Source organism: Bombina bombina, chromosome 11, assembly GCF_027579735.1.
Source record: "Bombina bombina isolate aBomBom1 chromosome 11, aBomBom1.pri, whole genome shotgun sequence".
Classification (NCBI taxonomy): Eukaryota; Metazoa; Chordata; class Amphibia; order Anura; family Bombinatoridae; genus Bombina; species Bombina bombina.
The window spans coordinates 112,079,411-112,223,589 of NC_069509.1; positions in this window are offsets into that span (position 1 = coordinate 112,079,411).

A 144,179-nucleotide genomic window follows, 5' to 3' on the forward strand; every position below is an offset into this window, starting at 1 on the left:
AATGGCCCTTAAAAGGGCTTTTTCTAGGCCATTGCCCTAAAGAAATCAGCTCTGTTTATGAAATAAAAATACAAATACCCACTAACATTACAAACCCCCAACCCCCAAAATAAAATAAAACTATCTAAAAAACCTAAGCTACCCATTGCCCTGAAAATGGTATTTTTATGGGCATTGCCCTTAAAAGGGCATTTAGCTCTTTTTCTGCCCATACCCTAAACTAACAAATAAACCCCACCCAATAAACCCTTAAAAAAGCCTAACACTAACCCCCAACGATTCACTTACAGTTTTTGAAGTCCCGCTTGAACGATTTTCATCCCGGAGTTGAAGTCCTGATCCAAGTGGCAAGAAGTCTTCATCCAGGCGGCCTCTTCAATCTTCATCCAGGCCTCATCTTCAATCTTGATCCCGGAGGCGTGGAGCGGGTCCATCCTGAAGACATCCGGTACAGAGCATCCTCTTCATATGGTCGCCGCTGTACACTGAATCTTCAATGCAAGGGACATGATTCAAGATGGCGTCCCTTGCATTCCTATTGGCTGAAAAATTTGAATCAGACAATAGGAATTAGGGCTGCTAAAATCCTATTGGCTGTTCAAATCAGAGAGATATGGTTAATACATCGCCGTCTAAGGAAATATTTGCTATCTTTCCAGGTGAAATTTTAAAAATATTACCATCAGAGCCACTTAAAGGAGTCTGATCATCTATTTGTAAGATAGTGATTTCAGGTACAGAGTTATTCCTGAAATGAATTTTAACAGCATCTGGCTTCTCTTCCACCACGTGACAGTTATGTCTGGTCCGAGATATACTGGATCGCTCATAATTAATAGGCCTTTTTACTTGTGACCAAATTACATTATTTATGCAATCAATTATGGTGCCAAATTGCTTCAGGAGATCGCTACCAATAATTAAACGATCAATTGGCAGATCCACTATAATGACAGGGTGTGTTATTACCCTGTTTCCCAGCCTTAGTTTTAACCATGCCATACCGTAGACTTTGAGAGAGTCACCCCCAACTCCTATTAGTGAACCATCAAATTATTTTATCTTAGGTTTGTGGGTTTTAGCTCATTTAGCTGTGTGTAGTACCTGTGGGATAAAATAGTTGCCTGAGATCCAGTGTCAATTAATCCCATGATAGGGTTGGAGACTGAATCCTCAGCTAATACATAATATCTCCCTGCAGTTTCTACCACTTCACACATAAAATTTGCATGGTTACACAATTGTGGGCTTCGCCACATGTTACCTGTATATGCCATGTTACCTGATGCAGAATAATTCTCATTCTTACCAGTCCTTCCCTCTTTAATAGGGTCAACAGGGTTCTTGTGTACTGTATCTGTGGGGATAAGGTTAAGAGAATACTGCAAAGGAAGATATTTGTTAGAGCTTCCAGGCCGAGGTTTCTCATCATCACAGCTAAATCGTCCGTTTCCGGTCTGTAGGGAGAGAACATAATTAGTACCATTATTGACATTTATCATTTTATTTGGTATATCTCTCCACTCTCTTTCAGGTAATACTGCAGTATTTATGACTGTGCCTGTGGCCCACTGCTGGCCACTGGCTGTACCCCTAAAAAGGATTGTTAGTACTTGCGTACTGAGTTGGCCCACTTGAATGGACAAGTTATCCTTACCCATGGACTGATTTTTTGATGCCCCAGGGTATTGATTCCTGGATCTTTGGGATCCCTCAGAATCATAGCTATTGTTCCTATTTTGACGTGGTTGTCTTTGGGGTTCAACTTGTTTAGCGTTAATATTTTGGGGAGCGCTATTTACTTGGGGTATCTGGTTACCCTGAGAGTATTTTCGCCACTTTTGGAATTTACTTTCACGGGGATACCGATAACCTTGTGGGTTTTCATCTCTTTAGGGATAATTATTTACCTGGGTATGCCCCTTATTTTGAGTATATTCTCTCTGCACCTCGGCTCGTGATAGGGGAGGGGCGGAGTTAAAACTTTGTGGGGAAGGCCTGTTTTCTCGGGCCACTTCCGCATAAGTTTTCTTGTTAGACTCCAAATTGAGGGGGCTAGGTGATACCCTAGTTTCTGCCACAATTTTGGAACTGGGTTTTGGTTCCCTTTTAATCCCCTGTTCACTGGACTGCTGAATAGAGTATAACTTTGTACTCTCTTTGATCAGCCAATCCCATAAGCAGTGCTCATCAAAATCTCTAGCCAAATTAAGCTTGATGTGTGCGGGCAATGCTTCGAAAAATAAATTCACAAATTCTGAGCTTTCAAATATGGGGTAGTCTTCGGCCATACTGTACACACTTTTCAGTACAGAAAGGAAGTTAATTGGGCTTTGATTCGCGCCACATTTCAAATGGTATACAGCTATTTTTGCAGCGGTTTTAGTGCGATATTGCATAAATTCTTTTCTGCACTGATTTTTCGTTTCACTCCAGAAATGAATATTCATATCCTTTAGTGAAGCAAATAATTTGTGATGTTTTCCCTTCAAATACCCAGGGCAAAAATTCAATTTTTGACTGCTCACTAGTAACATTTATTATGGATAAAGCATTTTCATAGTTCTCTAAATGGTCAATTACAGAAGTGGTTCCGTTTTTGGAAAATTTTGGTACTGCATCCTTTGAGAAAGTAATTATTTTAGGGGTGTCATATAGCTTATTAGATGTATATGGGGCTTTCCTAGGGACCTTATTTTTGGGGCTGGAGTGCATCCTATCTGCCCTATATTTACTATGGTGAGACCCCCTACGTATATTAATACTATGTGGGCTATTTGGGTAGCTAGCTCCACCCTCTGACTCACTATTAGAGATGCCCTCCCCCTTCTCATCTGAGGTGTAGGTGTTCCCTGAATTTATAACATTCGGTGACTGTCTATTCGGGAAGCGTATTTCTGACCCAATAGGGGTCCTTTGTTTAAATTCTTCCCTAAATTTCTGCAGTTAATTTCTGATGTATTCCTTAAGGGAGTTAGAATTATCTGCTTTATCCTCATAAAGGGGTTTTCATTATTATGATACAGCCTTTTTAAACCATTTAACTTTCTTTGGCTTTGGGCGAGCTGCTTATGCAAATCTTCATTCTGAGCTACTGAACTCTGGTTATATTTTTGTAAGGTGGCCACGTTTTGGGCAAACTCATCAATTTTATCCTGGACTCGTTGCTTGTACTTCAATTGTATTGTACATTTCATCATTCACATAGAGGAACAGGCCCCAAGTTTTGAAAAGGATCTTGCCGCATTTCCCCCGCTTTTGAGGTTGGCCCAATTTTAACAGCCCTTGAAATATTTCGCTTTCGCCACACCATATATCATCTGCAATATTTTTGTCCTTAGTCTTCAGCATCTTAATGTAAGCGCCTAATTCTCCCTTAATATTTAATTTATTTTTAAGGTGAGAAATGGCTTCTGTTTAAGCGTTTCTGCCTGACTAACGGGCGATTTTGGGTAACATATTTCAACACTATGTATAGAATTAATTGATTCACTTCTAGTAACAGACAATATTATACTGGCTTAGTATTTAGTTAAATTAAAATGCTAATACAATTTTGACCAACAAGAGAAAAAAAATATATATTTTCAAAAATATTAATATTAATTTTGAAATATGAAAAAATGTATATTTTTAGGGGGTGTTTTTTTTTTTTTTAGAAAAATAGCTGTTTAACTTAGGGCAATGCCCTACAAAAGGCCCTTTTAAGGGCCCTTGATAGTTTGGGGGGGTTGTATAGTGTTAGGGGGTGTTTGTATTATTATTTTTAGCAAAAGATCTGTTTAACTCAGGGCAATGTCCTACAAAAGACCCTATTAAGGGCCTCCCAAAGGCCCTTTAAGGACCCTTGGTAGTTTGGGGGCTGGGGGTTTGTATACTGTTAGGGGGTGTTTGTTTGTTTTTTGTATCAAAAGAGCTGTTTAACTTAGGGCAATGCCCTACAAAAAGCCCTGTAATTTTAAGTTTTAGTGTAAGGTAGCTTAGGTTTTATTTGACAGGTAATTTTGTATTTATTTTAACTAGGTAGTTATTAAATAGTTAATAACTATTTACTAACTAGTCTACCTAGTTAAAATAAATACAAACTTACCTGTGAAATTAAAATAAAACCTAAACTAGCTACAATATAACTATTAGTTATATTGTAGCTAGATTAGGTTTTATTTCACAGGTAAGTATTTAGTTTTAAATAGGTATTGTTTAGTTAATAATTGTAAGTTAATTTTAGCTATATTTTAATTATGTTAAAGTTAGGGGGGTTAGAGTTAGGGTTACGTTAGGGTCACATTAGGGTTAGGTTTAGGGGTTACTAGTTTAAATTAGTTTATTGCGATGTGGGGGGCTTCGGTTCAGGGGTTAATAGGTTTATTTAGATATTAATTGTAAGTTTAATTTAGCTATATTTTAATTATGTTAAGGTTAGGGGGTGTTAGGGTTAGGGTTATGTTAGGGTTACGTTAGGGGTAGGTTTAGGGGTTACTGGTTTAAATTAGTTTATTGCGATGTGGGGGGCTTTTGGTTTAGGGGTTAATAGGTTTATTTAGTTAATAATTGTAAGTTTAATTTAGCTATATTTTAATTATGTTAAAGTTAGGGGTGTTAGGGTTAGGGTTACGTTAGGGTTAGATTAGGGTTAGGTTTAGGGGTTACTAGTTTAAATTAGTTTATTGCGATGTGGGGGGCTTTTGGTTCAGGGGTTAATAGCTTAATTAATATATTTCGTTGTGGGGGGCTTTCGGTTTAGGGGTTAATAGGTTTATTATTGTGGCGGCAGTGTAGGGCTTAATAACTTTAGTATAGTAGGAGCGATGTGGGCGGACAACAGATTAGGGGTTAATAATATTTAAATATTGTTTGTGATGCGGGAGGGCGGTGGTTTAGGTGTTAATAACTTTAGTATAGTGGTGACGATGTCAGGAAGCGGCGGAATAGGGGTTAATCATTTTTTTAGTGCCGGCGTTGTCGGGAACAGCAGATTAGGGGTTAAAAACATTAAAATAGTGTTTGCGATGCAGGAGGGCCTCGGTTTAGGGGTTAATATGTAGTTTATGGGTGTTAGCGTACTTTTTAACACTTTAGTTATGAGTTTTATGTTACAGCTTTGTAGCGTAAAACTCATAACTACTGACTTTAGATGACGTTACGAATCTTGTCATTTTAGGCTGCAACACTTGCTTTTTATCCTCATCACAAAACTTGTAATACCGGCGCTATGGGAATCCCATGAAAAAACGTCATTTTTTTGAGTGCGTTACTGACGTTGCGTTACAGGCTAAAAGGTTGGCTGTTTTAATGCTGAAAATACCATATTTTCATAGTTAAAAGATAAACGCACAAACTTGTAATCTAGGTGTGTATGAACAATAATATCTATATTGCTCCCCAGGACATAAATGTCTTTCAATAAATACATATTCTAAAGATGTCTTTGATTGTTTGAAAGAAAAGAACACAGTACCTTGATTACAAAATGACACAGTATTAGAATTGTAGTAGAACAGTTGCTTCTTCACTTTTCAATTCAGTGAACAGAATCCAACAGTGCTGCTCCCTTTAAACCATGCTTTCTTCACACGGCTTGAAAATCCAGGCAATACTTTTAGAGTGCAAAGACTTGAGGATTCAAGTGCAGGTTTATTAGGCAAAAAAAATACATGCAAATAAAAATGTACTTACAAGAAGTGCATAGTTAAAACACATTAAGTGATAAAACTAGATCCATATGGAACTGCTAAGAAGCCACGGAGGACAGATGGATATTGTCTCTCACAAACCGGCTAAGACTCAGGGGTATCCGAATCCCCACAAGAGTTAAGGTTGCTAGTTTAGCAAGATTCGTTATGACAGTCTTTAAGAATATCCCTCAGACGGGAGTAGTCAAGCCCCAACGCGTTTCTCTCGGATATCGCCGGGCTTTCTCAAGAGAATATGTTCTCTTTATTCTTAAATAAATATTTCTACATATATCTAATGATTTTGTTTGTACAATATATATCTATACAATTATATATAGGTATAGATATATACAGATATATATAGGAATATCTATTTATAAATACTTAGAACATATTCTGCTATCTGCAGAATATTGGAATGTGAAATATTTACAGTAAATACATAGTTAAATACTTTATTAAATATGAATATGCCTTTACATGTATATTAACATATGTATACAGTATATATATATATATATATATATATATATATATATATATATATATAAAGTTCTAGGCATATGCACTCCCACCAACCATTCAACTGCCAGGGTGCATTCAGAAAATTCAACAAATGTAACAGGAAAAGCACTCACTGGACTTCGGACTTCAAAAGTGGTAACAAAATGTATTGTGACGTTTCGGGACTTAACACGTCCCTTCCTCTGACAATTAAAAACTCCAAACAAACAACCTAATAAAGGCTTACAAAACCCACCCCCAGCAGTATCTCCAATCACTGGAAACCGTGTGCAAAATACAATGGTCTCACCCAAACATGTGTGCTCAATAGAAATATATTCACAAATCAATAATGAATAGATCAGCAATAATGGAAATAAATACAAAATGTGATACATGTGTAAATATAAATATAAATATAAATATAGGCCAAATATTGCCCCAAGTCCCCAACAAATGAATAAATAAAGTTCATATTAATCAAAACACCCCTATATCAAAAAATGGACTCTCCTCCAACGTCATTAAGGGATTTAACAGCACATAGGGAAACTCCCCTTGTATCAATCAATGCCACAAATCACGGATCCGAAGTTCCAAAGATGTATATAATAGGCGGCACTGTTTGCATTCACTTACCACACCTCCATTCATAAATTGTTAAATGAAAAACCAAACCCGATTGTTGTCCAAAATACCAAAATCACACTGAATAAACCCATTATGGGTAGTTGCATAACACCACGCCCCCTTGTCACCCATTGGACCCATCAACACGTTGTCCAGGTGATAGGGAAAACAAAAGCGTACCACAGCAGTGGCCAAATAGTAGTTTTTTAAATCTGGGATTAAAATATCCGCCCCCTACGGGCGTGTCTCCTCACATATACTCCGAATACTAAAGTTGCTATGGCAACCATGTCACGAAAAATAAATAAACAAATATCCCCACAAAACTCCTGTATTTTCATTGGTCCTCATATCACACCCACACCGGGTGTGTAACAACTTAACTAAGCCCACACAAACTAAGCTATGCGCAAATACATGAGCCGATCAGACATATCTGAACAATAGTATATGTTACACATAACCTTTAGTCAACACGACCAGTAGGTTACTCCCGCAAGTGCGCGTATTGAAACTCTATGAGATAGTTGCCTCACACCACATTTACTCCTATTAAATGGCTCACTCAGCTGTCAAAGTGACTAACCAAACAGAAGCAGCACAGGACAATATTGATATGTTTGTATCGGAGAAAACAACATCCGCCCACAGTGGGCGTACCTCCACTAGAACCAAACAAGCGCTCAGGTTGCTACAGGCAACACGACCAAACACATAGAGTCATAGCTAAAGTGCAAGACAGAGAATCCAATCGGCCACCCCATAGCGAAATTCCTAACCAACCGTAGGAACCCTACCACCAACGGGCATATGACATCCCATCTAAACAAAGTGGAGTATTAAAGGACTGATCTCACTGAATAAAACTGAATAAAACAAAATGTGATTTCTAGAAAGTACCAAGTCATAATCAATAGTGTGCCGCTGAATGTACACCAAGCTCCACATAGGACGCCATAAAACTAACGGAAAAATAAATTAATAAATATACATATATATAGCTAACAAAAACGTAATCTTAAGAATAGAAACTTAAGTATTGTCAAAACATCCTTCTCAAAAAAAACAACAATAACAAATATGTCACCATAAAAAAGTGATGATCCCAAAACACCCTTACTATCCAATCCTCAATCAAAATGAGTATACTAAAATTGCATAAACCTTATTACGGCACTATCCTAGCCCCCAATTTTTCACCAAACAAAAATATATGAACCCAAAATATGGAAAAACCATATATCCATAATTGTGTCATACCACCACCGTGAATGAACAATGCTGAAATATAATTATAACCACAGAGTTGAGAGGAGTCAACACTTGAGACACAGGGGTGAAAAAATACGGGGACAAAGGAGCATATATGAGGCCAAACAATAAAATGTATGAGGTGCACAAGTGTCTCACCAGAACAAAACAGTGTCAGTGTAAGTTAAAATATAAAAATAAAAATTGAAAATAACAAAATATAAATAAAAACAATATAACTCCAGGCAGAACAAATTACCGGCTCTTAAGGCAATACAAGAGCCTATAGGGAAATAAACTCACAATGGAAACCAAGCATCAGAAGCCAGAAAGAGGGGGGGGGAGGAGGGAAGGGAAAGGGGAAAAGGGGGGGGGGGTGGAGGGTATGGAAGGGGAAAAAAGGAAAAAAAAACAGAAAAAGAAAAGGAAATAAGAAAGCGAAGAGACAAGAAAAGGGGAAATGCCCCCTATGGAACTGAATCATGTATTCTCATTGAACACTGAACTCGTGGACTCTCATTGGAATTGTAATCAGCTGTAATCACTATTAGAGTCAAAGATCAGCCTAGATATGCTTGCCACCCTATATGGGTATTAAGGCCTCTGGGGGCCAGTGTGTCCAATTCATGGATCCAACGAGTCTCCTTCTGCAGTAATATCTTGGCTCTATTTCCTCCTCTCTTCATACTTGGCACATGGTCAATCAAACGGAATCTCATGTCCGTTACGGTATGATTCCTCTCAAGGAAATGGCGAGCCACCGGTTGATCAGCCTTGCCCTTCTTCAGAGCTGATCTAATACTTGACCGGTGGTTCGCCATCCTAGTCCTGGCATCGTCCGTCGTTTTACCAATGTAGAACATACCACACAGGCAATTAAGGAGGTATATAACAAAGGTAGTAGTGCACATTAAGAAGTGGTTAATCCTATACTTCTTCTTCTTCTCTGGGTGCTGGAAAGAATTCCCTGCATGCATACTATTGCACGTGATGCAACCAAGGCATTTGAAACAACCCTTCTTTTTCTTCAGCCAAGTCTGTTTATCAGATATAGGTGAGATGTCAGTCTTCATGAGTGAATCCCTTAGGCTTCTCCCCCTATGGTAAGCCAAACGTGGTGCCTGCCAGTGTGTAAATGGTAAGGCTGCGTCAGTTGTAATCAATTTCCACTCCTCTTTAACAGCTTTAGAAATCCGATGTTGATCAGGGGAATATGTGGTGACAAAGGTAAGTTGTTTCTTTTTTTCTTCACTTTCCAAATTTGTATTCACAGTCCCCTGGACCACCTGATCACACATTTTCATCAACTCCTTCTTGTTATACCCTCTCTGGGCAAATATATCAATAATTTCTGCCAGTTGTACACTACAACGTTCAGGGTCAGTGTTGTTACGTATCACCCTTTGGAATTGGGCCTTGGGTATTTTCCTGATAAGAGATGGCTGATGGCAACTTCTTGCGTGTAATATTGTGTTCCTATCAGTTTCCTTCCGGAACAACGTAGTGCCAATTTTACCAGACGATTTGAAAATCTAACATCCAGGTAGTCTACCGTTTCACTATTGGACACGGATTGGAACCTGATGGTACTGTCGAGTGTATTAACCCAATCATTAAAGGACCGTTGGTCACCCTGCCACACCAGAAACAGGTCATCGATGTAACAACAATAACATTTTACTGACATATTCTCAAACACCTTCATCCACTTTGTCTCATATTCTGCCATGTATAGATTTGCCAGCGATGGGGCCACATTAGACCCCATCGCTGTGCCTGCAGTTTGAAGAAAGAATTTACCATCAAAGTAAAAATAGTTGCGTTCTAGACACATGGTGAGAAGCTCAATTAGGACATGTTCTGGAGGGCCTACATACGGTGTACGTCTTAGGGTATTCGCTACTGCTGCAATCCCTGCTGCCTGTGGGATTACAGTATAGAGACTAGAGACGTCCATAGTGACAAGAAGATCAGTCTCAGAGATATCTTCCAGGCTTGTAATTTTCTGTATAAAGGATGTTGAATCTTGTACATATGATCTCATTCTTGTCACTAATGGCTGGAGAAAGTGGTCAACATAAATAGCCAACGGTTGAAGAAGGGACCCACGGGCTGAAACAATAGGCCGGCCTGGAGGTTGTTTTTGGTCCTTATGTATTTTTGGCAATGTATACATAATAGGAATGATGGGAAAATCCTTCTGTAAAAACCTGGCTTCTTGTTCAGTAATGAGTCCCTCTTGTTTCCATATGTTGATCCTGCCATCAATCTCTCGTTTCAGTGCCATCGTGGGGTCAGCATCCAACCTCTGATATGTTTTCTCATCCTTCAATTGGCGTTCAATCTCCAGTTTATTTCCCTATAGGCCGGCCTGGAGTTACAAGAAGGAGTTGATGAAAATGTGTGATCAGGTGGTCCAGCGGACTGTGAATACAAATTCGGAAAGTGAAGAAAAAAAGAAACAACTTACCTTTGTCACCACATATTCCCCTGATCAACATCGGATTTCTAAAGCTGTTAAAGAGGAGTGGAAATTGATTACAACTGACGCAGCCTTACCATTTACACACTGGCAGGCACCACGTTTGGCTTACCGTAGGGGGAGAAGCCTAAGGGATTCACTCATGAAGACTGACATCTCACCTATATCTGATAAACAGACTTGGCTGAAGAAAAAGAAGGGGTGTTTCAAATGCCTTGGTTGCGTCACGTGCAATAGTATGCATGCAGGGAATTCTTTCCAGCACCCAGAGAAGAAGAAGAAAGTGAAGAAAAAAAGAAACAACTTACCTTTGTCACCACATATTCCCCTGATCAACACTTCTTAACGTGCACTACTACCTTTGTTATATACCTCCTTAATTGCCCATGTGGTATTGTCATGATCCGGTGTACATGCGCTCAGGACACAGACCCTCGGGGCAGTGGTAGGGATTTGAAGACACCGACCCCTGACCCGGGGAAGAGTATCCTGGACGTGGATAGATGATATTCTGTGATTCATAGTTGCTAGAAGTTATTGTAGAATAAATGGAGAGTGCAACATTTGTATACAATATATTCTGACTTCACTGTGACTTATAGTTAGTTAATAGCAGTAACTGCAGGATTCAATGAGAGAAAAAATATAGCAATGTGGAATGTTCAGGCTTCAGAGTAATCTAGTAAAAGATTGACACTTAGATGCAAACTAAGGTTTGTTGCAGGTTCACAGTACATAATATTATATAAAGCTGTAGGTCAGAGTTTAAGCACAGCTGCACAGGTACTTAGACAAGCTGCAAGTTTAGGCATTAATTACTGTTTGTGCATTTAGATGCAAACTTGGTTTGTTGCAGGTTCACAGTATATAATATTATAAAGAGCTGTATGTCAGTAATTAGCAGAGCAGCACAGGTGAAAGTTAAGTTTAAGGCATCAATTACTGTTTGAACATATATTGGAGAATCACATGAAAGCTTTTAATTGAACACATAGATGCAGAGTTCAGAATATGTTAACATATTTGCAGCAGGATATTTTAGCAATGACAACTTGTAGCAGAGAAATAGTTATAAAGTTCTGAGTAAGATGCTGTTGTAATTAGAGAGTGATGATAACCAAAAGTATGCTTGATTTATAATAAAGTTCTGAGTTTGTTAAGTAGCAGTGTCCAGGAAACAGAAAATGGAATTATTTGGATACTTGCGATTTGATGATTTTAGGCATTGGAATAGAAAATGCTGTAGGTTGAAATAGTTGGTAAATTCATACAGGAAACAGTCACAGACCTCTGTTGTTCAGGATCACAACTTCAATGTTAATGCCAAGCACATTAGACCTGAGAAGGCTTAAAAAGAGGCTGAGGTAATTAGGTGCATGAATGATTAATCAGGCAGGCAAGCAAGCTGAATGTGAATACTGCCCAAATGCAGCAGTCAGAGAAGGATTTCTTAAAGGGATAGTGACATTAGGCTGAGATATGTCACAGATTCCCCTCCTTAAAGGTGACCTCCGGGCGCCCAATACAATCCAAAAGGAGAGAGAACAAAATTGATATGGAGAACCGGTAGTAGGTGTATGGAGGTAGTGAGTCCAATCGGAAATCAAGAAAGGAGGGTTGGAGATCTCTTGAAAAAGTTGAATGACGAAGTAAAGGCCATGTAATTCAGGTATCAAAAGATCTTGACACTGATGAGAGCAAAACTTGAAGTCAACTTTTTTGTAGTCATCGTGAGAATGCATGAACGTAACATACAATGAGCTTCCTACCACAGAATCATCCTGAGGGTAGACAGGCGGATGTTCTTCATGATAGATGACCATGTACATAGCCAATGAAAAGGCAGCCAGTCCTAGAGATATGAATAGGCTTTCCTCAGCTTCAGAAATAGAGATGCAGCATTCTGGATTGATAACCAGATTAACCACCTTTGGGTCAGAGATTTGAGTATCCTCAGAATTAACCTCTTGGCTGAGGATTAGATATACTCCAAAAGAAAAAGCTATAGCCACTTCTAATGCAATAGCAGGGCTTTCTTCAAAGTAGGAGATAGGAGTGTAGAGTGCAAGATTTGTCCAGTTCTTGCCATCTTCTAATTCAATATGAAATGTCTCCTTACTAGATTCAGAATCAAAAGTGTTCTCACTAAGAACAGGTATATGAATGTCCACACCAGGGCAAGGTTCAGGAATACCCACATCTGGGCAAGGTTCAGTCATATCCTCAGTAGGATCAGGTGAAGGAATGCCCATGCCAGGGCAAGGTTCGGAAGTACCCACATCTGGGCAAGGTTCAGGAATATCCTCAGTAGGATCGGGTGAAGGAATGCCCATGCCAGGGCAAGGTTCAACTATAGAGAAAGAAAAAGAACCCACTTTAGAGCCAGGAACCATACTCTCTTCTGAGCAGAGGGCAAGGCTTTCTTCAGGGTTCATAAACGAAGAATTAACAAGACCCACTTTAGAGCCAAGAACCATACTCGCTTCTGAGTAGAGGGCATGGCTATCTTCAGGATCAAGTATTATTACACCCATTTCTGGGTTAAACAAAGGAATACCCATACCAGGGTTAAAAACAGGAGAGTCCACCTTGATGTCAGGTTTAGTAGTATAATCATGGAAAACAGGAACAGGAATGGGCACAGAGGAATCTTCTTGAAGAACTTTTGTACAAGTTTCAGGTTCAAGAATGTCCACTTGCGAACTTGGTTCAAAGTTGTCCTCACAGGATTGAGTATCAGGAATTCCTGTACAGGAAACTGATGTAGTAGAAAATGTAGGTTGGTACAAAGTATTTCCCAAGGGAAACAATTTCTTAGATGCAGTAACAGAAGAATTTTCAGAAGGTGAAGTGTGCTGAAATATGCCACACTCAGGTAGATGCGGAGGAATTGTGACACAAGATTCTGACTGAGAAGTTATCTGGAGTTCAGCAGGCATGCTTTTTTGAGTTTGAATATCAGAGCTAAATTCTCCAGGGATTATCTCTGGTAAACTGAAAGGTTGTATATCTGGGACAGAATTATCTTTTGCTTCTAGCACAGGGTTTACAGGTATTGAGGCAGCATGAGAGGAATGCAAGAAATCAATAGTTGGAAACAGTTTTTGTAGTTGTTGTAGAGTCTGAGATCAGATACCATTAGATGCTTTAAGAACAGACTGATAGTGACTATAGACATCATCTAGCTTGGTGTTGACAGTGTCAGGAGGCAAGAGAGGGTCTGGTACGACAGAAACTAAAACAGGGGAATCAGGCTGAGTTTCCTCTTTGCACTTCTGTTTTCTGTGGGCAGAAGGATTTTCTTCTTCTTCCTTTTCTTAGAGAGCTTAGATTTCTTCCCAGTATGAGGCTTCTTAGGTTGCTCCCATTGTGGTTTGTAGTAAGGTTGGGAACAGAAATCCTCTTCATCACTGGATGCATAATTCTGATGTGATAAATCAGCATAGTAGCTGAGGGGACCTTTACTCCTAACAGCAGTCTGTAAACCAGATGTCCTTTCTTCCAACTCTGAATCTGTCCAATGGTAATATCAGAAATAGGAAGATCAGTATTTCCATGAGAGGTTTCATGATGGGAGCTGTCTGTATCATCCATGTTGTAAATATAACAACCAAGGATGTCATTATAGCCAATAGGTTGAGGTTTTGTCTGAGTTTGTGGCGAATTAAAGTTGCGCTCATACCAGTCTAATGCCAGTCCAGCTGGATCTGTGAAGTCATCCTCCATGTTGACATATTCAGACTCAGAATCAGTATCACCAGGATAGGAATTACAAACAGGAGGAGTAGATGGTTTTCTGGAACAGTAGTCCTGTCTCTTTAAATCTTTAAAGGTCTGAATTTTTTCTGCTGAATCTATGAATGCATCCTCTTCAGTTACATAGTCAGACTCAGAATCAGTTTCACCAAAATGGAAATCACGAACATGAGGAACAGATGAAATCCTAGAATAGTGGTTCTGTCTCTTTAAATCTTTGAAAGCCTGAATTTTTTCTGCTGAAGCTATGGTTAAATCCTCTTCATTTTCATAGTCAGATTCAGGATCAGTTTCACCAAAATGGTAAGCACGAAATTGAGGAACAGATGACATTTTAGAAAAGTGGTTCTGTCTCTTTAAATCTTTAAAAATCTGAATTTTTTCTGCTGAAGCTATGGTTAAATCTGATGCCAAGAGTCCTGTTATTGGTCAGAAAGGAATACCAGCGGGGTGATACCTAGACAGTTGTTTTTTCCGTTTGTAATTCAGCTTGTCAATTTACATAGTAACATAGTAGATAAGGTTGAAAAAAGACCGAAGTCCATTGAGTTCAACCTATACAAATCTAAAATACATACAACAAGCTCCAGTTAATCTTAAATAATCCCACTAAAAGGTGACCCTTTTAACACTAGCAATTATATCTAGGAATTTTGTTTATAGACAGAAATGTATCCAAACTATTTTTAAATGTATCTAGGATATTGGCATTCACTACCTCCTTTGGTAATGAGTTCCACAATTTTATTGCTCTTACAGTGAAAAAATGCTTCCGTTGCAGGAGATTAAATCTCCTTTCCTCCAACCTTAAATTGCGACCTCTTGTCACAAACAATTTTCTTGGAATAAACAGAGCTTCTGCCATCTCTGTATATGGGCCTTGAATATATTTATATAAAGTAATCAGGTCACCTCTCAAGCGCCTTTTTTCTAAAGAAAACAAACCCAGTTTGGCTAGCCTCTCCTCATAGCTTACATTCTCCAATCCCCTTAATAGCTTTGTGGCCGTTCTCTGAATTTTTCCTAGTTCTACAATATCTTTTTTTTTTTTTTTGAGTTCCAAGTGTATTTTGTCCATTTGCACGCATTTGATAGATTGCAAGTGGCACGCTATTGTTACCGCAGGGTGCCAAATACTGCTCATATTACAAGTTGAAAGTAAATGGATGTGCTCCTCATAACTACCTTCAGCTATAGCGCAGTTGGTCTAATGCAGTGTCTGTTTAGCGCACATAAGTGCCAGGTTTTTCCATTGAAGTATATGGAGAGAAAACGTTTACAAGGTCACAATATTTGAATTCCTGAAGTCCACCAAATTTTGCTTGGGTGTAAATTTTTTAATTTCAACTTGTAATACTCGTGCTAACCTGCTTGTGTAAATAGATTAGTGCACCACCTGTAATCTAGCCCTTAGTGTATTTGAATGTCAAGTTACTACAATTCTTCTGGGCTGACTTTCTGATTACTCTTTCTATAAGATAATAGTATAACAAAAGTTGAGTTTTAATTACTTTGAAAGAGGACGTCCCCTAAACCACTATTGCTTCTGGCTCTTTTATTTTTCAAAAAATATGTCATACACTCATACTTTGTCCTTTACTACACTTTCTCTAGCTGGAAAGTTTAAACTAACATTTATGCAGTTTACACACATTTGTATTGTCTCCCACCTGATTCCATGGTATCCAGTTACCAGACAGGACAATATTGTGATGGGGCCTTTTACACAGTGCACATTTAGTGTCTGTTTTCATTCATACTCCCTCTAGGTGCAAAAAAATTACTTTTAACACCATATGACATATGTGAGAGGTTATTATTAAAAAAAAATACTAAGGACTTGTTTACTCATACTAATACTAACAATTCTTTTTTTTTTTTTTTTCTTCGTTTCAAAGAGCTTTATTGTAAAAAATTTAAACATACATTACACAATAGAAAATGATTAGCAATTGGCTAAAGTTGGTGAAAAGATAATGATCCACCAATAAACAAAGAATAGTGTCTTGAGTCCAAGAACAGACAGAGTTACCTCCCATGGTCTGTGGTGCTTTGGTAGTGTCCATCGGCAGAATGCAGTATAATATCTAGTCCAGAAATTGCTCTGCAATCTTTGTGTGATTTAGTATAAGCATTTAAACATATAACAAAAACATCAACAGTTGTGCAACTATAAGTTGAAACAAAGAGGGGTACTTATCAAGCCGTCTACTTTACCTGCCTTCGCCAGTCCAATACGCCCGCCTAAGCTCGCCTCACATCGCCGCCGCGGACCTGAATATGTTCGCCTAAGTTATCTAAAAAGCTGTCAAAAAGCCGCGCACCAAGTACGGGGCGATAAGCAGCGGACTGTGATAGTTATCACACATCCGATCTCGCTGCTCTTTGGCTTTTTCACAGCTTTATTGATACCCCTGTCACTAAGCACTCACACTAACTACACTGTTCTACCCCCTATACCCGCGCCCCCGGAGCCCCATGCAACTAAATAAAGTTACTAACCCCTAAACCGCCGCTCCTAGACCCCGCCGCAACTCTTATAAATGTATTAACCCCTAAACCGGCGCTCCTAGACCCCGCCACAACTCTTATAAATGTATTAACCCCTAAACTGCCGCTCCTAGACCCCGCCGCAACTCTTATAAATGTATTAACCCCTAAACCGCCGCTCCTAGACCCCGCCGCAACTCTTATAAATGTATTAACCCCTAAACCGCCGCTCCCGGACCCCGCCGCCACCTAGAATAAAGTTATTAACCCCTATCCTGCTGATCCCGGACCCCGCCGCAACTAAATAGTTTAACCCCTAAACCGCCACTCCCGGACCCCGCCGCAACCTATCTTAAATTTATTAACCCCTAATCTGCCCCCCCCTACACCGTCGCCACCTATAATAAAATTATTAACCCCTAAACCTAAGTCTAACACTAACCTTAACACCCCCCTAACTTAAATATTAATTAAATACATCTAAATAAATTTAACTCTTATTAACTAAATGAATCCTATTTAAAACTAAATACTTACCTTTAAAATAAACCCTAATATAGCTACAATATAAATAATAATTATATTGTAGCTATCTTAGGATTTATATTTATTTTACAGGCAACTTTCAATTTATTTTAACTAGGTACAATAGCTATTAAATAGTTATTAACTATTTAATAGCTACCTAGCTAAAATAAAGATAAATTTACCTGTAAAATAAAAACTAACCTAAGTTACAATTACACCTAACACTACACTATTCTTTAATAAATGAATCCTATTTAAAACTAAATACTTACCTGTAAAATAAACCCTAAGATAGCTACAATGTAATTAATAATTACATTGTAGCTATTTTAGGATTTATATTTATTTTACAGGTAACTTTGTATTTATTTTAGCTAGTTAGAATAGTTATTAAATAGTTATTAACTATTTAATAACTACCTAGCTAAAAGAAATACAAAATTACCTGTAAAATAAATCCTAACCTAAGTTACAATTAAACCTAACACTACACTATCATTAAATTAATTAAATTAATTACCTACAAATAACTACAATTAAATACAATTCAATAAACTAACTAAAGTACAAAAAATAAAAAAGCTAAGTTACAAAAAATAAAAAAAATAAGTTACAAACATTTAAAAAATATTACAACAATTTTGAGCTACTTACACCTAATCTAAGCCCCCTAATAAAATAACAAAGCCCCCCAAAATAAAAAAATTCCCTACCCTATTCTACATTAAAAAGTAAACAGCTCTTTTGCCTTACCAGCCCTTTAAAGGCCTTTTGCGGGGCATGCCCCAAATAAAACAGCTCTTTTGCCTGTAAATGAAAAATACAACCCCCCCAACATTAAAACTCACCACCCACATACCCCTAATCTAACCCAAACCCCCCTTAAATAAACCTAACACTACCCCCCTGAAGATCATCCTACCTTGAGTCGTCTTCACTCAGCCGAGCACCGATGGAACTGAAGAGGAGATCCGGAGCGGCAGAAGTCATCATCCAAGGGGCACAGAAGAAATCTTCCATCCGATGAAGTCATCATCCAGGCGGCGCTGAAGAGGTCTTCGATCCGCTAGAAGTCATCATCCAGGCGGCGTCTTCAATCTTCATCCATCCGGAGCGGAGCCATCTTCAGAAGAGCCTACGCGGATCCATCCTGTTCTTCCCGACGACTAACAACGAATGACGGTACCTTTAAGTGACGTCATCCAAGATGGCGTCCCTCAAATTCCGATTGGCTGATAGGATTCTATCAGCCAATCGGAATTAAGCTAGAAAAATCTGTTTGGCTGATTGAATCAGCCAATCAGATTCAAGTTCAATCCGATTGGCTGATTGGTTCAGCCAATCGGATTGAACTTGAATCTGATTGGCTGATTGAATCAGCCAATTAGATTTTTCTAGCTTAATTCCGATTGGCTGATAGAATTCTATCAGCCAATCGGAATTCGAGGGACGCCATCTTGGATGACGTCACTTAAAGGTACCGTCGTTAGTCATCGGGAAGAAGAGGATGGATCCGCATAGGCTCTTCTGAAGATGGCTCCGCTCCGGATGGATGAAGATTGAAGACGCCGCCTGGATGATGACTTCTAGCAGACCGAAGACCTCTTCAGCGCTGCCTGGATGATGACTTCATCGGATGGAAGATTTCTTCTGCGCCCCTTGGATGATGACTTCTGCCGCTCCGGAACTCCTCTTCAGTTCCATCGGTGCTTGGCTGAGTGAAGACGACTCAAGGTTGGATGATCTTCAGGGGCGTAGTGTTAGGTTTATTTAAGGGGGGTTTGGGTTAGATTAGGGGTATGTGGGTGGTGGGTTTTAATGTTGGGGGGGTTGTATTTTTCTTTTACAGGCAAAAGAGCTGTTTTATTTGGGGCATGCCCCGCAAAAGGCCCTTTTAAGGGCTGGTAAGGCAAAAGAGCTGTTTACTTTTTAATGTAGAATAGGGTAGGGAATTTTTTTATTTTGGGGGGCTTTGTTATTTTATTAGGGGGCTTAGATTAGGTGTAAGTATCTTAAAATTGTTGTAATATTTTTTAAATGTTTGTAACTTATTTTTTTAATTTTTTGTAACTTATCTTTTTTATTTTTTGTACTTTAGTTAGTTTATTGAATTGTATTTAATTGTAGTTATTTGTAGGTAATTAATTTAATGATAGTGTAGTGTTAGGTTTAATTGTAACTTAGGTTAGGATTTATTTTACAGGTAATTTTGTATTTCTTTTAGCTAGGTAGTTATTAAATAGTTAATAACAATTTAATAACTATTCTAACTAGCTAAAATAAATACAAAGTTACCTGTAAAATAAATATAAATCCTAAAATAGCTACAATGTAATTATTAATTACATTGTAGCTATCTTAGGGTTTATTTTACAGGTAAGTATTTAGTTTTAAATAGGAATCATTTATTTAATGATAGTGTAGTGTTAGGTGTAATTGTAACATAGGTTAGTTTTTATTTTACAGGTAAATTTCTCTTTATTTTAGCTAGGTAGCTATTAAATAGTTAATAACTATTTAATAGCTATTGTACCTAGTTAAAATAAATTGAAAGTTGCCTGTAAAATAAATATAAATCCTAAGATAGCTACAATATAATTATTATTTATATTGTAGCTATATTAGGGTTTATTTTAGAGGTAAGTATTTAGTTTTAAATAGGATTCATTTAGTTAATAAGAGTTACATTTATTTAGATGTATTTAATTAATATTTAAGTTAGGGGGTGTTAGGGTTAGTGTTAGACTTAGGTTTAGGGGTTAATAATTTTATTAGAGTTGCGGCGGTGTAGGGGGCGGCAGGATAGGGGTTAATAATTTTATTAGAGTTGCGGCGGTGTAGGGATGGCAGGATAGGGGTTAATAATTTTATTATAGGTGGCGAAGGTGTAGGGGGGGCAGATTAGGGGTTAATAAGTTTAATATAGGTTGCGGCGGGGTCCGGGAGTGGCGGTTTAGGGGTTAAACTATTTATTTAGTTGCGGCGGGGTCCTGGATCAGCAGGATAGGGGTTAATAACTTTATTATAGAGGGCGGCGGTATAGGGGGGGGCAGGATAGGGGTTAATAGGTATAATGTAGGTGGCGGCGGGGTCTGGGAGCGGCGGTTTAGGGGTTAATACATATATTATAGTTGCGGCGGGGACCGGGAGCGGCAATTTAGGGGTTAATACATATATTATAGTTGCGGCAGGGACCGGGAGCGGCGGTTTAGGGGTTAACATATTTATTATAGCTTGCGGTGGGCTCCGGGAGCGGCAGTTTAGGGGTTAACATATTTATTATAGCTTGCGGTGGGCTCCGGGAGCGGCGGTTTAGGGGGTAATAACTTTATTTAGTTGCGGCGGTGTAGGGGGGGCAGATTAGGGGTGTTTAGACTCGGGGAACATGTTAGGGTGTTAGGTGTACACATTTCCCATAGGAATCAATGGGATGTCTGACAGCAGCGAACCTAATCTTTCGCTATGGTCAGACTCCCATTGATTCCTATGGGATCCGCCGCCTCCGGGGCGGTGGTTTGAAAACCAGGTGCGCTGGGCCGGAAAAATGCCGAGCGTACCTGCTAGTTTTTTGATAACTAGCAAAAGTAGTCAGATTGTGCTGCACTTGTGTGCGGAACATCTGAAGTGACGTAAGAATCGATCTGTGTCGGACTGAGTCCGGCAGATCGAAGCTTACGTCACAAAATTCTACTTTTGCCGGTATCTAGGGCTTGATAACTAAGGCGAATCAGCCTCCCCACAAATACGCTGCGGAATTCCAGCGTATTTGAGGTTGACGGCTTGATAACTACCCCCCAAAATGTTAGTTGGTTGATTTTTAGTATAGTGCTCAAGGTTATAATTGAGGTGTAAATGTGATATGTATTTATCGATGAAGAGGTCTAAGATGTTAGGAAAGGGATATAAAGCTACCCCCCAAAATGTTAGTTGGTTGATTTTTAGTATAGTGCTCAAGGTTATAATTGAGGTGTAAATGTGATATGTATTTATCGATGAAGAGGTCTAAGATGTTAGGAAAGGGATATAAAGCTATTCTCCACAACTCTTTGTGTCCCCCAATGTGGTTGTATCGGGAGGGTTTTTCCCTACTAGTCGACTATGGTGTTCTGAGGGCCTTAGGGAGTGAATATATTCTTCTCAGATAATGCGGATAGACAGATAATCTATTTTGTTTAACTTTGAATAGTAGTACTGCTCTAGTTCTATAGCAGTGTTCACTCTATCTCTCCAAAATTGTGTGGACAGTAAGGTAGTTTGTTTCCAATAATATGGAATGTATCTTTTTGCCGTGTTTACCATAATAGTAAAAAGTTTAAATCTGAGCGCGCATTTTAGTGGGGGGAAGTAGTTAAAGAGAAACGTCCATGATGTATGTATGAGAGAAATGCCCAGAGCAGATTCTATCTTCCCTCTAATGTTCAACCAATATGATTGTGCAATAGGACACGTCCACGATATATAAGTGAAGGTGCCCCTGTGTGCGCAGCCCCTCCACCAATCAGTGTGGGATCCTGGGAATATTCCTTAATTTATCCAGAGAATAGTGCCACCTACAGAGGAGCTTCATATTCATTTCTGCAGTATTTATAGAAGAGGCATAAGAACTAATTTGTTTATATATTATTTTCCACACTTTAATTGGTTGATAATCATTAGGTTTAATTTCCCAGCTTGCATTGTTAAATTCCCAGCTAGCCTCTGAGAAAGCCGTGCTAGCGGCGAAATGTACATCAGGCCTTGTCTGTGTGCATGAGACTTGCTAATTTGTGTTTACCTGGGACTTTTCTAAGCTTATATTGATGTGGCAATTGCCTTCCTTAATCAGTCATTTATAAACCGTTTCCTCTCCTGCTCTAGGTACCAGTATTGCTCAGATTAGGTAATGTTGTTGGGGTCAATCCCCTTTTTAGATTAGCTTTAGAGCAATCCGTGTATTCTCTGAGCCCTGAGGGTTACGGTGTATTTGAACTATTACCCAGGGAAGTAATTCTGTTTTTTAAGTCTCACACACACAGTCCTGATCTTTTTCTTAATCTAAGTTTTAAATGTATGTCTCACATATTTATGTTATACATTTGGTACTATTTACCAACCTTTTTTATTTTATCCTATCATTAGTAAAAGTTACGTTTTAATAACCAGTTCTGGACACAATCCGGTTTTCAATGCATACTGTTACTATATAGTGTTTTGTGAGTGCTGGGTACTGTCAAACTTCTCTCTCTTTTTTGTACCTATATATCTATCAGACAGTCAGCACCCCCTTCTCCTACACTTCACCAGTGATACTAACTGGTATATAATGAACATTGAATAGATTATATATCTACTATTATTTCAGCATACTATATTATTAAGGGGTTGATATTTGCTTAAACTAACACCGTTGCCACTATTTCCATTAAGATGAGGGATGTGCTGAGCGATGTGAAAGAAGTATTTTGTAGGATATAGAAAGGATACCCATGCATGGAAATGGCATATAAAATATTGATTCAAATGGTGTTAAGGGTCGGGTCAAGTTGTGTTTGTCTGTATGTGTCGAGAAATAGTGCAGAAGCTGGAGGTGTACAAACCATTTATTAAGTGTGGGTCCTATGATCTTGGTCAGTTCCTCTTTGGTTTTTAGTTTGCCATTTTGTAGGAGTAAATAGTGGGGTATTGCCTGTTGTAGTGATTGATTAGTGTAATCGCTTGATACTAATTGTAGGGTGTTAAAGAAGAGTAAGGTGTTGAAATTGTCTTATGCCCTGTTAAGATTTTATCCCATGTTTTGAACGTCTCACGTACAAGGAAAGGAAGATCAGAGTGGCTCCGTTCATGCTTTATTTTAAGCCAGCACTGACCTCCCAGTTGGTTACTCTGAGAAAGTATGTGTTTAAGGGTCACCCATTCTTTGTGGTTGGCATGTTTACACCAATCCACAATTCTAGTCATGAAAGTTGCAAATCGGTATATCAGGAGATTCGGGACCCCTAGTCCTCCCTCAAGTTTAGTTTGGTATAGAGTTTGCGTGGCGACTCGTGGATGTCTATGGTTCCATATAAAGGAGTTTATACGTTTCTGTAAATGGTAAATTGTGGTATCGGGGATAGCGATAGGTAGCGCTTGAAGTACATAAAGAATTTTGGGGAGGATTACTATTTTGACTGCATTTATTCTACCCAGCCACGAAATAGGCTTGTGGTACCAGGAGTGTAGAGTGGCAATTATATGTTTTTTTAGGGGCTCGTAATTTAAAACAGCTAGCTTATCAAGGTGTAGGGTGATTTGTATTCCTAAGTATTTAAGTGCTGTTGGTTGGTGTTTAAATTGATGTGATTGAAGTATCAGTAGATCCCCAGGTGATGTCTCAAGACTAATAAATTCCGATTTGGAGTTGTTAATACAGAAGTTAGATAGTTCTCCATACTCCTCGAAAAGGAGCATTAGAGAGGGGATAGATGTATTCAGATTTGTAAGTGTAAGTATAATATCGTCCGTGTAGAGAGAAGTCTTATACTCTTGTTGCCCTATGGTGATGCCGGTTACAGTGGGGGAGATTCTGATATATGTTGCAATAACTTCCATTGCTAGTATAAACAAAGTTGGGGATAATGGGCAACCCTGTCTGGTCCTATTACTAATTTGAAAAGGGGAGGATAGGGAGTTGTTCAGTTTGATTTTAGCCGTAGGGGTATTATACAGGGCGAAAATCTTATGAATAAATTGAACGTTAAATCCAAATCTCTGTAAAGTGTGTGAATACTAACTATTCTTTTAATTATCCTTCCTTATCTTGTACACTTTATTATCTTATATTGTTCAATATCCATCCCTTCCAATTCATACCATTGTGTAGCAGAGAGGTAAGACAGTGTTTATGATGTGTGTCTTCCGGTGTCATACCCCTAGGCTTGGTACCAAAACTTATGGGGAGAGGTTTAAAATAGCCCCTGCCAATACCAGTCAGTGCTCATTTTTATGGAAGTACTGGAATCTTTGTTTCTGTTTTGACCCCTGCTTATGCCCTGGGTTTACACTCCAAGCCTTACTGTTGCCTGTATCCTGAACTGAGAATTGATTTACTGGTTGTTGACCTCTAAAACAGAACTTTTGACTATTCTTCTCCCTGGCCCCTCTGCTATGATGTTTGGTTTCTGACACAAATTCATATATTAAACTTTGTTCGGATCCTTGATTCTGTTTATCTCCTGCAATCTTGGTTTCAGCCATGCAAAAAGGTTAATCCCTAATTGTCTTATATAATAACCAAGCCAATATGGATCCAGCATAGATGGTGAATATTATCAGCACCTCGTCAATACAGCTTAGAGCATTAACTCACACTGTGCAATAAGTACAGGCCTCACAGTTACATATATGGCAGAGAGTTGAAGAACTTTAGACTCAGACACAGTCTGATGTGTAGTCTGCTGTGGGAGGCTCCACTTATTTTCCTGCTATGGCTTCATCTTCTCCTGAGGACGCTAATGTGCTTCTGTTATACAGCAGTCAGAAGATTTAACCTATTTGGAGCTACATTTGTCATTAATTGAAAGGTTTGGTGGGGATAGACAAAAGTTATGTACTTTTGTCATTGCCAGCTTAATTTTGTTTTCTTTTAAGCTTGAGACTATGCTATTGCTTTACTGGCAGGGCACAAACTTTGATACAGAAACATTGTGATATCTTTAATACTTGGGACTCTTTTGTTAATGCTGAATATAATTCATGATGATCTACATTGTACCTCTTCTGCTCAAATGGCTTTGAGTGCTTTGCAACAAGATACACAGTTCTGTTGGGACTTCTGTCCCATTGCTAGTGACACAGATTGGAATGCTCCTGCTTTCATAATCAGTTTTATTCTGAGTTTCTCTGAGCATCTAAAAGATTAACTTGTTTAGAAGATTTGGAAAATTTGATCTCCATTGTCATCCTTAGTCATCTACTGTAAATAGCCAGGAGATTCTGAGAGAGACAACAGGAGAGATTTGCTTCCCAGACCCTCCTCCCATCTCAAGTTCATTCCTAACCAATACCTACAGTACTTCTAAATAGTGATGTCCCGAACTGTTCGCCCGCGAACGGTTCACGGCGAATATAGCTTGTTCGCGTTTGTGGGCGAACACATGGCGATGTTCGATCCGCCCCTATGTGTCATCATTGTGGAAACTTTGACCCTTTATGTCACAGCCGCCTGACACATTAGAGCCAATCAACATCAGACACTCCCTCACAGACCCTCCCAGCTACTCGGAATCCGCCATTTTAGACTCATAACGACCTTGCTTTCTTAATGAGAGGACGTGTTGTGTTTTTGCTCCTGACATTAATAGGAAAAACATAGCTAGGCTAGTGTATTTACAGTCCAGAAGGACTCCACTCATCTCTGCTGCAAGCACAGCACCCCAAAAAGCCCTTTTTAGGGCTATATTTCGTGCCTTTTTTTTTTTTCTTTTTTTTTTGTAGTAGAATTTGCTTGGCTTTCAGGCTGTGTTTTTTAAAGCTCACAGCATATGCTGTGACTACTGCCACCACTGATATCTCCCTAACAAGATTAGTTTAAATTTAACTAACCAAAAAATTTAATTATTTTTCTAGTGTAATTTTTTTTCATTTTCTATCAGGCCAGTGTCACACAGCTTATACTCTGGTTCATTGCTCTGTGCCAGCCAGCAGCCACCAGTGTTAATATCCGTTTATAACATTATTTTAAATTAAAAAAAAAAATATATAGTATAGTGTAATCTAATTACATTTACTATCAGGCCTGTGTCTGTCAGGCTCACTCAGCATTAATATACCTCATTTTTTTCAGTCTTTTGGTTAATTGGTCTGTGCCAGGCAGCCACCCAGCACTCATATCTATTCTTCTTCACCTTAATTTTAATATATAAAAAAAAAAGTTTAAATTTGTTTGCTAGTGTAATCTAATATAATTTTCTATCCCGCCTGTGTGTTTTGCTGACATACAGAGCCTACTGTGTTTACTTGCTGCCCTCCCTAGTCTATGAGCCACGACTCATATGTGTTTAACCTTTTTTTAATTCCCCCCCCCCAAAAAAATAATTTCAATAATTTTTCTAGTGTAATCTAATAGTATTTTCTATCAGGCGTGTGTGTATCTGACTTACAGAGCCTACTGTTTTTAATAGCTGCCCTTCCAAGGCTATCAGCCACGACTCATATGTATGTGCTTAACCTTTTTCTTAAAATTCCCCAAAAAAAGTATTTAAATCATTATGCTAGTGTAATCTAATTTTATTTTCTATCAGGCCTGTGTCTAACTGTCTATCTGACTTACACAGCATACTGTTGTTAATTGCTGCCCTACGTAGCAGCCAGCCAGTGCGACCACTCATAGAGTCATATGTGCATTGCACTTCTTAACATAATTTTAATATTAAAATCTAAAATTTAAAAATATTTTGCTAGTGTAATCTAACTTAATTTTCTATCAGGCCTGTGTTTTTGTCACTTACACAGCATACTGTGTTAAATTGCTGCCCTACCTACCATCCACGACTCATATCTGCCAGCCTATGTGCCAGGCCCAACTAGCCAATTAGTGGCACCAATCATAATTCTTGTAACAGTATATAAAAAAATAAAAATCATAATTTTTTGGACTGCAAATATTCAGTCTCCTAGTGCCATTGAATTGCATTTACCTCCTGCCTGCCACTGCCAGCCTTTTGTGCCAGGCCATCTAGCCAACTATTTACACCAATCATAATTGTTGTCACAGACAGTATAGTTACTAATTAAAATTAAAAAAAATTTGATTGTTGATCTTAATCCTCAGTTTGCTCGTGCCCTAGAATTGCACTTTTCTACTGCCTTCCAAGCCTTTGTGCCAGGCCTACTTGAAAAATATTTACACCAATCATATTTGTTGTGACAGTATTCTTAATAATTAAAAATTAAAATTGTTGGTAATAGTTGTTGAGAATCCTCAGTTTGCTGGTGCCATTGAATAGCACTTTCCTGCTGCCTTGCAGCCTGCTGTGAGCCAGGCCCACCTAGCCAATTGTTGCCAGCAATCATATTTCTTTTAACAGTATTGCAAAAATTGTCAATCATCACTGTTTTGACTGTCAGTAATCAGTCTCCTAGTGTCCTTGAATTGCATCTACCTCCTGCCTGCCAGCCTTTTGTGCCAGGCCGTCTTGCCAAATATTTACACCAATCATAATTTTTTGTCACAGTATAGTTACTAATTAAAATTAAAAAATTCTTGATTGTTGATGATCTTAATCCTCAGTTTGCTCGTGCCCTAGAATTGCACTTTTCTACTGCCTTCCAAGCCTGTGTGCCAGGCCTACTTGAAAAATATTTACACCAATCATATTTTTTGTGACAGTATTCTTAGTAATTAAAAATTAAAAATTTTGTTAATAGTTGTTGTGAATACTCAGTTTGCTGGTGCCAGTGAATAGCACTTTCCTCCTGCCTTGCAGCCTGCTGTGTGCCCGGCCCACCTAGCCAATTATTGCAAGCAATCATATTTCTTTTAACAGTATTGCAAAAATTGTCAATCATCACTGTTTTGACTGTCAGTAATCAGTCTCCTAGTGTCCTTGAATTGCATTTACCTCCTGCCTGCCAGCCTTTTGTGCCAGGCCATCTTGCCAACTATTTACACCAATCATAATTGTTGTCTACAGTATAGTTACTAATTAAAATTAAAAAAATTTGATTGTTGATCTTAATCCTCAGTTTGCTCATTCCATTGAATTGCACTTTTCTACTGCCTGCCAGCCTGTGTGCCAGGCCCAACTATCCAATTAGTGCCAGCAATCATATTTCTTTTAACAGTATTGCAAAATTTGTCAATCATCACTGTTTTGACTGTCAATCTGCAGTCTTCTAGTGCCCTTGAATTGCATTTTCCTCCTGCCTGTGTGCCAGTCCCAACTAGCCAATTAGTGCCACCACTCATATTTATTGTAACAGGATTTGAATTTTTGTTAATCATAACTGTTTTGACTGTGATTCTTCAGTCTCCTAGTGCCATTGAATTGCAGTTTCCTTTCTCCCAGCGTGTGTGCCAGACAGGCCCATTTGCCAACTAGTGCCAAACAATCATATTTGTTGCCACAGTACTTGTAATATTTTAAAAAATGAACAATTTGTAATTTTTAAAACATCTGTCTTTTTTGTTGTTGTCAGTCTCACAGCGTATACTGTGCCCACTTTCACAGTGCCACCACTCAATTAGTGTAATAGTATTGTTAGTGTCCATTTAAAAAAAAATGACAGGCAGAGGCAGGCCACCCCGCAGGTTCCGTGGTCGTGGTGCTGTGATTCCTTTAGACCCTACAAATATGCACATTGTTCAGACGCCGGGTGCCAGGGGGGACGCAAAAACTTCCGAGGAGGACCTAGTTGAATGGCTAACACAGGACACCCAATCTTCTTCAGCTTCCGCTGCTAGTCCTCCTAACCTTGACGCACCATCTAAGTCCAGCTGTGCTTTGGGCAGGTCTCAAGTGACCAGTGCCACTCCCCTGCCTGTCGCCACCACCAACACTAGCACCACAGCTGCTTCACTTGATCTGTCACAGGAGTTATTGACACATCATTTGGAAGAAATGAGTGATGCACAACCATCATTGACAGAGGATGTAGATAATAGTGATCAGTCTCAGTCAGGCAGCATTACCGACATGGAGGTACGGTGTGATGACGATGATGATGTTGTACTCGCTGCTGCTTCCTTTCTTGATGTTTCAGATACAAGTGAAGCGGTTGATGATGATGTGTCGGTGGATGTCACGTGGGTGCCTGCTAGAAGAGAAGAAGAAGAGGGGGAAAGTTCAGATGGGGAGACAGAGAGGAGGAGGAGGAGACGATTTGGAAGCACGGGGAGGTCATCTCAAGGAGCTAGTGGCACAGTCAGACAGCATGCATCGTCACCAGGGGTCAGCCAGACAGCACACCGACGCCCATCAACGCATGCTGTTGCCACCACCAGAATGCCGTCATCGCAGAGCTCAGCAGTGTGGCATTTTTTTTGTGTGTCTGCCTCTGACAACAGCGATGCCATTTGCAACCGGTGCCAAAAGAAACTGAGTCGTGGGAAGTCCAACAGCCACCTAGGTACAACTGCTTTGCGAAGGCACATGGTCTCCCATCACAAAGGCCGATGGGAAGAACACATGAGTAGAAGCAGCACACAAAGTGAAAGCCGCCCTCCTCCTCCTGCTCCATCATCTTCAGCCATGTCAACCAGTGCTGTTCTCCTTGCCCCCTCTCAACCATCCTCCACTCTCTCTTACGTAGCAGTTCCTGGTCATCTGCCCACAGTCAGGTGTCTGTCAAGGACATGTTTGAGCGTAAGAAGCCAATTTCTCAAAGTCACCCCCTTGCCCGGCGTCTGACAGCTGGCTTGTCTGAACTCTTAGCCCGCCAGCTTTTACCAGACAAGCTGGTGGAGTCTGATGCTTTCAAAAAATTTGTATCTATTGGGACACCGCAGTGGAAGGTACCTGGCAGAAATTTCTTTTCACAAAAGGCAATCCCAAACCTGTACTCTGTTGTTCGAAAGGAAGTTATGGCATGTCTGGCACACAGCGTTGGGGCAAGGGTCCATATGACCATGGATAGCTGGTCTGCAAAGCATGGTCAGGGCAGGTATGTCACCTACACTGCGCATTGGGTAAACCTGCTGACTTCTGACAAGCATGGAATGCGTGGCTCTGCAGAAGAGTTGGTGTCACCGCCACGACTTGCAGGCAGGCCTGCTGCTACCTCCTCTACTCCTCCTACTCCATCCTCTTCCATAACCTCTTCCTCGGCTGAGTCCTCTTCAACTTCTGCGTCTTGCTCCACATCTACGGCACCCCCCCAGCTCCCCAGGTACTATGCTACATCCCGGGTACGGCAGTGTCACGCCGTCTTGGGGTTAACTTGCCTGAAAGCGGAGAGTCACACGGCACCAGCACTCCTGACCGCCCTGAACGCACAGGTGGATCAGTGGCTGACTCCGCACCAACTGAAGATTGGCAAGGTTGTTTCTGACAATGGAAGTAATTTGGTGGCGGCATTGAAATTGGGCAAGTTGACACATGTGCCGTGCATGGCACATGTGTGTAATCTAATTGTACAACGATTTGTCCATAAGTACCCAGGCTTACCCAGGCTTACCCAGGACGTCCTGAAGCAGGCCAGGAAGTTGTGTGACCATTTCAGGCGTTCCTACATGGCCATGGCGCACTTGTCCGATATCCAGCGTTGAAACAACCTGCCAGTGAGGCGCTTGATTTGCGACAGCCCAACACGGTGGAATTCAACACTCCTAATGTTTGACCGCCTGCTCCAACAAGAAAAAGCTGTTAATGAGTATTTGTATGACCGGGGTGCTAGGCCAGCCTCTGGGGAGCTGGGGATATTTTTTCCAAATTACTGGACGCTCATGCGCAATGCCTGTAGGCTCATGCGTCCTTTTGAGGAGGTGACAAACCTTGTCAGTCGCACCGAAGGCACCATCAGCGACATCATACCATTTGTTTTCTTCCTGGAGCGTGCCCTGCGAAGAGTGCTGGATCAGGCAGTAGATGAGCGTGACGAGGAAGCGGTAGAGTTGTGGTGTCCATCACCCCCACAAATAGCCAAATCAGCATCGCTTGCTGGACCTGCGGCAATGCAGGAAGAGGATTGTGAGAAAGAGGAGTCAGAGGAGGAATGTGGCTTTGATGAGGAGGAGGAGGAAGACCAAGCACAACAGGCATCCCAGGGTGCTTGTTGTTGTCACCTCTCTGGTACCCGTGGTGTTATACGTGGCTGGGGGGAAGAAGATACCATCAGTGAGATCAGTGAGGAGGAGGAACGGGACATGATTAGCTCGGCATCCAACCTTGTTCAAATGGGTTCTTTCATGCTGTCGTGGCTGTTGAGGGACCCTCGTATAAAAAAGCTGAAGGAGAACGACCTGTACTGGGTGTCCACGCTCCTCGACCCCCGGTATAAGCATAAAGTGCCTGAAATGTTACCAAATTCCCGCAAGTCGGAAAGGATGGAGCATTTTCATAATAAATTAAAAACTATGCTTTACACAGCGTATAAGGGTGATGTCACAGCACCACGGGAATGTAACAGGGGAAGAGATGAAATTAATCCTCCTCCTCCTCCCACGACCACGGCGGCAAGGACCGGACGCTTTCCTGACGTCTTATTGATGGAGGACATGCGTACCTTTTTAACTCCCATGCACCATCAGAGCCTTTCGGGACTCAACCGACAGGTAGCAGACTACCTAGCTTTAACTGCGGATCTCGACACTCTCAGGAGCGATGGACCCCTTGACTACTGGTTGTGCAGGCTGGACTTGTGGCCTGAGCTATCCCAATTTGCAATGGAACTTCTGGCCTGCCCCGCTTCAAGTGTCCTGTCCGAAAGGACTTTCAGTGCAGCAGGAGGTTTTGTCACTGAGAAGAGAAGTCGCCTAGTTCAAAAAAGCCTTGACTATCTCACTTTTATAAAAATGAATGAGGCCTGGATCCCGAAGGGACTGACATTGGGCGATACATTTGAATAAAAAAGGCCTGATGATGAGGTGAGCTGGCTTGGGCTACAACTGGTACACAGACTGGCCTTTTTTTTGGTTATAAAGCCGGAGGACTTGCTTGACTTATCCGCCAACAACTAGTGTTCAAGCCACAAGCTTTTAGGGCACTTGTTAAATTTTTTACAAACATCAATTTTTCTGGCCGCTGCTACAGCAGTTGCTACAACAATACCCAATTTTTTCAGTCATTTGTACATTCCTAATTTTTCTGGCCTCTACTGCAGCTCTGTGGGTACAAAACTCAAATAAAAAAATAAGGCACATAACAATAGTGATTAAACTGTTACGAATTGTACAACTTAGCATTAGCAAACCACTCATATCTGGTGGACCATTAAATTGAACGCAAAATGCCACAAATTTGAAGGAGGAGGACCGACCAAGCATCTTTATTCATCTCTTGGTTGCTCTAAATTATCTCCGTGTTCCATCTATGCCATACCTATACTCTATTGTGCAAAAGGGTGGCATATGTGGTGTTTCATGCTGTTGTGCCTGTTGTGGGTCGTGGCCCATGGTATAAAAAGGCTGAAGGAGAACGACCTGTAATGGGTGGCCCATCAAATTTTTAGAAAAATGTTCCTGGTTCCTCTCAATTATCTCTGGGTTTCTAAAATGGATGCCATACCTGTTCTCGCTTGTGCAAAAGGATGGCATATGTGGTGGTGTTTCCTGCAGTAGTTTCTGTTGAGGGTGCTGGACCCTCTTATAAAATAGCTGAGGGAGAACGACCTGGAGTGGGAGTCCAAGCATGGTTTTTGGGGCTATTTCACTTTTCAACAAAATTATCTCTGGGTTTGTAAAATTAATGCTGTACCTGTACTCTATTGTTCAAAAGGATGCCATACGTCCTCTTTCCTGCTGGTCTTTTTTTTTGAGGGTCCTGGACCCTCTTATAAAAATGCCGAAGGAGAAAGAAGTGTACTGGGTGTCCATCGAATCATTTGTTTGATTCAAATTCCCGGTTGCAACAAATTATCTCCGGGTTTCTAAAATCAATGCCTTTCCTGTAATCTAATTTTCAAAAGGATGCCATATGTCCTCTTTCCTGCTGATGGTTTTGTGTAGGGTCCTGTAGCCTCTGCTAAAAAAAGGCCTAAGGATAAATAAGTGTACTGGATGTCTAATCAATCTTTTTTTAGATTTCACGATTGCAACAAATTATCCCAGGGTTTCTAAAATCAATGCCTTTCCTGTAATCTATTAGTCACAAGGATGCCATATGTCCTCTTTCATGCTGTTGTTTCTGTTGAGGCTCCGGGAGCCTCTGATAAAAAGGCCTAAGGATAAAGAAGTGTACTGGGTGTATAATCTATGTTTTTTTAGATTTCACGGTTGCAACTAATGATCTCTGTGTTTCTAAAATCAATGCCTTTCCAGAAATCTATTTTTCTAAAGGATGCCATATGTCCTCTTTCCTGCTGCTGGTTTTGTTGAGGGTCATGGAGCCTCTGCTAATAAGGCCTAAGGATAAATAAGTGTACTGGGTGTCTAATCCAGTTTTTTTTAGATTTCCCGGTTGCAACAAATTATCTCTGGGTTTCTCAAATCAATGCTTAAATGTAATCTATTGTTCAAAAGGATGCCATATGTCCTCTTTCCTTTTTACTTCACTTATAGGTTCACTAAGATTATGACTTTGCACACTGCCATTTTCCATGCAGCATTTTGACATGTCGTGTGATATGACTAGAAGATTGAAGAGATGTATGTTTTGAATCTGCTGAGCATAATAATAATAAAAAAAAAATAATTTAACTTGAGTTAATAACTGAAGCATGAATTCAGGAGTTAGGTGTGGTTGTAGGTAGTCGTTGTTGTTAGCAGATTATTTTTATTGCAAATTGCAATTGCCACAGCGTGCATAAAATGTGCGTCACTAGTCCAAATCGTACCTTTTTTTTTTTCATTCAGGGGTGTCCGGCGCCATATTGGAAAGGCACAAAATATGTCTCCGTACCCGTTGATATAAGGGGTGACTAGTGCTTTTACCAGGCTCCTCTTGGATAGCCCCAGAAAGTGTGACTATGAATCCCAAAAAGAAAATTAAATTAAGGTTGAAAACGAACTTCAAAGTAACTTGTAAGACCTGGAGCTCCTAAAACACACATCCTACCGCAACAGCTATAGGCTCCGCCCCCCCAAATCTTACCTTTTTAATGCCAATTGATATTGCCACAGCTGGAATAACAGTAAATAACATGTGCGTCACCACAGTCTCCGAAGCTGTTGTCGGATGTATACAAAAACACTGATAAAGTATTCCTTTCGGGGCGCAAAGAGATGGCTACCGGAACACTCCAGGAACTTCCAAAGAGTCACTGTCTTGTGTTTCTGGTGATGTTGGAGACATCTGGGTAGTGTACAGGGAGGCCCAAAATCCTCTCCATCTCTGTGCACCACAGGGCAGGACGTCCTTGTCATCAATAAGCACATGAAATTGATTGCATTTTCCTTGGTTCAAGAAGTTCAGCTTTTGTGGTGATAGTACAGAATTAAATAAACTTTGGTTTCCTACCATACTCAAGACAATCTTGTAGTTCAAGCTTCGGACTTGCTGTGGGAAACAGTGGCCTGTCCATACCAGGAAGATGATTTAGACAGAAGTAATGGGCTCTGATTGCAGGTGACAAATGTTTATCGTCAATCATCAAAGGGGTTGCGTGCAGAATATGGCTGATGGCCCCTTATTCACATGTTTGTCCAGAGCCACAACATTTGCAAACAGCCAGAAGAAAGGTCGGTTCTCACCAGCCTTAAGTTGAGCTTCAATTACCAAATGCTGATATTCAAAAAATAGACAAACAGTGCCTTAAAAAACACATTTGCAATATGGATTCACCAGAGCAAGGTCATTGCAAGTACTTCCCACGATAACAAAATTAAAATGCCACAACTCCGCAATCTTCCCCTTCACATTATTATTGTCACACTACATTGTACTCCTATGCCCACCTCCCTGCTCTTGTTTTTGTTGAGGGTCCTGGAGCCTCAGCTAAAAAGGCCTATGGATAAATAAGTGTACTGGGTGTCTAATCAATGTTTTTTTCTATTTCCCGGGTCATATAAATGATCTCTGGGATTCTAAAATCAATGCCTTTCCTGTAATCTATTATTCAAAAGGATGACATATGTCCTCTTTCATGCTGTTGTTTTGGTTGAGGCTCCGGGACCCTCTTATTAAAAAGGCCTGAGGATAAATAAGTGTACTGGGTGTCTAATCAATGTTTTTTTCTATTTCCCGGTTGCAAATAATGATCTGTGGGTTTCTAAAATCAATGCATTTCTTGTAATCTATTATTCAAAAGGATGACATATGTCCTCTTTCAAAAACTTGGGGGTACAAGCAGTGGAATTTTTTCTCCAAAGAGAAATGGATGTAAATGTTTATACTAAACAATATATAGGAGATGTGTTAAAATTCCTATTATCTCACAATTATTTTTGGTTTGATGGCTGTTTTTATAATCAAGTATGTGGTACCGCCATGGGGGCAAAATTTGCCCCCGCTTTTGCAAATTTATTTGTCTCTTGGTGGGAACTGTCTCACATTTATAATACTCTAAATCCATGGCTTGAGAGCATTCTAATATATACACGTTATATTGACGATTTGTTGTTCATTGTCAAAAAACCTTTAAATGATATAGAATTTAACAACTTCTTAGAATACACTAACTCTAATCCATTTAATTTACGATTTACAGGAATATATAATACAAAAAAAGTCAACTACTTAGACCTTACATTGGAGATAGTTGAAAACTGCATTGTCACTAGTACCTATCGTAAGGAGTCTGCAGGCAACACGATACTTTATGCTACGTCACAACACCCAACACATCTTATAAAGTCCATTCCACGTAGTCAATTCATTAGGCTACGCAGAAATACTAAATCAGATGACATCTATGATACACAATCACTTGAGCTGAAGAATAGACTTACAAGTAGAGGATACAATGTCAATAGTCTAGAAAAATGTAGGAAGGAAATTAGAAAATACAACACAGATACTGACATACAAAAACATAAGGTAAAAAAGAAAGAATCCCAATTTAAAGATGCAATTGTGTTCACCACAGCATACTCCAAACAGTACAATGATATTGTAAAAATTATGCAAAAACATGCACATATACTCTCAGGTGATGATATTCTCAGACCCCTTATCAACAATATCAAATATGTCCCCAAAAGATCAAAAACCCTAGGACAGGCTATATCACCTAGCTTAGTCACTAGAAATAAAAGAAAGGAACATAATTGGCTGACACAAAAAGGAAATTATAAATGTGGCAGTCGTAACTGCAACATGTGTTCACATATTCAAGAAGGGAACACTTACACTAGCACCAGTACAGGGACAGAATATAATATAGACTTCTATGCCAATTGTAGCACCACTTTTGTGGTATATCTCCTAACATGCAATATCTGTAAATTACAGTATACAGGTCAGACTTCTAGAGAAGTTAGAAAACGTTACAATGAACATGCCAGAGATATTAAAAATTATAACAAAGACTCTGCTGTAGCTAACCATTTTAGCAGCTTACACTTTTCTAATGAGGCTAATATCACTATTAAAATAATTGACATTGTAAATCTATCCATCAGAGGAGGCAATAAATTTAAGTCCCTAGAAAGAAAAGAACTCTTCTGGATGCTTAAATTACAAACACGCTTTCCCAAAGGAATGAATCGTGAATGCGATATCAATTTTTTCATCGATAATTAAAGCAACAAAAAATAAAAAATAAAAAATAAGAAATATTAAGTATAGTCTATCGACTTTCCTAATATCCAATTCTTTCCAAAATTATATTTACTCCTTTTCTTCTTTTCCATACTAAGAATTATTTTATAATTCTTTAGGCTATATATGAATTGTATATTTTATTATATTCAATGTATAGGTCATTACCAGTCTAGCACATATTTTCAAGTTCATATTGACAATATAACATAATCCTAAAATTGATAACAGGATTTTTACTTATCTTAGTTATCAAACACTGAGTATTTAATATTTAAGTAACCATTTGTTAAGTATAACTGTTATTTTGGGTAACCCTCATTACTTGACAATCTAGAGTAGAATAGTTACTTTTTGTCTTACTATCCTGTATAATAACAATCTTGCCTTAATTTTAATATATATGACACTAGGCATATAAAACTACTGTTTAGTTTACATAGTTGTGTTATTTTACAGGAATAGAAGAATAATAATAATAATTTTTAAAAGACATTTAGGATATAGTACATAAAATGCCAACTACCTCTAATATATGTCTCCCCCGTTAAAACACTAACTGATATAGCGTGTAACACTGTTTGATATAACAACAATACTCTGAGAATTTTGTTCATTGTTTTTAATCTTTCACACAGAGATTAGGCGTGACTTGTCTTTGAGGGGTTAACCGAAGTATATGTCCTAATTTTCAGTAATGGACAACAGCTGAATTTTCAGTTAACTGTTTTCCCTTTAAAAGGCAGGCCTAGCCCTCTCTCTGTATGTCTATGAATAAGAGTGCAGTCTGCACTCGAAACTAGTCAGACAATTTTCTGTCTATTTTTCTACCCTGCCTTGCCTCTGTCGTTTTGTGTACCTTTTGCCCTTGCCTGTACAGCGATTGTAGCTGTTTATTTTTTATGGCTTTTTCAAATAAAGACTTATCGTTTTTAAGTTACCCACAGCAGTGCCTGCATCTTTTTCTTTTTCCTATGTCCTCTTTCATGCTGTTGTTTTGGTTGAGGCTCCGGGAGCCTCTTATTAAAAAGGCCTGAGGAAAAATAAGTGTACTGGTTGTCTAATCAATGTATTTTTCTATTTTACGGTTGCAAATAATGATCTGTGGGTTTCTAAAATCAATGCCTTTCCTGTAATCTGTTATTCAAAAGGATGACATATCTCCTCTTTCATGCTGTTGTTTCGGTTGAGGCTCCGGGACCCTCTTATTAAAAAGGCCTGAGGATAAATAAGTGTAACGGGTGTCTAATCAATGTTTTTTTTCTATTTCCCGGGTCATATAAATGATCTCTGGGATTCTAAAATCAATGCCTTTCCTGTAATCTATTATTCAAAAGGATGACATATCTCCTCTTTCATGCTGTTGTTTCGGTTGAGGCTCCGGGACCCTCTTATTAAAAAGGCCTGAGGATAAATAAGTGTACTGGGTGTCTAATCATTGTTTTTTTCTATTTCCCGGGTCATATAAATGGTCTCTGGGATTCTAAAATCAATGCCTTTCCTGTAATCTATTATTCAAAAGGATGACATATCTCCTCTTTCATGCTGTTGTTTCGGTTGAGGCTCCGGGACCCTCTTATTAAAAAGGCCTAAGGATAAATAAGTGTACTGGGTGTCTAAACAATGTTTTTTTCTATTTCCCGGTTGCAAATAATGATCTGTGGGATTCTAAAATCAATGCCTTTCCTGTAATCTATTATTCAAAAGGATGACATATGTCCTCTTTCATGCTGTTGTTTCGGTTGAGGCTCCGGGACCCTCTTATTAAAAAGGCCTGAGGATAAATAAGTGTACTGGGTGTCTAATCAATGTTTTTTTCGATTTCCCGGGTCATATAAATGATCTCTGGGATTCTAAAATCAGTGCCTTAACTGTAATCAATTGTTCACAAGGATGCCATATGTCCTCTCTCATGCTGTTGTTTCAGTTGAGGCTCCGGGAGCCTCTTATAAAAAGGCCTAAGGATAAAGAAGTGTTCTGGGTGTCCAAACAATGTTTTTTTTTTATTTCACAGTTGCAAAAAAATTATCTATGGCTTTGTAAAATCTATGCCTTACCTGTCATCTATTGTTCAAAAGGATGCCATATGTCCTCTTTCCTGCTGTTGTTTTTGTTGGGGGTCCTGTACTGTACTGGGTGTCCAATCATGTTTTTGTTTTCAATTTCACGGTTCATAATAAATATCGCCGTGTAACTAAAATCAATGCCATACCTGTACTCTGTTGTTCAAAAGGATGGAATATGTGGTGTTTCATTCTGTTGTGGTTGTTGAGGGTCGTGGCCGTGGGACAGCGTATAAAACGGCTGAAGGAGAACAACCTGTACAGCCTTGCTCCTCTTTTTAGGCAGGCCAGCTCTTTGAATACATGCCCACAGACTCTGTAACGCATGCCTCTTTTAGGGAGAGGTGCAGCCATAATGCAGGGTCAGAACCTCTGCCTGCAACTGTTATACTCGATTTTGCAAAAGGAAGTAAGCTTACCATGGTTCCCTGCACGCACGTATTGTTGTTATATTTTGGTGAGGGTAATCATGATGGCCATGTAGACCACCACCACTGAGAGTTCTGGAAGTAACAGGGATGAGATGAAAGAGCTAAGAATAGTAGAACTTGAAACAACAGAGTTAGCCATGGGTGTTAGTGCAAAACCGCTTGGCTTTTTTTTGGCTTTGGGTGCGGCTATTCATGCAGGCCATATAGAGCTGCCACCATTCGGTGTCGTATCAGCTATTAAACTAATAAGAACAGTACTACCAAAATACAGCCAATGAAGGGCCTTAGGAAGACTGAGCCAAGGTTGGATTTGTAGTATTTGGTTAGGCTAATCATGATGGCCATGTAGACCACCACCACCACTGAGAGTCCTGGAAGTAACAGGGATGAGATGAAAGAGCTAAGAATAGTAGAACTTGAAACAACAGAGTTAGCCATGGGTGTTAGTGCAAAACCGCTTGGCTTTTTTTTTGGCTTTGGGTGCGGCTATTCATGCAGGCCATATAGAGCTGCCACCATTCGGTGTCGTATCAGCTATTAAACTAATAAGAACAGTACTACCAAAATACAGCCAATGAAGGGCCTTAGGAAGACTGAGCCAAGGTTGGATTGTAGCATTTGGTTAGGCTAATCATGATGGCCATGTAGACCACCACCGAGAGTCCTGGAAGTAACAGGGATGATGAGATGAAAGTGCTAAGAATAGTACTACTTGAAACAACAGAGTTAGCCATGGGTGTTAATCCAAGACCGCTTGGATTTATTTTTGTTTTGGGTGCGGCTAATCATGCAGACCTGCCACCATTTGGTGTTGTAACAGGTATTAAACTGCAAAGAACAGTACTACTTAACACAACTTACTTACCATGGGTGCCAGAGCATATGTTTGGTTATTATATTTTGTAAGGATAATCATGCAGGCCATATAGACCTCCACCGATAGGGTGAGTATGAGTAACAGCTATTAAAATGCGAAGGACATTACTAATTAACACAACATAGTTACCATGGGTCGCAGACCAAGAGCAGATGTCTTATTATTATATTTTGTATGGGTAATCATCCAGGCCGTATAGACCTCACCAAATAGGGGGAGTTGCAGAGATTAAAGTGCTAAGAATGGTAGTACTTAAAAAACAACCTAGTTAAAATAGGTACCAGACAGCATGTCTTATTATTATATTTTTTCAGGGTAAACAGGCAGGCCATATAGAACACCCCCGATAGGGGGGGGGGGGGGGGGGAACAGGGATTAAAGTGCTAAGAAAAGTACTAATTAACACAAGTTAGTTGGGTCCAAGAACGCATGTTTAGTTATTAGACTTTATTAGGGTAATTATATATCTCACAAATCTATCTATTTCTCTTCTATTGATTCTATCTAACTATCAATCTATGTATATCTATCTATCCTATCTATCAATCTATCTTCTGTCCGGGATGTTTTGAGACAGCCACTTTGGGAATGATTGTTGATTTAGGCCCATTATGGCTTAAAAGCAGGTTTTAAAGTTCGCCTGCCTATTGAATTCAATGGCTGTTCGCGCGGTTCGCGAAAATTTTAGGTTCGCGACATAACTACTTCTAAAATGAAATGTGGTCCTGTTAAAGAAACTGTGCCAGTTACTGTCTTGAAGGGTTCCATGCAATGAGGGAGTTTACAGTTTGATGTTGTAATTTCTCCCTACTAATAATTCTTCAATACATTGGGATACTGTCAGTATAACTTTTTTTTGTCAGAGTTCCTGTTTGTGCCAATCTGCTTTTGGGTGTTCATGACAGTATCTTGGAAAATATTTCTGAACAATATGGGGACTTTTTTATGTCTTTAAAAAACCTATTGATTTAATCCTGGGAACTTCAATGCCATTTAAAAGAATTTTCTTCTATCTGGACCTATATGTTATAGATGACTAAAGACACGGGTACAGTCCCAAACTCACCTAGAATTACTCTTTAACAAAGGATAACGAAATAATTAAGCACAATTGATAATTGAAGTAAATTGAAATGTTGTGCTCTATTCAATCCATTTAAGTTTAATTTTAACTTTACTGTCCCTTTAATGTTCTTTAATGAATAAGATTAAGGACTTAAGTGATACACTCCTGCTTCTACAGTTTATTTTATTTCTGTTGATGGTATTCTGTATTATAAAGAAAAGATGTTTGTTGCACCCCAAGTTTGACTTGAACCTTTGTAGACTCATCATGATTCTTTGGCTGCTGGTCATGGGGGAATTAGAAAGACAGTGGAGTAAATTTCCAGAACCTTTTTGTGGCCTAAATTGGATGTACATAACTTTGTACTGTCTTGTGACACTTGTGCTAGGAGAAAGTATTTGACCCTAGCTCCAGTTGGTCCTTTACATACTTTGCCAATTATTGGGAGTACTTGTTCCTGTGTGTCAATAGATTTCATTGTGGATCTTCCTTTTTTAGATAACAATGACACTATCCTGGTGATTGTGGCTCCTCAGGCTAAGATGTCCCATTTCATCAATGCTGTGGGATTACCTTCTGCAAATGTCACTGATGTTTTGAAGGAGATCTTAAGATTTCATGGATTACCTCAAGATGTATTATCAGACAGAGGTTCTCAGTTTACTTCTCAGTTTTGAAAATACCTTAGCTCCAGTTTACTTATCTCTCAATCTTTGTCATCAGGTTATCATCCTCAAACCAATGGCCACACTGGGAGAACAAACCAAACTCTGGAAAAAATATCTTATTGTGGTGACTTGATGTGGCTGTCCACAATTAATCTGAATTTGTTTTGTTAGTCCAGGAAGTTGTGGCCTTGCTTTGTAGGACCCTTTAAGATCATTAACATTGCAAATTATTACCTAGATTTAGAGTTTTTCGATAAACAGGGTGTTAAAAAAATGCCAAAAAAGTGCATTATTGCACTCTCCATAGTACTGCCATTACGAGTTACTGAAAAACCTCCTTGTGCTGTGCGTTATGGTGCGTTACCGCACAAAAGCCAAGGGCTGACTTTACGTGCGCGTGCAGGCTTTACCCCATAGACATCAATGGGGAGTAAGTGTTAGAAAAAAAACTAACACATGCGATCGCGGAATGGAGATCACCATAACACAACCTCATTGATGTCTATGGGGAAAAGAAAGTTATGTTTAAGCCTAACACTCTAACATAAACCCCTAGTCTACATACCCCTAATACGCCACCCCGACATCGCCGAAACACTAATAAAAGTTATTAACCTCTATTCCCCCGCTCCCCGTCATCGCCGACACTAATACAAGTTATAAACCCCTAATCCACCGCTCCCCGACATTGCCCACACTAATAAAAGTTATTAACCCCTAATCCACCACACCCGACCTAGCAGACACCTAAATAAACCTATTAACCCCTAAACCACCGGGCCCCCACATCGCCAACACTATAAAAAAGTATTAACTACTAGACCTCCAACCCCCCACATCGTAACTACTAAACTAAACCTATTATCCCCTAAACCACCGGCCCTCACATCGCAAAACACTAAATTAAACTATTAACCCCTAACCCTAACACCCCCTAACTTTAAATTAAAATTACAAAATAACTATCTTTAAAAAAATAAAACTTACCTGTGAAATTAAAAAAACAACTAAGTTTAAACTATAAATTAACCTAACAAAACTATTCAAATAAAATAAAAATAAACTACCAATTAAAAACCTAAATTAAAAAAATGTAAAAAAAAAAAACTAACACTACGATAAAAAATAAAAAATCTAACATTACAAAAAAAATTAAAAACTTAATTACAAAAAATAATAAACTAAATTATCAAAAATAAAAACAATTACACCTAATTTAATATCCCTATATAAAAAAACACCCCCTAGCCTACAATAAACTACCAATAGCCCTTTAAAGAGCCTTTTGTAGGGCATTGCCCTAAGTTAAACAGCTCTTTTACATACAAAAAATTACAAAGTCCCCCCTAAAAGTAAACCACCCACCCAACCAACCCCCCAAAATAAAAAAACCTAACTCTAAAAAATCCTAAGCTACCCATTGCCCCTAAAGGGGCATTTGTATGGGCATTGCCCTTTAAAGGGTATTCATCTCTTTTACTGCCCTTAAAAGGGCATTCAGCTCTTTTACAAGTGCCCATCCGTAATCTAAAAAACAAACAAACAGCCAATAGGATTTCAGAAGCTCTCATCCTATTGGCTTATTTGAACAGCCAATAGGATTTAAGAAGCTCTCATTTGAATAATCAAATCAGCCAAACTGTGAATGATAGAAGGGAAAGAGCGCAGACTCAAGTGCAATATTTAAAGTTTTTATTCAAGCAACAGACAAATAACAAATTGAACACTCACAAGATAGTGCATAAATTTATGCATATAATAGCCGATTGCTAGGTCCCAAAAACCGATCCTTATGGCAGTGTTTCCAAGGATGTATCACAGGTCAGTTCACGTTGCCGGCTTTGCAAACGAACACACCCGCTCTGCAGTCGCGGGGCTGATGACGTTTCCTGTAGCCGTCTCAAGGAGTGCTGGATCACTGACAACTCCTGGACTACGGATCCCGCCAGGGGTCAAAAAAGCTAAGCAAATTCTACGCGTTTCGTCTCGTATCGTCGAGACTTTGTCAAGAATGCTTAGCTACACATATTTGCGCATTATATACCCTTGATGGTGTAAGCGTAATTAATCCCAATTAATTGATAAGTGTTACATATAAGGGTATATAAAGGGCAAAGAATGTAAAATAGTTGATACAATTGTAAATGCATAATAATTGATAAAAACATTTTTTAAAAAACAATGGCATTAAATATAGCAGTAAAAATATCAGGTTCTATATTGATAATACAATAATTGCAATTAATACCTCTATACCAAATTTTAAAATATATGCAAAAAACTATGAAACATGAACACAAATTAATAATACTCCAAGATGATTATATATATAAAATTGTTAAAATACATAGAACTACCACAACAATTAAATATGATAAAAAGAATGGTTAATTTCATAAAAAAGCCTGGATATCTAATTCTATATTTAACCCTTTGGGTTCCAGACAGTCTAGTGTTTTTATCCAAAAGGTTTCCCTTTGCCTTAACTTCAGCAGTCTGTTAGTATCCCATTTGTCTGGTGCAACCCATTCAATAATTTTAATGCTAAGCTCATTAGGGTTCTGATTGTGACATACTTTAAAATGATAAGATACACTATGATTATCAAAACCTGACTCTATGTTCCTAATATGTTCTCTCAATCTATACTTTATTTTTCTTTTAGTTCTTCCTACATAGATTTTGCCACATTTGCAAGTGAGTAGGTATACTACATACGTAGAGTGGCAAGTACATCTATATTTGCATTTGTAAGTGTGATTACCATCTGAATTTGAGAAACTAGTATGTTGTGTATCTATGAGAGGGCACATGACACACTCTATAGCTTTACAAGGATACAGCCCTACCTGTCCCCCACACCAATTAGTCAGTGTTCCATTGTTTGCTTTATATCTTAGTTTAGTAGGGGCTAGGTAATTTTTGATATCCTTGCTTTTTTTAAAAATAACCTCTGGTTTGTCCCCTAAAACATTATGGAGCACAGGATCTAATTTTAATACTTCCCAGTGTTTGCCCAAGATTCTTTTGATTTGTTGATGTTGATTATTATATCTAGTAATGAATTTAACATTCCCTTCCTCATAGTTATTCCTAGCTTTGCTCTTATTCTTATTTTGTCCTTTTATAAGTTGAGTCCTGTCCATTTGTAGGACCTTTGCTTTCGCATTGTCTAGTAGTTGTTTATCATATCCTTTTTCTAAAAACTTTTTTGTCAGATGTTCAGCTTCATTATTGAAATCTTCTAAATAGGTGCAGTTGCGTCGAATTCTTTGGTATTGACCCAGTGGTACATTATTCTTCCACTGTTTATAATGCCCACTTTTTGCGTTCAATAAACTATTTCTATCAGTGGGTTTGTGAAAGTTCTTTACACACACTTTATTGGTTAGTGCATCATGATATAATACCAGATCTAAGAAAGGAATTGATTCAGGGGAACTCTCATATGTAAATTTCAAATTATAAATATTAGAATTAATATGGGCTATAAAATCTTTGATTTGATCTTTTGGACCCTGCCAAATAATTAAAATATCGTCTATGTATCTAAAATACTTTAAAATGTTGTTATAAAACGGATTATTATTCCAAATAAAATTATTTTCAAATATAGACATGTATATATTTGCATATGATGGGGCAAATGTAGTCCCCATCGCAGTACCCTGTACTTGTTGATAAAAAGTGCCTTCAAATAAAAAGTAGTTGTGTGTAAGAACAAATGAGATAGCATCTTCAATAAATTTCCTTTGTAATGTGGGTAAATGAGTGTTCATTAAAGATTCTCTAATGGCTGCTACCCCTTTGGAATGAGGAATGCAGGTATAAAGAGCAGCTAATAGGAAGCCATTTTGAAACGGTACCTTGCATTGAAGCGTCAGTGTACGGAGGTGATCGTATGAAGAGGACGCTCCGTGCAGGATGTCATTGCCCTCCAGGATAGCTCTGCTCCGTGCTGCCGGGATGAAGATAGAAGACGTCCCCTAGATGGATGAAGGTGTCGCCGCCTGAATGAAGACTTCTCGCCGCCTGGGTGAAGATGAACGTCCGGACTTCAGGAACCGTGAGAAAATTTCCTGCGGTTAGTGTTAGTTTTTTTGGGGGGTGTTTTTTTTTTAGATTAGGGATTGGCACTTGTAAAAGAGCTGAATGCCCTTTTATGCGCAATGCTCATACAAATGCCCCTTTTGGGGCAATGGGTATATTTGGATTTTTTAGAGTTCATTTTTTTTATTTTGGGGGGTTGGTTGGGTGTGGGGTGTTGGGTGTGGGGGGGTTACTTTTATGGTGGGACTTAGTATTTTTTTAACTTTTTAAGGGCTATTGGTTGTTTATTGTAGGTTAGGGGGTGTTTTTATTTAGGGGGGGACTTTTTATTTTTATAGGACTATTAGATTAGGTGTAATTGTTTTTATTTAATTTTTTTTATTTTTTTTTAAATAAATTTTTTATTGAGGAAACATGGACATACTGTTACACGCTGATTTATCATAAATATAAAAGTTTCACAAAGAATGACAGTGGTACAGATATTACATAAAGGTGAAACTATACATAATAGAGTTACAAATCAAAGTTTTCTGCTCCTCATTTTGTTATTTAAGGCTTTGCCGTGTCATCTATGTCAAACAGATCCACTGGTGGGATCATGGTCTTCAAAGTATAAGGAAGACATTTAGATTGCTTACAGTCAGGCAGAATAAATTAATTCTAAACAATTTTAACAAGAATATTAAGTGTACAGTCAATATCTTGAAAATATATACAGTGGGGCAAAAAAGTATTTAGTAAGCCACCAATTGTGCAAGTTCTTCCACTTAAGAAGATGAAAGGGGCCTGTAATTTGCATCATAGGTATACCTCAACTATGAGAGACAAAATGTGGAAACAAATCCAGACAATCACATTGTCTGATTTGGACAGAATTAGTTGTATATTATGGTGGAAAATAAGTATTTGGTCAATATCAAAAATTCATCTCAATACTTTGTTATATATCCTTTGTTGCCAATGACAGAGGTCAAACGTTTTCTGTAAGTCTTCACAAGGTTGTCACACACTGTTGCTGGTATGTTGGCCCATTTCTGCATGCAGATCTCCTCTAGAGCACTGATGTTTTGGGGCTGTCGCTGGGCAACACAGACTTTCAACTCCCTCCAAAGTTTTCAATGGGGTTGAGATCTGGAGACTGGCTAGGCCACTCCAGGACCTTGAAATGCTTCTTACGAAGCCACTCCTTCGTTACCCGGGCGGTGTATTTGGGATCATTGTCATGCTGAAGGACCCAGCCACGTTTCATCTTCAATGCCCTTGCTGATGGAAGGAGGTTTGCACTCAAGATCTCACGATACATGGCCCCATTTATTCTTTCATGTACATGGATCAGTCATCCTGTTCCCTTTGCAGAGAAACAGCCCCAAAGCATGATGTTGCCACCCACATGCTACACAGTAGGTATGGTGTTCTTTGGTTGCAACTCAGCATTCTCTCTCCTCCAAACACGACGAGTTGTGTTTCTACCAAACAGTTCTACTTTGGTTTCATCTGACCATATGACATTCTCCCAATCCACTTCTGGGTCATCCAAATGCTTTCTAGCATACTTCAGATGGGCCCAGACATGTACTGGCTTAAGCAGGGGGACACGTCTGGCACTGCAGGATCTGAGTCCCTGGTGGCGTAGTGTGTTACTGATGGTAGCCTTTGCTACGTTGGTCCCAGCTCTCTGCAGGTCATTCACTAGGTCCCCCTGTGTGGTTCTGGGATGTTTGCTCACCGTTCTTGTGATCATTTTGACCCCATGGGGTGAGATCTTGCGTGGAGCCCCAGATCGAGGGAGATTATCAGTGGTCTTGTATGTCTTCCATTTTCTAATTATTGCTCCTACAGTTGATTTATTCACGCCAAGCTGCTTGCCTATTGCAGATTCAGTCTTCCCAGCCTGGTGCAGGTCTACAATTTTGTTTCTGGTGTCCTTCAACAGCTCTTTGGTCTTCACCATAGTGGAGTTTGGAGTGTGACTGTTTGAGGTTGTGGACAGGTGTCTTTTATACTGATAAGAAGTTCAAACAGGTGCCATTAATACAGGTAATGAGTGGAGGACAGAGGAGCCTCTTAAAGAAGAAGATGCAGGTCTGTGAGAGCCATATATCTTGCTTGTTTGTAGGTGACCAAATACTTATTTTCCACCATAATATGCAAATAAATTCTTTCCAAATCAGACAATGTGATTGTCTGGATTTGTTTCCACATGTTGTCTCTCATAGTTGAGGTATACCTATGATGAAAATTGCAGGCCTCTCTCATCTTCTTAAGTGGGAGAACTTGCACAATTGGTGGCTGACTAAATACTTTTTTGCCCCACTGTAACATCACTTAAAGACTTATGAGAAAGAGAATAAGGGCAAAATTGTAACTGTTAGATCTAGGTAATCTTCCAATAGTCTGACAGGCAGAATGAAATTGCATACACATACATTCTGCAAGTGACAAGATATGTAACAGTAAATACAGGAATACTATCCATAATAGGGTATGGAGAGCCTTGTCGCATTTATATGTGTACAATCTTGAACTGGGGCTCCAGGAATTGGGCAGAGACTGCTATACTCTGCCAAATAAATAATACGGAGGATAAGCTATTTATCCCTAGCCATATAAAAGGGGTGGGGGGGCCCGGGGAAAACCTAGGAATGATGTCTCCCTCCTCTGTCAGTGTAAATACTACAAACTGTGGGTATGTATATCTGAAGGGGAGTATGACAGAGTCAAGTAGATACAGCGAGAGGAACTATGAATCCATGTACTTCATGAGTTATGCATCAATTATACAATTATATATTAATCAGGTAATTGATAATAAGACTGCTGATATTCACACATGGGGCCAAAGTAAATTGATATACAGCATATAGAAATTTTATACTCTACTCTGTCAAAACTTAACAAAGGAGGGGACCAAGTCACATGGAATTATGCAGTTGTGAGCTATTACATATAGATTTGTGCAATGAACATAGGTTGTTAGACCATTATTTACAATTAGATGGTAGATTGCAGGTTACAAAAGCGGAGTAAGCTAATGTCATCAATATAAGGAGACAGTACTATAATACTCAGGAATATGAAATTAATAATTCTTTACAATAAGTTGTGTCTGGTCAACTCACTTGTTACACAATATAACTTGGTGGACCTGAAATCCTTGCTTAGGAGAGGGCCAGACAGATGTTCAAGCTAGTTTTGGTATGGAGGGAATAACTAAGGTAAAACCCAAATATATAGAGTGGTGCTAACAGAAAAACCCCCTACAAACAACCTAAAACTTGGGGATGCCTTGCTAACATGAGTACTATGTGAATATTCTAAACATTCCTATACTATGAGAGTATAATCTTAACAACATAGGAGCGTATTAATAGAGCATCAGATACCTTCCTGGTATCGTCATAGTGAACAGTTCAAGTAGGGAACACAGAAATGTCTTAAGCACGGCATAGGTGGACAACAAATGATGAATATCTCTCCAACACCGTGACACTGGACAATGTTCTCATCCCACTCCAACTCTTATGTCAGGGCTGTCCCCATCCAATACTTCAGTAATGTTCCAGACAACATGGCACCTTCCAGAGTGGTAGCAGGGCCTCTCCAGAATGCAGTGATAAAAACAACGCCCGTCATCTCAGATTTATTGGTGGGTAGCTCTTTGTGCATATACGTGTTTTTTTCAGGATTCTGTGGGTTGTGGACCAGCAGGGCCAGAGGTTCCCCAGCTCTGCTGAAACCGTCCCCCATAGTGGCAGCCTGCATTCATTTCAACCCAGGAAAAAGAGACTCAGCAAGAGTGTCTCCTGCATTCAGCTGTACAACGCTAAGCTGCGTATCAGAGACTATCTCACTCTCCACAGTAATCTCAGCATGCTTCTTTTCTATGCACCCGGCTCCAACCATCCCTATTAGGCAATCGAATCTATTAAGATTCCGTTGCTTATAATCAGCAAGTAGGGCTTGTATTGTGGCGGGGACATCCTCCTCCATAATCAGAGCAAGTTGCAGCCTTTGGAAATTAGATAGTGTGGGAGAGATCTCCTATGTGCAAGTGCTCAGCTGAGACCCGCATACAATCGCTCAGGTTAGTTAGATGACCCACAAGTGTGAATTATTCATAGATCCATGTCAGGGAAAGGTGCATATACACAGTTAGTTGTTATGAAGCCATTACCATTTTTCACTGTTCTTTTAGCGTATAATGAGGGCACTCAGCTCTCAATAACCTCCCTAGTTATTTGGTAACTCTTTATGAGCACTGGTTTTGCCTGGGCTTCTTCGATTATAGTTGTGCTGACCGCATGGCTCCTCAAAATGGCGACCGCAATCACTGCACCGTTACACTCCAAGAGCCTGCAGCGGTCAGGAAAGTGCTCCGGATCCAATCCAAGTATCTCTGTAGGTGCTCTTATGTTCAGAGCACTACTGGTGTTCCATTAGTGTAGGTGAAAAGGATTGGATGCCTCACTATTATCCCTTTTCACTGGGCTGTACACGGAGCTGCTAAATTAAGCAACCGACTTCATGTTCCCCCAAGCTCCACCCCCATATTGTTTTTATTTTTGATAACTTAGTTTATTATTTTTTTGTAATCTTAGAGTTTTATATTTTTCATAATTTAGTGTTTATTATTTTTTGTAATGTTAGATTTTTAAAAATTTTTTCGTAGTGTTCGTTTTTTTTAAATGTTTAAATTTAGGTTTTTAATTGGTAGTTTTTTTTTATTTTATTAGAATAGTTATGTTAGGTTAATTTATAGTTTAAACTTAGTTTTTTTTATTTCACAGGTAAGTTTTTTTTTCTATGTTATCTTGTAATTTAAATTTAAACTTAACTTAAGTGTTTTGCAATGTGGGGGGCCAGGCGGTTTAGGGGTAAATAGGTTTAGTTCAGTAGTTACGATGGTGGGGGGCTGGAGGTTTAGGGGTTAATAGGTTTCTTTAGGTGTGGGCAATGTCGGGGAGCAGTGGATTAGGGGTTAATAACTTTTATTAGTGTCAGCGATGTCGGAGAGTGGGGGATTAGGGGTTAATAGGTTTATTTAGTGTTGGCAATGTCGGGGGCGGCGGATTAGGGGTTAATAGGTTTATTTAATAGTCATGATGTGGTTGGGTGGCAGATTAGGGGTTAATAAGTTTAATATAGTGTTTGTGATGCAGGAGGGTGGTAGTTTAGGGGTTAATAGATAGTTTATGGGTGTTCTTTGTAACAGTTTAGTTATGAGTTTTGTGAAACATTTTTGTTACACAAAATCCATAACTACTGCTCTCAGATGGCAGTATGGATCGTGTCGGTATAGGCTGTAATGCAAGCATTTGAAAATCCCGCACGCAAACTTCATTTTTTTGAAAGCAGAATGGACATTGCGTTACAGGCTAAAATGCTTGCGGTATAGCTATACCGTAGCAACTCATAATATGCGTTCCTGGCCATTCTACACGCAATGGGCAATTTTTCAGCGGCATAGCTGTGCCGCAAAATTTGTAATCTATCCATATGTTAGTATGATTAGATCTTCCTGGCAATAATATAAATCCTCCAGTTTTCCAAATATCCCAACTTAAGAGATGTGTGGGAACCTATTTCCCCAGGGTCATCCTTCTCCGGTTCTGGTTGCAAGTGTTGATGAGTTTGAGTTAGAGAAGATATTGTATGCTCATATTCATTTAGAATGGCTACAATACCTGATTAAATTGAAGGGTTATGGCATGAAAGAGTGGTATTGGGAACTAGTGGCTAATATGTATGCTCCCCTTCTGCTAAAACAGTTTCATTACCAGCGTATTTGTTGGCTGGGTCATGGTTCCACACTGAGGTTGATCTTAAGGAGGGGGCTGTGTTAGGCCTCTGGGTCCTTACCTGATGGCAGTAGTAGCCACTCCAATCTGAAGGCTGGAGGCAGTTTTAGAATTCAGGGTTGCCCTGTGAAGGGGGCTGTTAATGCTTTTGGATTCCATGTATTTATAAGAGGAGGCTTAATACTGCTGATAGCCTTGGGTGTGCTATGGATATCATCAAAGGATGATTCAAAGGGGTGCACTAAGATTTGTGCATAAGACCTGCAAACGTCTTCTATAAACATTGTCAACTGTGCTACCTGCTCTAAAGGTAACTTAAAAAGTAACCCTGCAGTTGATTTGGCCAACAAAACCTGTTTTGTGAGTCATTCTTGTGCTTGGGTGATCATCATCAATGCAAGTGTTCTATTTATGGGCAAGAATGTGACACCTTTTTTATATGAATTTTGTAATATTTGTATTTTATTTTGTACACAGCAGCGTATTTAGGATTGCGATTTTTGAAAATTCTCATTATGCTTTAACTGATTCTGTACAACTTTAACAAATTAGGCTAATTCTTTGTAAATATACAGTATGGATGTGTATATTTTACAAATTATACAGTGCACTTTGTATTTATTCTCTTTAAAATAAAACTGAAATGATGACAGCCTCAGTTTCCCAGAGAGCTTCATTACTTTCTATGGGCCTGATAAGCAAGCATTTTTTAGTTTGGAGAGAAATTATAGTGCAAACTTCAAAGAGGCTGAACTCACTGAATTCTATAAGAAAAAGGGTGGAACCGAGATGTCCCACAAAGATCAGAGATGCCTTTCATGGGATACATAATTTTACAGGGGAGAGATAAGTTTACAGGAGAACACCTGAAGTTAATTTAAAGGGCCCGAAAATCAAAGTTTGTTTGGCGTGGTTTTATCGTTAAAGACTCACCAGTTTCCCCTTTTTTATCTTGTATGATTATTCAAGAAATGGGCTGTTCCTCGCCATTTTGGTGGTAAGTGAAGTACTTTCTTTTATGAAGTATAGATGTTACAATTGCTGATAATTCTACTCACAACTTTAGTTGAATATTTAAAAGCAGCAAACACTATTAAAAAAAAATCAAATGTTATATTTAATATAAGATTAAAAAAACCTCAATATAATATATGACATATTTTTAAATATTTATTACAAATATTATTGTAATATGGTATAAATTCAAAACATTCTCACCACCATCTTGCTGGCGAATGTCTTTTTAATTAAAAATAAGTTTATTATTGCAAATTCTTTTTGATCATATCTAAGGAATATCACAATTTTGTCATTCTAATACTATGAACTCCTATGTAATGCCCACTTTCAGATTGTCTACAACTGTTGGGATTTTTTTTGTTGTTTTTGTTTTAGCTATGTTATAAAAAAATATATAAGATGTAATATATTTTAGATATCAAATTCATATAATGTAATATATTCCTCAGACATTTTTATTTTTTTGTTTATTGTATAATCTTCTTAAAGGGACACTGAACCCAAATGATTCAGATAGAGCATGAAATTTTAAGCAACTTTCTAATTTACTCCAATTATCAAATTTTCTTTATTCTCTTTCGGCTAGATTTAGAGTTTGGTGTTAGCCGTCAAAACCAGCGTTAGAGGCTCCTAACGCTGGTTTTGGGCTACCGCCGGTATTTGGAGTCAGTCAGGAAAGGTTCTAACGCTCACTTTGCAGCCGCAACTTTTCCATACTGCAGATCCCCTTACGTCAATTGCGTATCCTTTCTTTTCAATGGGATCTTTCTAATGCTGGTATTTACGGAAAAAATCTGACAGCGCTCAACCTGCTTCCTCACAGCTCCTGGATAAAGGGGTATCTAGCTTACCCTGATAAGATTACAAATAATTAACAATACAATCCGAGAGCGCCAACTAGAGGCAAAGGAAGATTCTAACAAAAAAGTGGATAACAGTCAAAAACATTTATTTGAACATATATTAAAACCATGGATCCATGTAACATATACGAAAATGAGATGCGGTGAACATGTAGTTAAAAATACATAATCGGGTCAGTGGAAAATACAATAAAAATACAGTAAAAAATACAATAAAAATATAATAAAAAAGCAATAAAAATACAATATTCCACAGATTAATATCACCAATTACGGGGATACACAAAATAAGGGTCACATTAAATGATCTCTTAAGAAGAACAAAAAGAATTTTTTAGAAAATTGTCCAAAGGAATTGTAGTACAATTCTTAGTTGTAGCTAATGAGTCCAGAAATCCAGTGGAAAAAACAGTGATGAAAAATCAAGTATTGATGAAAAATCAAGTGAAAAATAATATATATAAAATCCAATTGAAATAATCCAAGTGTATATATAAAAGTGTAATATGAACGGGGGATCCCCCTAACACTAGTGGTAAGTGCAATAAATGTGTAAAATTGTGTGAAAGTGTAAAAATAGTAAAAATATAAGTGATAAAAATGAGATTGAAATCCAAGTGGTATTTGGTAAGAAAAATAATGCTCACCAATTTTGTCAACGCGTTTCGGCCTCTATAAAAGGCCTTTCTCAAGACTAGTTAGTCTTGAGAAAGGCCTTTTATAGAGGCCAAAACGCGTTGACAAAATTGGTGAGCATTATTTCATATCTTTTCATATGTTAAAACGTTATTGCACTATGTTGTTGTTTTTTTAAATTACAGGGATAATTGAAGTTTACATTGCAAAGATCAAGTAAAGTCAACTAGCACACAAAAGTCCATTACCATCACTCATATGGAGAAATTCATAAGGAGGATCATTCACTAATATATTTTTCTTACCAAATACCACTTGGATTTCAATCTCATTTTTATCACTTATATTTTTACTATTTTTACACTTTCACACAATTTTACACATTTATTGCACTTACCACTAGTGTTAGGGGGATCCCCCGTTCATATTACACTTTTATATATACACTTGGATTATTTCAATTGGATTTTATATATATTATTTTTCACTTGATTTTTCATCAATACTTGATTTTTCATCACTGTTTTTTCCACTGGATTTCTGGACTCATTAGCTACAACTAAGAATTGTACTACAATTCCTTTGGACAATTTTCTAAAAAAATCTTTTTGTTCTTCTTAAGAGATCATTTAATGTGACCCTTATTTTGTGTATCCCCATAATTGGTGATATTAATCTGTGGAATATTGTATTTTTATTGCTTTTTTATTATATTTTTATTGTATTTTTTACTGTATTTTTATTGTATTTTCCACTGACCCGATTATGTATTTTTAACTACATGTTCACCGCATCTCATTTTCGTATATGTTACATGGATCCATGGTTTTAATATATGTTCAAATAAATGTTTTTGACTGTTATCCACTTTTTTGTTAGAATCTTCCTTTGCCTCTAGTTGGCGCTCTCGGATTGTATTGTTAATTATTTGTAATGCTGGTATTTAGAGTCGTGGCTGAAGTGAGCGTTAGAAATCTAACGACAAAACTCCAGCCGCAGAAAAAAGTCGGTAGTTAAGAGCTTTCTGGGCTAACGCTGGTTTATAAAGCTCTTAACTACTGTGCTCTAAAGTACACTAACACCCATAAACTACCTATGTACCCCTAAACCGAGGTCCCCCCACATCGCCGCCACTATATTAAAATTTTTTAACCCCTAATCTGCCGACCACAAACCGCCGCCACCTACGTTATCCCTATGTACCCCTAATCTGCTGCCCCTAATACCGCCGACACCTACATAATATTTCTTAACCCCTAATATGCCGCCCCCGCTATTGCTGACAACTGCATATTTTTTTTAACCCCTAATCTGCCGCTCCGTACACCGCCGCAACCTACATTATACCTATGTACCCCTAATCTGCTGCCCCTAACACAGCCGACCCCTATATTATATTTATTAACCCCTAATCTGCCGCACCCAACGTCGCCTCCACCTACCTACAATTATTAACCCCTAATCTGCCGACCGGACCACACCGCTACTGTAATAAGTGTATTAACCCCTAAAGCTAAGTCTAACCCTAACACTAACACCCCCCTAAGTTTTTTTTTTTTTCAACCCTTTATTTATAAACAGCAATGTATACAATTAGCACAAATTCTTTTCCTTTTACGCCACGCAGGGCTGAGTTATTAAGAAAACTTATACATAATCAAATTATTAATATTATATATTTATATTTGTACACATTGCTGAAAATTTTAACTTTTTTCCTCCTAGACAAACAAAACAAAACAAAACAGAACAAAAACAACACAAAAAAAAATAAAAAAAAATAATGAATTTCCCCCCATGTCTTTCACCCTCTGTCTCAGACAGTATTTCCAGCTACCTCCCTAAAAGGGTGCCAGAATTGATTCTGTGCAGATTCTGGGAGTGAATGTATGAGCTTTTCCCACTTCATCCTATATACATTACTTGTATACTCATTCAATTCCTGGATATCATATTGTTCTATAATTGCTTGTTTTATTAGGTAGTTTTTCCATTCTGTAAAATTAAGTTTTTTGCTATTCTTCCAGTTTCTAAAGATTATGCATCTGGCTGCCATAACCGAGGTATTTATGAATTTCCAATCTGCTCCCATTTCCTTGAATCCTGATAGGAACACTATATGTCTTAACTTGAGGTTATTAGGTTTCCTTATAGCCTTATCTAGCCAATATTCAATTTTGCACCAATTTTGTTTAACTAAAGGACACTCCCAAATCATATGTATTAGGTTAGCTGCTATTTTACTACATTTCGGACATTTATTAAACTGTGTATTGCCCCACTTATATCCTTTCTCTGGGGTATAATAAGTATTGTGTAGTAGTTTTAAATGAGCCTCCCTCCATGTTTCAGAAATTGTTATTTTAAACACTCGCAAGATTGATTCCTTTATCTGGTCACTAGACACATTCATTTCTATAATTAAAGATCTCCATTTATACGATATATTATCTAAATTGATTTGGCCTTCATGTCCAGAGATAAGTTTGTACCATGGTGAAACAGAACATATACCCTGTGTGGTCATTTTTAACCAAGGTTCTACTTTCTCCCATCCCCACTTCCAGTCATAAACCCTGATAAGTTGCTGCGCATAATGCCTGATCTGAAGATAAGCGTAGAAATCTAAATTCTCTAGCACAAAGTCCTTTTTCAGAGAGTCAAATGTTTTTACAGTTCTTTCATCTATATCTAATATCTGACTTAGAAATTTCAACCCTTTAGCTTCCCAATTCTTGAAAAGAGTAGAATTATAACCCATTGGTAAAGACGGGTTGTCCTGTATCAATAAATATTTAGATAATCCGTATTCTATTCCTAATTTCTTGCACAACTTTTGCCAAGCTATTATGGGATTGATAATTGTTTTAAAGATTTTAATATTCTTTGGAAGTTTTTGCCACTGAATATGTATAAGGTTTAATAAATTGTGTGGTGCACTAGTATTCTTTTCTAACTCTGGAATCGTAAAATATGAGGTACCTGTTAACCATTCTACTGCAATTCTACCTAGCATAACCCAGTTGTAGTTTTCTAAGTTGGGGAGTGCGAGACCCCCCATCTCTTTTTGTAGATATAATTTATTCAGTGCTATTCTAGGTTTCTTGTTATTCCAAAGAAATTGTCTTAAAGCCACCGAGATCTCTCTTATATCTTTCTTGGACATTGGAATAGGTATATTTTGAATTAAATACAGAATTTTTGGAAACAGTATCATCTTAAATATATTAACTCTACCGGTAATCGATAGAGGTAGATTAATCCATGCTTTTAAATTCTCTTTAATCTTTCTAAGTAAAGGATCGTAATTTGAGGAGTACCAAGTACCCTCTTGAGTTAAGTCTTCAATTCCTAAGTATCTTATACCCTCTGTGGCTATCTTAAAATAATTTCCTGGATTAATGGTTTCATCCTCTTTAATTATCATCATTTCGGATTTGCTTACATTAATCTTTTATCCTGTAAAGGCACTAAAATCTGTTAAGATTTCTAAAATTATCGGGATATTTTCTTTTAGATTGCGAATATATAATAGCAAGTCATCAGCGTATAAGGAAACCTTACACTCATAGTTACCCACCATTATACCCTGAATTATTTCTCTGAATGTTATAGCTAGTGACTCAATCACTACATTAAATAATAACGGTGAGAGGGGGCATCCTTGTCTAGTACCTCTGCCTAGAAAAAAGTTTTGTGATACTTGTCCATTTACTATTATTGCAGTTCGAGGTTTACTATAAATATTTTTTATTAGATGTATTATTGTTTCTGGGAACCCAAACTTTAACAACGAAGTAAATAAGTGATCCCATTCCAAAAGCTTTTTGTGCGTCAAGGGAAAGTATGGCTAAGCTGGGACTATTCACCTTCCTGTTTTTGTTTTTATTTCCCTGATTCTGTTTCACATCTTTAGTATGCTCTAACACCAAAAATAGCTTACGAAGGTTAGAAGCTGAATTTCTTCCTATCATGAATCCTGTCTGATCGACATGGATTATCGATCTTAGAACTACCTGAAATCTATTTGCAATAATACCTGTTAAGATTTTGTAATCTGAATTTAGCAAAGATATGGGTCTATATGAATCAAGTAACATTGGGTCTTTATATGGTTTTAATATTAAAGTAGTGCATGATTCCATGAAATGGGATGACATCTCCTTCCCCCCGTCAAGTATTGGTTGAATAGCAAAGTTAAAATAGGAACTATACAGTCTAACAGTAATTTGTAATATTCATTCGGTAAAGAATCAGGGCCTGCAGCTTTGTTATTTTTTAAATTTTTAATAGCATCGGTAACCTCTTCTTCTGAAATTGGTCTAATAAGTTGTTTTTTTTCCTCGTCTTTAAGTTTTGGAGTCTTAGTTTTCGCCCAGAATTCATTGTTTTCCCCCATATCCAACCTCCCTGAACTATAGACCTGCTGATAATAATCCTTAAATAAATTTAGAATATCCTCCGTTCTATTTTCAATCTTTCCATTTAAATTTATCGAACTAATATAGTTATGTTCTTTCACTCTTTTTACTAGTTTAGCCAGAAATTTCCCCGTTTTATTTCCATATCTATAGAACTTTGCGCCCAATCTCAGCTCTTGTTGAGTAGTTTTTTTTAAGAGCCAGATATCTCTAACCGCCTTCGCCTGTATATAGTTTTGCCAATTCAAATTGTTTGGTGTATCCAGATATTTGTTGTACGCAGAGGATAACCTCTTTATCACTTTGTTTTCTTTAATTTTTTGTTTTTTCCTTTTTTTACTCAAAAAAGCGATAACTTCACCTCGAAGTACCGCTTTTGAACACCCCCCTAAGTTAAATATAATTTAAATCTAACAAAATAAATTAACTCTTATTAAATAAATTATTCCTATTTAAAACTAAATACTTACCTGTAAAATAAACCCTAATATAGCTACAATATAACGAATAATTATATTGTAGCTAGTTTAGGATTAATATTTATTTTACAGGCAACTTTGTATTTATTTTAACCAGGTACAATAGCTATTAAATAGTTAAGAACTATTTAATAGCTAAAATAGTTAAAATAATTAAAAAAATTACCTGTAAAATAAATCCTAACCTAAGTTACAATTAAACCTAACACTACACTATCAATAAATTAATTACATAAAATACCTACAATTATCTACAATTAAACCTAACACTACACTATCAATAAATAAATTACATACAATACCTACAAATAACTACAATTAAATAAACAAACTAAAGTACAAAAAATAAAAAAGAACTAAGTTACAAAAAATAAAAAAATATTTACACCTACCCTAAGCCCCCTAATAAAATAACAAAGACCCCAAAATAAAAAAATGTCCTACCCAATTCTAAATTAAAAAAGTTCAAAGCTCTTTTACCTTACCAGCCCTGAACAGGGCCATTTGCGGGGCATGCCTCAAATAATTCAGCTCTTTTGCCTGTAAAAAAAAACATAGAATACCCCCCCAACATTACAACCCAACACCCACATACCCCTAATCTAACCCAAACCCCCCTTAAATAAACCTAACACTAAGCCCCTGAAGATCTTCCTACCTTATCTTCACCATGCCAGGTTCACCGATCCGTCCTCCGAAGTCTTCATCCAAGCCTCCAAAGTCTTCATCCAAGCCCAAGCGGGGGCTGGCGATCCATAATCCGGCTGAAGTCTTCTATCAAGCGGCGGCTGAAGAGGTCCAGAAGAGGCTCCAAAGTCTTCCTCCTATCCGGGCAGAAGAGTAGATCCGGACCGGCAACCATCTTCTTCAAAGCGGTGACAAGCGGCTCCATGTTGAAGACCTCCGGCGCAGATCCATCCTCTTCTTGCGACGTCCTAAGTCTGAATGAAGGTTCCTTTAAGGGACGTCATCCAAGATGGCGTCCCTCGAATTTCGATTGGCTGATAGGATTCTATCAGCCAATCGGAATTAAGGTAGGAAAATTCTGATTGGCTGATGGAATCAGCCAATCAGATTCAAGTTCAATCCGATTGGCTGATCCAATCAGCCAATCAGATTGAGCTCGCATTCTATTGGCTGATCGGAAAACAGCCAATAGAATGCGAGCTCAATCTGATTGGCTGAATGAACTTGAATCTGATTGGCTGATTCCATCAGCCAATCAGAATTTTCCTACCTTAATTCCGATTGGCTGATAGAATCCTATCAGCCAATCGGAATTCGAGGGACGTCATCTTGGATGACGTCCCTTAAAGAATCTTCATTCGGACTTAGGACGTCACAAGAAGAGGATGGATCCGTGCCGGAGGTCTTCAACATGGAGCCGCTTTTCACCGCTTTGAAGAAGATGGTTGCCGGTCCGGATCTTCTCTTCTGCCCGGATAAGAGGAAGACTTTGGAGCCTCTTCTGGACCTCTTCAGCCGCCGCTTGATAGAAGACTTCAGCCGGATTATGGATTGCCAGCCCCCGCTTGGGCTTGGATCAAGACTTCGGAGGATGTATCGGTGAACCTGGCATGGTGAAGATAAGGTAGGAAGATCTTCAGGGGCTTAGTGTTAGGTTTATTTAAGGGGGGTTTGGGTTAGATTAGGGGTATGTGGGTGGTGGGTTGTAATGTTGGGGGGGGTATTGTATGTTTTTTTTTACAGGCAAAAGAGCTGAATTATTTGGGGCATGCCCCGCAAATGGCCCTTTTCAGGGCTGGTAAGGTAAAAGAGCTTTGAACTTTTTTTAATTTAGAATAGGGTAGGGCATTTTTTTATTTTGGGGGTCTTTGTTATTTTATTAGGTGTGCTTAGAGTAGGTGTAATTAGTTTAAAATTGTTGTAATATTTTTCTAATGTTTGTAAATATTTTTTTATTTTTTGTAAATTAGTTCTTTTTTATTTTTTGTACTTTAGTTAGTTTATTTAATTGTAGTTATTTGTAGGTATTGTATGTAATTAATTTATTGATAGTGTAGTGTTAGGTTTAATTGTAACTTAGGTTAGGATTTATTTTACAGGTAATTTTGTAATTATTTTAACTATTTTAGCTATTAAATAGTTCTTAACTATTTAATAGCTATTGTACCTGGTTAAAATAATTACAAAGTTGCCTGTAAAATAAATATTAATCCTAAAATAGCTACAATATAATTATTCGTTATATTGTAGCTATATTAGGGTTTATTTTACAGGTAAGTATTTAGCTTTAAATAGAAATAATTTATTTAATAAGAGTTAATTTATTTTGTTAGATTTAAATTATATTTAATTTAGGGGGGTGCTAGTGTTAGGGTTAGACTTAGCTTTAGGGGTTAATCCATTTATTAGAGTAGCGGCGAGATCCGGTCGGCAGATTAGGGGTTAATAATTGAAGTTAGGTGGCTGCGATGTTAGGGAGGGCAGATTAGGGGTTAATAATATTTCTGATAGGGTTATTGAGGCGGGAGTGAGGCGGATTAGGGGTTAATAACTTTATTATAGTAGCAGTGAGGTGCGGTCGGCAGATTAGGGGTTAATTATTGTAGGTAGCTGGCGGCGACGTTGTGGGGGGCAGATTAGGGGTTAATAAATATAATATAGGGGTCGGCGGTGTTAGGGGCAGCAGATTAGGGGTACTTAGGGATAACGTAGGTTGCGGCGGTGTACGGAGAGGCAGATTAGGGGTTAATAATAAAATGCAGGGGTCAGCGATAGCGGCAGCGGCAGAATAGGGGTTAATAAGTGTAAGGTTAGTGGTGTTTAGACTCAGGGTTTATGTTAGGGTGTTAGGTGCAGACATAGGAAGTGTTTCCCCATAGGAAACAATGGGGCTGCGTTAGGAGCTGAACGCTGCTTTTTTGAAGGTGTTAGGTTTTTTTCAGCTCAAACTGTCCCATTGTTTCCTATGGGGGAATCGTGCACGAGCACGTTTTTGAAGCTGGCCGCGTCCGTAAGCACCGCTGGTATTGAGAGTTGCAGTGGCGGTAAATTATGCTCTACGCTCCCTTTTTGGAGCCTAACGCAGCCCTTCTGTGAACTCTAAATACCAGCGGTATTTAAAAGGTGCGGCCAGAAAAAAGCATGCGTAGCTAACGCACCCCTTTGGCCGCAGAACTCCATATCTAGGCCTTTGTATCTTTATTTGAAATGCAAGAATGTAAGTTTAGATGCCGGCCCATTTTTGGTGAACAACCTTGCTGATTGGGGGTAGTGTAGTGAAGGAGTAATAGATACCCTTACCAAAAGTTGCCTCAATCCTATGAGGTAAGTTTGCCGCATTGGAGGATGTATCTGGTGGTTAGATGAATCCTAGATGTTCTGGTCTTGGAGTAGAATGGGATGGAGGTCCCCTTTGTGCTGGTTTCTTTAGGAAACTTCCTGTATTTATTGCCTCTTGGAGCTTGGTTTTCTTGTCTTGGTATGAACTTTCTTGTCCAGATATATACCCAAAAAGACAGAAAACAGCAAAGATAGTGTAATACCGTTTTATTCAATAATAGTATAAAAATAACATATATCACACTCACATTTTATGTCCTCACTGATATGAGGTATTGTAACAGCACATAGGTTTAGAGGTGAATTCACAGGTAGTTGTGTCCCAAGCCAGTCAGAAATTAAAGTTAGTATTCCTTAGATGTCACAAGTAGTGATTTCAGCCAAGTAAAATTATAGCAAATGATTTATCCGGTTGATATTGCTAGTTTGGTCAGTGACTGTAAAGGGCTGGTCTGTTCAAATATTCAGGTATATCCAGTATATTTATGTAAGTCACACCACTAGCAGATGGCCAGATAAAGGTTGTTAATGCAAATGTTAGCAATGCTGCATGCATAAATGGGTTAACACAGTGACAATCTGGCAGGTCAGGCAGTATATAGAGTTAATAACAGATCAGAAACTCAGTTCATACATAAAATGCAAGCTTAAAAAACCAAACAGTTTAAAAGCAGTTTAAAAGTCGATAAAAAGGTAAGTAGTGTTACCCTAATAGCAATACCCTAACGTGTTTCAAAGGTTTATGTATCCTTCTTCCTCAGAGGGGTTTGTTGTGATTTCAGGTGTGTGTTCTGACCCTATTCATACCTACGGGGCGGCGGCACGCCCAGATGTAGGATGAATCCTATTGGTTCATGTGACCTACTGTCACGTAAGTGTACTTATAGTATAAGGAGTGTGTCCGTGTATCTCATAGATATTAGAGAGGTGCCTTAGGCTTACAAATTCTCATATACATAATTTTGATTGTTTATTTATCCCCGATTGTCCGCTATTTAGATTTTGCGGTTCTGTTCTCAATACGGGTGACGTCATACGTAGACGTCTTGGCTTCTAAGCGTGTCTCTCTGCCTTCTGGGAAATGTAGTTGCTTTTCTATCCCATAGAGCTGCATGATAGAGTACTCTGAGCCCAGTTGTCTCAGCTTCTAAGTGCTTCTTCAAGTCTGCTGGGAAATGTAGTCTACTACAAATCCCATAGATATATATAATAATCAGTGCCTAGCAGATTATTGAAGAGATCCAAATGTTTTCACATACAAGTACTACAGCTGTATCTCTGTTTTGGAAAATATATGACATATTTCATGGCTTATTGTAGTGGCTAGATATTGAGTATGTCACAGAAACAACACTTTAATGTTGGATATATGTTGGTATACTGGGGAATTAGTATTACTAGTTTTCTATTTTCCACTTATGTGTCTACTGATATATATAGATTCCACTGTGGATAGTGTATAGACTAATACAGTTATAGTGTTAATTCCTTTATGTTTAGTAGGGTAGACTGAATACTAAAAATACTAATGTGATAGTAGATTTTAAGAGTAAGTCTTATAGTAAGTAAACATTATAAATTTATTGGATTTAATGACTTATTAACAGTGTTATAGCTAGAAAAAATAAAAATAACAAATAGTATGATTTTTACTGTTCAAGGTATGCGGCTATATCTATATCTCTGTTCAGACCCTTAGGAGTCATGGTCCCTAGTTTGTGAATCCAGAGGGTTTCCCTTCGTCTCAAATATAACTCTTTACTGATACCTTCTGGGGCTTCTCTGACTTGTTCGAGTATAGTGCCTTTGAGGCATGTAGGATCAAGATTATGTTTTAATCTGAAGTGATTTGATACGCTGTGTTTCTTTAGACCATTTTCAATATTTCTAATATGTTCCAGTAGTCTCACCTTATAAGGTCTTATGGTACGACCTATGTATTGTAGCTTGCAGGCACATTCTAGTAGGTATACTACATGGTCAGTTCTGCAATTTGTTAGTGTTTTTAAATCCCAAGTTTTGTTATCGACAGATGATGTAATTTGTTTAGTCGGTTTAGTTTTATTGTAATGGTGTTTGCATGATTCGCAATTTAGGCGATTGCATTTAAAAAATCCTTTTGTTTTATTGTGTAGCCAATTGGTGGTAGTTTTTATTGCTTTATTTTCCTTTAGTTTGCGTGGAGCAATAATTGCCCTTAAATTTGTGCTTTTTCTGAATACTATTTTCGGATTTGTTCTAGTTATTTCATTTAAGAGGATGTCCTTCTTAAGTATGTGCCAGTGTTTCTTAAGAATAGTTTTTATTGTGTTAGCTCCCTCATTGTATGTTGTTATCATCAATGGGACATTATTCTGTTTCTTATTTTTCTTTGTAGTATTCTTAAGCATGTTATTTCTATCCATTTTTTTCACTTTATTAAAGGCTTTTTTCACATTTTCTCTTTTATAGCCCTTACTTAGTAGCTTACATTCTAAGGATTTGGCTTCCTTAATGAAGTCTGCCTCCCTTGAGCAATTTCTTTTTATACGTTGAAATTGTCCATAGGGGATACTCTGTAGCCACGCTGGGTGATGGCTACTATGTGCATTGAGATAGCTGTTGCTGTCTGTTGCTTTACTGTAAAGTTTGGTCTGAATGTTGTTGTTTTCTATATATAGAATGAGATCTAAAAACTCGATCTCTGTATCATTTGTTTTGTCTGTAAATGATAGATTAAATGTGTTGGTGTTCATGTATTTGACGAAGTCCTCTATGGAGTGGGTGTTATCTTTCTCCCATATTATTATGATATCGTCTATAAATCTAAGGAAGATCTTGATGTTTTTCATATAAGGATTATTATTCCATATATAGAGATCTTCCCACATGCCCATATAGAGGTTGGCATAGCTGGGGGCGAATTTCGTCCCCATTGCTGTGCCTCCTATTTGTAAATAGAAATCCTCTAAAAATTTAAAATAGTTTTTTTCTAATGTGAATATTGCTGCATCTTTAATGAAAGTAATTTTATTTGTGTCTAGATTAGTGAGTTTGGTAAGCCAGTAGTCTAGGGCCTGAATTCCTTTAGTATGTGGGATGTTGGTATAAAGGGAGCTGACATCTAGAGTTAGCCAGCAGTAGTTCTCTTGCCATTTTGTGACTGTAAGTTTACTTATAGTGTCTGGGGTATCCCTGATGTGTGATTTCAGTGTGGGTACTAACGGTTGAAGATAATAATCTATAAATTCCGATAACTTAGTAGTTAGTGATCCAATACCCGAAATAATTGGTCTTCCGGGAGGGTCAATTACAGATTTATGGATCTTGGGCATATGATAAAAGGTAGCTGTTTTTGGTATGCTTACAGATAAGAAGTTAAATTCATTGATGTTAATAATATTGTTATGTTTTGCATTATCCAGTAGATCCATGTATTCTCTGAGAAAGCGGTCTGTTGGATCTTGTTCTAATAATAGATAGGTTTTGGAGTCTCCTAATAGTCTCTTAGCTTCTTTGATGTAATCCATCTTATCTTGAATGATTATGCCTCCTCCCTTATCCGCCTCCCTTATGACAATATCATTGTTGTCTTTAATCTGTTTTAAAGTGTCTTTCTCTTTCTTTGTCAGATTATCATTATTGATCCTATATGTTTCGCAAATTTTTTGGAGGTCCTCTTGTACTAACTTTTTGAATACCGGTATATAATTCCCCTTTGATTGTGTAGGGAAAAAAGTGGATACTGGTTTAAAATTAGAATTCGGGGGGTATTTTACTGTCGGTGAAGTTGTTATAAACATGCTCTCATTTTGACTTTGTGTGTTGTTCTCCGATAACAATGATTCTAAGTTGATCAGAGTTTCTAAGTCTTTGTCGTCCACGTAATCTGTATTAAATGTATCTAAATTTGTTATTCTTTCTTTTTGTGCCTTTTGGAAATGTCTGTTTAGTGTTAGTTTCCTGATATATTTGTGTAAATCAATGAACAAATTAAATGGATTTGGACCTTTAGTTGGTGCAAATGCCAGTCCTTTTTTTAGGATGTTAGATTCTGCTGGTGTCAAATTTATTTTAGTAGAAAGATTGAATATTTTCACTTCAGAAATAGTGTTATCAGGTAGTGTATCTATAATTTTGTTGATCTTATTCTTTTTTGATTGTAGGCGTCTTCCTGCTCTACATCCCCATCTCCTCCCTCTTCCCTTCTCCTTTTTTGTTGGTTTGTTTTTTTCCTCCAATGTGGAGTGTTTGGGGCTACTGTCTCGGGGAGGGGTAGTAATGGTGCTCTGTGTTGAGGATGCTGTGGATGCTGCATGTGTTGTGGATTGTATGAGTGGTGAGGATGCTGTGGATTCTGCATGTGTTGTGGATTGTATGAGTGGAGCGGATGGTAGTTGTATGTCTGATGCAAATGATGCGGGTGAGGAGCAAAGTTCTGATTCTGTATGTCGTAGTTGTGTCTCCTGTGATGTATTCTCTGATTGTTTGAGTGACCCTCTGGATTCACAAACTAGGGACCATGACTAGGGACCATGACTCCTAAGGGTCTGAACAGAGATATAGATATAGCCGCATACCTTGAACAGTAAAAATCATACTATTTGCTATTTTTATTTTTTCTAGCTATAACACTGTTAATAAGTCATTAAATCCAATAAATTATCCTCTATTATATTAATACATAATGTTTACTTACTATAAGACTTACTCTTAAAATCTACTATCACATTAGTATTTTTAGTATTCAGTCTACCCTACTAAACATAAAGGAATTAACACTATAACTGTATTAGTCTATACACTATCCACAGTGGAATCTATATATATCAGTAGACACATAAGTGGAAAATAGAAAACTAGTAATACTAATTCCCCAGTATACCAACATATATCCAACATTAAAGTGTTGTTTCTGTGACATACTCAATATCTAGCCACTACAATAAGCCATGAAATATGTCATATATTTTCCAAAACAGAGATACAGCTGTAGTACTTGTATGTGAAAACATTTGGATCTCTTCAATAATCTGCTAGGCACTGATTATTATATATATCTATGGGATTTGTAGTAGACTACATTTCCCAGCAGACTTGAAGAAGCACTTAGAAGCTGAGACAACTGGGCTCAGAGTACTCTATCATGCAGCTCTATGGGATAGAAAAGCAACTACATTTCCCAGAAGGCAGAGAGACACGCTTAGAAGCCAAGACGTCTACGTATGACGTCACCCGTATTGAGAACAGAACCGCAAAATCTAAATAGCGGACAATCGGGGATAAATAAACAATCAAAATTATGTATATGAGAATTTGTAAGCCTAAGGCACCTCTCTAATATCTATGAGATACACGGACACACTCCTTATACTATAAGTACACTTACGTGACAGTAGGTCACATGAACCAATAGGATTCATCCTACATCTGGGCGTGCCGCCGCCCCGTAGGTATGAATAGGGTCAGAACACACACCTGAAATCACAACAAACCCCTCTGAGGAAGAAGGATACATAAACCTTTGAAACACGTTAGGGTATTGCTATTAGGGTAACACTACTTACCTTTTTATCGACTTTTAAACTGCTTTTAAACTGTTTGGTTTTTTAAGCTTGCATTTTATGTATGAACTGAGTTTCTGATCTGTTATTAACTCTATATACTGCCTGACCTGCCAGATTGTCACTGTGTTAACCCATTTATGCATGCAGCATTGCTAACATTTGCATTAACAACCTTTATCTGGCCATCTGCTAGTGGTGTGACTTACATAAATATACTGGATATACCTGAATATTTGAACAGACCAGCCCTTTACAGTCACTGACCAAACTAGCAATATCAACCGGATAAATCATTTGCTATAATTTTACTTGGCTGAAATCACTACTTGTGACATCTAAGGAATACTAACTTTAATTTCTGACTGGCTTGGGACACAACTACCTGTGAATTCACCTCTAAACCTATGTGCTGTTACAATACCTCATATCAGTGAGGACATAAAATGTGAGTGTGATATATGTTATTTTTATACTATTATTGAATAAAACGGTATTACACTATCTTTGCTGTTTTCTGTCTTTTTGGGTATATATCTGGACAAGAAAGTTCATACCAAGACAAGAAAACCAAGCTCCAAGAGGCAATAAATACAGGAAGTTTCCTAAAGAAACCAGCACAAAGGGGACCTCCATCCCATTCTACTCCAAGACCAGAACATCTAGGATTCATCTAACCACCAGATACATCCTCCAATGCGGCAAACTTACCTCATAGGATTGAGGTAACTTTTGGTAAGGGTATCTATTACTCCTTCACTACACTAGGATTCCAATATCCTATCAAAGACTCTAATATATATACGTATATTCATATACTTTTTTTGTTTTCTGTTTTCTTTACCAACCAATACTGCCGAGACTCTAATATATTCAGTTTTTAAGAATTTCCATAAGCGCTGTTTACCCTTTGATACATATATATATATATATATATATATATATATATATATATATATATATATATCATGAATGTAAAAAAATATTTTTTAAATCATATTTTTGTAATAACGTAATGATATTTTAACCTTTTTTAAAGAAAAATTAGACTTTATACTTCCCTTACTTTGTTTAGCAACAGCACTATTTACAAAACATAATTTACATTCTTATTACAAGCACAATTTTTCCTTTTGTGTACAGGAAATTTAGACTGTGGTTCATTATTTTTGCAAGTGCATGACTCACAATTATCAGCATTAACCTCAATCATATTTATACAATTATTTTAATTTTTAGTTGATTTATTTTGATTTGTTACTGTCCTATTATTATCATAATTGTGTTGTTTATATTGATTTTGTAAATGTTTTAAATTTCCTAATGCAGTTGAATTTTCAAACAATGAATTAGATATACTTTTTTTTAATTAATCATTTATTTCTGACCAAATTGAATTAAATTTTTTAATTTCTATCATTTTATTCATCTACTAGTCCTAAAGCCCGTGTACACGGGCCAATTTTTTAAGTACCGCTGTTCCAAATCTTGCTCCCTCTCTCTCCCCCCTCTCTTTTGCACTCTCTCTCCCCCTCTCTTTTGAGCTCTCTCCCCTTATTTTGCGCTCTCTCTCACCTCTTTTGCTCTCTCTCTCTCCCCCCTCTTTTGCTCACTTTCTCTCTTTCTTCCCCCCTCTTCTGCTCTCTCCCCCCTCTTCTGCTCTCTCCCCCCTCATTTGCTCTCTCTCGCCCTCTTTTGCTCTCTCGCTCCCCTATTTTTCTCTCTCCCCCCTATTTTGCTCTCTCTCCCCCTCTTTTATTCTCTCTCTCCCCCCTATTTTGCTCTCTCTCTCCCCCCTCTTTTGCGCTCTTGCTCTCTCCCCCCTCTTTTGCTCTCTCTCCCCCTCTCTTTTGCACTCTCTCTCCCCCTCTCTTTTGCACTCTCTCTCCCCCTCTCTTTTGCGCTCTCTCCCCCCTCTCTTTTGCTCTTTCTCCCCCTCTCTTTTGCTCTCTCTCCCCCTCTCTTTCTCACTCTTTCCCTCCCTCTTTTGCGCTCTCTCTCTCCCTCTTTTGTGCTCTCTCTCCTCCTTCTCTTTTGCGCTCTCTTTCCCCCTATTCTTTTGCGCTCTCTCTCTCCCCCTTTCTTTTGAGCTCTCTCTCTCCCCCCTCTTTTGAGCTCTCTCTCTCCCTCTCTTTTGCGCTCTCTCCCCCCTCTCTTTTGAGCTCTCTCTCTTCCCCCTCTCTTTTGAGCTCTCTCTCTCCCTCTCTTTTGTGCTCTCTCTCCCCTCTCTTTTGCGCTCTCTCTCTCCCCCTCTCTTTTGAGCTCTCTCTCTCCCTCTCATTTGAACTCTCTCCCCCTTCTCTTTTGCACTCTCTCTCTCTCCCTTCTCTTTTGTTCTCTCTCTCTCCCCCCTCTCTTTTGAGCTCTCTCTCCCCCCTTTTGAGCTCTCTCTCTCCCCCTCTTTTTATCTCTCCCTCTCTTTTGCTCTCTCTCTCCCCCCTCTCGTTTCAGCTCTCTCCCTCTCTTTTGAGCTCTCTCTCCCCCTCTTTTGTGCTCCCTCTCTCCCTCTCTTTTGTGCTCTCTCTCCCCCTCTTTTGCTCTCTCCCCCCTCTTTTGCTCTCTCTCTCTCTCTCCTCCTCTTTTGCTCTCTCCCCCTTCTTTTGCTCTCCCCCCTCTTTTGCTCTCTCTCTCTCTTCCCCCCTCTTTTGCTCGCTTTCTATATTTCCCTCCTCTCTTTTGGTCTCTTCCACCTCTTTTGGTCTCTCCCACCTCTCTCCTGTTGTCCACACCCCTTCACGCATGCTCCCTCGAGACCACGCCCATTGTCACGTCTGCAAGGCCACGCCCCCTGTCATGCCCATGAGGCCATGCCCGATTGTTATGCCCGTGAGGTCACACCCATGAGGCCACGCCCCCATCATGGCATGCCCGGCCACGCCCCCACCAGGAAGCTTCCGCAGTGCGCACTCCTCTGCTGATCAAGGCCAGGTATGTTTGTCCTCTGCAGTCTCTACTGCGCATGACTGCGCAGTAGATTATTATCTCTAGTAATAGGTATTTTGTTTGTACTTTTGTTATACAAAAATCATTAAAGGGACATAATACTCATATGCTAAATCACTTGAAACGGATGCAGTATAACTGCAAAAAGCTGACAGGAAAATATCACCTGAGCATCTCTATGTAAAAAAGGAAGATATTTTACCTCACAATCTCCTCAGCTCACCAGAGAAAGTTCTGTGTAAAAAGTTATAAAAAATGAAGAAATGAACAGCAGCCAATCAGCATCAACAGTGCTGAGGTCATGAGCTCTTTTATTGTGATCTCGTGAGATTTCACTTGACTCTCATGAGATTTCATAGTAAACTTCCTTAAACTGAATAGGGAAATAAGATGAGTGTGCACGAAAGCTCACTCCCTTATCTGTCCCGGGACAGAAATACTGATTTGCTGCTTAGAAGTCCTTTACAATGGAATGTGGATACTGAGGATTTTTTTATCTTTATTTTTTACATAGAGATGTTCAGGTGATATTTTCTAGTCAGCTTTTTACAGCTATGCTGCATCACTTTCAAGTGTTTCAACATTTGGGTATCATGGCCCTTTAACATCTTCAAAAAAAAGTCTCTGCTCTTCTGCTATGATATTCAATTTTACCTGATTATCAGATGTTGAATTATTATCTTGATACATTATTATTGTTGGTTGTTCATTATTACTGATTTCATGGGTATCAGTTAGTGTTAAAATTACATTAGCATTGCATTGTATTTGTGATTCTTCTAAATAATTATCTAGCTGTGTAGATGCAGAATTATTAGATTTATGAGATTCAATGTTTGAATTATGAAGATCATTATTATACACACATTATCAGATTAATTTGATATTTCATTGAGGTTGGAGATGTTGTTGCTGGTGTCACGGAATTGAATACTCGTATTGGTTTCAGTTGTCAGTGTTGAATCTGAAAATGAATAAATAATTGTAAGTGTTATAAAATATGTATTTAATTAATATACTTGAAGAAATTATTATTACCTGTATTTCTGTTACTACCTAATAAACCAGGAACACCTGATACCATACTTGTTTCTGATGATGATCTCTAGAGGACAAAAGTTTATTGTAGTTTATTTTTTTTAAATTTCAGATCCAAATCACTTTGTATTTATTTTAACTAGGTACAATAGTTATTAAATAGTTATTAACTATTTAATAGCTACCTAGTTAAAATAAAGACAAATTTACCTGTAAAATAAATCCTAAGCTAAGTAACAATTACACCTAACACTACACTACAATTAAATTACCTACATTAAATACAATTAATTATAATTAAATAAAATTATCTAAAGTACAAAAAAACCCCCACTAAATTACAGAAAATAATAAAGAAATTACAAGATTTTTAAACTAATTACACCTAATCTAATCCCCTAACAAAATAAAAAAGCCCCCCCAAAATAAAAAAAAAGCTCTACCCTACACTAAATTACAAATAGCCCTTAAAAGGGCCTTTTGCGGGGCATTGCCCCAAAGTAATCAGCTCTTTAACCTGAAAAAAAAATTAAATTCCCCCCCAACATTAATACCCACCATCCACTCAACCAACCCTACTCTAAAACCCACCCAATCCCCCCTTAAAAAAAACTAACACTAACCCCTTGAAGATCACCTTACCAGGAGAAGTCTTCACCCAACCGGGCCGAAGTCCTCAACGAAGCCGGGAGAAGTCTTCATCCAAGCCGGGCGAAGTGGTCCTCTAGACGGGCATCCAGACGGCATCTTCTATCTTCATCCATCCGGCTCGGAGCGGGTCCATCTTCAAGACATCCGACGCGGAGCATCCTCTTCTTCCTATGGCTAAACAAAGAATGTAGGTTCCTTTAAATGACGTAATCCAAGATGGCGTCCCTTCAATTCCGATTGGCTGATAGAATTCTATCAGCCAATTGGAATTAAGGTAGACAAAATCCTATTGGCTGGGTTTTAGAGTAGGGTTGGTTGTGTGGGTGGTGGGTTTTAATGTTGGGGGGGAATTGTAATTTTTTTTTTACAGGTAAAAGAGCTGATTACTTTGGGGCAATGTCCTGCAAAAGGCCCTTTTAAGGGCTATTTGTAATTTAGTGCAGGGTAGGGCTTTTTTATTTTGGGGGGGCTTTTTTATTTTTTAGGGGGATTAGATTAGGTGTAATTAGTTTAAAATTCTTGTAATTTGTTTATTATTTTCTGTTATTTAGTGTTTGGGTTTTTTTGTACTTTAGATAATTTAATTTAATTTAGGGAATTAATTTAATTATAGTGTAGTGTTAGGTGTAATTGTCACTTAGGTTAGGTTTTATTTTACAGGTACTTTTGTATTTATTTTAACTAGGTAGTTATTAAATAGTTAATAACTATTTAATAACTATTGTACCTAGTTAAAATAAATACAAACTTGCCTATAAAATAAAAATAAATCCTAAGATAGCTACAATGTAACTATTAGTTATATTGTAGCTATCTTAGTTTTTTTTTATAGGTAAGTATTTAGTTTTAAATAGGAATAATGTAGTTAATGATAGTTATTTTATTTAGATTTATTTAAATCATATTTAAGTTAGGAGGGGTTAGGGTTAGTGTTAGACTTAGATTTAGGGGTTAATAACGTTAATATAGTGGCGGCAACGTTGGGGGCGGCATATTAGGGGTTACATTTTTTATCTTAGTGTTTGCGATGTGGAGGATCCTCGGTTTAGGGTTTAATATGTAGTTTATGGGTGTTAGTGTACTTTTTTAGCACGGCGTTGTAGTGTAAAACTCTTAACTACTGACTTTTAAATGCGGTACCAGGCTTGACAGGAGAGGGTGTACCACTTTTGTTCAGACGCGTAATACCAGCGCTATGCAAGTCCCATTGAAAATATAGGATACGCAATTGACGTAAGTGGATTTGCGGTATTTCCGAGTCTGGACAAAAAAGTGAGTGGTACACCTCTACCTTCAAGACTCGTAATACCAGCAGGCGTTAAAAAGAAGCGTTGGGACTGGCCAACGCTGCTTTTTAAGCCTAACGCAAGACTCGTAATCTAGCCGTATATCTTTTTTTTTTGCATTTGAGAACTTGGACAAATTCCTACTGCAGAAACATTCTTTGAGATATCTTTCCATAGTTGTGATTTCTCAAAATTTGTAGGATATGCTGATAATTTTCCAAATAGTTGTTCATAATTCACATAAATATTATGTGCAATAGTTTCGTTTTCTAATTCTGTGAATGCTAGACTTTTGCTTTTGTTGTTGTCATTCTCTGTGAACTCATCCATATTCCGGAATACAAATAATAATTTTAAAAATACATTTTTAAGTTATTAGAAGTTTTTAAAAAAAAAAAAAAAAAAAATGACCAATAGAATCAATAAACTGTAGCGCAGTAAAAATCAGTTGTGTAAATACATGGAAAAGCTCAATAAATACATTTTAAGGCAACAAATAATTCAAATTTTATAATGCTGTGAAAATTCTTTCATGCAACGTCTTGGGTATGACATGATAATACATATTTAATTATCACACTATATAAAATGGTATTAAAGTTATGTACCTTTTTAATGCATATGAGAAAATATTGCCTATTGCAAAGAAATAGAGGTGACTAATTATAATTGGTAAATACATTTTGTAACAATACAACGAGGGACACTATTATATAAAATAATAAAAAGAAACTTGCAAAAGCTAGCTGTCATATTCATAATGTAAAGGAAAATTCATTAGCAATTCTTAATGGGCAACACTTTTCAACCAATATTGTTTTGTTTTGTTTTTGCAAAAACACATTTCAATCATAATTCAATGCTAAGATATTTAAAATAAAAAATACTTGTAATTTCTGTATTCTTTACCAATAAGATTATATTTCACAATTTAACTACGCATGCTAAATAATATATTAGATAAATTACTTCTTTATATCACAGTTGAGTTGAAAATATCATCATGGTGGCATCACGCTTTGCTTTGATAAAGAATGAGGTTCTTGTGACAGCTTTAGAGCCACAATATATTTGGTACACAAAGGAAGGATACAAATTAAAAGGGAGGTAAATAGGGAACAATACTGCTGAAATTGTTAACATGTCGCCTATTAATAAAACGTCTGTAGCCCAATGGAGGAAGAGGATTTCAGACATCAAGGTTTTAAGGAGAAAACAACAATTATTGAAATATTTTTATTTATTTTTTTTGGGGGGGGAGGGGGGGTGGAGGGAAAACAAATGATTGGAAAAATCCTTAAACTAATATTTTATTAATATGAAAAATATTTCTTATCCCTTTTGATGTCTTATCTCAGACATTAAAGGGACACTGAACCCAAATTTTTTTATATCGTGATTCAGATAGAGCATGCAATTTTAAGCAACTTTCTAATTTACTCCTATTATCAAATTCTTTTCATTCTCTTGCTATCTTTATTTGAAATACAAGAATGTAAGTTTAGATGCCGGCCCATTTTTGGTGAACACACAGTGTTGTTCTTGCTGTTTGGTGGGTAAATTCACCCACCAATAAACAAATGCTTTCCATGGTTTTGAACCAGAAAAATAGCTTAGGTGCCTTCTTTTTCAAATAAAGAAAGCAAGAGAACGAAGAAAAATTGATAATAGGAGTAAATTAGAAAAGTTGTTTAAAATTGCATGCTCTATCTGAATCACGAAAGAAAATTGGGTTCAATGTCCCTTTAAGTACAGACACAGCACCTCCCTTACATGTAAAACTTGTTTACCCCTTTGATAATAAAACATATGCAAAAAAACATGATAAGGAGATACTGGGTAAAAAAATACAAGGTTAGAAAAATATTTAATTATTAGATATGTACAGGGAGTGCAGAATTATTAGGCAAGTTGTATTTTTGAGGATTAATTTTATTATTGAACAACAACCATGTTGTCAATGAACCCAACAAACTCATTAATATCAAAGCTGAATAGTTTTGGAAGTAGTTTTTAGTTTGTTTTTAGTTATAGCTATTTTAGGGGGATATTTGTGTGTGCAGGTGACTATTACTGTGCATAATTATTAGGCAACTTAACAAAAAACAAATATATACCCATTTCAATTATTTATTTTTACCAGTGAAACCAATATAACATCTCAACATTCTCAAATATACATTTCTGACATTCAAAAACAAAACAAAAACAAATCAGTGACCAATATAGCCACCTTTCTTTGCAAGGACACTCAAAAGCCTGCCATCCATGGATTCTGTCAGTGCTTTGATCTGTTCACCATCAACATTGTGTGCAGCAGCAACCACAGCCTCCCAGACACTGTTCAGAGAGGTGTACTGTTTTCCCTCCTTGTAAATCTCACATTTGATGATGGACCACAGGTTCTCAATGGGGTTCAGATCAGGTGAACAAGGAGGCCATGTCATTAGATTTTCTTCTTTTATACCCTTTCTTGCCAGCCACGCTGTGGAGTACTTGGACGCGTGTGATGGAGCATTGTCCTGCATGAAAATCATGTTTTTCTTGAAGGATGCAGACTTCTTCCTGTACCACTGCTTGAAGAAGGTGTCTTCCAGAAACTGGCAGTAGGACTGGGAGTTGAGCTTGACTCCATCCTCAACCCGAAAAGGCCCCACAAGCTCATCTTTGATGATACCAGCCCAAACCAGTACTCCACCTCCACCTTGCTGGCGTCTGAGTCGGACTGGAGCTCTCTGCCCTTTACCAATCCAGCCACGGGCCCATCCATCTGGCCCATCAAGACTCACTCTCATTTCATCAGTCCATAAAACCTTAGAAAAATCAGTCTTGAGATATTTCTTGGCCCAGTCTTGACGTTTCAGCTTGTGTGTCTTGTTCAGTGGTGGTCGTCTTTCAGCCTTTCTTACCTTGGCCATGTCTCTGAGTATTGCACACCTTGTGCTTTTGGGCACTCCAGTGATGTTGCAGCTCTGAAATATGGCCAAACTGGTGGCAAGTGGCATCTTGGCAGCTACACGCTTGACTTTTCTCAGTTCATGGGCATTTATTTTGCGCCTTGGTTTTTCCACACGCTTCTTGCGACCCTGTTGACTATTTTGAATGAAACGCTTGATTGTTCGATGATCACGCTTCAGAAGCTTTGCAATTTTAAGAGTGCTGCATCCCTCTGCAAGATATCTCACTATTTTTTACTTTTCTGAGCCTGTCAAGTCCTTCTTTTGACCCATTTTGCCAAAGGAAAGGAAGCTGCCTAATAATTATGCACACCTGATATAGGGTGTTGATGTCATTAGACCACACCCCTTCTCATTACAGAGATGCACATCCCCTAATATGCTTAATTGGTAGTAGGCTTTCGAGCCTATACAGCTTGGAGTAAGACAACATGCATAAAGAGGATGATGTGGTCAAAATACTCATTTGCCTAATAATTCTGCACTCACTGTATAAACATTTAGAAAATACAAGTTTAAAATGTATTTTTAGGACAAAAATAAAGTAGCAATATTGAAGAGGCTACTGATCCGTATGACCTAACTATTAAACCATAGAAATAGTTATTGAGGATTATTCGGGTAACTATATATCTGCAATAATGTTTTCAATGTTTGCAATTAACTATTTGCATTATTTAAAAAAATATATACATTTATATATGCATTTCTATTGGCTGATTTCTGAATTCTTAGTCCAATCAGCCAATAGAATAAAACTTTCATTCTATTGGCTGATTGGATTAAAGGGACACTGAACCCAATTTTTTTCTTTCATGATTCAGATAGAGCATGCAATTTTAAGCAACTTTCTAATTTACTCCTATTATCAATTTTCTTCGTTCTCTTGCTATCTTTGTTTGAAAAAGAAGGCATCTAAGCTATTTTTTTTGGTTCAGAACTGTGGATAGCACTTGTTTATTTGTGGGTAAATTTATCCACCAATCAGCAAGAATAACCCAGGTTGTTCACCAAAAATGGGCCGGCATCTAAACTTACATTCTTGCATTTCAAATAAAGATACCAAGAGAATGAAAACAATTTGATAATAGGAGTAAATGTAAAAGTTGCTTAACATTTTATGCTCTATCTGAAACACAAAAGAAACAATTTGGGTTCAGTGTCCCTTTAAGAATTCACAAATCAGCCAATAGAAATGCAGGGGCACCCTATATAAGGGGGAACCTGGCATTCAAGCTTCAGTGTTCTGCGGGACAGCATGAAAAGCACATTGTACAGAATATCAGAAGAAAAGAAGATAGATTGAAGATGGAAGAAGAGGACAGCTCCAGAGGAGTGCAGCAATGCAAGAAGTCACCGATGTGGTGAGTACTTTTTGGGTTTAGTGTTAGAGATTATTTTGGAGGCTTATTTTAGAGTTTAAGAACTTAATCACTGATGCACTTTTTCAGGGAATCTTTTTTTTTAATATAGGGTTTTTTAAAGATAATTTTTTTGGGGAGAAGTGGGGGTTACTTTGGTTTTGGTATAGGGATTTTTTTTATACTATTATATTTATATTATTATTTTTTTTTTTTAAGAGCTGATCACTTCAACTAGGGCACTGCCTGACAAATGTAATTTTCAGGGCAATTTTTAGAATAGTTTTTAGTGATAGTTTATGTTTTTTCAGGGGTGGGCTTTTTTTTAAGAGAACTTTCATTTTAGGATAGGTCTTACTTGGTTGGGGTTTTTATTTTTGGTAAATTTTTCTAATGCAAGTGTTTTTTTATTTTTTTAATCTTTTTGTAACTTTTTTATCTTGGGTTAGGGATCTTGATGGGGTTAGCTGTTATGCGGTTAGGGGGCATTTTGTGATGGGGGTTGTGGTGGTTAAGAGGTTAGCGAATATTTTCCAAAGGGGGGCTATGGCAGATGGGGGGTTATTAAGTTAAGGGGGTATTTTGAAATGTGGTGTTGTGGAGGTTAGGTGGTAGTTTGTGATGGAGGTATTGGTGGTTTAGGGATTACTAGTATAGTGAGATTATAGTACTGGGCTATGTGACGGTTTAGGGGTTACTAGTGTAGGCAGTTAATAGCGATGGTCTATGTGGTGGTTTAGGGGTTAATAGTGTAGTGGGATAATTTTGTGTCGGTTTTAGGTGTAAGAAGTTTATTTCAGTGAGAGTTGTGGCAGTTTAGGGGTAATTAGAGTAGCGGGCTAATGTGCAAGTGCAGGTGTTAGGTTTTATTTACCATTGCTGCTCCACTGAATTAAACACCAGCACTATATAACACATGCAAAATGTTAGCGTCCTGCTTAACTCGCTCCACTCGTAATCTAGCTCTTAATAAGTATGTATAGACATATATCACCTGCAAACACTAGCAGTGGTACTAGGGGTATAAAAATACATGGGGTGTCTGTGTAGTATCTACCTATGGCTATAATTCTGCCTTTGCTTATAGCCCTAGCATGTTGCATTAAAATATTTCAACAATAATGTCTTACTTTCCATAATTTTAATAGTTAAGTACATCTAGTTTATAATAATTTTTTTTAAAAATGACAGTGTATGACACATTGTAGTAATGTAGTGATATATTTTCTTAGTGGATTAGCTGAAGGCAAAGCTTGTTGTTTTAGTACAGTTCCCTGTTTGTAGATAATAATAAATTATTTGATCTATCTATAAAAATTCAATAGAAGGTAATTGGTTCTGGCATGAGCTTGTATTATTGGAATTATATTTACTGCTCTACATTATTATACCTGGAGTGGTACAATAGCTCATGTAAGAGTTAGTTTATCATTCTAAAACAAGCACATAAATAAACATTACTGCTCAGTTAAAGCTAAAAAGGGACTCATTTTATAAATTCAATTACCTCCCTATAAATCATGTGTGCCCAAAAGGTAGATCAGGATAATACCGGATGATTTGCTGATCTGTAGATCAGAGGATTGTAATGTGATTTCTCTTTTCCCCACATCCAATAGTTACAACTGTGTATAAATAAGTTGTATCAATGAGTTGTAATTCTGTACAGAACGGTTAGAACATCTCGGGCTAGATTACAAGTAGAGAACATTTGGCTAGATTACGAGTTTTGCTGTATAGGTGAAAAACAATATAACTAATAGTTACATTGTATCTAGCTTAGGGTTTATTTTTATTTCACAGGCAAGTTTGTATTTATTTTAACTAGGTAGAATAGTTATTAACTATTTACTAACTACCTAGCTAAAATAAATACAAATTTACCTGTAAACTAAAACTTAACCTGAGTTACACTAACACCTAACCTTACACTACAATTAAATCAATTACCTAAATTAAATACAATTACCTAAATTAAAAAAACAAACACTAAATTACACAAAATAAAAAACAAATTATCAAATATGTAAACTAATTACACCTAATCTAATAGCCCTATCAAAATAAAAAAGCCCCCCCCAAATAAAAAAAGCCCTAGCCTAAACAACCAATAACCCTTAAAAGGGCCTTTTGCGGGGCATTGCCCTAAAGAAATCAGCTCTTTTACCTGTAAAAAAAATACAAACAACCCCCCAAACAGTAAAACCAACCCCCCAAATAAAATCCTAACTAAAAAAACCTAAGCTCCCCATTGCCCTGAAAAGGGCATTTGTATGGGCATTGCACATAAAAGGGCATTTAGCTCTACTGCTGCCCAAACCCTAACCTAAAAATAAAACCCACCCAATAAATTCTTAAAAAACCTAACACTATCCACTGAAGATCCACTTACAGTTTTGAAGAGCCGACATCCATCCTCAACAAAGCCAGGAGAAGTCCTCAATGAAGCGGCAAGAAGTCCTCAGCGAAGCGGGGAGAAGTCTTCATCCAAGTCAGCAGAAGTGGTCCTCTAGATGGGCAGAAGTCTTCATCCAAATGGCATCTTCTATCTTCATCCATCCGGCGTGGAGCGGCTCCATCTTCAAGACGTCCGATGCGGAGCATCCTCTTCTTTCCGACGACTAACGACGAATGAAGGTTCCTTTAAATGACGTCTTCCAAGATGGTGTCCCTTGAATTCCGATTGGTTGATAGAATTCTATCAGTCAATAGGAATTAAAGGTGAAAAATTCCTATTGGCTGATGCAATCAGCCAATAGGATTGAGCTTCAATCCTATTGGCTGATCCAATCAGCCAATAGGATTGAGCTCGCATTCTATTGGCTGTTCCTTTTCTTTTTTTAAAAGAGAAAGAGTCTTTCTATCTCCAATGGATAAATTGTCATTATATTTATTGACCCATGTGCCTTTATTTTGCTCCCAAATCTTATTAAGATTTGGAAACAAAATAAAGGCACATGGGTCAATAAATTTAATAAGATTTGGGAGCAAAATAAAGGCACATGGGTCAATAAATATAATGACAATTTATCCATTGGAGATAGAAAGACTCTTTCTCTTTTAAAATAAGATACTGACCTAATCATTAGATCTGCAGAGTGGGGCCGACTATCTAAAAAAGGCCTATAGAATTCTAAACAATAAAAAACTTATAAAAAGATTAGTTTCGATCCAACTAGTACTTACACTAAAACACTACAAGAAATTCTTTCAAAAGCTAAATCTGAGAATGTCATTAATAATGATGAATACCATTTCATTCTAGAAAGAAGCCCCAGTGTCCCAACTTTCTATCACCTCCTGAAGGTCTATAAATCTCCTATTGACCCTCCTTTTAAGGGCAATGTTTAGCTTAGGTTTATTTAGAAAGGTTTTTATTTGGGGGGGGGTGGGTTTTAATGTTGGGGAGTTGTTGTACGTTTTTGTGGTGTGTGGTACACCTACCTAAAATTCACAAAGACAACTAAAACCCACTATGGAGACCTATGAGTTAACATGGAATCTATTGTTATATGTTGAACTTTTTCCACAAATATTGGTTCCTAAGGCTACTTTCTATTTGAAGGACAGTACTGAGCTTCAAAATACTTGATGGGGCTTACTTTTTTTGGTTTATTGTAACTGGCAACATTAAGTGGAGCACTAACAGTTGCACACAAGTGAAAGGGGGTTTATTGCGGGTGTTTGCGCACATCATATTTTTTGCTTATATTACAAGTTGACAGTTAACATTTGTCGGGTTAGCGCAACCTCAGAGCTCTGGTTAGCTGTTTTGTGAAACAAAAAGGTTTCACAAAACTCATCAAAAATACATTACAAAGTACAGTTACACTGAAAATGACACCATCTAATAAAAATTATTTTAAAAAAAAATGATTGCACAAAAAATTATAAGGGCTCAAAAATATGATGTCTCAGGTGCTAGAATAAAAGCAGGCAAAGGGTTTAACATAGAGATACATACAAATACATGTATAAAAAGGTATATGTATGTGTATATATACATTTATATGTGTACATATGTATTTATATGTGTATATATGTATTTACAGACATATATGTATATATGTATTTACAGAATAGAGAGACAGGTGCACTCTCACGAACAGTTCCACAAGTGCCAGGGTGCTAGAATGTGGGTTATGATATAGCAAATAGAAGATAGCTCTCTCTGGTCTTAATACAACAGAAGATTTATTTCAGTGACGTTTCAGGGAATACTCCCCTTCCTCAGACCAATGTATAATACAGTGATGAAAACATTTATACTCACACATCAGACCCTCCCCCTGTGAAAAAAACGCAAAAGCTTGTTCCTAAGCAACCAATACTTTGAAAATAAACATACACAGTGTCAATTTATACAGTGAAAAAAAACAGCCCTATATACAAACAGACAGCTAGATTACGAGTTTTGCAATAGAGGCTATGCGGTGCTAACGAGCAGTTTATGCTCACCGCTCACTTACAGGCAGCGCTGGTATTACGGGTTTTTACAAACCAGACAAGAAGTGAGCGTTGAGCAAAATTTTGCTCATTACCGCACTCCAATACCAGCGCTGCTTATGTTAGCGGTGAGCTGGTGTAACGTGCTCGTGCACAATTTCCCCATAAGAATCAATGGGGAGAGCCGGCTGAAAAAAAGTTTAACACCTGCCAAAAAGCAGCGTAAAACTCACTAACGCAGCCCCATAGATTCCTATGGGGAAATAAAATTTATATCTACACCGAGTCTAAACACCCCTAGGCCTCTAGTTATCAATGTCTGTCGGACCTGATCCGACAGTGCAGATCAGGTCCGACAGACATCGCTGAATATGGCGAGCAATACGCTCGCCGTATTCAGCATTGCACCAGCAGCTCACAAGAGCTGCTGGTGCAACACCGCCCCCTGCAGACTTGCGGCCAATCAGCCGCCAGCAGGGGGGTGTCAATCAACCCGATCGTACTCGATCGGGTTGATTTCCAGCGATGTCTGTCCGCCTGCTCAGAGCAGGTGGACAGGTTATGGAGCAGCGGTCTTTGTGACCGCTGCTACATAACTGCTGTTTCTGGCGAGCCTGCAGGCTCGCCAGAAACAAGGGGCATCAAGCTCCATACGGAGCTTGATACATATGCCCCCATATCTTACACTTATTAACCCCTAATCTGCCGCTTCGGACACCGCCGCCACCTACATTAAACTTTGAACCCCTAATCTGCTGCCCCCTACATCGCCAACACCTAAATAATATTTATTAACCCCTAATCTGCCGTCCCCAATGTTGCTGCAACCTACCTACATTTATTAACCCCTAATCTGCTGCCCCCAATGTCGCCGCCACTATAATAAACTTATTAACCCCTAAACCGCCGCTCTCCCGCCTCGCAAACATTACTTATTAACCCCTAATCTGCCTCCCCCAACGTCGCTGCCACTATATTAAAGTTATTAACCCCTAAACCTAAGTCTAACCCTAAACCTAACACCCCCTAACTTAAATATAATTAAAAGAAATCTAAATAAAATTCCTATCATTAACTAAATTATTCCTATTTAAAACTAAATACTTACCTATAAAATAAACCCTAAGATAGCTACAATATAACTAATAGTTACATTGTAGCTAGCTTAGGGTTTATTTTTAATTTACAGGCAACTTTGTATTTATTTTAACTAGGTAGAATAGTTATTAAATAGTTATTAAATAATTAACTATTTAATAACTACCTAGATAAAATAAATACAAAAGTACCTGTAAAATTAAACCTAACCTAAGTTACAATTACACCTAACACTACACTATAATTAAATTAATTCCCTAAATTAAATACAATTAAATACAATTAAATAAAATTATCTAAAGTACAAAAAAAAAACCCCACTAAATTACAGAAAATAATAAACAAATTACAAGATTTTTAAACTAATTACACCTAATCTAATCCCGTCGTGTCTTGAAGATGGACCGCTCCGCGCCGGATGGATAAAGATAGAAGATGCCGTCTGGATAAAGACTTCTGCCCGTCTGGAGGACCAGTTCGCTCGGCTTGGGTGAAGACTTCTCCCGGCTTCATTGAGGACTTCGGCCCGGTTGGATGAAGACTTCTCCCGCTAAGGTGATCTTCAAAGGATTAGAATTATTTTTTTTAAGGGGGTATTGGGTGGGTTTTAGAGTAGGGTTGGTTGTGTAGGTGGTGGGTTTTAATGTTGGGGGGGGATTTGTAATTTTTTTTACAGGTAAAAGAGCTGATTACTTTGGGGCAATGCCCCGCAAAAGGCCCTTTTAAGGGCTATTTGTAATTTAGTATAGGGTAGGGTTTTTTTATTTTGGGGGGGCTTTTTTTATTTTGTTAGGGGGATTAGATTAGGTGTAATTAGTTTAAAAATCTTGTAATTTGTTTATTATTTACTGCAATTTAGTGGGTTTTTTTTGTACTTTAGCTATATTTATTTAATTGTATTTAATTGTATTTAATTTAGAGAATTAATTTAATTATAGTGTAGTGTTAGGTGTAATTGTAACTTAGGTTAGGTTTTATTTTACAGGTACTTTTGTATTTATTTTAGCTAGGGAGTTATTAAATAGTTAATAACTATTTAATAACTATTGTACCTAGTTAAAATAAATACAAACTTGCCTGTAAAATAAAAATAAACCCTAAGCTAGCTACACTGTAACTATTAGTTATATTGTAGCTAGTTTAGGGTTTATTTTATAGGTAAGTATTTAGTTTTAAATAGGAAAAATTTAGTTAATGATAGGAATTTTATTTAGATTTATTGTAATTATATTTAAGTTAGGGGGGTTAGGGTTAGACTTAGATTTAGGGGTTAAAAACTTTAGTATAGTGGTAGCGACGTTGGGGGCAGCAGATTAGGGGTTAATAATATTTAACTAATGTTTGAGAGGCGGGAGTGCGGCGGTTTAGGGGTTAATATATTTATTATAGTGGTGGCGATGTCCGTTTCAGCAGATTAGGGGTTAAAAATTAAAATTTTAGTGTTTGCGATGCAGGAGGGCCTCGGTTTAGGGTACCATAAAACTCTTAACTACTGACTTTAAAATGTGGTACCAGTCTTGACAGGGGAGGGTCTACCGCTCACTTTTTGTCAGACTCGTAATACCGGCGCTATGCAAGTCCCATTGAAAAAATAGGATATGCAATTTACGTAAGTGGATTTGCGGTATTTCCAAGTCTGGCCAAAAAAGTGAGCGGTGAGCCTGTACGTGCAAGACTCGTAATACCAGCGAGCGTTAAAAAGCAGCGTTAGGACTGGCCAACGCTGCTTTTTAAGCCTAACGCACAACTCGTAATCTAGCCGTGAGAAAGATAAAAAGTTACAAATACAGAGTGTCCTTGTTTAAACTAAATGCCTATATACATAAACATCTGGATCACACAAACGGCATATCAGGCATGCAAAGACCTATATGTACATACACAAAATAGAGGTTTGTACTCGTTAATATGCCTGTACAGACATAAATACACATATAAACACATAAATACATATATATGTATGTATACATACATAGACATATACGTATATAAGTGCATTGGAGCCATTTGCAGTTAAGTAGATTAAAAACAAGTAAAAACATATGTATGCAATATTCATATTTAATAATCTGTATATATCTATACCTATATACAATCATGTATATATACAGTATATATATATATGTATGTATATATATATATATATATATATATATAGGTATAGATATATATCGTACCAAAATAACATTAGATATTTATAGAAATATGTATTTATGAATAAATAGAACATATTCTTCTATGTGAAGAGTAATGAAATCTGAAATATTCATATCTTCATGTCAGGTTAGCGCACTTGAGAACATGCGATCAGGTTTCAGTAGGGTGTTTTTTTCCCACTTTTCCTGTTCCATTGACTTCTATGGGTGAATATGTTAAAGCATGTGTGATATCGTATGTTCAGCTTTTTACGCTCTTCTAGTTAGCACACAAGCCAAAACAGTTTACTTTCAACTTGTAATACGAGGACAACCTGACGTTCTAGCGGAGTTAACACTCGAGCGGCAGTGTTAAGTAACGCTCCACTTGTAATCTGGCCTTTAGTCGTTGTATAAAGTAATTAATAATGATGAAGGTATTCTGAAAATAAATCATATATTCTCCAAATTTTATTTCCCAGCACTAATACAGAGATATTTGTTTTTATTAATAGCATAAGGTTTATATTGGAATATAATTATTTTAGCTTTAATGGGAAATATTATAGGCAAATCCAAGGCACGGCTATGGGGACCCATTTTGTCCCTAGCTATGTCAATTTGGTTGTGAGAATGAATATATATGGTCTTAGGAGCAATATTCATGTAATCTATATATGTATAAGAGGTACATTGATCATGAATTTATAATTTGGAAGAGTAACTTTATCTCCCTTGAATTATTCCATAAACACATTAAAAAAAAACTTAGGTCTAGTATTTGATTATAAAATAGACAAGTCAAAATGTGAATTCTTGGATTAAGTAATTGAAGTTAAAGGACCACTTAATACAATGAAATTGCATGACTAACAAGTGCATAATATAAAGACAATGTTATAATAACACTTTATATATATACCAGTCCTAAAGCCAGTGTACACAGCAATTTTTTGCAGTACAGCAGTCCCATCTCTTGCTCCCCCCCCCTCTATTTTGCTCTCTCTCTTCCCCCTCTCTTTTGCTTTTTCTCTCCCCTCTCTTTTGCTCTCCCCCCCCCTCTCTTTTGCACTCTCTCCCCTCTCTTTTGCGCTCTCTCTCCTCTCCCTTTTGCTCTCTCTCCACCCTCTCTTTTGCTCTCTCTTTTTTCCCTTTCTCTTTTGCTCTCTCTCTCCCCCCTCTCTTTTGCTCTCTCTCTCCCCCTCTCTTTTGCACTCTCTCCCCTCTCCCTTTTGCTCTCTCTCTCCACCCTCTCTCTTGCTCTCTCTTTTTTTTCCTTTCTCTTTTGCTCTCTCTCCCCTCTCTTTTGCTCTCTCTCCCCCTCTCTTTTGCTCTCTCCCCCTCTCTTTTGCTCTCTCTCTCCCCCCTCTCTTTTGCTCTCTTTCAACCCTCTCTTGCTCTCTATCTTCCTCCTCTATTTTGCGCTCTTTCCCACCTCTCTTTGCTTTCTCCCCCCCCTCTCTTTTGCTCTCTCTCTCCCCATTCTGTTTTGTGTTCTCCCCCCTCTTTTGCTCTCTCCCATTTTTTTGCTCTCTCCCCCCTTCTCTTTTGCTCTCTCTTCCCCCTCTCTTTTCCTCTCTCTCCCCCCTCTCTTTTCCTCTCTCTCTCCCCCCTCTCTTTTGGTCTCTCTCCCCCTCTCTTTTGGTCTCTCTCCCCCTCTCTTTTGCTCTTTCTCCCCCCTCTCTTTTGCTCTTTCTCCCCCCTCTCTTTTGCTCTCTCTCCCCCTCTCTTTTACTCTCTCTCCCCCTCTCTTTTGCTCTTTCTTCCCCTCTCTTTTGCTCTTTCTTCCCCTCTCTTTTAATCTCTCTCCCCCTCTCTTTTGCTCTCTCTCCCCCTCTCTTTTGCGCTCTCTCTCCTCTCTTTTGCTCTCTCTCTCCCCCTTCTCTTTTGCACTCTCTCTCTCACCTTCTCTTTTGCACGCTCTCTCTATCACCATTTCTTTTGCTTGCTCTCTCTCTCCCCCCCTCACTTTTGGTCTCTCTCCCCCCTCTCTTTTGGTCTCTCTTCCCACTCTCTTTTGGTCTCTCTTCCCCCTCACTTTTGGTCTCTCTCCCCCCTCTCTTTTGGTCTCTCTTCCCACTCTCTTTTGGTCTCTCTTCCCCCTCTCTTTTGGTCTCTCTTCCCCCTCTCTTTTGGTCTCTCTCCCCCCTCTATTTTGCTCTCTCTCTATCCCCCTTTCTTTTGCACTCTCTCCCCTCTCTTTTGCTCTCTCTCTCCCCCCTCTTTTTTGCTTTCTCTCCCCCCTCTCTTTTGCTCTCTCTGTCTCCCCCTCTCTTTTGCTCTCTCTCTTCCCCTCTTTTGCACTCGCTCTCCCCCTCTTTTGCTCTCGCTCTCTCTCTCCCCCTCTTTTGCTCTCTCCCCCTCTCTTTTGCTCTCTCCTTCCCTGTATTTTGTTCTCTCTCACCCCTCTATTTTGCTCTCTCTCACCCTTCTCTTTTATCTCTCTCACCCCTCTCTTTTTTTCTCTCTCACCCATCTCTTTTGCTCTATATCTCCACTCTTGTGCTGCTCTCTCTCTCATGCAGACACTCAGAGTGACAGCAGCCACGGCAGCTCTTACCCTGCCCCGCCCCCGCCATGCCAAGCTCCGCCCCATTCATTACACAGATCCGCCACTTCACGGCCAGTCGGCTCCGTCCCTTCACGGATTAGGTGTCAGCAGCCAGCCTAGGTCAGTTTGTTGAAGGCCAGGTGTGTTTGTCCTCGTGCAGTCTGTACTGCACATGACAGCTTCAGACAAACACACTTGGCCTTTTATATTATAGGATATAACACACGTTCTGAATTTCAAATAAGCAGTAGATTTTTTTCTTTCTGGCAAATTTAACTTTATCCCATTTGCCGGTCCCCTGTTTCATGTGATAGCCGTCAACCAATCACAGCCTAGCATACATATACCCTAAGAACTTGTGCACATGCTTTTTTTGGCTGGTTGATGGTATCTTGGAAGTATCACTACGTTCCCAAGCGGATTTGATTAAGGAGAACCACAGAAGGTGATAGAAAATATGCTTATCATGGCTACTACATTCACACCGACTACCACGAACAAAGGCCACATACTGAGGACCCATTGGCCGGTAGTATCATCTGATCCAAAATTACACTTCACTAGGAATTTGGCTCCAATGGTGGGGTATCGGAGAGGAACTAACCTGAAGGACATGCTGGTCAAAACAGATCCTAAACATAGCTACCAGAGTGAAATCAAGGTCAATATTAAGGGTTCCTACCGATGCCTAGGATGCACTATGTGCAATGGGCTGATCAGCACAAAAACATTCCAACACCCCACTCCAATGAGAACTACACCATCAGGCACTCACGTGCACCACCACGCATGTTGTGTATGTATTGTTTTGCCCATGTTCCAGCTTTTATGTTGGCAAAACAGTAGGGACACTAAGAGAATGCATGGCAAACCATAGGAGATCAATCCGTCTGGCCCTGGAGAAAGGTGACTCAGACCAACCAGTGGCAAGACATTGTGCATTTAAACAAAATCCGGTATCATCCATACGATACATTCTTATCGACCATGTGCCCATCTTAGACAGAGGAGGGGATAGGAACAAGACACTTCTCATGCGGGAAGCCCAGTGGATCTATAGGCTGGGCACAATTCACCCTGGAGGACTTAACTCACCTCCGGACTTTAAATTACTTATTTAGTCCATGTGAGTGAGATACATACCTGGGGTGCTAGCCCGTGTTGCTAGGACTTTTGATTCTGAGATCTCATTAACCGGGGCCTCGGTTTCTTATAGTTCTGGCTGCTCATATCACCTGGTGCAATTTTTGTCCCAGAGGATGTGTGCAAGTTCACGCATCATGGGGGGTCACTCAACCATCCACATGTACATGGGACTATATAACTGCATCGATCTTTGTTGTGAATGTCCATTTAAATAAAAAATAGGGTACTACATACCAGGGGTGCATACTGTCACTCAATATTTTGTACTCACCTGGGCATATTAATATACATGCCAATAGTGGCCATATGCTATTACACAAGCATATGATGAGATGTTTTGGCCGATTTTGTGCTAAATATGTCTATGATACAGTCTGATTCCCTTAAGTGATTCGCATATTGTTTTTCCTCTGTATATGATAAGGGGGTATACCCGATGTAAACATTTATAATTTCCAATATTGGATAGACTTCTGGTTCAGCAATGTTGGGCATTATGGTGGCTGCAGAATGATACATTTCTCCTTGTATGGTGGTGTAATTGGAAATATAAGCATTTAACTTTAACCATGGACAGTAAACAGTGTAGTCTATAAATGTTTTCTTTAGGTCTTTTAGTGTAAATAGTATTTTGTAGTGACATCCCTATCATTTGGGATGCATTAATAGGGGGTGTGGCTAGAAAGGTATATCTAGGTATGCTTATGTCTATCCTGAAAGTATTAGTTTTGCAACATATAGGGAATATACATATATGCACTTTATGATGACAAATTGCAAATTGCTGATGCTTAACATTCTGGTGACAGGTATACGAATACACAGTATTGGCTTACACAAGAGGGATTAAAAGTTATTTTTATTGATATGGTACATTCTAGCACAATAGGAGGCTAGTTAAATTACATGCATTTAGAAAACTTTACTTAACAATAAGTAAAAAGTGCAGGTATAATTGTGTACTATTGATTGTAGCACTTGACTTACACAAGGTAATACACGCTGACACGCAAGCATTCCTTGTTGCCATGGTTACCAACGCTTACCGCAAATGAGACACCTTAATTTATTATAAATATATGGTTTAACACACAGGGCAAGTATGACTAGCATTTTGAGTGGTTATTATTTTATTTTATATTTAAGCCAGAACGTAGGCTCTTTTCTTGATTTAAAAATAAATTAGAGCCGTAGTGTGATTTAGGACCGGAAGTGACGTAAGCGCACTTCCAGGTACACGAGACAGTGGAACGCAAGGTATGCTTTCCAGCACTTTAGTTTGGCGCCACAAAATTGTGAGGCAGGTTTGGAATTTGATTGATTTATTTGTTTATCGCTATATATTGTGTGATTTTGTTCACTGTTATTATGCTGATGAAGGGTAATATATACCCGAAAACGTTCCATTAAAATAACTTGCGGCTAGATTACGAGTTTTTGTCGGTAAGGCTGTGCGGTGTTAACGAGCCTTTTTTCTCACCGCTCACTTAAGACAACGCTGGTATTACAGGCTTTTTTCAACCCGGCGTTAGCCTCTAAAAAGTGAGCGGAGTGAAAAATTTAGCTCCACATCTCACTGTAATACCAGCGCTGCTTACGGTAGCAGTGAGCTGGCTAAACGTGCTTGTGCACGATTTCCCCATAGGAAACAATGGGGCTGAGCCAACTGAAAAAAAAAACTAACACCTGCAAAAAGCAGCGTTCAGCTCCTAACGCAGCCCAATTGTTTCCTATGGGGAAATACATTTTATGTCTGCACCTAACACCCTAACATGCACCCCGAGTCTAAACACCCCTAATCTGCCGCTCCCGACATCGCCGACACCTACATTATATTATTAACCCCTAATCTGCCGCTTCGGACACAGCTGCCACCTACATTATACTTATGAACCCCTAATCTACTGCCCCCAACATCGCCGAACCCTACATTATATTTAAACGTCGCCACAACTATATTAAATTTATTAACCCCTAAACCTAAGTCTAACCCTAACATCCCCCCTAATTTAAATATAATTTTAAATATTCTTAATAAAATTACTACAATTAAATAAATTATTCCTATTTAAAACTAAATACTTACCTATCAAATAAACCTGAAGCTAGCTACAATATAACTAATAGTTACATTGTAACTAGCTTAGGGTTTATTTTTATTTTACAGGTAAGTTTGTATTTATTTTAACTAGGTAGAATAGTTATTAAATAGTTATTAACTAATTAATAACTACCTAGCTAAAATAAATACAAAAGTACCTGTAAAATAAATCCTAACCTAAGTTACAATTACACCTAACACTACACTATCATTAAATTAATTACCTAAACTAACTACAATTAAATACAATTAAATTAAATAAACTAAAGTACAAAAAACAACAAACACTAAATTACAGAAAATAAAAAAATAATTAATTTTTTTTTAAACTAATTACACCTAATCTAATCCCCCTAATAAAATAAAAAAGCACCCAAAAAAATAAAATTCCCTATCCTATACTAAATTACAAATAGCCCTTAAAAGGGCCTTTTTCAGGGCATTGCCCCAAAGTAATCAGCTCTTTTACCTGTAAAAGAAAATACAATACCCCCCCAACATTAAAACCCACCCACACACCCAACCCTACTCTAAAACCCACCCAATCCCCCTTAATAAAATCTAACACTAACCCCTTGAAGATCACCCTACCTTGAGACGTCTTCACCCAGCCGGGCACAAGTGGACCTCCAGAGGGGCAGAAGTCTTCATCCGATCCAGGCAGAAGAGGACCTCCAGATGGCCAGAAGTCTTCCAGGCAGCATTTTCTATCTTCATCCATCCGGAGCGGAGCGGGTCCATCTTCAATCCAAATGACGTCATCCAAGATTGCGTCCTTTTAATTCCGATTGGCTGATAGGATTCTATCAGCCAATCGGAATTAAGGTAGAAAAAATCCTATTGAAGTTCAATCCTATTGGCTGATCCAATCAGCCAATAGGATTGAGCTCACATTCTATTGGCTGTTCCAATCAGCCAATAGAATGCAAGCTCAATTCTATTGGCTGATTGCATCAGCCAATAGGATTTTTCCTACCTTAATTCTGATTGGCTGATAGAATCCTATCTGAATACTCAGAGACATGGCCAAGGTAAGAAAGGCTGAAAGACGACCACCACTGAACAAGACACACAAGCTGAAACGTCAAGACTGGGCCAAGAAATATCTCAAGACTGATTTTTCTAAGGTTTTATGGACTGATGAAATGAGAGTGAGTCTTGATGGGCCAGATGGATGGGCCCGTGGCTGGATTAATAAAGGGCAGAGAGCTCCAGTCCGACTCAGACGCCAGCAAGGTGGAGGTGGAGTACTGGTTTGGGCTGGTATCATCAAAGATGAGCTTGTGGGGCCTTTTCAGGTTGAGGATGGAGTCAAACTCAACTCCCAGTCCTACTGCCAGTTTCTGGAAGACACCTTCTTCAAGCAGTGGTATAGGAAGAAGTCTGCATCCTTCAAGAAAAACATGATTTTCATGCAGGACAATGCTCCATCACACGCGTCCAAGTACTCCACAGCGTGGCTGGCAAGAAAGGGTATAAAAGAAGAAAATCTAATGACATGGCCTCCTTGTTCACCTGATCTGAACCCCATTGAGAACCTGTGGTCCATCATCAAATGTGAGATTTACAAGGAGGGAAAACAGTACACCTCTCTGAACAGTGTCTGGGAGGCTGTGGTTGCTGCTGCACGCAATGTTGATGGTGAACAGATCAAAACACTGACAGAATCCATGGATGGCAGGCTTTTGAGTGTCCTTGCAAAGAAAGGTGGCTATATTGGTCACTGATTTGTTTTTGTTTTGTTTTTGAATGTCAGAAATGTATATTTGTGAATGTTGAGATGTTATATTGGTTTCACTGGTAAAAATAAATAATTGAAATGGGTATATATTTGTTTTTTGTTAAGTTGCCTAATAATTATGCACAGTAATAGTCACCTGCACACACAGATATCCCCCTATAATAGCTATAACTAAAAACAAACTAAAAACTACTTCCAAAACTATTCAGCTTTGATATTAATGAGTTTTTGGGTTCATTGAGAACATGGTTGTTGTTCAATAATAAAATTAATCCTCAAAAATACAACTTGCCTAATAATTCTGCACTCCCTGTATATATACACTTAGCATTTCTATTTCATATAAAATAGATTTTGTTCCATTTTGTGTACATCAAGGCCCCTGAGCCGGAAAAGAAGAACGATGAATAATAGAAACATTAGTTTTATATAACTATATCATCTTTTCCATTAATTATCGTTGTTTCAGTAGGTGCACATGCACAAACATCAACACATATAATTTTATCAACAGTCACGAATTGCACTTATTTGCGTAAAAGTTTATAATATATATTTATCTTATAATATCACTTATAATAATAATGTGTTCTAGTCCACTGTTTGAATGGCATTAGTTTAGGATTTGTATATTTATTAAGAATACATTTTATCTATATAAATTGTGTGTGTGTATATATATCACAGAGAAAGTCCAGCACTCACTTACAAGCTCTCAGCTAAGATTTGCAAAAATGTAAAGGATAGTTACCGCATCTGGCCAAATGGGACAAGCCTAGGTACCATGTCAAGGTCGTTTCCAATACCTGGGATCCTAAAACAGCCACACAATGCAAGCTCTCGAATCCAAACAAACTGAGAACAAGGAAAGGGTGCACAGGCTTATGTAATCACCCTAGACATATACAAAACATGGAAGGGGACTGCACTGTCATACCAGACCAGGTACACATCCCATGACCCTGCAACATGCTCAGCCCTGGGTGCTCACCGGCACTCACAGAAATCTGTGCTGTCCCAAGAGTCAAAGGCAGTTAACTCCAGACCGGTCTGGGTGCAAGAACCATAGGGAAAATTACAAAACAAATTAATACAACACACAGAGAAAGTCCAGCACTCATAAGCTCTCAGCTAAGATTTGCAAAAATGGAAAGGTTAGTTACCGCATCTGGCCAAATGGGACAAGCCTAGGTACCAAGTCAAGGTCCTTTCCAATACCTGGGACCCGAAAACAGCCCCAAATTGCAAGCTCTCAAATCCAAACAAACTGGGAACAAGGGAAGGGTGCACATTTTTATGTAATCACCCTAGACATATACAAAACACGGAAGGGGACTATACTCTCATACCGGACCGGGTACACATCTCATGACCCTGCAACTTGCTAAACCCTGTGTGCTCACCGGCACTTACAAAAAGCTGTGCTGTCCCCAGAGTCACAGGCAGTTAACCCCAAACAGGTCTGGGTTCAAGAACCTTAGGGAAAACTACAAAACAAATTAATACAACACAGAGAAAGTCCAGCACTCACATGTTCTCAGCTAAGATTTAAAAGCAAAAATGGAAAGGATAGTTACCGCATCTGGCCAAATGGGACAAGCCCAGGTACCAGGGCAAGGTCCTTTCCAATACCTGGGACCCTAAAACAGCCACACAAAGCAAGCTCTCAAATCCAAACAAACTGGGAACAAGGGAAGGGTGCACAGGCTTATGTAATCACCCTAGACATATACAAAACACGGAAGGGGACTGCACTCTCATACCGGAGCGGGTACACTTCTCATGACCCTGCAACATGCTCCGCCCTGGGTGCTCATCGGCACTCGCAGAAAGCTGTGCTGACCCCAGAGTCACAGGCAGTTAACCCCAGACAGGTCTGGGTGCAAGAACCATAGGGAAAATTACAAAACAAATTAATACAACACACAGACGCCTAGATTTACAGTTTTGCGGCCAAAGGGGTGCATTAGCTACGCATGTTTTTTTCCCCCCACACCTTTTAAATAACGCTGGTATTTAGAGTTCTCTGAAGGGCTGCGTTTGGCTCCAAAAAGGGAGCGCAGAGCATAATTTACTGAAAAACGTGCTCGTGCATGATTTCCCCATAGGAAACAATGGGGCAGTTTGAGCTGAAAAAAACCTAACACCTGCAAAAAAGCAGCGTTCAGCTCCTAAAGCAGCCCCATTGTTTCCTATGGGGAAACAGTTTCTAAGTCTGCACCTAACACCCTAACATGAACCCCGACTCTAAACACCCCTAACCTTACACTTATTAACCCCTAATCTGTCACCCCCGCTATCGCTGACACCTGCATTATATTATTAACCCCTAATCTGCCACTCCGGACACCGCCGCAACCTACGTTATCCCTATGAACCCCTAATCTGCTGCCCCCAACGTTGCCGACACCTACATTATATTTATTAACCCCTAATCTGCCCCCCCAACGTCGCTACTACCTTACCTACACTTATTAACCCCTAATCTGCCGACCGGACCTCGCCGCCACTATAATAAATGTATTAACCCTAACACCCCCTAAGTTAAATAAAATTTAAATCTAACAAAATAAATTATTTCTTATTAAATAAATTAATCCTATTTAAAGCTAAATACTTACCTGTAAAATAAACCCTAATATAGCTACAATATAACGAATAATTATATTGTAGCTATTTTAGAATTTAAATTTATTTTACATGCAACTTTGTATTTATTTTAACTAGGTACAATAGCTATTAAATAGTTATTTACTATAGCTACCTAGTTAAAATAATTACAAAATTACCTGTAAAATAAATCCTAACCTAAGTTACAATTAAACCTAACACTACACTATCAATAAATTAATTAACTAAACTACCTACAATTACCTACAATTAAATCAACTAAACTAAATTACAAAAAAAACAAACACTAAATAACAAAAAATAAAAAAAGATTACAAGAATTTTAAACTAATTACACCTACTCTAAGCCCCCTAATAGAATAACAAAGCCCCCCAAAATAAAAAAATGCCCTACCCTATTCTAAAATAAAAAGTTAACAGCTCTATTACCTTACCAGCCCTTAAAAGGGCTTTTTGCGGGGCATGCCCCAAAGAAATCAGCTCTTTTGCCTGTAAAAAAAACCCACCCAAACCCCCCTTAAAAAACCTAACACTAAGCCCCTGAAAATCTCCCTACCTTGTATTCACCCAGCCGGGTGTCACCGATCCGTCCAGAAGAGGGTCCGAAGTCTTCATCCTATCTGGCAAGAAGAGGTCCTCCAGAGGGTCTGAAGTCTTCATCCTATCCGGCAAGAAGAGGTCCTCCAGAGGGTCCAAAGTCTTCATCCAGGCGGCATCTTCTATCTTCTTTCATTCGGAGCGGAGCGGGTCCATCTTGAAGCAGCCGACGCGGAGCCATCCTTCCTCACCGACGGACTAACGACGAATGAAGGTTCCTTTAAATGATGTCATCCAAGATGGCGTCCCTCAAATTCTGATTGGCTGATAGGATTCTATCAGCCAATCCGAATTAAGGTAGGAAAAATCTGATTGGCTGATTGAATCAGCCAATCAGATTGAAGTTCAATCCGATTGGCTGATTGGATCAGCCAATCAGATTGAGCTTGCATTCTATTGGCTGTTCCGATCAGCCAATAGAATGCGAGGTCAATCTGATTGGCTGATTGGATCAGCCAATCGGATTGAACGTCAATCTGATTGGCTGATTCAATCAGCCAATCAGATTTTTCCTACCTTAATTCGGATTGGCTGATAGAATCCTATCAGCCAATCAGAATTTGAGGGACGCCATTTTAAATGACGTCATTTAAAGGAACCTTCATTCGTCGTTAGTCCGTCGGTTAGTAATGGAAAGGTTAGTTACCGCATCTGGCCTAATGGGACAAGCCCAGGTACCACGTCAAGGTCCTTTCCAATACCTGGGACCCTAAAACAGCCACACAATGCAAGCTCTCAAATCCAAAGAAACTGGGAACAAGGGAAGAGTGCACAGGCTTATGTAATCACCCTAGACATATACAAAACACGGAAGGGGACTGCACTGTCATACCGGACCGGGTACAAATCCCATGACCCTGCAACAAGCTCAGCCCTGGGTGCTCACCGGCATTCAAAGAAAGCTGTGCTGTCCCCAGAATCAAGGGCACTTAATCCCAGACAGGTCTGGGCGCAAGAACCATAGGGAAAATTACAAAACAAATTAATACAACACACAGAGAAAGTCCAGCACTCACTTACAATCTCTCAGCTAAGATTTAAAAGCAAAAATGGAAAGTTAGTTACCGCATCTGGACAAATGGGACAAGCCCAGGTACCACGTCAAGGTTCTTTCCAATACCTTGGACCCTAAAACAGCCACACAATGCAAGCTCTCAAATCCAAACAAACTGGGAACAAGGGAAGGGTGCACAGGCTTATGTAATCACCCTAGACATATACAAAACATGGAAGGGGACTGCACTGTCATACCGGACCGGGTACAAATCCCATGACCCTGCAACAAGCTCAGCCCTGGGTGCTCACCGGCACTCACAGAAAGCTATGCTGTCCCCAGAGTCACAGGCAGTTAACCCCAGACAGGTCTGGGTGCAAGAACCATAGGGAAAATTACAAAACAAATTAATACAACACACAGAGAAAGTCCAGCACTCACAAGCTAGTAAAGGGGTTTTGTTATAGATACGATACTCGGCTCAAAAATCAATTCCCAAAGGGTAAGTGTACCTCCTAACAACAAACCAAGGAAAATAGAGAACAAGGGGATAAGGGAACGCGCTAAAAAAGCGTATGAGATAAGGTATATAAATATGAACAATAATGCAAAATGCAATGTGTATGGAGATAAAATATATTTAAACAATTTATAATAAAAACAATAAGTAATAAAAAGTTGATGCCGGCATCAGAAATACAAAATTAAATGCAGTTAATACATTGATAATAAATGTTAAAAACAAGGTGGTCTAACGCTTATACAATGATTGGGAAACAGGATCTAAAAATGGTACACATAGGGGCCTAGTTATCAAGCCGTCAACCTCAAATACGCTGCGTATTCCGCAGCGTATTTGTGGCGAGGCTGATACGCCTTAGTTATCAAAGGCTCGAGACAGGCAAAAGTAGAATTTTGTGACGTAAGCTTCGATCCGCCGGACTCAGTCCGACACAGATCGATTCTTACGTCACTCCAGATGTTCCGCACACAAGTGCGGCACATTCTCACTACTTTTGCTAGCTATCAAAAAACTAGCAGGTACGCTCGGCACTTTTACGGCCCAGCGTACCTGGTTTTCAAAGCGCCAGCCTGGAGGCGGCGGATCCCATAGGAATCAATGGGAGTCTGACCATAGCGAAAGTACAAGTTCGCTGCTGACAGACATCCCATTGATTTCTATGGGAGCTGTCTACACCTAACACCCTAACATGTACCCCGAGTCTAAACACCCCTAATCTGACCCCCCCTACACCGCCGCAACTAAATAAAGTTATTACCCCCTAAACCGCCGCTCCCGGAGCCCACCGCAAGCTACTCTATACATATTAACCCCTAAACCGCCGCTCCCGGAGCCCACCGCAACTATAATAAATGTATTAACCCCTAACCCGCCGCAACCTATAATAAATTTATTAACCCCTATCCTGCCCCCCACTACGCCGCCGCCACTGTAATAAAATGATTAACCCCTAAACCTAACCCTAACGCCCCCTAACTTAAATATTAATTAAATAAATCTAAATAAATTAACTCTTATTAGCTAAATGAATCCTATTTAAAACTAAATACTTACCTTTAAAATAAACCCTAATATAGCTACAATATAAATAGTAATTATATTCTAGCTATCTTAGGATTTATTTTTATTTTACAGGTACCTTTCAATTTATTTTAACCATGTACAATAACTATTAAATAGTTATTAACTATTTAATAGCTTACCTAGCTAAAATAAAGAGAAATGTACCTGTGAAATAAATCCTAACCTAAGTTACAATTACACCTAACACTACACTATACTTTAATAAATTATTCCTATTTAAAAATAAATACTTACCTGTAAAATAAACCCTAAGATAGCTACAATGTAATTAATAATTATATTATAGCTATCTTAGGATTTATATTTATTTTACAGGTAACTTTGTATTTATTTTAGCTAGTTAGAATAGTTATTAAATAGTTATTAACTATTTAATAACTACCTAGCTAAAAGAAATACAAAATTACCTGTAAAATAAATCCTAACTTAAGTTACAATTAAACCTAATACTACACTATCATTAAATTAACTAAATAAACTACCTACAAAGAACTACAATGAAATACAATTACATAAACTAACTAAAGTACAAAAAATAAAAAAAGCTAAGTTACAAAAAATAAAAAAATAAGTTACAAACATGTTAAAAATATTACAACAATTTTAAGCTACTTACACCTAATCTAAGCCCCCTAATAAAATAACAAACCCCCCCAAAATAAAAAAAATCCCTACCCTATTCTAAATTACATAAATTTCAATGCTCTTTTACCTTACCAGCCCTTAAAAGGGCCATTTGTGGGGGCATGCCCCAAAAAGTTCAGCTCTTTTGCCTGTAAAATAAAAATACAACCCCCCCCCAACATTAAAACCCACCACCCACATACCCCTAATCTAACCCAAACCCCCCTTACAAAAACCTAACACTAATCCCCTGAAGATCATCCTACCTTGAGTCGTCTTCACTCAGCCGAGCCACCGATGGAACTGAAGAGGGCATCCGGAACGGAAGAAGTTAATCCTCCAAGCGGCGCTGAAGAAATCTTCCATCCGATGAAGTCATCATCCAGGCGGCGCTGAAGAAGTCTTCGATCCGGCCGATGTCATCTTCAAAGAGGCGCTGAAGAGGTCTTCTATCCGGGCGAAGTCATCTTCCAAGCCGGGTCTTGAATCTTCCTTCCGCCGACGCGGAACCACCTTCTTCACCGACGGACTACGACGAATGACGGCTCCTTTAAGGGACGTCATCCAAGATGGCGTCCCCTCAATTCCGATTGGCTGATAGGATTCTATCAGCCAATCGGAATTAAGGTAGGAAAATCTGATTGGCTGATGGAATCAGCCAATCAGATTCAAGTTCAATCCGATTGGCTGATCCAATCAGCCAATCAGATTGAGCTCGCATTCTATTGGCTGATCGGAACAGCCAATAGAATGCGAGCTCAATCTGATTGGCTGATTGGATCAGCCAATCGGATTGAACTTGAATCTGATTGGCTGATTCCATCAGCCAATCAGATTTTCCTACCTTAATTCCGATTGGCTGATAGAATCCTATCAGCCAATCGGAATTGAGGGGACGCCATCTTGGATGACGTCCCTTAAAGGAGCCGTCATTCGTCGTAGTCCGTCGGTGAAGAAGGTGGTTCCGCGTCGGCGGAAGGAAGATTCAAGACCCGGCTTGGAAGATGACTTCGCCCGGATAGAAGACCTCTTCAGCGCCTCTTTGAAGATGACATCGGCCGGATCGAAGACTTCTTCAGCGCCGCCTGGATGATGACTTCATCGGATGGAAGATTTCTTCAGCGCCGCTTGGAGGATTAACTTCTTCCGTTCCGGATGCCCTCATCAGTTCCATCGGTGGCTCGGCTGAGTGAAGACGACTCAAGGTAGGATGATCTTCAGGGGATTAGTGTTAGGTTTTTGTAAGGGGGGTTTGGGTTAGATTAGGGGTATGTGGGTGGTGGGTTTTAATGTTGGGGGGGGGGGTTGTATTTTTATTTTACAGGCAAAAGAGCTGAACTTTTTGGGGCATGCCCCCACAAATGGCCCTTTTAAGGGCTGGTAAGGTAAAAGAGCATTGAAATTTATGTAATTTAGAATAGGGTAGGGATTTTTTTTATTTTGGGGGGGTTTGTTATTTTATTAGGGGGCTTAGATTAGGTGTAAGTAGCTTAAAATTGTTGTAATATTTTTAACATGTTTGTAACTTAATTTTTTATTTTTTGTAACTTAGCTTTTTTTATTTTTTGTACTTTAGTTAGTTTATGTAATTGTATTTCATTGTAGTTCTTTGTAGGTAGTTTATTTAGTTAATTTAATGATAGTGTAGTATTAGGTTTAATTGTAACTTAAGTTAGGATTTATTTTACAGGTAATTTTGTATTTCTTTTAGCTAGGTAGTTATTAAATAGTTAATAACTATTTAATAACTATTCTAACTAGCTAAAATAAATACAAAGTTACCTGTAAAATAAATATAAATCCTAAGATAGCTATAATATAATTATTAATTACATTGTAGCTATCTTAGGGTTTATTTTACAGGTAAGTATTTATTTTTAAATAGGAATAATTTATTAAAGTATAGTGTAGTGTTAGGTGTAATTGTAACTTAGGTTAGGATTTATTTCACAGGTACATTTCTCTTTATTTTAGCTAGGTAAGCTATTAAATAGTTAATAACTATTTAATAGTTATTGTACATGGTTAAAATAAATTGAAAGGTACCTGTAAAATAAAAATAAATCCTAAGATAGCTAGAATATAATTATTATTTATATTGTAGCTATATTAGGGTTTATTTTAAAGGTAAGTATTTAGTTTTAAATAGGATTCATTTAGTTAATAAGAGTTAATTTATTTAGATTTATTTAATTAATATTTAAGTTAGGGGGCGTTAGGGTTAGACTTAGGTTTAGGGGTTAATCATTTTATTACAGTGGCGGCGGCGTAGTGGGGGGCAGGATAGGGGTTAATAAATTTATTATAGGTTGCGGCGGGTTCATGGAGCGGCGGTTTAGGGGTTAAACTATTTATTTAGTTGCGGAGAGGTGCGGGATCAGCAGGATAGGGGTTAATAATTTTATAATAGAGGGCGACGGTATAGGGGGGGCAGGATAGGGGTTACTAGGTATAATGTAGGTGGCAGCGGTGTCCGGGAGCGGCGGTTTAGGGGTTAATACATTTATAAGACTTGCGGCGGGGTCTAGGAGCGGCGGTTTAGGGGTTAGTAACTTTATTTAGTTGCGGGGGGCTCCGGGGGCGCCGGTATAGGGGGCAGAACAGTGCAGTTTAGTGTGAGTGCTTAGTGACAGGCTAGCAATAAAGCTGGGAAAAAGCCGAAGGGCAGCGAGATCGGATGAGTGATAACTGTCACAGTCCGCTGCTCATCGCCCCGCGGCTTTTTGACAGCTTTATTTGATAACTTAGGCGAACGTATTCAAGGTCCGCGGCGGCGAAGGTAGGCGAGCTTAGGCGGACGTATTGGGCCGGCGAAGCCAGAAAAGTAGACGGCTTGATAACTAGCCCCCTAAGGCAACAATGTTACACCAAATTGTTACCGTCCAGATAGTAGTGTAGCAATTTTATGTGTTAAGATACCATCCAAATACAGTCAGTATTAAGCGCTGATAACTTAGCTTAATGTGCATCCAAAATCCCTCATTGGTAGTGGAGATGTGTTACGTTTGAGGATAGTGGCGGCTAGACTCCTGAGTCTCAATGCCGATTCCGGTTGGAGGGTCAAAGGTAGAACCCTGCGGACAACTGTTAGTAACAGTGATAATGTGAGTAGAGGAAGAAATCAGCTGTTAAGTAATCATAGATGATGGGTTGGAATTATGTATCTCGAGACCACTCATGTATGTATATGAGCGACTCTATACACCACACCTATTACGTATTACTTGGCAGATATTGTAAGTGCAGTTGACGGACAAGGTGAAGCAGGATCCGTGTATTAGGTTTAGATGACGGCAAAGTTAACTTGAACTGAATTGAATAAGAATGCCAGAGAGAGATTAGTAGATCATGGGTGGGAATTATGGATGTTAAAGCCACCCCGTATATTGAAAGCGGTTCTATGCACCTCACCTACTACTATATTCACAAGATATGATCTTGATAAAGGCCTGACAGGCTGAAACGCGTAGAATTTGCTCATATCTTGTGAATATGGATGCACATTAAGCTAAGTTATCAGCGCTTAATACTGACTGTATTTGGACGGTATCTTAACACATAAAATTGCTACATTACTATCTGGACGGTAACAATTTGGTGTAACATTGTTGCCTTAGTGTACCATTTTTAGATCCTGTTTCCCAATCATTGTATAAGCGTTAGACCACCTTGTTTTTAACATTTATTATCAATGTATTAACTGCATTTAATTTTGTATTTCTGATGCCGGCATCCACTTTTTATTACTTATTGTTTTTATTATAAATTGTTTAAATATATTTTATCTCCATACACATTGCATTTTGCATTATTGTTCATATTTATATACCTTATCTCATACGCTTTTTTAGCGCGTTCCCTTATCCCCTTGTTCTCCAGCACTCACAAGCTCTCAGCTAAGATTTAAAAGCAAAAATGGAAAGGTTAGTTACCGCATCTGGCCAAATGGGACAAACCAAGGTACCACGTCAAGATCCTTTCCAATACCTGGGATCCTAAAACAGCCACACAATGCAAGCTCTCAAATCCAAACAAACTGGGAACAAGGGAAGGGTGCACAGGCTTATGTAATCACCCTAGACATATATAAAACACGGAAGGGGACTGCACTCTCATACCGGATCAGGTACACATCCCATGACCCTGCAACATGCTCAGCCCTGGGTGCTCACCGGCACTCACAGAAAGCTGTGCTGTCCCCAGAGTCACAGGCAGTTAACCCCAGACCGGTCTGGGTGCAAGAACCATAGGGAAAATTACAAAACAAATACAACACAAAGAGAAAATCCAGCACTCACTTACAAGCTATCAGCTAAGATTTAAAAGCAAAAATGGAAAGGTTAGTTACCGCATCTGGCCAAATGGGACAAGCCCAGGTACCACGTCAAGGTCTGGGGACAGCACAACTTTCTGTGAGTGCCAGTGAGCACCCAGGGCTGAGCATGTTGCATGGTCATGGGATGTGTACCCAGTCCGGTATGACAGTGCAGTCCCCTTCCGTGTTTTGTATATGTCTAGGGTGATTACATAAGCCTGTGCACCCTTCCCTTGTTCCCAGTTTGTTTGGATTTGAGAGCTTGCATTGTGTGGCTGTTTTAGGGTCCCAGGTATTGGAAAGAACCTTGATGTGGTACCTGGGCTTGTCCCATTTGGCAAGATGTGGTAACTAACCTATCCATTTTTGCTTTTAAATCTTAGCTGAGACGAGGAATGGGTGAGTGCCCCAAAACATCACACATTAAATGTTGCTGTGGTTTAAATCCAGAGAGTGCATTTATTGGATTCTGTTTATGTAGTGGTTTTGCACCCTGGTACTGTGCCCTAAGGTGAGTGGGAGTGTGCTATTACTCCAGTTTATATACTGTATATATATATATTTAAGTTTATTGAAGGTTATACATTGGTTTAAGATTACACGTTAGTTTGTTAAGTCAAAAAATCTTAAAAAGCTTTTATATGAGTGGGAAACAGTAGCCCCAGTATTAAGGTAAAAACCTTTAGGACGCCACTAGGAAAAGTATACGCAAACTCTTTTGTTCGCTGTTGTAATAAAATCAGGAAATATGCTCCCCCCCTCTCTTTTGCTCTCTCTCCCCCCTCTCTTTTGCAATCTCTCACTCCACCTCTTTTTTGCTCTCTCTACCACCTCTCTTTTGCTCTCTCCACCCTCTCTTTTGCTCTCTCCACCCTCTCTTTTGCTCTCTCTTCCCCCTCTTTTTTGCTCTCTCTCCCCCTCTCTTTTGCTCTCTCTCTCCCCCTCTCTTTTGCTCTCTCCCTCCTCTCGTTTTCTCTCTCCCCCATCTCTTTTGCTCTCTCTCTCCCCCCTCTCTTTCTCTCTCTCTCTCCCCCCTCTCTTTCTCTCTCTCTCTCCCCCCTCTCTTTTGCGCTCTCTACCCTTCTCTTTTGCGCTCTCTACCCCCTCTTTTGCACTCTCTCTCTCCCCCTCTCTTTTGTGCTCTCTCTCTCTCCACCTCTCTTTTGCACTCTCTCTCTCCCCTCTATCTTTTGCGCTCTCTCCCCCCCTATCTTTTGTGCTCTCTCCCCTCTCTTTTGCACTCTTTCTCTCCCCCTGTCTTCTGCGGCCTCTCTCTCCCCCTCTTTTGCGCTCTCTCTCCCCCTCTCTTTTGTGCTCTCTCTCCCCCATCTCTTTTGCGCTCTCTCCCCCCTTTCTTTTGCGCTCTCTCTCTCCCTTCTCTCTTTTACGCTCTCTCCCCACTCTTTTGCGCTTTCTCTCCCCCTCTCTTTTGCGCTCTCTCTCTCCCCCTCTCTTTGTGCTCTCTCCCTCCCCCTCTCTTTTGCTCTGCCTCCCCTCTTTTTTGCTCTATCTCTCCATCCCTCTCGTTTGCTCTCTCTCTCCCCTCTCTCTCGCTCCCCTCTCCCCCCTCTTTTGCTCTCTCTCCCCCTCTCTATTGCTCTCTCTCCCCCCTTTCTCCCCCCTTTCTCCCCCCTCTCTCCCCCTCTCTCTCCCCCTTTCTCTCCCCCCTCTCTCTCTCCCTCCTCTCTCTCCCCTCTCTCTCCCCTCTCCCCCCTCTTTTGCTTTCTCTCCCCCTCTCTATTGCTCTCCACCCTCTCTCTCCCCCCTCTTTTCTTTTGCTCTCTCTCTTCCCCTCTCTTTTGCGCTCTCTCTCTCTCTCCCCTCTCTTTTGCTCTGTCTCTGTGCCCTCTCTTTTGCTCTCTCTCACCATCCCTCTCTTTTGCTCTCCCCCCCCCCTCTTTTGCTCTCTCTCCCCCCCTTTTGCTCTCTCTCCCCTCCTCTCTATTGCTCTCTCTCCCCCCCTCTCTCCCCCCCCTCTTATTTTCTCTCTCCCCCTCTTTTTTGCTCTCTCTTTCCCCCTCTCTCTTCCCTGTTTCCCCTCTCTTTTGCCCTTTTCCCTCTATTTTGCTCTCTCTTACCCTCTATTTAGCTCTTTCCCATCTCTTTTGCTCTCTCCCCCTCTCCTTCCATCTCCTTCCTCTCTCGAGACCACACCCGGCCACACTCACGCCCGGCCACGCCCACTTACACCCCGACCACGCCCGCTCCTGCCCACTTCTGCCCACCATGCTGCTGCAGATCAGGTAGACTCTAAGGCCAGGTGTGTTTGTCCTGTGCTGTCTCTACTGCGCATGACAGCTTCATACAAACATACTTGGTCTTTTATATTATAGGATATATGCAATTATTAATTTAGCATATTTATGGTTTTTATTTACATCAACCCGATTTGTTATCATATATGTCAATCAAGCCTTGCTTGAATGTTATTGGCTTGAATGAGTCATTGGGTGGGTTTACTGACACTAAATAATCATGGATTCAACTTGACAAAATACACCTGATGAAGGGTGGGGTCCTGAAACACATAGGGGTAGATTTACTAAAGGTCGAGCGGATATGATTCACTGTAACAAATTATGTCCGCTCGACTTCGCTAAATCCCGACAGCATACACTGTCGGCATTTAACATTGCACAAGCATTTCTTGTGAAATGCTTGTGCAATGCCGCCCCCTGCTCACTCACGGACTACTGGCCACTAGCAAGGGTCATCAATCATCCCAATCGTACTACCCTTGCTCCTTAACTTCTGTTTCATTTTTCATTATCATTTGTATAAACGTGTCTTTCGGTTTGGGCATTTGCCATGTATGAGAAATAGTACTTTGGATAATTCTGTTGTCAGAATGATGTTTTTCTCTTTGATTGTACCCATTTTCTAATACATTTTATTTTATAGGTAATACTTTTGTGATATGTTTAGAATTTTACATTTTTGTAGATTTATGTGTTCTCGCATTAGTTCTGTCTTCAAGTGTATTATCTATTGTTTCTTTGGGTAATATAGCAGCTGTGTGTATCAATGAAAACTTTTCTTTCACACTTTTTTATTCAGTGTGAGTGTGTGCCATGAGGGGTTGATATAAGTAGTGAGACTGTGGGACTAGAGAGGGAGGCTAATACAGGGAGTGCAGAATTATTAGGCAAATGAGTATTTTGACCACATCATCCTCTTTATGCATGTTGTCTTACTCCAAGCTGTATAGGCTCGAAAGCCTACTACCAATTAAGCATATTAGGTGATGTGCATCTCTGTAATGAGAAGGGGTGTGGTCTAATTACATCAACACCCTATATCAGGTGTGCATAATTATTAGGCAACTTCCTTTCCTTTGGCAAAATGGGTCAAAAGAAGGACTTGACAGGCTCAGAAAAGTAAAAAATAGTGAGATATCTTGCAGAGGGATGCAGCACTCTTAAAATTGCAAAGCTTCTGAAGCGTGATCATCGAACAATCAAGCGTTTCATTCAAAATAGTCAACAGGGTCGCAAGAAGCGTGTGGAAAAACCAAGGCGCAAAATAACTGCCCATGAACTGAGAAAAGTCAAGCGTGCAGCTGCCAAGATGCCACTTGCCACCAGTTTGGCCATATTTCAGAGCTGCAACATCACTGGAGTGCCCAAAAGCACAAGGTGTGCAATACTCAGAGACATGGCCAAGGTAAGAAAGGCTGAAAGACGACCACCACTGAACAAGACACACAAGCTGAAACGTCAAGACTGGGCCAAGAAATATCTCAAGACTGATTTTTCTAAGGTTTTATGGACTGATGAAATGAGAGTGAGTCTTGATGGGCCAGATGGATGGGCCCGTGGCTGGATTGGTAAAGGGCAGAGAGCTCCAGTCCGACTCAGACGCCAGCAAGGTGGAGGTGGAGTACTGGTTTGGGCTGGTATCATTAAAGATGAGCTTGTGGGGCCTTTTCGGGTTGAGGATTGAGTCAAGCTCAACTCCCAGTCCTACTGCCAGTTTCTGGAAGACACCTTCTTCAAGCAGTGGTACAGGAAGAAGTCTGCATCCTTCAAGAAAAACATGATTTTCATGCAGGACAATGCTCCATCACACGCGTCCAAGTTCTCCACAGCGTGGCTGGCAAGAAAGGGTATAAAAGAAGAAAATCTAATGACATGGCCTCCTTGTTCACCTGATCTGAACCCCATTGAGAACCTGTGGTCCATCATCAAATGTGAGATTTACAAGGAGGGAAAACAGTACACCTCTCTGAACAGTGTCTGGGAGGCTGTGGTTGCTGCTGCACGCAATGTTGATGGTGAACAGATCAAAACACTGACAGAATCCATGGATGGCAGGCTTTTGAGTGTCCTTGCAAAGAAAGGTGGCTATATTGGTCACTGATTTGTTTTTGTTTTGTTTTTGAATGTCAGAAATGTATATTTGTGAATGTTGAGATGTTATATTGGTTTCACTGGTAAAAATAAATAATTGAAATGGGTATATATTTGTGTTTTGTTAAGTTGCCTAATAATTATGCACAGTAATAGTCACCTGCACACACAGATATCCCCCTAAAATAGCTAAAACTAAAAACAAACTAAAAACTACTTCCAAAAATATTCAGCTTTGATATTAATGAGTTTTTTGGGTTCATTGAGAACATGGTTGTTGTTCAATAATAAAATTAATCCTCAAAAGTACAACTTGCCTAATAATTCTGCACTCCATGTAGAATGAGAGATGAGGTGATTGGGTAAATAGATAAGTGAATCAGAGGATATAAATTTGTTTAGCAAAAGTTCCTCAAGGGCTGAATAATGGATAAAGGAGGTGCCAGAACTATAGCTGGAATCACATTCTCCTGACAAGTTCACTGAAAACATACTGGCTCTTGATTTAACCATAATTAAAATGTATGCCTAAGAGAGTGTGTTATCAAACACACCAAAATCATATTTATTGCACCAGAAATTACAAAAAGAACAATTTAAACACATTGTAGGCACAGATAAGAGAATTGTTTGCAATGTAAGCATAAAATAGTTCCCAAAATGACTAAAACATATGTTATATGATTTTAACGCTGTTGTTGAGAGGAAATGTGTCATACAGTGATGTTAAAAAAAAAAAAAAAGAACAGATGGTGTTCCTGTGGAAATAATTTTTAAACTACTGTTAATAAATATTGAGAAACTTTTTTTTCTCAAAAGTGTCTGTTAATTTATTTCTCAGCGGATGTGGAGCTCTGGCAAATGCTGTTTAATGCTTTGTGTTACATGTTGTAAGGTTCTGTAAGAATAAATTGTCCTACAATAGACATGTGTATAAATTAATTCAGTATGAACCACAACTGCAGACAAGAACACCTCAGGAATTATACCAATATATCTGATTATAATTTGTGTAGCAGAAACCCTGCTAATTGGGAAATAAATTCTAGTTGGAGGCAGCTGGACTAATACTAGATTTCTCAATTTAGAGCAGGATAACTCCAAGAACAATATATAGGGAAAATGTTCAGTACACACTATGGCTGGCACATAGATGGGAAATTGCTCAACAGTGTGACCAGATATCTTTCCCAATGAGAATGTAAATAGTAATTGCATGAGAATAAACAAGTATATTAAACATTGAGGTTGAAAGTAACTTGCACAAGTTTAAAGTTTGAGAACAGGTTAGTCAAAATTGCCCAAAATAATTATGATGAGTTACCTAATATTGATATTATAAGCAAATGATAACTAGTGCTTTAAATTCAATTTTAACAAGGAGGAGATGAGATGCAGGACAAAAGTGAAGGCTTAGTCAGGTTATGTTATTAGCTAGAGGTATAAGTATTAAGCCTAAAATAGACTGTCTGGTGAAGAGGCAAGAGTGTCTATGCAGACAACAAGAGCTTCGGTTACAAACAGGCGAAAACTTACAGTTTAGCTTAAGTGAGATGTCACCAGTTGTTAGAAGCTGACTAAAACAACCCGTTGAAGGATGCAACTGAAATCCGTCTGAGAGACTGCTGTGGCCGATTCATTCAGTGGTGTGTGATGTCAACGCTGTAGAAAGGAGGTTCTAGGAGCGGGGAAAATCTGTAAGCTTAAGTCAGAAGCTGCAGCAGGAATGAACTCTGGAAGGTATCCTAGTAAACAGGAACAAGGTAGCAGAGAGTAGAAAGCTGAAGAGAGGCTGGGCTCTTCAAATGGGCAGAATTACCAAGCAATGAGGAATGGTAATCTGGCTATTTATACAGGTGGAATGCAATTAGTGATTCAGCTCTTAAAAGAATTTACTATAAAGTAAAATGTCATGACAGAACTCCCCCCTTAAGGATCAACTCCGAGGATCAGGCTTAGGTCGTAGAGGATTCAGCTGATGGAATTGGGTGACCAATCTAGGGGCGGACAGATTCAAAGCAGGTTTCCATTAATCCACATCACTGGAATAACCCTTCCAGCGTACAAGATACTGAAGGTGTCCACAATTTAGTCTGGAATCAAGCACTGAGTGAACCTCATAGTCCTAGCAACTTTCAAGTACATTAAAGGGTTTAGTAAAACTGAGGCTGTGGGTATTTTACATAAAATGGAAAATTCAAGAACAAGGGGTCATGAGCTCAAGCTAAAGGGTAGTAGATTCAGGAGTAATTTGAGGAAGCACTTCTTTACAGAAAGAGTGATTGATTTATGGAATAAACTTCCTCAAGAGGTAGTAGCAACAAACACTGTGGGGGACTTTAAAAATGCATGGGACAAGCATAGGGCTATCCTACGAACTAGATAAGTTTATACTGTTAGGTAAGGTCGGGCAGACTTGCTGGGCCTATGGCTCTTATCTGCCGTCAATATCTATGTTTCTATGTCCTCAGAAGAGTCCGGGAGGTTAGGCAAGACTGGTGTGGTTAAATCCAAGTCTCGGACCTTACCGTAAGGTTTAAGCAGGGATACATGAAAAGTTGGATGAGTTTTCATAGCAGGAGGAAGAGAGAGTGATGGCATTCTTTTTTACAATGGATTCAATTTGAAAAGGTCCTACGTAAACAGATGTTAACTTCTTAGAGGGAACTTGTAATCTCAAGTTGCGGGTGGAAAGCCAAATGTAGTCCCCAAATGAATAGTTAGGGGAAGGATTCCTTCTTTTGTCATAGTACATCTTTTGTCGAGTTTTTGCCTGGTTAATATTGTCACGAACCAGTGAGAAGGTGTCCGATATGGAGTTAACGAGATCATAAACCATAGGGAAAACTCTCCCTCTCCAACTCCAACTATGAATCCCAATGAAATGAAGGATGATATCCGTAATTGATGAAGAAGGGGGAGTGTTTGGTGGAAGAATGTATTGCATTATTGTATGCAAACTCTGCATATGGTAGTAAATTGGTCCAGTTATCTTGTCTAGCTGATGTGGAACACCTTAAATATTGTTCCAACCACTGATTAGTTTTCTCTGTCTGGCTGTTACTTTGAGGATGGAAAGACATACTGAGTCTGTGGCAAATTCCAAGTGTTTTACATAATTCACCCCAAAATTTGCTGGTAAACTGTTTACCTCGATCAGATGTTATCGACTTTGGGAGTCCATGAAGTTTGAAAATATGTGTACTCATGAGTTGTACAGTTTCAGATGCTGTTGGGAGTTTACGATATGGTACAAAATGAACCATTTTACTGAAGAGAGCAACAACAACTAGAATGGTATTATTGTTGTTGGATTTTAGAAGCTTGACTATAAAATCTAGAGCTATGTCAGACCAAGGTCTGCCGGGTGTACGAAGTGGAATTATTTGGCTGTAAGGACTTTTTTTTATCCTTCTTCGAGACTGTACAAGTTTTACAAGTCAGTACATTGTTAGTTGTGTCTATACTGATGCTTGGCCACCAAAAAAAATCTGTTAAGTAACTCCAGTGTATTATGAACTCCGGGATGACCGGCAAGTGGAGTATCGTGTATGGTTTTTAACACCATTGTTTGATTTTGATTATAGTATAACCCATCATTTTTCTAAATGGAGGTTCTGAAGAGGAATACTACTTGTTGGTTGTTAAAGTCTGAATAGTGATGACTTTTCTGTAGTGAGCCCAATAAAATGGTCTGGAGGAATGATGGAAGTGTTGGTATGAGTGAAAGAGCATCTTTCGAGCTGCCTGGAGAGGACATCTGCCTTTCCATTTTTATTGGCTGGTTGGTATGTAATAAGGTATTTAAATTGTGTAAAGTATAGGTTCCACCTTACCTGTCTGGAGGATAGGGTACGATTTGTTTTCAAATATTGAAGATTTCTATGATTGGTGTAGATCAGTATTGGAATAGAAGTACCCTCTAAATGATGTCGCCAGTGTTCCAAGGAACTTTTCATGGCTAACAGCTCCTTTTCCCCTATGGCATAGATTTGTTCAGAACTTGACATAACAAGTAAATAAAATGCCACAGGATGGAGAGGTTGCGTTAAACTTTCCCTTTGGGATAACACTGCCCAATGGCATAGTCAGAGGCGTCTACCTCAAAAACATACTGCAAGGTAGGGTTGAGGAAGTGAAGTATTGGGGCAGATGTAAATTTGGATTTTAATTAATCAAAAACTGATTGGATTTGTTTAGACCAATTGAACTTAAGCTTGGATTTAATGAGATTAGTAAGTGGTTTTGTAAGCTGAGCAAAGTTCTTTTATACATTTTCTGTAGAAGTTCGCAAAGCCATAAATCTCTGTACCTGTTTCTTTGTTGTTGGTGTGGGACAGTTTTTTTGAGAGCTTGAACTTTACTATCTTCCATGTTAATGCCTTCTGGTGTTATTACATAACCTAGGAAAGTTATTTCTTTGGAATTAAAGATACACGTTTCTGGTTTGGCATACAAAAAGTTGTCCCTAAGTCTGGAGAGGACAGTTGTTACATATGTTTAATATGCTCTGTAAAGGTCTTAAAATATATTAGTATATCATCTAGATATATTACCAGGAATATATCCAGGAAATCTTTGAAAATATTGTTTATAAGATATTGAAAAGTGGCTGGGGCATTACACAACCAGAATGGCATCACCAAGTACTCATATAGCCCATACCGGGTAGGGAATGCAGTGAGCCATTCATGTCCGGATTTAATTCTAATTAAAATATAGGCTCCCCTAAGATCTAACTTGCTAAAATAAACTGTTCCAAGGAGTCTCTCAATAAGCTCAGGAATAAGAGGAAGGAAGGAATTATTTTTTTATTGTGTGCTTGCTCAGTTCTCTATAATCCACTATGGGTCTAAGACTATTGTCTTTGTTTCTAACAACAACAAAAAATCATGCTCCTGCTGGAGAGGTTGATGGTCTTATGAACCCTTTTTTTTTAATTTTCCTTAAGGTATGTTTTTTTTATAGATGTTCTAGTTCGGGCTGTGAGAGTGGAAAAACATGTCCACATAGTATGCCTGCCTCCGGGAGAAGTTCTTTGGGAAATCGTATTTCATATGTGGGGGTAAATTTTCAGATTTTTTTTTAATCAAATAAATCTGTGAAATCAGAATATTCATGTGGAATAGGAATGTTTGGGGTATGTAATATGTGATGGTACGGATAACAGGTGTTCTAGCAATAGTCTGAATCTAACTGAACATTAGAGGTGTGCCAGGTTATAGTAGGATTGTGAAGTTTAAGCCATGCGATTCCTAGAATAACTGGATACATGGGGGATGGTATGACATCAAATGAGATGAACTCTGATTGGTGATCTTGTGTGGTTGTCCTGAGTGGAATAGTGTGAAATAAAACAGGACCAGAGGAGATCTCTTTGCTATCAATCACATGCAGTGAAACAGGTAAATTATTTTTGCTAAAGGGAATTGTATTGACAATTACAAATTCATTATCAATGTAATTAATACTGGCTCCTGAATCAATAATCGCTTGTGTTTTGAGATGCTGGTCCTCCCACTGCAATGATATTGAGAGAGAACATTGAGTGACTTCTTTAGAATGTATGTTAAAACAGTTACTTAAGTTCTTAATCTTACTCTTTTTTTTGGTGTGATAGCAAGGGACAATCTTTGACAGCATGTTCGGTGGCGGCACAATACATGCAAAGGTTATTTGCACGTCTCCTAAGCTTTTCTTGTTGGTTGAGCGGACCTCTTATGAAACCAATTTCCATAGGTTCAGTAGGGTATTTTTAAACTTTTTTGACACTAGGGGGAGTACTAGATGATACAGATCTTATAACTGGGTATTCAGTGAAGGTCCTTTCTAATCACCTTTCTCTAAGACCTCTGTCTAAGGTAATGCTTAAGGTGATTAAGTCTTCAAGGTAATCTGGCAACTCTACATCGGCAAGCTCATCTTTCAAAGACTCTGAGAGGCCAAAACGGAACTGGTTCTTTAAGAATAGGTCATTCCATTCACTATCTTTTGACCATTTCTTAAAATCTGTAATGTACTCTTCTACTGGACTTTTTTTTTGTCTGAGAGACCTCATAGCTGTTTTAAATGTAAGCTGTTTGTAAGGGTCCTCATATATCTGGGACATTGTTGTAAAAAAAATGTTCTAGGGAATGTAATATAGGGTCATGTGACTAAAAATGTATTCGCCCAAGTACGTGGTTCACCCCCAAGGTATGATATGTTAGTGAGTAACTTAATGCGGTCTGTAGGGTAAGTTTTTGGTTTTAAATTCTCTGAATTGTTTCCTGTCACCATATAATTTTTCGGGGGACTGACCAATTGGCCAATCAGATTGAGCTTGCATTCTATTGGCTGATCGGAACAGCCAATAGAATGTGAGCTCAATCTGATTGGCTGATTGGATCAGCCAATCGGATTGAACTTCAATCTGATTGGCTGATTCAATCAGCCAATCAGATTTTTCCTACCTTAATTCCGATTGGCTGATAGAATCCTATCAGCCAATCGGAATTGAATCTTGGATGACGTCCCTTAAAGGAGCCTTCATTCATCTGTAGTCCGTCGGGAAAGAAGGATGTCCCGCGTGAAGATGAAGATGGATCATGAAGAAAGAAGATTGAAGACCCCGCTTGGAAGATGACATCGCCCGGATGGAAGACTTCTTCAGCGCCGCTTGGAAGATGACATCGTCCGGATGGAAGACTTGTTCAGCGCCGCCTGGAGGATCACTTCATCGGATGGAAGACTTCTTCAGCGCCCCTTGGAGGATCACTTCTGCCGCTCCGGATCTCCTCTTCAGTTCCATCGGTGACATGGCTGAGTGAAGACGACTCAAGGTAGGATGATCTTCAGGGGGGTAGTGTTAGGTTTTTTTAAGGGGGGTTTGGGTTAGATTAGGGGTATGTGGGTGGTGGGTTTTAATGTTGGGGGGGTTGTATTTTTCTTTTACAGGCAAAAGAGCAGTTTTCTTTGGGGCATGCCCCACAAAAGGCCCTTTTAAGGTCTGGTAAGGTAAAAGAGCTTTGAACATTTTAAATTTAGAATAGGGTAGGGCATTTTTTTATTTTGGGGGCTTTGTTATTTTATTAAGGGGCTTAGATTAGGTGTAATTAGCTTAAAATTGTTGTAATATTTTTTAAATGTTTGTAACTTATTTTTTTTATTTTTTGTAACTTAGCTTTTTTTATTTTTTGTACTTTAGTTAGTTTATGTAATTCTATTTAATTGTAGTTATTTGTAGGTAATTTACTTAATTAATTTAATGATAGTGTAGTGTTAGGTTTAATTGTAACTTAGGTTAGGATTTATTTTACAGGTAATTTTGTATTTCTTTTAGCTAGGTAGTTATTAAATAGTTAATAACTATTTAATAACTATTCTAACTAGCTAAAATAAATACAAAGTTACCTGTAAAATAAATATAAATCCTAAAATAGCTACAATGTAATTATTAATTACATTGTAGCTATCTTAGGGTTTATTTTACAGATAAGTATTTAGTTTTAAATAGGAATATTTTATTAAAGTATAGTGTAGTGTTAGGTGTAATTGTAACTTAGGTTAGGATTTATTTTACAGGTAAATTTCAGTTTATTTTAGCTAGGTAAGCTATTAAATAGTTAATAACTATTTAATAGCTATTGTACCTAGTTAAAATAAATTGAAATTTGCCTGTAAAATAAAAATAAATCCTAAGATAGCTACAATATAATTATTATTTATATTGTAGCTATCTTAGGGTTTATTTTAAAGGTAAGTATTTAGTTTTAAATAGGATTAATTTAGTTAATAATAGAAATATTATTTAGATGTATTTAATTAATATTTAAGTTAGGGGGGTGTTAGGGTTAGGGTTAGACTTAGGTTTAGGGGTTAATAATTTTATTACAGTGGCGGCGGTGTAGGGGGGGCAGGATAGGGGTTAATAAACTTATTATAGGTGTAGGGGGGCAGATTAGGGGTTAATAAATTTAATATAGGTTGCGGCGGGGTCCGGGAGCGGCGGTTTAGGGGTTAAACTATTTATTTAGTTGCGGCGAGGTGCGGGATCGGCAGGATTTAGTTTTATTATAGAGGGCGGCAGTATAGGGGTTACTAGGTATAATGTAGGTTGCGGCGATGTCCGGGAGCCGCGGTTTAGGGGTTAATACATTTATTATAGTTGCGGCGGGGTCAGGGAGCGGCAGTTTAGGGGTTAATATGTATAGAGTAGCTTGCGGTGATTCCGGGAGCGGCGGTTTAGGGGGTAATAACTTTATTTAGTTGCGGCGGTGTAGGGGGGGTACATGTTAGGGTGTTAGGTGTAGACAGCTCCCATAGAAATCAATGGGATGTCTGGCAGCAGCGAACTTGTACTTTCGCTATGGTCAGACTCCCATTGATTCCTATGGGATCCGCCGCCTCCAGGGCGGCGGATTGAAAACCAGGTATGCTGGGCCGAAAAGTGCCGAGCGTACCTGCTAGTTTTTTGATAACTAGCAAAAGTAGTCAGATTGTGCCGAACTTGTGTGCGGAACATCTGTAGTGACATAAGAATCGATCTGTGTCGGACTGAGTCCGGCGGATCGAAGCTTACGTCATAAAATTCTACTTTTGCCGGTATCTAGGGCTTGATAACTAAGGCGAATCAGCCTCGCCACAAATACGCTGCGGAATGCCAGCGTATTTGAGGTTGACGGCTTGATAACAAGGCCCCCTTGTGTCAATGATTCAACCCTCTGAGTAAGAGCCTGAACGTGGTTAATCAAGTCTGCTTGGTCCATTTCTAAGGGCTTGCTAATACTGTAAGGTTCTTTAAGAATTGATTGTCCTACAATAGACATGTGTATAAATTAATTCAGTATGAACCACAACTGCAGACAAGAACACCTCAGGAATTATACCAATATCTCTGATTTTAATTTGTGTAGAAGAAACCCTGCTAATTGGGAAATAAATTCTAGTTGGAGGCAGCTGTACTAATGCTAGATTTCTCAATTAAGAGCAGAATAACTCCTAGAAGAATATATGGTGAAAAGTTTCAGTACACACTAAGGCTGGCACATAGATGTGAAGTTGCTCAACAGTGTGACCAGATATCTTTCCCAATGAGAATGTAATTAGCAATTGCAGGCGAATAAACAAGTATATTGTAACATTAAGGTTGAAAGTAACTTGCACAAGTTTAAAGTTTGAGAACAGGTTAGTCAAATGCACAAAATAATTATGAGAAGTTACCTAATATTGATATTTTAAGTAAAGGATAACTAGTGCTTTACATTCAATTTTAACAAGGAGATGAGATGCAGGACAAAAGTGAAGGCTTAGTCAGGTTACCTTATTAGCTAAGCCTAAAATAGACTGTCTGGTGAAGAGGCAAGAGTGTCTATGTGGACAACAAGAGCTTCGGTTACAAACAGGCGAAAACTTACAGTTTAGCTTAAGCGAGATGTCACCAGTTGTTAGAAGTTGACTGAAACAACCCGCTGAAGGATGCAGCTGAAATCCGGCTGAGAGACTGCTGTGGCCGATTCACTTGGTGGCGGGTGACATCACCGCCGTAGAGAGGCGGTCCTAGGAGTGGGGAAAAATTCATAAGCTTAAAGTGAATGTCAATTTTGATGCTAAAATGCCTGGTTTTTAAAAATTCGATTAAAAACAGGGGAACTTTAATTGAAGAACCCAGAGAGGCTGGGTTCTTCAAATGGGCAGAATTACCAAGCAATGAGGAATGATAATCTGTCTATTTATACAGGTGGAATGCAATCAGTGATTCAGCTCTTAAAGGAATATACTATAAAGTAAAATGTCATGACACATGTACAAGCTATGATAAACTTAGATTATCTTTTTGAGACATTACATATATAGTTCTCTGAGCAGATTATAAACAGGAAATATCAGATGCGTGAAAGACAAAGTACCTAGGAAAATGCAAGCAGATATATCATCAAGAGATACGGCACCTCAATTTAAAATAATGGGATATGAGACTTCTTATGGTAAAGGAGTTTCCCTCTATTAAATAAGGGGTCACACTCTCACTAATTATAAGTTGCCCACCATAGTAATGGTGATCATCTGCCCCAAGTGTATATCTGTACAGTGTTTGAAGAGGGAGAGGGGACATTTTTAGAGCCCCTGTTATCCCCCATAAAATATAGAGGGATATGAAACCTCATTTTAGAAAAGGTGAATACCTCTTTCCAATGTGGTGTCTCATACCCTTTTCATTAGTAGGTAGGCATTCATCAACTCATCAGAGTTCCTTTTTCTAACCATGGTCAATTTATTTTCACCTTGTATGGTGAGGTCTGACAAGAAAGTTCTTACTTTTATCATGATGTAATATATAAATATATTTGATGAAAGCATATGACATGTCTATACGTGCATATATCTAGATCCTTTTCCTCCTGTGGACTTATATAAATCTACATAAAGGTTCTAAAGGTTAATGGTGGTATGAATTATTTTAAATAATGTATGAATTTTATCACTATAAAAAATATATAGGTCCAGAGGAAGTTTACCGAGAAAGTCATTTGTCATTTTCTGTAACGTCAGGGCTTGTTGGAAAATATTTTCTTCTGTAGACAGTTTTGGTGCAACCAATTTTACAGCATCCTAAGGTCCCGGTGATGTAAAGTTCTCCACTCTGGTAAGATTTTCTAAGAAGTTTTGTCAGTATTTAGAGGTCCCTCAAACCATTTTAGAGAGACAAATTTTAGCTTGTGACCTGTTTATCTAGCTATGTTGAGTTCTGGGTATGAAGGAGAGATACATATAATATAATGTTCAAAAAAGCCCACAAAGATTTTGTGTGATCCCTCTCTATGCTGGTGAGTTTATGATCATCATGCTTTAAGCCTAAAGATAATTTTTTTTCTGATGTTCTTTTTCTGTATTTTATCCATTACAGGAGTTTTTGACTGAGCAGTTAAAGTTAAAGATTTAAGCCTTTTTACAATTAGCGTTTTAACGTATCTCAAGGTTTCTGTGGGGTTGACATTTAAAGGTAATCCCTTGACATTTGTTCAGTCTTTCATATACTTCTACAGAACAAATGTTTACATTCAAACACTGAATGAATCTTTTAAACATTTGACTGTAGCTTACACTGAAGTCAATGTATATTAATAATCAATTGTTACATTCAATATTCAAATTATATTTTGGTTATTGGAAAAGGTAACACATTTGTACAACAAATAAATATTGCCAATGATTTGAGAATTTGCCAAAACTTTTCCTCATCCCTAAAATCTCAAAACTAGTGTTTGAATATGCATTCATGATAGAGACCCATTAATATTAAAGGGACAGTCAACACCAGAATTTTTGTTTTTTAAAAAGAAAGATAATACCTTTATTACCCATTCCCCAGTTTTGCATAACCAACACTGTTATAGAAATACACTTGTTACCTCTGTGATTATCTTGTATCTAAGCCTCTCCAAACTGCCCCTTATTTCAGTTCTTTTGATAGACTTGCATTTTAGCCAATCAGTGCTCATTCCAGGGTAACTTCACGTGCATGAGCTCAATGTTATCTATATGAAACACTTGAACTAATGCCCTCTAGTGGTCAAAATGCATTCAGATTAGAGGCAGTCTTCAAGGTCTAAGAAATTAGCATATGAACCTCCTAGTTAAAGCTTTCAACTAAGAATACCAAGAGAACAAAGCAAAAGTGGTGCTAAAAGTAAATTGGAAAGTTGTTTAAAATTACATTCCCTATTGAAATCATGAAATTTTTTTTTGGACTTGACTGTCCTTTAATATTAAATTAACCCTTATTGTATTGAATGGGTGGTTTATCAAAAAATTGTGTTTGTAGCAGTAAAGCATTTGGTAACATATTTGATCACTGCTTTATAGATCTGTGGTATATTAGAAAAAATAAAGCCCATTATTATTAGGCAAAGGAAATAATTTCATATTTGGCATTCAGTTTAAAAACAAATGCTGTTTATGGTCGCAGATAGAGGCATTTGGCTATTTTCAGTGCTGGATTTATTTGTGTGAAAGTCCAGCACATATAGATTTGGATTTGCACAGGTCTTTGTGTGTTACACTTTTACATAAATAAAATCCAGTTCTGAAAATAGCTAAATCCTGATGCCTGAGGCCATATTCATCAATCGTTTGTAAAACTAACACCAGATACAAAAGTATGCTAATGCATAATAATTCGTATGAACCAATTGTTAACCCTTTGAGTGCTAATGACGGCTCTGAGCCGTCACAGAGTTTCCCACTCTGGTGCTAATGATGGCTCTGAGCCGTCACTAGCACTCTCCCACCTTGGGGGAGATCTGGGGGCTCCCACCTGCTCCTAACCCGGCGATCGTGCCTGTAGAGTGACAGGCATCGGCGAGGCATCATGTTTTGCGCAGTGACGTCACGTGCAATGACGTGATGACATCACCACGCAACTTTATTAACAATTTGTCAATACAAAGTATAGGGAAAGGGGGCATGCTGCTTAGAAGTCTGTATATCAGGCATCTAATCAGCTACAGACCCCCAAGACCCACCATTGGAAAGGTAATCGTCGAACCTTTCCAATGGTGCAAGTCTGGATCTGAAAGTAAAAACATTTTTTTTTCACAAAATAAAAAAATAAATTAAATCAGCTTAGCACCCTGGTGGGAAAGTGCTTAGCACTCAAAGGGTTAAAGGGACAGTCTACTTTACAGCCTAGACTGTCTCTTTAACAGTAGATAGATAACCCTTTATTACCCATTCCCGAGTTTTGCATAACCAACACAGTTATATTAATGTACTTTTTACCTCTGTGATAACCTTGTATCTAATCCTCTGCAGACTGCCCCTTATTTCACTTCTTTGACAGACTTGCATTTTAGCCAATCCAGTGCTAAATAACTCCACTGGTGTGAGTACAATGTTATCTGTATGACACACATGAACTAGCACTGTCTAGCTGTAAGAAAATCTGTCAAAACGCATAAGACAGGGATAAGAGATAAGAGGTGGCCTATAAAGGCTTAAAAATTAGCATATGCATATGAGCCTACAAAGAATACCAAGAGAACGAGATTGTAAAACAATGCAAATTTTCATATTAAAATGATTTAAATGCATTAAACTAGTGTGATCGTTTACAAAACATTGTTTAACTGCTATATCATGCATACACATTAAAATATCTTAATATCCCTTTAAACATGCAATTTAAGCCATAATTACTCATATTGAGTGAAATAGCTTGTATTGAATTCTTAGTAACAGAAAAGAAAATTGCTAAGGTATTTAAACGGAATGTGGAAGATATAAATTGCATCTGGCAGGTAATCTGCTTGTGTCTCGTGGAAAGTAGATCTGAGATTTACTTACACTTTTAATGTCTTTGGAGGGCAAGAATGTTTCAATAGTCTGATTTAAAGGAAAGCACAAGCACAAATGACTCTATCCTCATTCTTTTTGTGTTCTTATCCTAAAAATGATTTCTAACCAGAATGTAGGTCACAGGGTCACATTGTCTATTCTACAACAATCTTTACTTAACTAACAAGACCTAAGGAGGGAACATTTGTTTTCAGCTTTGGTTAACCTGTAGGTTAACTGAGATGGCACAAAACAAGTAAAAAAAATAGTATATATATATATATATATATATATATATATATATATATATATATATATATACTGGTAAAACAAAGTGATGTGTGTGTGTATTATATATGTGGGTGTCTCTATGTATTATATTTGTGTGTGTTTATTATGTGTCTGTGTATGTATTATGTGTGTGTATGTATTATGTGTGTGTATGTATTATATGTGTGTGTATGTATTATATGTGTGTGTATTTATTATGTGTCTGTGTATGTATTATGTGTCTGTGTATGTATTATGTGTGTGTATGTATTATATGTGTGTGTATGTATTATATGTGTGTGTATTTATTATGTGTCTGTGTATGTATTATATGTGTCTGTGTATGTATTATGTGTGTGTATGTATTATATGTGTGTGTGTATGTATTATATGTGTGTGTATTTATTATGTGTCTGTGTATGTATTATGTGTGTGTATGTATTATATGTGTGTGTATGTATTATATGTCTGTGTATGTATTATATGTGTGTATGTATTATATGTGTCTGTGTATGTATTATGTGTGTGTATGTATTATATGTGTGTGTGTTTATTATGTGTGTGTGTGTGTATGTATTATATGTGTGTGTGTTTATTATGTGTCTGTGTGTGTACTTATTATGTGTCTGTGTATGTATTATATGTGTCTGTGTATGTATTATGTGTGTGTATGTATTATATGTCTGTGTATGTATTATATGTGTCTGTGTATGTATTATGTGTGTGTATGTATTATATGTGTCTGTGTATGTATTATGTGTGTGTATGTATTATATGTGTGTGTGTTTATTATGTGTGTGTATGTATTATATGTGTGTGTGTTTATTATGTGTCTGTGTGTGTACTTATTATGTGTCTGTGTATGTATTATATGTGTCTGTGTATGTATTATATGTGTCTGTGTATGTATTATATGTGTGTATGTATTATATGTGTGTGTGTTTATTATGTGTCTGTGTATGTATTATATGTGTCTGTGTCTGTGTATGTATTATATGTGTGTGTGTTTATTATGTGTCTGTGTATGTATTATGTGTGTGTTTGTTTATTATGTGTCTGTGTATGTATTATGTGTGTGTATGTATTATATGTGTGTGTGTGTTTATTATGTGTCTGTGTATGTATTATGTGTGTGTATGTATTATGTGTGTGTATTATGGGTGTATGTATTATATGTGTGTGTGTTTATTATGTGTCTGTGTATTTATTATGTGTCTATGTATTATATGTGTGTGTGTTTATTATATGTGTGTGTGTTTATTATGTGTGTGTGTGTATTATGTGTGTATATGTATTATGTGTGTGTGTGTGTATGTATTATGTGTGGGTGTATTATGTGTCTGTGTATGTATTATATGTGTGTGTGTGTTTATTATGTGTCTGTGTATGTATTATGTGTGTCTATGTATTATGTGTCTGTGTATGTATTATGTGTGTGTATATATTATATGTGTGTGTGTTATGTGTCTGTGTATGTATTATGTGTGTGTGTGTGTATGTATGATAAATAAAACTGGTTTAAATAAAACATTACCACTAGTTCCCTGAGTGTATGCTTTCATTATCTCCCAATAAACAGATCTTGATTATAGGGAACCTGTATGAAAGCAATTTGATATTTAAGGATATGTGATGGTGAAATCATAGAGCTGATAGACTTGCAATCTATGAGAACTCTCTTATTAAAGAAGAAGTATTTCTGTTCAAGAATATAATTTAACCCATCAAAAGGTTAAACAAAGCAAGATAGAAAACCAAATGTTATTTCATCAAATATGAATGGAAGGAACCGATTGTTGAAATTCCTAATGCTTAGTATATAATATAGGAGTAGTTGCATAAAATTCATAGAAGTGCTTAACTGATTTTTTAAAAGAGATAAACATTAAACATAACTGAGGAACAAGATAAATCAGGGTTAATCAACCAAGTGTTCAAGTTGTTATAGCGTAACTGAATATGTGGTGAGGTGGTACCGTCAATATTGCTTGTTTTTGGAATAAAATCAGAATTGCTCAAGGTTCAGTTTGTTTAACAAGCATAAGGTATTGTTTCCTGATCACATACCTTGGTGAGACGCTTGTTGCTGATGCGGAAAATGAGTGGGCGATGAGGAATCCTTCCACAAACTGTTTGTGTCCCTGCTGTGTGGCGCGCTGTTCTCTGAGGTGGAAGTTCAAGGCGGGTGACGTCACCAGGTCTGTTCTGTGTACACAGAAGCCGAGGCAGCGCTGTAACAGGTAAGAACTGAAAGGAGACTGTTAGTTCTTTTTCCGGATTTGTTCTGTTTGATTCCCAAAAGTCTTTAGGTTGGAAACTAGGAATTGAAGTATCAAAAATAAGAATTAGGAGATTAATCTTTAGAAGCTCAAAGAGGCTTAATTTAATGAAGAGACTTAGGAAGATTCAGCAATACTTCCCTCAGTGATTCAATAATCAAGCAATGAACTCTGGGAAAGCAGTAACTTAAATAAGGAGATATGAGAGGCGGAGAATTTGACTTAAAGGTGCAGAGCCTAAGTCAAATCCTGACAGTATGTATTATGTGTGTGTGTGTGTGTGTATTATGTGTGTGTATGTATTATGTGTGTGTCTATTATGTGTGTACTTATTATTTGTGTGTGTTTGTATTATGTGTGTGTGTGTGTGTGTATTATGTGTGTGTGTATGTATTATCTGTGTGTGTAGTGTGTATGTATTATGTGTGTGTATGTATTATGTGTGTGTATGTATTATGTGTGTGTATGTATTATGTGTGTGTATGTATTATCTGTGTGTGTAGTGTGTATGTATTATGTGTGTGTGTATGTATTATCTGTGTGTGTAGTGTGTATGTATTATGTGTGTGTATGTATTATGTGTGTGTATGTATTATGTGTGTGTGTGTGTGTGTATGTATTATATGTGTGTGCATTATGTGTGTGTGTATTAATTATATGTGTGTGTATGTATTATATGTGTGGGTGTATTATGTGTGTGTGTGTATGTATTATATGTGTGGGTGTGTGTATTATGTGTGTGTGCGTATTATATGTATGTGTGTGTGCTCAAAAATGTCACTACAGTTTTATGGTTTACCAGTAAAAAGGAAAGAGGGTACTTATCAAGAAAGGAAAAGTTTCTAGACCACCCTTTGTTCCATATTAAAATGTCTTATTTTTCTGCTAAAATTTCTTTAGAAAGATAGATAGATAGATAGATAGATAGATAGATAGATAGATGATAGATAGATAGATAGATAGATATACAAATATGATAGATAGATAAATAGATATATACAGTAGATAGATATGTACAACCATTCAAAAGTTTTAGGAAGGGGTGAAAAAATGTTGAAAGTAAGAATGCTTTCAAAAATAGAAATTTTTATTTTTTATCAGTTGACAAAATGAAAAGTGATTAAAAAAAAAGAAAAGACTAAATCATAACAATATTTGGTGTAAGACCCCTTTGCCTTCAAAACAGCATCAATTCTTCTAGGTACAATTGTGCAAGATCAGGGATTTGTAGGCATATAGATAAGTGCATGATTAAACAATTATACAATTATATCAAACCGTGGTTATTGATTGTAAATTTAATATTTAGGTAATTATCTGAAACAGCTGTGTAGGAGGAATTAAAGTGTGGGGGGGGCAGACAAACTCTGCTACCAATGTGAGGTTACTGAAGTCAACACTATGGCAAGACTGAGCACAGCAACCAGATACGAGGTACTCATTGAAAATCAAAGATTAATTGCAAAGGATTCTAAGTCAAACCCTAAAAGGTTGTTTTAAGTACATAAATAGCAAAAAATCTAAGATGGACAATATAGGTACCTTAAAATGTGTAAAGGGTAGCATGATTAACAGTGACATGAAGAAGGCTGAGGTACTAAACCAGTTCTTTTCTTTACTATACACAAAAGAGGAACCAATGGGGGACACTTTGAAACAAAATAGAACATACAAGCCGATACCATTAACTGTGTTATCTCTAGAGGATATCAGGAAAAAACTGGATAATATTAAGGTAAATACAACTCCAGGACCAGATAACAGCACTGTTATAGACAAACCTATAGACATAGTACCCCAGGACTGGCATAAAGTTGGTATGGTGCCATTTCTTAAAAAGGGATGCTTGGCTGATCCAGGATGCTATAGACCAGTTAGTCTGACATCAATCGTTGGGAAGGTACTTGAAGGAATTATAAAGGATTATATTGATGAGTATATTTATGCAAACAAAATTATGAGTTCAAATCAGCACAGTTTTATGAGAAATGGATCATGTTAAACTAATCTATTTAGAGTCTATAAGGAAGTAAAAATATAGATAAAGGGGAATCAGTTGATGCAATATACTTGGATTTTGCAAAGTCGTTTGATACAGTGCCACATGAGAGGTTAATGTTCAAAATTAAGGGACTGGGAATAGCTGAAAATGTTAGCTCATGGATAAATAACTGGAGTAGTCGACGGATCATACACAGATTATACAAAGGTAATCAGTGGAATCCCCCAGGGATCAGTACTGGGCCCTGTTGTCGGTTTCACCCTGACTTCGCTAGTTATTTGCAGCTTTCCGCCATGGCTGCCATTTTCTGACTCACCTGTTTTCTCCTTACCTGAAGCAGAGTGTGTATCGCTGGTCACTACACCCAGGCTCCCTCTTATGGCCAAACTGGAGAACATCATCAGAGAGAGACAGCTTTCTCTCACCTAGATTTAGAGTTTTGACGGTAAAGATCCGCGTAGCTAACGCACCTTTTTTTTCTACCGCTGCTTCTAAACAATGCTGGTATTTAGAGTTGTCTGAATGGCTGCATTAGGCTCCAAAAAGGGAGCGTTAAGCCAAATTTACCGCAACTTCAACCCTCAATACCAGCGTTGCTTACGGTAGCGGTAAGCTGGCAAAACGTGCTCGTGCACAATTCCCCCATAGGAAACAATGAGGCAGTTTGGGCTGAAAAAAAACCTAACACCTGCAAAAAAGCAGCGTTAAGCTCCCAACGCAGCCCCATTGTTTCCTATGGGGAAACACTTTCTAAGTCTGCACCTAACATGAACCCCGAGTCTAAACACCCCTAACCTTACACGTATTAACCCCTAATCTGCCACCCCCACTATTGCTGACCCCTGCATTACACAATTAACCCCTAATCTTCCGCTCCGGACACCGCCGCCACTTACATTATCCCTATGGCTGAGTGAAGACGACTCAAGGTAGGGAGATCTTCAGGGGGGTAGTGTTAGGTTTATTTAAGGGGGGTTTGGGTGGGTTAGAGTAGGGGTATGTGGGTAGTGGGTTTTAATGTTGGGGGGGTTGTATTTTTATTTACAGGCAAAAGAGCTGATTACTTTGGGGCATGCCCCGAAAAAAGCCCTTTTAAGGGCTGGTAAAAGAGCTGATTACTTTTTAATTTAGAATAGGGTAGGGACCTTTATTATTTTGGGGGGCTTTTTTATTTTATTAGGGGGCTTAGAGTAGGCCTAATATTCTTATAATCTTTTTTTATTTTTTGTAATTTAGTGTTTGTTTGTTTTTTGTAATTTAGTTTAGTTTATTTAATTGTATGTAATTGTAGGTAATTTATTTAAAGGGACACTGTATCCACATTTTTTCTTTTGTGATTCAGATAGAGCATGACATTGTAAGCAACTTTCTAATTTATTCCTATTATCAAATGTTCTTTATTCTCTTGGTATCTTTATTTGAAATGCAAGAATGTAAGTTTAGATGCCGGCCCATTTTTGGTGAACAACCTAGGTTGTCCTTGCTGATTGGTGGATAAATTCATGCACCAATCAAAAACTGCTGTCCAGAGTTCTGAACCAAGAAAAAAGCTTAGATGCCTTCTTTTTCATATAAAGATAGCAAGAGAAAGAAGAAACATTGATAATAGGAGTAAATTAGAAAGTTGCTTAAAATTGCATGCTCTATCTGAACCACGAAAGGAAAATTTTGGGTTCAGTGTCCCTTTAATTAATTTTATGATAGTGTAGTGTTAGGTTTAATTGTAACTTAGGTTAGGATTTATTTTACAGGTAATTTTGTAATTATTTTAACTAGGTAGCTATTAAATAGTAAATAACTATTTAATAGCTATTGTACCTAGTTAAAATAAATACAAAGTTGCCTGTAAAATAAATATAAATACTAAAATAGCTACAATATAATTATTCGTTATATTGTAGCTAGTTGAGGGTTTATTTTACAGGTAAGTATTTAGTTTTAAATTGGAATACTTTAATCAATAAGATTTAATTTATTTTGTTAGATTAAAATTATATTTAACTTAGGGTAGTGTTAGGGTTAGGGTTAGACTTAGCTTTTGGGGTTAATACATTTATTAGAGTAGCGGCGAGGTCCGGTCGGCAGATTAGGGGTTAATAAATGTAGTTAGGTAGCGGTGACATTGGGGGGGGCAGATTAGGGGTTAATAAATATTATGTATATATAGGTATTCTATCTAAGTGGTACAATACAAGGGTTCTCTGCTCTAGGTGCTCATCAACAGATGCAGATTTATTTCATTGTCTATGGGGCTGTCCAAAAATCTTCCAATATTGGAAAAAGATCTCATATTGGATGACTGTAGTTTTGAAACTGGAACATAAATTAATCCCTATTGAAATTTTATTTTTTGGGGAAATTCCAAGGAATAATTAAAAATTATAGCCTTATAAATACTATTATACTAACGGCACGTAATCTTATTTTTAAATCATGGAAGGCATCTTCTGCACCTACAATGATACAATTTAAAGCGGCTTTGGTTAATCAGTTTACGATAGAGCAGTTTAATATACCATATCCGCAAGATAAATATTTGACCGCATTCTTTAAAAAGTGGGAATTTTTTGTAAGATCTCTGCCTCTAGTACACCAAAAAAAAAATGATTAAACCATTTAGAGAGTCTGAGTTTGTTTTGATAAATATTCTGGCGGGCTACTTTCCCGGAGATTGGGCAGTGGGTGTTGAGTGAGGAGTTTGGGGGGGTCCGGCGGTGGGAGAGAGGGGAACTATTTCTTTTTTTTTTGGTTTGGTTTGGTTTGGTTTAGTTTGGTTTGTTTTGTCTTGGTTTGGTTTGGTTTGTTTTGGTTTGGTTGTTTTTTTTTTTTTAATTCTCTGTCTGTGTCTTGTTTAAAAAAACAACAGGGAAAAAAAAGCAAAGGGGAAGAACGGTTAGCAATATGATATACACGTGCTTGTAGCTGGTCACATATATGGTCGTCCTGTAATTATTACAGGTCATGTATTAATTTTAGTGTCTTTTGACTCTTACTCTGACACCTATTGATATTTCTCCAATTTTGTATGTAATATTTTATCAACTGTGGTGCACGGTACTATACGTTTTAATTTGTTTTGTTGTTAAATCTCTTCTCTTTTGTTATAAATAAAGATTTAAAAAAAAAAATATGTAGGTGTCGGCGATGTTAGGGGCAGCAGATTAGGGGTTCATAGGGATAATGTAGGTGGTGGCGATGTGCGGTTGGCAGATTAGGGGTTAAAAATATTTATTATAGTGGCAGCGATGTGGGGGGACCTCGGTTTAGGGGTACATAGGTAGTTTATGGGTTTTAGTGTACTTTAGAGCACTGTAGTTAAGAGCTTTATATACCGGCGTTAGCCCATAAAGCTCTTAACTACAGCCTTTCCATGGGCGTTAGGAGTTTTGTCGGTAGAGGTGTAACGCTCATTTCAGCCATGACTCTAAATACCAGCGTTAGGAAGATCCCATTGAAAAGATAGGATACGCAATTGGCGTAAGGGGATCTGCGGTATGGAAAAGTCGCGGCTTGAAAGTGAGCGTTACACCTTTACCTACACGACTCTAAATACCTGCGGGCGGCCAAAAACAGCGTTAGGACCCCTTAACGCTGCTTTTGACGGCTACAGCAGAACTCTAAATCTAGGCGTCTGATTTCGGGATGCAGAAATATGGTATGAAAACTATGCTAATGTACATTAAATTGAATAAGCTTGCAGTAGCAGATAAAGGAAAAGGGATATTTGTAATTCCATACTTATGCCACAATGTTTATAAAAAATTATTCTTAATACATTACAGGGACAATACATTAAAAAAAAAATTATTTAATGATTCAGATAGAGCAAACAATTTTACAAAACTTTCCAACTTAATCATATTTAAAATGGTGCACAATTGTTTTTTTATATGCACACTTTCTGAAACTACAGCTCCAACTGAGCATGTGTAAGAGATCACAATGGATAGGTACAGGTACAAATCCCCTAATTTGGTATTCCAAAATCCAATTTTATTTTTTAAATAAAATTATTAAAAATGACTATTTTCCCTGTCTGTAAGTCACAACCTTCTCTGCATGTCTATTTTGGTTTGTTGTTCTCTGTTCTAAAATACAAGTAATAGTCTATATTAATTTAAAACAGCAGATATTACTAGTGATGTCGCAAATGTTCGCGAACTGGGCGAACCGCCATTGACTTCAATAGGCAGGCGAACTTTAAAACCCACAAGGACTCTTTCTGGCCACAATAGTGATGGAAAAGTTGTTTCAAGGGGACTAACACCTGGACTGTGGCATGCCGAAGGGGGACCATGGCAAAACTCCCACGGAAAATTACATACTTGATGCAGAGTCTGGTTTTAACCCATAAAGGGCCTAAATCACCTAACATTCCTAAATTGTTTGGAATAACGTGCTTTAAAACATCAGGTATGATGTTGTATCGATCAGGTAGTGTAAGGTTTACGCCCGCTTCACAGTGATAGACCAAACTCCCCGTGTAACGCACCACAAACAACCGCAAACAGTCCTTTTGCACAACCACGAGATAGATAGATTTGATAGATAGATACATAGATTAAATAGATCAATAGATGCAATATACATATGATAGATACAAATTACATAGATCAATAGATGCAATATACATTTGATAGATAAGAATTACATAGATCAATCGATGCAATATACATTTGATAGATACGAATTACATAGATCAAAAGATGCAATATACATTTGATAGATACGAATTACATAGATCAATAGATGCAATATATATTTGATAGATACGATTGATAGTTAGATAGATTCGATAGATAAATTGATAGATTTGATAGATATATAATTTCAATGACAGAGTATAACAATAAGACATGCGGTCTGGGACCTGTGGTGTGTTAAGTTGTACTAATCTTAGCAGTTTACTACTACCTGTTACTCCCCCTATCGGGGGAGGTCTATATGGCCTGCATTTTTGGAACAGGGAGATGGAAGAAGATGATTGGTCTTTCCTCCTACTTCAAATCTGGCCTAAACACAAGTGGCTGTCTCAAAACAGTCCGGCCACGAGATAGATAGATTTGATAGATAGATATACATAGATTGATAGTTAGATAGAATCGATAGAAGATAGATAGATTTGATAGATATATAATTACCCTGACAAAGTATAATAATAAAACATGCGGTCTGGGACCCATGGTAACTAGGTTGTGTTAAGTAGTACTATTCTTAGCACTTTAATCCCTGTTACTCCCCCTATCGGGGGAGGTCTATATGGCCTGCATGATTACCCTGACAAAGTATAACAACAAAACATGCGGTCTGGGACCCATGGTAACTAGGTTGTGTTAAGTAGTACTATTCTTAGCAGTTTAATTCCTGTTACTCCCCCTATCGGGGGAGGTCTATATGGCCTGCATGATTACCCTGACAAAGTATAACAACAAGACATGCGGTCTGGGATCCATGGTAACTAGGTTGTGTTAAATAGTACTATTTTTAGCACTTTAATCCCTGTTACTCCCCCTATCAGGGGAGGTCTATATGGCCTGCCTGATTACCCTGACAAAGTATAATAATAAAACATGCGGTCTGGGACTGGGACCCATGGTAAATAGGTTGTGTTAAGTAGTACTATTCTTAGCAGTTTAATCCCTGTTACTCCCCCTATCGGGGGAGGTCTATATGGCCTGCCTGATTGCCCTGACAAAGTATATTAATAAAACATGCAGTCTGGGACTGGAACCCATGGTAACTAGGTTGTGTTAAGTAGTACTATTGTTAGCAGTTTAATCCCTGTTACTCCCCCTATCGGGGGAGGTCTATATGGCCTGCCTGATTACCCTGACAAAGTATAATAATAAAACATGCGGTCTGGGACTGGGACCCATGGTAACTAGGTTGTGTTAAATAGTACTATTCGTAGCACTTTAATCCCTGTTACTCCCCCTATTGGGGGAGGTCTATATGGCCTGCATGATATATAATTACCCTTACAAAATATAACAATAAGACATGCGGTCTGGGAGCCATGGTAAGGTTGTGTAAAGTAGTACTATTCTTAGCACTTTAATCCCATTTACTCCCCCTATCGGGGGAGGTCTATATGTCCTGCATGATATATAATTACCCTGACAAAATATAACAATAAGACATGCGGTCTGGGACCCATGGTAACTAGGTTGTGTTAAGTAGTACTATTCTTAGCACTTTAATACGTGTTACTCCCCCTATCGGGGGAGGTCTATATGGCCTGCCCGATTACCCTGACAAAATATAACAACAAGACATGTGGTCTGAGACCCATGGTAAGGTTACTTCCTTTTGCACAATAGAGTACAGGTATGGCATCGATTTTAGGAACCCGGGGATAATTTTTAGGAACCGGGAGATGGAAAAAGATGCTTGGACACCCAGTACAGGTCATTCTCCTTCAGCCTTTTTATACAAGGGTCCAGGACCCTCAACAGAAACAACAGCATGAAACACCACATATGCCATCCTTTTGCACAATAGAGTACAGGTATGGCATCGATTTTAGAAACCTGGAGATAATTTTTAGGAACCGGGAGATGGAAAAACCCATTACAGGTCATTCTCCTTCAGCCTTTTTATACGAGGGTCCCGGACCCTCAACAGAAACAACAGCATGAAACACCACATATGCCATCCTTTTTTTTAAAAAATATTTACAATACTGTTATAACAAATATGATTGGTGGCACTAGTTGGCAAGTGGGCCTGGCACACACACTGGCAGGCAGGCAACTGCAATTCAATTGCACTAGCAGACTGATGATTCACAGTCAAAAAAGGTTTTATTTTAAATATTTACAATCCTGTTATAACAAATATGATTGGTGGCACTAGTTGGCAAGTGGGCCTGGCACATACGCTGGCAGGCAGGCAACTGCAATTCAATTGCACTAGCATACTGATGATTCACAGTCAAAAAAGTTTTTATTTTAAATATTTACAATACTGTTATAACAAATATGATTGGTGGCACTAGTTGGCAAGTGGGCCTGGCAGACACGCTGGCAGGCAGGCAACTTCAATTAGATTACACTAGCAGACTGATGTTTCACAGTCAAAAAAGTTTTTTTAAAAAATATTTACACTACTGTTATAACAAATATGATTGGTGGCACTAGTTGGCAAGTGGGCCTGGCACACACGCTGGGAGGAAGGCAACTGCAATTAGATTACATTAGCTGACTGATGTTTCACAGTCAAAATAGTTTTTTTTAAAATATTTACAATACTGTTATAACAAATATGATTGTGGCACTAGTTGGCAAGTGCGCCTAGCACACACGCTGGCAGGCAGGCAACTGCAATTCAATTGCACTAGCAGACTGATGATTCACAGTCAATAAAGTTTTTATTTTAAATATTTACAATACTGTTATAACAAATATGATTGGTGGCACTAGTTGGCAAGTGGGCCTGGCACACACGCGGGCAGGCAGGAAACTGCAATTCAATTGCACTAGCAGACTGATGATTCACAGTCAAAAAAGTTTTTATTTTAAATATTTACCATACTGTTATAACAAATATGATTGGTGGCACTAGTTGGCAAGTGGGCCTGGCACACACGCTGGCAGACAGGCAACTGCAATTAAATAACACTAGCAGATTGATGTAAAAGTTTTTTTTTAAAAAGTTACACTAATGTTACAAGAGATAGGAGTGGTGGCACTGAGGATGGAAGTAGGCACAGTATATGCTGGCAGCCTGACACACAGGCTGGCATCTAAAATTAAATAACACTAGAAGACTGATGTAAAAGTTTTTTTTTACAAAATTTAAACTAATGTTACACGAGATAGGAGTGGTAGCACTGAGGATGGAAGTAGGCACAATATATGCTGGCAGCCTGACACACAGGCTGGCACTAGTGGCAGCCAGGCTGGCCTGGCAACTAAAATTAAATAACACTAGAAGAGGACTGATGTAAAAGTTTTTTTTTTCAAAAAAATTACACTAATGTTACACCAGATATAAGTGGTGGAAAACAGAGCTATTAATCACAGTATATGATGTGGGCCTGACACACAGGCCTGATGGAAAATGAAATTAGATTACACTAGCAAAATGATGTAAAAGTTTTTTTTTTTTAAATTTACACTAATGTTAACCAGATATCAGTGGTGGCACAGAAGAATTAATCACAGTATATGATGTGGGCCTGACACACAGGCCTGATAGAAAATGAAATTAGATTACACTAGCAAAATGATGTAAAAGTTTTTTTTTTTAATTTTACACTAATGTTACACCAGATATCAGTGGTGGCACAGAGCAATTAATCACAGTATATGATGTGGACCTGACACACAGGCCTGATAGAAAATGAAATTAGATTACACTAGCAAAATGATGTAAAGGTTTTTTTTTTAAAATTTACACTAATGTTAAGCAGATATAAGTGGTGGCACTAATCACAGTATATGCTGTGAGCCTCACACACAGGCTGACAGCCAGGCAAATGCAAATAAAATTACAAATAAAAAAAATAAAAAACGATCGAAGTTCCAGCCCTAAAAAGGGCTTTTTGGGCTGAAGTTCTAGCCCTAAAAATGGCTTTTTGGGGCGCTGTCCTTACAGCAGAGATTAGATGAGTCCTCAGGACTGTAGTGGACACTAAATACACTAGCCTAGCTATCTATTTCCCTATACAATCAGCAGCAGCAGCACTAAACCTCCTCTCACTAAGAATGCAGGATCGTAATGAATCTAAAATGGCTGCTGCCCAGGAGCTGGGAGGGTCTGTGAGGGAGTGTCTGCTGCTGATTGGCTCAAATGTGTCTGCAGGCTCTGAGATACAGGGTCAAAGTTTCCTCAATGATGACAAATAGGGGGTGGATCGAACATCGCATATGTTCGCCCGCCACAGCGAACGCAAACAAGCTAAGATCGCCGGGAACTGTTCTCCGGCGAACAGTTCGCGACATCACTAGATATTACCTTTCTGATTACAGTACTGCACAATATTTCTGAAGGTACTATGTATAAATATACAAATGTATTAAACATTATAGAAAACTGCCTTTATCTTAAACTAGTTGGTAAACCTGGCCACAAGGCAGTCTATATGTTGTGAATACAAAAAATAAAAAATAGAACTACAGAAAAAAATAAACACATTATCCAAAATAAAAAAATTAAACCTAATCCCTATGAAAATAAAAAAGCCCCCCAAAATAAAAACACCCCCTAATCTAATGCAAAACTACCAATAACCCTTAACCCCTTAACGACCGAGGACGTGCAGGGTACGTCCTCAGAAAAAAGGCAGTTAACGCCTGAGAACGTACCCTGCACGTCCTCGGTGTGGAAAGCAGCTGGAAGCGATCCTGCTCGCTTCCAGCTGCTTTCCGGTTATTGCAGTGATGCCTCGATATGGAGGCATCCTGCAATAACCTTTCACGGCCATCCGATGCAGAGAGAGCCACTCTGTGGCCCTCTCTGCACCGGACATCAATGGCCGGTATCGTTGGAGGGTGGGAGCCGGTGTGGGAGGTGGGTGGCGGCCATCGATGGCCCTGGTCATGTGGAGGGGGGCGGGATCGTGGGCGGGTAAGCCCGGGGGCGCGGGGGCGCGCGGGCGCGCGCACGTGCACAAGGGGGCGGGGGCGGGCGCGTGCACGGGGAGGGAGCGGGTGGGAACCGCTACACTACGGAAAAAATGTGTCCCAAAACAATAAAAGTGGGACAAAATTTAAATAAATAAAAAAGCCCTTATGTGTGATTTAGGTGGTGGGGGTTGGTCCGTGGGGGGGGGGGGGGGGGAATGAGCTACACTACAGAATTTTTTTTTAAAAAAAATAAACATTTGATTGTTCAAAATGGGTACTGGCAGACAGCTGCCAGTATCCAAGATGGCCCCCAATAAGGCTGAGAGGGAGGCTTAGAGAGCTGTTTTGGGGGGGATCAGGGAGGTTGGGGGTTAAGGGGGGGATCCTAAACACAGCATATGTAAATATGCTTTTATTTTTTTTCTTAAAAAAAAAAAAAACTTTTATTTTAGTACTGGCAGACTTTCTGCCAGTACTTAAGATGGCGGGGACAATTGTGGGGTGGGGGAGAGAAGGGAGCTGTTTGGGAGGGATCAGGGGGTGGGATGTGTCAGGTGGGAGGCTGATCTCTACACTAAAGCTAAAATTAACCTTGCAAGCTCCCTACAAACTACCTAATTAACCCCTTCACTGCTAGCCATAATACACGTGTGATGCGCAGCAGCATTTAGCGACTTTCTAATTACCATAAAGCAACGCCAAAGTCATATATGTCTGCTATTTCTGAACAAAGGGCATCCCAGAGAAGCATTTACAACCATTTGTGCCATAATTGCACAAGCTATTTGTAAATAATTTCAGTGAGAAACCTAAAATTGTGAAAAAATTAACGTTTTTTTTTTTACTTTGATCGCATTTGGCGGTGAAATGGTGGCATGGAATATACCAAAATGGGCCTAGATCAATACTTGGGGTTGTCTACTACACTACACTAAAGCTAAAATTAACCCTAGAAGCTCCCTACATGCTCCCTAATTAACCCCTTCAATGCTGGGCATAATACACGTATTGTGCGCAGTGGCATTTAGCAGCCTTCTAATTACCAAAAAGCAAAGCCAAAGCCATATATGTCTGCTATTTCTGAACAAAGGGGATCCCAGAGAAGCATTTACAACCATTTATTCTATAATTGCATAAGTTGTTTGTAAATAATTTCAGTGAGAAACCTAAAGTTTGTGAAAAAAACAAAGAAAATGGAAAAGTGCTGCGGTCATTAACCCCTTAGTGACCAGAGCACTTTTCCATTTTCTGTCCGTTTGGGACCAAGGCTATTTTTACATTTTTGCGGTGTTTGTGTTTAGCTGTAATTTTCTTCTTACTCATTTACTGTACCCACACATATTATATACCGTTTTTCTCGCCATTAAATGGACTTTCTAAAGATACCATTATTTTCATCATATCTTATAATTTACTATAAAAAAAATGATAAAATATGAGGAAAAATGGAAAAAAAACACACTTTTTCTAACTTTGACCCCCAAAATCTGTTACATATCTAAAACCACCAAAAAACACCCATGCTAAATAGTTTCTAAATTTTGTCCTGAGTTTAGAAATACCCAATGTTTACATGTTCTTTGCTTTTTTTGCAAGTTATAGGGCCATAAATACAAGTAGCACTTTGCTATTTCCAAACCATTTTTTTCCAAAATTAGCGCTAGTTACATTAGAACACTGATATCTTTCAGGAATACCTGAATATCCCTTGACATTTATATATATTTTTTTTAGTAGACATCCCAAAGTATTGATCTAGGCCAATTTTGGTATATTTCATGCCACCATTTCACCGCCAAATGCGATCAAATACAAAAAATTGTTCACTTTTTCACAATTTTTTTCACAAACTTTAGGTTTCTCACTGAAATTATTTACAAACAACTTGTGCAATTATGGCATAAATGGTTGTAAATTCTTCTCTGGGATCCCCTTTGTTCAGAAATAGCACACATATATGGCTTTGGCGTTGCTTTTTGGTAATTAGAAGGCCGCTAAATGCCACTGCGCACCACAAGTGTATCATGCCCAGCAGTTAAGGGGTTAATTAGGGAGCTTTTAGGGAGCTTGTAGGGTTAATTTTAGCTTTAGTGTAGTGTAGTAGACAACCCCAAGTATTGATCTAGGCACATTTTGGTATATTTCATGCCACCATTTCACCACCAAATGCGATCAAATTAAAAAAAACGTAATATTTTTCACAATTTTAGGTTTCTCACTGAAATCATTTACAAACAGCTTGTGCAATTATGGCACAAATGGTTGTAAATGCTTATCTGGGATCCCCTTTGTTCAGAAATAGCAGACATATATGACTTTGGCGTTGCTTTCTGGTAATTAGAAGGCCACTAAATCCTGTTGCGCCTCACACGTGTATTATGGCTAGCAGTGAAAGGGTTAATTAGGGAGTTTGTAGTGAGCTTGCAGGGTTAATTTTAGCTTTAGTGTAGAGATCAGCCTCCCATCTGACACATCCCACCCCCTGATCCCTCCCAAACAGCTCCCTTCCCTCCCCACCCCACAATTGTCCCCGCCATCTTAAAGGGACACTGAACTCAAAATTTTTCTTTCGGGATTCAGATAGATCATGCAATTTTAAGCAACTTTCTAATTTACTCCTATTATCAATGTTTCTTCGTTCTCTAGCTATCTTTATATAAAAAAGAAGGCATCTAAGCTTTTTTCTTGATTCAGAACTCTGGACAGCAGTTTTTGATTGGTGGATGAATTTATCCACCAATGAGCAAGGACAACCTAGGTTGTTCACCAAAAATGGGCCGGCATCTAAACTTACATTCTTGCATTTCAAATAAAGATACCAAGAGAATAAGGAACATTTGATAATAGGAGTAAATTACAAAGTTGCTTAAAATTTCATGCTCAATCTGAATCACAAAAGAAAAAAAGTGGGTACAGTATCTCTTTAAGTACTGGCAGAAAGTCTGCCAGTACTAAAATAAAAGGGTTTTAAAAAAAAAAATGAAATTTTTTTTTAGCATATTTACATATGCTACTGTGTAGGATCCCCCCCTTAGCCCCCAACCTCCCTGATCCCCCCCAAAACCGCTCTCTAACTCTCCCCTCTGCCTTATTGGGGGCCATCTTGGGTACTGGCAGCTGTCTGCCAGTACCCAGTTTACAATAAAAAGTGTTTTTTTTTCCTTTGTTTTTTTTTTTCTGTAGTGTAGCTTCCCCCCCCCCCCCCACCCCCCACAGACAAACCCCCACCACCTTGCTGATTATTTTCATTTTCGATGTTTTTATCTTTTTATTGATATAATTTTGGGCAGTGTAGCGGTTCCCACCCGCTCCCTCCCCGTGCACGCGCCCGCCCCCACCCTCCCGTGCACGCGCGCGCGCGCCCGTGCGCGCCCCCAGCCACCCCCGCCCACGATCCCGCCCCCCTTCACTTCCACAGGGCCATCGATGGCCGCCACCCGCCTCCCGGTCCGGCTCCCACCCACCAACACAGGGAGCAACCGATCTCCGGTGCAGAGAGGGCCACAGGGTGGCTCTCTCTGCACCGGATGGCTTAAAAATGTTATTGCAGGATGCCTCGATATCGAGGCATCACTGCAATAACCGGAAAGCAGCTGGAAGCGAGCAGGATCGCTTCCAGCTGCTTTCCACACTGAGGACGTGCAGGGTACGTTCTCAGGCATTAACTGCCTTTTTTCTGAGGACGTACCCTGCACGTCCTCAGTCGTTAAGGGGTTAAGGGGTTAAAAGGGCTTTTTGTAGGGCATTACCCTAAGTTAAACAGCTCTTTCACAGTAAAACCTCCCACCCACCAAACCCCCAAAATAAAAAAAAATCTAACACTAAAATAAATTAGCAACCCATTTCCCTGAAAAGGGCATTTGTATGGGCATTCCACTTAAATGGCATTTAGCTCTTTTTCACTGCCCTTAAAAGGGCATTTAGCTCTTTTAAGAAAGTCCCCAAAAAAAGTTACAAAATAAAAAAAAAAACTAACACTAAAGCCCCAAATAGGTACTCACGGTTTCAGAAGTCCGGCGGAGAAGGTCTCCTTCCAGGCGGGTTCATCATCTTCATCCACAGCAAAGGCGGCGCGGAGTGGAGGTCCAGAGCGGTCTTCTCAGATGTGGCGATGTGTTTATTATTTTTTGTAATGTAGTTTTTTATGGACAGTAATGAAATAGTATAAAAAAGTTGGGAAAAACCTGAATAACCGCGACATCGATGACTGTTACTAAACAACAGTCCGATGCTCTTCGCACCGTACTTGACGCGCATGTTTTTTACAGCTTTTTTTATAAATAAGGGTATCATATTCAGATCCGCGTCAGCGATGTCTGGCGAGCATATTGATGCCGGCGAATGCACTGAGAATAACGCTTTCATAAATTGACCCCTATGGCCTCTAGTTATCAAGCTCCGTACGTACAATACGCTCGCCAAAGTTATTAATAAAGCTGTCAAAAAGCTGTGCACCAAGTACGGGGCGATGAGCAGCGGACTGTGATAATTATCACACATCCGATCTCGCTGCTCTTCGGCTTTTCTACAGCTTTATTAATACCCCTGTCACTAAGCACTCACACTATACTATACTTTTCTACCCCCTATACCGGTGCCCCCGGAGCCCCCCGCAAACTCAATAAAGTTATTAACCCCTAAACCGCCGCTCCTAGACCCCGCCGCAACTATAGTAAATGTATTAACCCCTAAACCGCCGCTCCCGGACCCCGCCGCAACTATAATAAATGTATTGACCCCTAAACCGCCACTCCCGGACCCCGCCGCAACTATAATAAATGTATTAACCCTTAAACTGCTGCTCCAGGACCCCGCCGCAACCTACATTATACCTATTAACCCCTATCCTACCCCCCCTATACCGCCGCCACCCCTAATAAATTTATTAACCCCTATCCTGCAGATCCCGGACCTCGACGCAACTAAATAAATTGTTTAACCCCTAAACCGCCGCTCCCGGACCCCGCTGCCACCTATATTAAACTTATTAACCCCTAATCTGCCCCCCTACACCGTCGCCACCTATATTAAATTAATTAACCCTTATCCTGCCCCCCTATACCGCCGCAACCTATAATAAAATTATTAACCTCTAAACCTTAGTCTAACCCTAACACCCCCCTAACTTAAATATTAATTAAATAAATTTAAATAAAATTACTATTATTAACTAAATTATCCCTATTTAAAACTAAATACTTACCTTTAAAATAAACCCTAATATAGCTACAATCTAACTAATAATTATATTGTAGCTATTTTAGGATTTATTTTTATTTTACAGGCAAATTTAAATTTATTTTAACTAGGTACAATAGCTATTAAATAGTTATTAACTATTTAATAGCTACCTAGTTAAAATAAAGACAAATTTACCTGTAAAATAAAAACTAACCTAAGTTACAATTACACCTAACACTACACTATCATTAAATAAATTATTCCTATTTAAAAATAAATACCTGTAAAATAAACCCTAAGATAGCTACAATTTAATTAATAATTACATTGTAGCTATTTTCTGATTTTTATTTATTTTACAGGCAACTTTGTATTTATTTTAACTAGGTAGAATAGTTATTAAATAGTTATTAACTATTTAATAACTACCTAGCTAAAAGAAATACAAATTTACCTGTAAAATAAATCCTAACCTAAGTTACAATTAAACCTAACACTACACTATCATTAAATTAATTAAATTAATTAACTACAAATAACTACAATTAAATATAATTAAATAAACTAACTAAAGTACAAAAAAATAAAAAAAATAAAATTACAAAAAATAAAATTACAAAAAATAAAAAAATATTACAAGATTTTTAAGCTAATTACACCTAATCTAAGCCCCCTAATAAAATAACAAAGCCCCCCAAAATTAAAAAATGCCATACCCTATTCTAAATGACAAACGTTAACAGCTCTATTACCAGCCCTTAAAAGGGCCTTTTGCGGGGCATGCCCCAAAGTAATCAGCTCTTTTGCCTGTAAAAAAAAATACAACCCCCCCAACATTAAAACCCACCACCTACATACCCCTACTCTAACCCACCCAAACCCCCTTTAAAAAAACCTATTACTAACCCCCTGAAGATCTCCCTACCTTGAGTCATCTTCAGCCAGCCGACCACCAATGGAACAGAAGAGGACATCCACAGCGGCCGAAGTTATCATCCAAGGGCTGCTGAAGAGGTCTTCCATCCGATAGAAGTCTTCATCCAGGCGGCGTCTTCAATCTTCATCTATCCGGAGTGGAGCGAGCCTTCATCAAACGAGCCGACGCGGAGCCATCCTCTTCCAACGACACCAACTGATGCAATCAGCCAATCAGATTCAAGTTCAATCTGATTGGCTGATCCAATCAGCCAATCAGATTGAGCTCGCATTCTATTGGCTGTTCCGATCAGCCAATAGAATGCAAGCTCAATCTGATTGGCTGATTGCATCAGCCAATCAGATTTTTCCTATCTTAATTCCGATTGGCTGATAGAATCCTATCAGCCAATCAGAATTCGAGGGACGCCATCTTGGATGACGTCACTTAAAGCAATATCCATTCGTCGGGTATGCGTCGTTGGAAGAGGATGGCTCCGCATTGGCTCGTTTGAAGAAGGCTCCACTCCGGATGGATGAAGATTGAAGACGCCGCCTGGATGAAGACTTCTATTGGATGGAAGACCTCTTCAGCGCTCCTTGGATGATGACTTTGGCCGCTGCGGATGTCCTCTTCTGTTCCATCAGTGGTCGGCAGGCTGAAGACGACTCAAGGTAGGGAGATGTGTTAGGTTTTTTTAAGAGGGGTTTGGGTGGGTTAGAGTAGGGGGGGGGGTATTATAGACTAATAGAGTAGGGGTATGTGGGTGGTGGGTTTAATGTTGGGGGGGGGGGGTTGTATTTTTTTTACAGGCAAAAGAGCTGATTACTTTGGGGCATGCCCCGCCAAAGGCCCTTTTAAAGGCTGGTAATAGAGCTGTTAATTTTTTAATGTAGAATAGGGTAGGGCATTTTTTTTATTTTGGGGGGCTTTGATATTTTATTAGGGGGCTTAGATTAGGTGTAATTAGCTTAAAAATCTTGTAATATTTTTTTATTTTTTGTAACTTATTTTTTGTAACTTATTTTTTTTTATTTTTTGTACTTTAGTTAGTTTATTTAATTGTATTTAATTGTAGGTATTTGTAGTTAATTGATTTAATTTATTTAATGATAGTGTAGTGTTAGGTTTAATTGTAACTTAGGTTAGGATTTATTTTACAGGTAATTTTGTATTTCTTTTAGCTAGGTAGTTATTAAATAGTTAATAACTATTTAATAACTATTCTACCTAGTTAAAATAAATACAAAGTTGCCTGTAAAATAAATATAAATCGTAAAATAGCTACAATATAATTATTAATTACATTGTAGCTATCTTAGGGTTTATTTTACAGGTAAGTATTTAGTTTTAAATAGGAATAATTTATTTAATGATAGTGTAGTGTTAGGTGTAATTGAAACTTTATTTTATCTAGGTAGCTATTAAATAGTTAATAACTATTTAATAGCTATTGTACCTAGTTAAAATAAATTTAAATTTGCCTGTAAAATAAAAATAAATCCTAAAATAGCTACAATATAATTATTAGTAATATTGTAGCTATATTAGGGTTTATTTTATAGGTAAGTATGTAGTTTTAAATAGGAATAATTAATCTAATAAGAGTAATATTTATTTAGATTTATTTAATTAATATTTAAGATAGAGGGGTGTTAGGGTTAGTGTTAGACTTAGGTTTAGGGGTTATTAATTTTATTATAGGTTGCGGCGGTGTAGGGGGGGCAGGATAGGGGTTGATAAATTTATTATAGGTGGCGACAGTGTAGGGGGGCAGATTAGGGGTTAATAAGTTTAATATAGGTGGCGGCGGGGTCCAGGAGCGGCGGTTTAGTGTTTAAACAATTTATTTAGTTGTGGCGAGTTCCGTGATCCGCAGGATAGGGGTTAATACATTTATTATAGGTGGCGGCGGTATAGGGGGGGCAGGATAGGGGTTAATAGGTATTATGTAGGTGGTGGCGTGGGTCCGGGAGCGGCGGTTTAGGGGTTAATAAGTTTATTAGAATGGTGGTGGGCTCCGGGAGCGGCGGTTTAGGGGTTACCATGTTTAATATAGGTGGCGGCGGTGTAGGGAGGCAGATTAGGGGTGTTTAGACTCGGGGTACATGTTAGGGTGTTAGGTGCAGGCATCTCCCATAGGAATCAATGGGATGTCGGGCAACAGCGAACATGAACTTTCGCTATGGTCAGACTCCCATTGATTCCTATGGGATCCGCCGCCT